Below are 144,179 nucleotides of genomic sequence, written 5' to 3' on the forward strand. Positions count from 1 at the left end.
TTTCTGTATCGTGCAACTTTACAGTAGATAACATTCGTTTCATTATTACAACAGCACTGTATATAACTGTCTAAGTAAAGAAAGAAAAAAATATATTGACTTTAATCCAAAGTTTGGACACTAGATGAACTTCTCAGAACTTTGCAAACATAATCATTGTTTCTTTTACATCCTCTTGGATCTCTCAATGAAATTTTACAGTGTCAAAATTCCCATTGTCAGGCACTTGATATTTATCTGTGGCAGACAGAGCATTGCAGTGTTTCAGATTCAGGCACCCTGATTAAATTTAGCTTCTCTTTCTGCTAAACTGTTTAAATCTATTTATATAGTTAAAGACAAAAAAGAAAAAAAATGATATATATATAAATATATACATATGAATTCTAAGTTTGCGGAACATCCTCCTTCTCTGGATAACTTTTTCCCTTCCCTCTTTGTCATTTTTTCCTCCTTTGCACATTTTCAAGAGCTGAATGTCCTTAACAGAACTGTTCCCTGTAACGGTTTTGTATACTGGCGTGTGTGTGTGTTATATATACATATATATTTTTTTGCAAAACTACCAGTTTAGCTCTGGTGCTTATTTTCGGTTTTGGAAACTGGGTATGGGCTCGTGTTTTTCACACACTTCTTGTCGCTGTGCCTGGAGCTGTTTGAATGTTTCCCGTGTTTAGCACTCTCAGGTGAAATGCGCAAAAAATATTTCTTTATAATGGACAGGCCTGTACTGGCCATCTGGCAAATTCCAGGAGGAATGCTGTGCCTGCAAGTATTTATAGGAACTCTTGTGGACTGTTTACAGTCAGTGATTTTAGAAAAGTTAACTGCAAATAAATATCTTGCACTTGATATCTGGTCATACTGCTCCAGATTTATATTCACTTCCTTGGACTAAGATATGCTTATCTACCACTGATATAAGGCAAGAGGGTTTTAAATGTGACAGATCTTTTTTTTCATATGGAGTCCACTGAAGGTGGAAATATGACCCCTTTCTCATGGACAGCCAATGGAGAGCATCTAGGTGCACCTGATTATGCAGGATTGGAAGTATGCATGGTGCATGATCTTATTTCAACAACATCCATGCCTGCCACAAAAGATCAGTTATTACTGTGACTGTTGCTTTTACATAACTGCGTCAGAAGGCTCTATACACAGGAGCACTCAGGTGGCTTGGTGACACAATGACAAGAAGCTGTCAAGCACGAGACCCAAGAGACTACAGTTGAAGGACAGGGTGTTCATAGAGCAATGTTTGTTGAAAGTTGAGCTTGTATTCTCTGTATATCCAAAATACACTGTCAACCATGTAAAATGAAACCAGTATTAATTCTTCCTGCTATACCATTGCAGAAAACCACAGGGCTGTTTTAGATACCTATATTTTTAGCCATTAATATCCTACAAATTTTATTGGACCATTTTTTTTTTTCTTAAATAAAGGAAAAAGAAAAACACTAAAGTGTACGCAACAGGACAAGGTTGTCGAAGTGGTTCTGATTTGTGTCCAGAAGCAAAACATAAGAAAGCCTTTTCAAGAAGTTTGGAAGTCATTGCCTTATTTTATAGTGAGTCTGTATTTATAAAGTGTTCCAGCAAAAGAGGATGTGACCTCAGAAGGGGAGGTTTGGGATCATTTTGCTGTGTTTTTGTGGACTCTCGATCTCACAGTGCCAGCCCCACTGGGAAAAGGGTTTTTTTTTTCAGCAACATGTGTTTGCATTTTCGACCGGATGCTTGTTCTCAACTACTGTATTTACCATCGAAAAGTGGTTCTACAAATGCTACTGAGAAAAAACAATTCTGGAAATTCCTATTGTCCTGAGTATTAATAAAGTTTAAAATGCTTTTATATCAAAGGTGCATTGTGACCAAGTTGTTTCAAACTGAGGGCTGTTTGACTATGTGCATTGCACTAGAAGATGTATATAAGTTGACCACTATATAAAAGTCAATTTAGGTTTTATACTGTCTATAGGAATTAGGATGTGATGGACAGTGAAACATTTAGGGGCTAGTCTATAAACAGTTGTGTTTTTTCCTCCAAAGAACTGGTGTATGTCCACATTTTTTTTTTATGAATTTTTTTGATAGAGTTGTGAAGGACTGCTACAATTGTTGGGTTTTACTGCTGTTTGGAGCTTCGTTATAGAGGCTTTTTTGCTGTCCTAGTGAGAACAGGTTCACTATACAAGTGAGGGAAAAATTCCAAAATCAGACCGAATGTTGTCTTCTGTACAGTAAATGGGGATATATCTCAATAAACGTTCTAATTCTTCACCACTCTATTGAAAGCTTACAAAAAAAAAATTGGCTGGAAATACACTTTAAGGCCTGTGGTTCAAGCGACATATAAGTTTGGTTTCCAGGTGCTCTTGTACATATTTTGTAGCACATTTTACTTTTTTTTTTTTTTCCTTTTCTTTCATTGGTGCTTTTTTCAAAAACGTAGTTTTCCCATTTCTGTGCTGAAAACCTCATAAAACTTGTATACTATGCATATTGCTTTAGCAAAGTCATACTGCAGATTATACAATTTTTTTTCAAAAGCCCACAGCAGTACAGTTGCGTTACTTACCTCCACTGACGTCTATTTTCATTGTACAACCCCAATTCCAAAATTGTAAAATCTACATAAAAACAGAATGCAATGATTTGCAAATTTCACAAGCCCATATTCTGACAACAGAAAATCCAGTAGAAAAAATACCAAATGTTTAAACTGAGAAAATGTACCAATTTAAGAAGAAAATAAGGTCATTTTGATATTTATGGCAGCAACATGCCTCAAAAAAGTTGGGACACAGCAACAAAAAGCTGGCAAAGTAAGTAGTAGTAACAAGGAAGAGCTGAACGAACATTTTGCAGCTAATTAGGTTAATTGGCAACAGGTGTGTAACATGATTGGGTATAAAAAGAGCGAGCATCTTAGAGTTTCAGAGTGTCTCAGAAGTCATGATGGGCAGAGGTTCATCAATCTGTGAAAAGCTGTATCTAAAAATTGTTGAAAATTTTCAGAATACTTATCAATGTAAATTTGCTAAGACCTTAAATATATCATCTACAGTACATTATATCATCAAAAGATTCTGAGAATCTGGAGAAATCTCCGTGTGCAAGGGGCAACGCCGAAACACAATATTGGATACCTGTGATCTTCAGGCCCTCAGAAAGCACTGCATTTAAAACGGGCTTAATACTTTGAGGAACATTACTGCGTGGGGTTAGGAATACTTCAAAAAATCACTGTTTGTGAACACAGTTCACCATGTCTTCCAAAAATGCAAGGTTAAGTTCTTTCATGCAAAAAAGAAGCCATATCTAAACATGATCCAGAAACGCCACGGTCTTCGCTGGGCCAAAGCTCATTTTAAATGGTCAGTTGCAAAGTGGAAAGTCCTCCAGACTGAAGAGGGAAAAGGACCTTCCGGCTTCTTATCAGAGCTCTGTTCAAAAGCTTGCATTTCTGATGGTATAGGGGTGCATTAGTGTCTATGGAATGAACAGCTTGCACATCTGGAAAGGCGCAATCAATGCTGAAAGATATATCCAGGTTTAAAAGCAGCATATGTTCCTATCCAGACAATGTCTTTTTTTCAGGGAAGGCCTTGCATATATCAGCAGGACAATGCTAAACTGCATCTATGACAACAGTATGGCTTTTTGGTAGAAGAGTCGGGGTGCTTAACTAGCCTGCCTGCAGTACAGACCTATCACCAATGGATATTTGGCACATTTTGAAAAATACCACAAATAAGACCCAGGACTGTTGAGTAGTTAGAATTCTGTATCAGGGAAGAATGAGACAAAATTCTCCCAAAATTCCAGCAACTGGTCTCATTTCCCAGAGTGTTGTTAAAAGAAGAGGGGAAAACATGGCCCTGTCCTAACTTTTTTGAGACAGGTTGCTGCCATCAGTTTCAATCTGTGTTCCATCAGCTGCAGTGGAGGAGAGGAGACATCCAGGGTTTAATAGACCCCATATGTCTCATAAAGAGAACCTGTCACCTGTATGCTATCACATAGTGGGCTATAGGTCTCCTTTGTGATAGCAATAAAAATTATGTAAGAAAAAAACGTTTAGAACATTCTAAGTGACACATAAAACATAAAAAATGCTAAAAAAAATTTAGGAAACCCCCCCCCCCCCAATACATGCACTGACATATGAAAACACATGCATTGGGGCGCCTACATATGAAAATGGTGATCTCTGTACACGTTACATATTGCCACGCACACTGGAGTAAAATCAATCATTTTTGCACCAATGCTCCTGCTTAAGTCTAAACTGATGATCTGTAGAGGCTTTTAAAGTGTCGCTTTTGCACACTATAGAGTATTAAAATTGTTTTCACCGCTTCAGAGACAGACACAATTTTAAGGCTTGACATGTTGAGTATCTATTTTACCAAGAAACTACTATGCCCTAAAATTGATTGTATTGAATTTTTTTCTGAACTTTTGCTTTTCATAAGCTGCTGCACTAATATGTGACACAAAAAATTGGAAACTACCACTTTTTTATTCTCTGTCTCTGTTAAAAAATATATAGTGTTTGGGGGTTTTAAGTAATCTTCAGGCCTAAAATAATTTTTTGAAATATGAAAAAAAATTAAAAAAATAGCTCAGGGACTACAGTGGTTAAAATGGTACAATTTCTCAGTTTAAGCATTTGATAGGTTTTCTGTTATGAATGAAATGTGGGTTTATGAGATTCGCAAATCATTGCAATTTGCAATCATCGTCTTACGTATATTTTACTTGGCATACCAACTTTTTAGAAATTGGGGTTGTACCTGTGTTTTGCAGTGGAGATGTGTAGGCTGCAGGCACTAAACTTTTTGCCTGCATAGAAGGTACCTTGGTAGACTGAGTCCTTGGCTCATTATCTTCCACAGAATAGATAAAAGCTTTGTAAATGCTGAGACATAACCTGAAATTAGTAATGCTCGTTTTGGTGCTGCTATAGATTCCTTTTCAGTTCTATGGCTGCACCTCGCTGAACAGCCAGTCTTTACAGCTGCTTTCAGGTAAGGGCTGCCACTTCATACAGCCAAAATGAACTGTCGAAATGAATCATCTGCATGCTGTTAATGATTAACAGCCCCTTCCAGATGTAAGTAGGACTGTATCTCTTTTCAGGGTAAAGTCTTTCAGATTATCTTTCTAGGTTTAGACCATAAGGACCCAACTATGCAAGGCATATATCAGTCTCGTGTTAAAGTGGTAGTAAACACGGATTGGCAATCTTTACCTACAGATGAGCTTATAATAAAGCTTACCTCGGGGTACAAGGAATATCTCCTAAAATGCGCTGTTTAGGAGATACTATTTCTGCAGCCGGTGACTTCACTGCCAAATGTTCACTGCTCTGAAGGGACGGCATGCTGAGTATGCCGTCCCTTCAGAGCACTGTGCTGTGGCTCCCATGCACATGTGCGAGAGTTACGTCATTGCTGCTTGGCCATTCAAATGGTCAGAGCCCGTGAATCCGGAAGGAAAAGTGGGTGAAGATGGAAGCCCTGTCAGCGGTGACAGTTTGCCTCTGAAGGTCTCTGTTTTAAGTCTTTCATAATGTGCTAGTGTGTGATGCATACTAGCACATTATGCCCTTAACTTTGCAGATTGATTTGTTTTTTTTTTCTCTTTCAAACTTTACTACCATTTTAACTTGACTACTTATCCCCACTACTCTGCACATAACAAATAACAGTAGCTGTAACTTGCTTTATTGGTCAAGGTTCAAAAAATGACACAGTTGCTAACAACTATCGTGGGTCCTTGTCACCCTAGTAGAAGGCTACAGGCTCTTTTATTTGCTCTTCTCTGCCATTTAATGGCATTTTGATTGCTGTGTGCAGACAAATGTTTTAGGGGAACAATCCCCTTATCAGCTATGATCACAGGTATTACAATTTCCAGTGTAGTCGTAGGACTACACAAACCTTTTTAGTCTCTTAGGGTTCAAACTGCAATTTGTTACAGTGCTATTCATTTTAAATGGCACCACAAAGCACCTACGGAACAAAGCTGTGTTACAGCAGCACAGAGAGCGGGAGCGATTTCTTTTGTGTTGAAGGAATGGGCTGCATAAACCCAGCAGACAGTGTGTTGCAGTGTACGTGTTACTACAACACAAGATCTCGTGAATGGGCCAATAGGGAAAAGTCACATGAGTGTTCTCAGATAGTACTTGTAATGTGTCCCCACCTTCTGCTGACTAGAGTCAAATATACCTGAATGGGGATCACTCGAGTGTAGCAGAATTTCATGCTGAATTTCTGGGAATGGATCTGTTGCAGTTGCTTGTGTGACAAGAGGAACAATTCCGATTTATTGTTTCAGACAAAACTTTTCTTGAGAGAGGCCATAGAGGCTGCCACTGGTCGTTCTCATTCAGCAACTGCTAATTTTCTGGCTGTCATGTTTGCTCTCTTGCTCTAATACATTTTATCCTTTACCTGAAACAAGTGTGCAATCATGGATGTCTGACTTTATGGATATGCGTACTTTCAAGTTAGTAACTCGATTCCTATTTAACCCAGATAATCCGTGCTATAGGCTAAACAAGTAGCATTTCCAGAAGGAGATTTGCATAGGCAGCCCCTTATGTGCCTCTCAAGAAAGGTTTGCTTTGGGCAGGTGTACACAGAATGTCGTCTTGTACAAGTCAATGGGACTCGCAAGCAGCTTAATGCAAGTCAGGACGAAGTCTATTTCAGGTCATTAGCACCTGCTTAGGATCCCAGAAGGGGCTCTGGCTGACCCTATAGGCAATCTAGATGCACCTTATTTATGCTGCACACACGCATACTCGCCTACACTATCTCTAACATTGCTCATCAGGGGTTAGAAATGTTGTACTTTTTTCAGGTAAAAAGACTGTCATGAGCAAAATACAGGCACTAGTACTGCAGCCCTTCTGAAAAGCTAGCTGCTAATTGTCCCAGCGATCCCAGACTTCAATACTTTTTTATTTTCTATCTTGAAACAAATGTGCAGGTGAACACTGTCCTATTGCTTCTTGTTTTAGGTAAGCAGTTCAAGAAGTAGTGATGCTTGAGGATTGACATGACATGCATATAGCATTTTCAGGAGGTTATCAGTGGCACTTCTCTCACCCTTGTTCTCTCATCCTTACATGAGCAGTACATTGGTATCAGAAAGCTATGCCAAGGGCAGGCTAGTCTTGTACTGCTCAGTGATTAAAGTAAACTTTTCCAGTGCCAATATTTGAAAATACTGGTTGACTGGCTGTTTTGTTATCCCTAGTACATATTTTGTCTCTGTAATAAGTTAGCAGATCAGAAAAGGCAGTAGTCCTTTTTTTGCATACTTTGTATAGTGGAAGAAAAAATCCGATTGGATGGCAAAAGCACTCTGGAAATGGTAAAAGGTGAGTCTCAGTTCCAAAGAACTTTTAGGCAGCCCAGAGCATCCAAATGTGACCACCTCTCCTCTAAGAACTGTGTGAAGATGTATCCTCCACACGTGCATGATTAAGGATGCACTTTCTGTGGTCCTCCACAACCTCATCAGATTCCCTTCCTTTTACTAAATTTACCCCCCATACGTCTGTGCAGATAGCATACATACTTGTGTATTGAGAGACAGCCAACTTTCAGTTATTTTGCTTACTTGTTCTTGGTTTTTACCTCAAAATATTAAAGCCAGTGGGATCACATGACAGACATAAAGCTAGCATTTGCCTAACAAGAAGTCGACAATGGCAAGCTCCTTGTTTCAGGAAAGGTTTCTTACAAGGCGCCCTTCACACCTGTCTGGTGAATTCCTGTGTATATTGAACTGCAGCCACATCAACATGCATCATTTTGTTATTTCACGCATTACCATCAAAGCAGAAAAAAAAAAAATCACACAGGATCAGAGCCATTGTGTTTACCACAGTGATTACTGCTAGCAGCGCTAATAATCGCTAGCAATAATCAAATGTAAATTCCGACAGGCTGGTTGTACCCATGTTCGTCAACTTTGGTACATTCAGCCTGCCTATAAATGGTTTGAATCAAGACCTGGCAGGCACTGGCTGATATTCAAACCGTTCATGTCTGGCTTTAATCCTTATTTGTTTGTTTTATATTTTGGTGATCTTTGTTTAATGTTGTTTCAGGACTTATAATTTAGGAATGCTTTGAGATATCACTCTATTCAGATATATTTAGCATATTGCCTAAAAAAAAAAGATAAGGGAAAAATCAAGTACTGATTTTAATCTGCAATTCATAATTTCAAATTAATCCTCTATTGTTTTTTGCTCAGCAATCACCATTGTGTATAAAGCCTTTGTTCCCTCAAAAACAGATAATCCATCTGGAAGAGCATCAAAACTATTTATTCAATATACAGAAAATATTTAATTGTATATTAGTTTTAATGCTCCTCTGGATAGATTCTCTTTTCCACAGAACTAAGGCTTTATTTAAATATATTTACCATACACTCCATACATAATTATGTGGTAACTGGTAATTCTTAACATCCAGACCAGCCTTTTTCAACACCTTTTATCCCATAGGAACTCTTGCCAAGATGGGTCCCTTGGGGGTCATTGGAAAAATGTCCCTTAGGTTGCTGGTCAGTGGGAAGAATGCTCTCCTATAGTGGTGATCAGCTGGAAAAATGTCCCCTAACAGTGGTGGTCAGATTGCCACCTTTACAGACAGCTAATTGGTGATATGCTGCTGGCTCTGCCAAGTGGCGTTGGACCTAGAACTTTGCAGGTACCATTAGAGGTTAGTTAGCCAGAGCTCAAGGAACCCCTAGCAAACTCTGGGGGAACCAAGGGTTCCATTGAGCCCTGGTTGAGAATGGTTGATCCTAACAAATGTGTATAATTTTCAAGTATATACAGTATTTTTCTCTATTTTACAGTTCCCCAGATTTCTTTCACTTCTGGAAGGGCATTTAAATAAGCAAAATGTAAGTTAGGCAATGTACATTTTGAGAAAAATAGGACTTTAAACATTGGTAAATTGTGTTTGAGTTTAGGCCTGGTCTACCCAGCTATAGGTGAAACCCAGAATTCAGCCCTAGCGTCTGCTATGTCTTTGATACGTCAACAGTTACTATCTATAGTTCCAAACTCTTTATAGCTCCTTGCTGTGATTTCAAACCTTGTTCAGTTCAGCCGGAAGGTTTAGGTGTTCTTGGCTACATTTCTGTTACAGCAACTTGTGTTACATTCTCCGTATTCTGAACCAAAGCCACCAGGGAACCTAGGATCCCTTTGCTGTGTAGATCCATGAAATCTAGAGCAGAGATTGTGCTGATAGAATCTCTGAGACAAAAGAACTGCCATGGGGTTTATCTCTCCACCGTCTACCAAAAAATGTAATAATGCTGGATGGACTGACTCATTAAATAAGAAACTTGGACTATCTGTATTGAACAGGTGTAGATTAGGAGATGTTCAAACTTGACAGAGTATCTACAAACAGATGGCTCTGAGCCCAGTTTGGTTTTCAAAGCATTATTTGGGGACCAGTAATTTAGAAGGGTCTTTTCAATTATGGTCCTATTTTATATATTTTAATCTATGTTTTAAACCTAATCTCATTTTCTCCATGTCAAAAAATAAAGGAATAAAACTCTGATGTGTGTTTCTCAAATTTCATACATGCAATGGTTTAAAATGATCAGAATGCAAATTGTATAAAATGAAAAAACTATAAAAAGCTATTGTGGACCATGTTATTATGTACATAATGCTGTTAATCTAAAGAATTGACTGTAAACTGAAAATGTAAACATACACCTAATGTTAGTATAAATATGTCTTTGAAAGAAAAAAGTAGATTTCCTATTTGCTGCTATATTTGCTTTGCTGAAAAGTTATTTTGTAGTAGTGTGTTACTTATACCATGTCAGAACAAGCATGTATACAAGCGAGAGTTCAGCGCAACCTTAAAGGGTAGGTCCTCTCCACAGCTGATACTGATGACAGGGAAATCCCACTGCCTCAAGGTCTTGGCCCCCATGTTCCAAACTTCACCCACATGTCATGACCCTTACAAGATGATTTTGCTACAGAATTATCTGTAAAATTACAGGGAAAACAGTGAGAAAGCTGTGACACCTGGTTTGTTTCCAATTACTTGGCAGGTTCTGAGGTCACCATGATAAAAAAAATAAATTTGGTAGTAGACAAGAACCTGACTTCACATTAATCTGTTTTGGGTGGACCTACCCATTAAGAAGGCTCTGATGTGCCATGTTTGAGGTCTTGTTTAAATGAGACTTATGATATGTGGGACACAGAGTATTTGAGGCCCAGATTCTCAGTTTTCATACTTTCTACCTGTAACATATGTTGTGCTGTCTTCATTTTCTGAATTATATTTTACTTTCTTCTCCCTGTTTTCATGATTCTTGAGTGTACTTTGCGCTTGCCTTTTTTTATGTGTATGGAACAGAAAGGCAGTTGAAATCAATCTAACAGCATTGTAATTGATGTACAGTACAGCTCACAGTAACCTGAATTCCTACTGAAGGCAAGGAAGTCCAGACCTTTTTTCTATAGGTCTGGCCTGTATAGTGCCAGTGTGAGAGAAAACTGTAGATCTAGTATAGTAAATATTGAATGAATGAAAATCTGATTATAATATGAATATAATTAAAATTTTGCTGGGTTGGTTAAAAAAAAAAATCTTTTGGTATCTGAAAGGGCTATCTGTTGCTGATAGCACCCAGTTGGACTCCAACTGATTTAAGTGCTGGAGTGCTATATAACCCGCCTGGTAACATGTACAATTGTGTTAAAAATAATTGCAGTGTTTAAAAAAAAGTGAGTAAAGCTCAAAATCCTTATAAGAACTTTTATTTCCATGTATTTTATTAAATGCATTGGGAACATTGCAGTCTATTCCAAATCAAAACTTTAAGAAAAATGTTTCACATTTGTTATTACTTTACAGAAAGTGAAGAAAAAGCAATATTTTGCTGTTCAAAAAAATAGCAGTGTCTGCATTTTCCTTTACAAACTCAAACATTTACTATATAAACTGAAAAATGTTTGAAGATTTTGCTTTCCCATGAATCACTGAACTAATATTTAGTTGTATAAGCACTGTTTCTGAGAACTGCTGTACATCTGTGTTGCACGGAGTCAACCAACTTCTGGCACCTGTGAACAGGTATTCCAGCCCACGACAATTGCACTACATTCCTCAATTCCTTTGCATTTCTTGGTTTTACCTCAAAAACTATTTTTTATGTCACCCACAAGTGTTCTATTGGATTAAGGTCTGGGGATTGGGCTGGCCACTCCATAGCATTAATCTTGTTGGTCTGGAACCAAGAATGCTGCTCACTTACTGGTGTGTTTGGGGTCGTTGTCTTGTTGAAACACCCATTTCAAGGGCATTTCCTCTTTGGCACAAGACAACATGACCTCTTCAGATATTTTGATGTATTCAAACTGATCCCTGATAAGCCCAACATCATAGTATGAGAAACATCCCCATATCACGATGCTTGTGCCACCATGCTTTACTGCCTTCACAGTGTACTGTGGCTTGAATTCAGTGTTTGGGGCTGTCTGACAAACTGTCTCCGGCCCCAAAAAGAACAGTCTTACTTTCATCAGTCTACAAAATGTTGCACCATTTCTCTTTAGGCCAGTCCAGTGTGTTCTTTGGCGAACTGTAACCTCTTCAGCACATGTCATTTTTCAACAATGGGATTTGGTGATAGCTTGGCTTCACATAGGCGTCTTCTAATTGTTACAGTGCTCAAGGGTAACTTTAGACCTTCTTTGATCACCCTGGAGCTGATCATAGGCTGAGTCTTTGCCATTTTGGCTGTTCTTTGATCCATTCAAATGGCAGTGTTCTATTTTCTTCCACACGTTTTTGTTTTTTTTTATGCCATTTTAAAGCATTTGAGATCATTTTAGCTGAGCAGCCTATCTGTTTCTGCACTTCTTTATATGTTTTCCCCTCTCCAATCAACTTTTTAATCAAAGTGCTCTGTTCTAAACAATGTCTAGAAAGACCCATATTACTCTGATTTTCAGAGAGAAATGCACTATACTCAGCATGTACAACATATGCTGCCTCCATCCTTAAATAAGGGCCACCTGTTTGATACCTGTTTTTTTTACAGACTGAATGACCTCACTGATTGAACTCCACACTGCTATTATTTTGAACGCACCCCTTTCAATTAATGATTGTTACACAGAATTAGTAGCATGTATGTCATGACTGTTGGGTCTGTTGGTTTTCTATTCCTCTACTACACCTACTAGTACATTTTCCATGTAGATATATAATTTATACCAAAAACAGTGATTGATCTGGTTAGTGATGTTGGACTGATATTATTTTGAACACAACTGGTATGTAAACCCTGACAATTTCCCCTATTTGTCTCCTTTTTTGTCTGCTGAAAGCGATTTGTTACATCTGTTTGATAATAAGGGTAAAATATCTGTTCACTCTCTTTAAAATCTGGTGCTTACCTGCGTCCTGTGGTGTGCCATCCTTAAAGTGGAACTTAGTCCTACCTAAACAATTGGAGTTATTTCAGATGGGATTGTGTCACAAAGTCACAAGTTTGTGGCAGATTTCTGTGCAGGTGCACAAATGCCAAAGGCTCACTCACCAGAAGCTGACGGCATTTGTGCACGGGAATTTGCCACCAGTCTCTGGCAGTCCCCAAGTGACTGGGAAAGACGAGTACGGGGCTGTAAGAGGTAATTTAGGAACAGTTAAGTTCTTTAACTAATGTAATCAGCCAAGCCTTGTTTACCTCTGTGAATTGAAGAACCCTTCCCCTTCTTATACTCCTCTCTAGATGAGGAGGAGGCGGTCTTACATGTGTTTTTGTCCTACTGTGACAACACTGCGATCACTAGTGACCTCCATAGATACAGTATAGTTAATGAGCATTGTCACTCCAGAACAGGAGTTGTCAGAAGTCCTGTCTGACTTTGTGAGTTCTCCCTCTGGAAAGAAGTGATACTTTGTTGTATGCTGTTGAATTGCCTTGTCCTAAATAGTGATGGATAACTAACACTTGAATTTTAATGTATATTCTGCCCTTTAAAGTGGAAGTGAACTCCCACTGGACACTTGTACCTACAGGTAAGCTTCTAACAAAACTTACCTGTAGGTACAAGGAATATCTCCGGAACATGGGCGATATTCAGTGTCCTTGCAGAGATGACGTCACCAGTGCATGCGCTCTGAGGGAACAGCATACCCGTGCATGCGTGGGAGTGATGTCATTGCGGAGTGGCCAGAGCCCACAAACCTAGACGGAAAACTGGGTGAAGATGGAAGCCCTGTCTGTTTAATTTTATCTAAGGTCTTTTATAATGTGCTAGTATGCAATGTGATTATTACATTATTTTGCTGGGTATTTTTTTTTTTGGCATTTACTACTTTAAAGTGTGTTTCAGCTTTTGCTGTCAAATGTGAGAACTGTTTTTGTGTTTCACTCACACTGCATACCAAACAAAAATTTTATAATAATCTTACCTTGTTTCTTAGGAAAAGGCTTCATGGCTGATTTCAAGTATTCTGAACAATGTCAGAGTGAGTCTGTCCTAAGTAAAGATTGAGTCTCCTCCCAATAATAGAAAATGGAAGAAGCCCATCTACTAAACCATTGTTAGAACAGGTAGTGTTCAAATCTACTTTACAACCATTAATTAAAGTGACACTCAACAATTTCCTTATTCTCCAAAAATAATCCATGCATATCCTCTACTTAATGGCCCTGTAATCTATTTTTCATGACAAACAAAACTATAGACCTGACAGGGTATAACTAATATAAATTAATACAAATTTATGTGGGACCCCCTTCCACGCCATAAAAGACCAGGCATTCAGCCCTGGGTGGTCAGGAAAGGAGAGACAACCAGTGGATGCCCCAGCCTGAACTATATCAGGCCCACATGCCCTTAACATTGAAAGGGTACCTTGCAAGGCACCTTGTCCCCATGTCATCCCCCATCCTGTCCACTAAATGGGAATGGGGGGTCAACATAATTCAGGAGTACTTTAGAATAATGCCCCCTCCCAAGTAAGTGGTAAATTAAAACACCCATACTGTGAAGTTAAAAAAAAAAATATCCCCAATGTAAATTCAACATCAGTCATAATGTTTCGCCCATTGCAAATAACAGATCCTGGCCAGCTGCTGTTTAACAAACTTGCCTGGGATGCTGAATGATGCTGTATTTGGTCAATGACTTCACCCAGGATCTCTGCCAGTCGGTTCGGTTACAAACAAGTTGTCTGGGATCTGTCATTTTGCGGTGGTAGCACTACTGCCACAAAATTAAAGATTAAGTCTGGTATTTGTTTATAAACATTAGCTAGCTGTTCTGGTGCGAGATCTGTGAACAGGCTGGCTTCAGGTTGAAGTTATGTTCAAAAGTAAGCTCATTCCTACAGATCGCTTATCGGAAATTAGGTGCTGAGACTTTAGAGCACTCCCACCTATAACTTAAAGCTAAACTTTGACAAATTAATAAAAAAAAAAAAAAGTATTCAGATATGTTCCTATTTAACCACTTGACCTCTGGAAGGTTTTACCCTTTCATGACCAGGGCATTTTTTTGCTATTCAGCACTGTGCTAATTAAACTGGCAATTTCTCGGTCTTGCAACACTGTACCCAAATTAAATTTACTGTATATCATTTTTTCCCACAAATAGAGCTTTTTTTGGTGGTATTTAATCACTACTGTTTTTTTTATTGCTATATAAATGAAAAAATACTGAACATTTTGAATAAAACCCACATTTTTCTTAGGTTTTTTTTTAATTTTGCTAACATTTAATCTTCGTTTATTTAGGCCAAAAATGTAATCTGCTACATTCATTGGGTATAAACAACCCAAATCAGTGTATATGTTTTAGTCTGTGTGACAGCTAGAGATGATAATCTATGGTGTATATATCCTCCAATATGACCCCTTTTTTGGAAAGTAGACAGTCAAAGGTATTTAGTAAGAGGCATGGCAAGTTTTTTGAACTTGTGATTTTTATTTTTTTTGTCGCACTTTTTTGAAAAATGAATAAATGAAATAATTTTTTTCCCCATACTGTCGGTGCAGTACAGTGCCCTCATATGACTGGTGTAGCGGTGATCAGGAATACTGACTGGTGCCCGTATGTATAAAATAATTTTTTTTTTTTGCATACTGTGATTACTTTTAGCTTTCATGCAGGACTCATTGTTTGCTATAGTGATGCTGTGATTGGCTCACAGCTATCACATGGTACAGTGTGCTGTGACTGGCCCAGGTACCATGTGATCACTAGTGACCAAATGCAGATCACACAGTAGTAAACAATGTCATCAATGGATTCCATTCATAGCTTTTGTCTACTAGGTGAGGTAATCACACCGCAATCAAATAGTATCTGGCCCGATACTGAGCACCGCAATGTACGAAAGTGATGTCAGCCCTGCCTAGTCAATAACAGCGGCTGGCAATCAAGACGCGGAAGCCAACTGGGTGGGGAGCTTGGGGATGATGCATCGCTGGAGCTGAGGTGAGTATTTTTCCTCCTTTTTTTTTTTTTTTTTTTAATAGTCACAAAGGGATGATTTAAGAGAGAAACCCCGGTCAACAGAGAAGAATCTGTGTACTTGATTAATAAACACTACCTTTAGAAATGTGATCTAAATAATCAATAATAATCGTCCATATGCTAAAAATAAAACTTTAGTGGTACAAAAAGGATTAGTACATCATTAATGTTCTAGTTTGCTGCCTACAAATCATTGGATTCAGGTGTATAAAATCAAGCACCTAGACATGCAGAGTGCTTCTAAAAGCATTTGTGAAAGAATGAAATCCATTCCAGTGTTGCACAGGGCTTGGCATTTTGCTCAAGCACATCCTATTGAAGAGAGGTTCCTTAGGATATAGCCAGATCCACTACATGCTCTAATCACTTCCAATCATAACAAAACTCTCACTGTCTTGGTGTGGATAAATGCTCAAAGCCCTTCCCAATGCCTTATTCTCCTTCATGCGGCCTGCTCTGCATCTTGCCAGACCTTGAGTTGCCTGGTCCAAGAATATATTTAGGGATCCTTGTGGATTCTTAGGTCCTCCAACAACTGGAGTTTATGCCTGCTATACAGCTTGGACAGGCATGTGGATATTATGCTCCTAGTATCCAGAATGGGTCTCCAGTTCACATGTGGAAGACCCTTTGGTCTGCAGAACAGCAGTGCAAGAAATGCTATCTGCGCATGTTCTTTGACAGGGAACACCGCCTGGATGCATTCTTAGATGCCCTTATTAAGAACATTTTTGCTTCAGCAAAAAAGGCTAGGCCTCAGCCTTGAAATCCCTCTACTTTTGAGTCTCTAAAGAGTTACATTTGCTCTACTCAGATCTAAACGTTCAAGCCTGGGACTTGATTTCACCAAATGTCTTGGACCCCACAACCCTCTAAGCCTACGAAGAAGTTCTCACAATGAAAGAATGGCCATTTCCAAAAGTGTGAACATTTACTGCCTTAATAGCCACTTGGGCCCAAAGTGTGGCATCCAGAGGCTACAAAATATATTTTATCAATCTGTGTCTGCCTCAGTTTGATGCAGTCTTCCATCTTCCCCAAAAGTCACCAAAGTCTAGGTGACCTCTACACTGCCTGGGCTCTGCTCCTCTGTCAGTTCATCATAGCCATTGTTTTGGAATAGGAAAGGTTTCAGGATTTCTTCTCAAATCTATTCACCATTACCAAGGCCATAGGGGGCATTTGTCCCATACTGGATCTAAATGCACCTGGTACAAAATATCAGCATGGAACCTACAATGCTTCTCTCCATGCTGGAGGCTTTGGGGCCTCTGTTTGACATCAACGATGCCTACCTACAACATTACCAGCCCTTCCTTTTGGACGGTATGTGCAAAAGTGCTGGCCCTGGTGTTTGCTGTATTTTATTCTCAGGGTCTTCTCATTATGGGATACTTGATTGACCTCTTGCTGAGGAAACAATTGACACAGGCCCCACATCAGCAAATGTCCAACAAACTGTTTAAACCCTACAGAGGTTCGTGTATATCCAGAAGTCAACGCTGTCAATCTTGTTTGAAGTAGCAAGATTCGGGGTTTTTCTTCCACAGGAAAAACATCAGACTAGGCAGTCTTGGAGCCAGCCTACCCTCTGCTCATGCCTGAGGTCCTGGATATGATATTATCTTCTTTCAAGGCAATTCTATTTGCCCAATTTCAGTCCAGACAATTGCAACTCAACATTTTGTGTAGGACTAACAGGGTTATTTTCTGGCTCATCTCATTCACTTGATCGCAAAGGCCTCATTTGGCCTGGTGGCTCGCAGATCTATCTTTGGATTTGGGAAAATCCTTCCTTTCTATGGCATGAAAGGTTCTCACACTGGATGCTAGCCTTGACAGGCTGGGGAGAAGTCTTGAACACCATACCAGTTGAAGGGACTTGGTCTCCAGAGGAAGCTTGACTATCGAACAGCAATCTGCAACAACCAGCTATTTTATTTCTTTGACGATGGAACTCTTGACTGCGGGGTCATCCAATCTAGGTTCAGTCAGACAACACCATGGCTGTGGTTTTAATCAGCTTGAAGTGGTTAAGTGGCCAGCCTCATCCATTTACTTCTCTCTGTAAACAAACAACTGGGGATTCCCTTCATCTATGCCAGATCTTTATGCTAAGTGATGGTCTGGTGTAGATGTTAATGGAGGATCCCACACAAAAGGGAGAAAAAAAAAACTGACTCTTGACCTAAGCATGTAGCTTTGCAGGCCAGGAAACCATACCATATCACATGCCATATACATGGGGAGGGTACCTTATTTGGGGGACCCACCTGGCAAAGAACCTTATCCCATGTTGATAACAAGTGAATCTTCCCCACAACCCTGGCCCATGGTTGGGGGGGGGGGCTATGGGCAGGAGGCTTATCAGAGTTTGCAAGCCCCCTTTAAAAATAATGCCCCACACCAAGTGAATGAGTAAGGTAACCCTACTCATTCCCTCCCCCCCAAAAAATTAATTGACGTCAATGTACAAGAGAAACACACATTGACACATGAAAATGTTTCCTCTCAAGGCTACAAAAAGCACTTCTACACACAAGCAAAGATCTACATAGGCCCTCAGTGTACTTTTTAAATGGGAGCAGTATAAGTACTTGATTTTGACGTGGTATCGGCCTGAAGTTCCTGTATAGTCAGGCTGAGGTCTGAGTGGTGGAAGTAGCTTAAGCAGCCAATGCATTCATGTGCTGACAGGAAGCTTACCAATAGGAAAGGAGAATGGACTGACAGAGAGGTAAGCTCATCATTGTACTGCTGCTCCTTTCTCTGTCCGGTCACAGGCTGAGGTGTCTTCAGGATGACCTGGACTAGAAGACTTTGATGCTCATTGGCCTATTTAAAGTACTGCAAAATTCAAGATCATTGCTGAGTGGTTGTCAGCTCCTGCAACCCGTGACCAGACCCTGCTTGTTCCGTTGATATACCCAGTTTGCCTTCTGAGTATGTTTGGTCTCAATCTCTCCGGTACCTGACCTCTGACTTACTTCCTGACTTCATGCCTTGTTTATCCCTTTGACCTGTGTGATACTGACCTCGGCTCCTCTTTATGATCTTGCCTTCCGAATCTTTACCTCTGCTGACTGCCTGTTCCCAACTTCTGCCTGTTTCACCACATTCCTGCCTCCTGCTTCTGTAGACTACGTGAGAACATTCGGCATATGTTCCTATTCTTCAGCCATTGCAAGATACCTGTTCTTAATCATCCCAAGATCCCGTTCTTCTGCTGCCAGGACTTACTAGAGGCACCCATATCACTCAATGCTGTCCACCCTGTCATCAATCTCGAGGGACAAACAGGATAGGAGGGTGTAAGGGAGAGCCTTCTCATCAGTTCTGCCTCTACCAGATTCATGACTGTTGTTATAACTACCTGAATTCTTCTCTGCTAGACGACAGAACACCTCCCACTCAAAAAAAAAATAAAAAAAATCTACAGTCCACCCAAATTGGTATTTGTCATCAGTGGAGCTTGAGCCAACCCTGTTATTTATATATCCAAGATACCAAAACAGTGGGGTTGATTTAATAAAACTGGAGAGTGCAAAATGTAGTGCAGCTGTGCATAGTAGCCAATCAGCATCTGACTTCAGCTGGTTCAATTATGCTTTGACATAAAAAAAACTGGAAGCTGATTGGTTTCTATTCAGAGTCACCCCAGATTTTATAATCTCCAGTTTTGGTAAATCAACCCCAGTTAGTTTTCTGTCTTAAATACTAGCTATATTGCTGTCCACCTTGGAATTTTAGGTGTTCTTGCCTATGTCTGCAAGAACTCCGCTCAACTATAGATTCTCTGAGATACTGATAAAAGAAATATTTAGCTGTAAGTCTTGGGTGTAACCTTTTCACTTTATTTCACCAAGCAGGAACAGAAAACATTATAGTGACAGTCTTTAACAGCAATTTTCCAAGCCATGTCTAGCTCTTTATCAATCTAACTTCGAGCAAAATAGGGCCCTAACACACAGGCAGATTCTACCAAGCAGATCCGCACTTGCACAGCCCGGTCTACATTCTAAAGAAGACAGCAAGCAAATAGGTTTATTTTATTGCAGAAGAGACATTTCTCTTCTGCAATAAGCAGCCTGCCTGCTAGGTCTTTAAAATTGGGACTTTATTTCCACTATGGTGAAATAGAGAGCTGACTTGATGGGGCCGCCATGTGGGTGATTCAAATCGGGGCAGTAGGTCAGCTATAAAAATAAAAGGGGAGCAGCCTAATTGGGAACTTTCATTCTACATCACCCCCCAGGCTCCATGTTATCTTCAAGGTTCACCCCTTTTGCTTGCTGCCAATTAAAGGCATCTTATCAGTATCTCAGTGTTGGGTGCAACAGTGTTTAAGTACCTGACAAACCCCGGTCACTCTGCAAATTCCAAGTGTCCTGGGTTCTGCTGCACAGCCCACGGCATGGACACTGGAACAGGGTCCAAAATCCAGGAATGTCCCAGAGAAATTGGTACACTTGATAGCAGGAAGAGTTCTACCAGATGATGGGTAAGATCTTGACAGCCTGAGCTGTGAGTGGCACCAGAAAGACAAAATTTCAATCTGGGCAAGGACATTCAGAATCTTAAATTGGTACTAAACCTGTGGATTCAACTGTTTTCAAAAAGAGATACATTGTGATCTCAAATGAACTGCCAAGCTATCATATTTCTTGTGTAATAACTGATCACATGTGAAGCACCATGCCAACTGCAGGTTAAGCAGGGGCTAAGATGACAAATTTGTAGGGCAGTGAGGGATAGGAGGGTTTAGTTCCACTTTAAATTAGATCTAAACCTTCAGGAAAACTAATTGTGAGCAGGTAGCTTTTTCTTGCAGAAGCCACATGCAATGCCTGCCTGTTGGCAAACTTGTACTGAATACATTATCTGTACGGTGGCTGTGTGCCGGACAATCAAGAAACCTGGAAGAAGCCTATGGAGAAGATGACAGTGGCTGGTGAGTAATCCAGTTGTACTACTGGAGTAGAGTTGAGCATTCTGTGGACTTCAATGTAGTATGCTAGAGTCAATACAATAGTAACTCTGAGCCCTCAATAGGAAGCAAATACAGTGTACAGAACTGGTATCAGGCGGAGCTGTATGAGTACATTCCAGAACACAAAATAAGGCCTGCTCAGAGCAATGCAATTGACAAGTATCAATGCAGGTAGGAAGTTCACAGGATACCTGGCAAAATCAACAGCTATTTTCACACTTATTAACAAATATAACAAAACTATCATATTTAATAGGTCAGGGGGGATTGAATGTTCACATACATTTCCAACTATTTTAGATGGGTCAATAGATATATCATTAGATTATCAAGCCTGGACTATTCCTGTTATCTTACACTACTGTTCACTAAGTAGTAATAGTTAAACTACCAGAGTTTGTGGTAGAATTAATATTTGGCTGTACTAGTTGAACAATGGTATATAAGAATTGTTTACTGTGTTTCACCATTTAGACCAGGGTTTCTCAGGAAGGGTTCCAGGGATCCCTAGGGTTCCTCCAGAGTTTCCTTGCACATCAAGCAATATCCGCCTCTCAGATTCTGGTTGATAACATTGATATTTTTATCTATAAGGGGGTAATTCTTCTCAATGACCACAAGTGTAAGGAACATTCTTCCCACTGCCCATCATATGAATGTATCATGAGCTATAGATACAGTATCTTTTAGCAGGGGTTCCCCAAGACCAAAACATGATTTCAAGGGTTCCTCTGTGTTGAGAAAGGCTGGTTTGGACCTTTGATATGACTGCATAAAATGCTTATCACCTGCTTTTTTCAGTTTTTATTGGCATGGCTTATGGTTTGCATCTGCGAAACATTCAAAAAAAAAATAGTGAAATTAAAATCAGAGAAGTGAATTAGGGTTGCACTGAAGCCGATACTAAGCATTTGTAAGTACTTGTACTCATGCAAATGCTGCGATACCTGAATGTGCTGTTCCCCTCATATTTGTTATTTAACTGTGCATTGTATCACCAATTCTTATTTCACCATGTTTGTTTCTATGTCTTGATCTGTTGCTGCCATCTGCTGGCCAGAATTTGCATGCTGCATGCCTTTGTTATTGCTAGTAAAGTTTTCTTCTGCTGGGTGTGGTTTTAGGCAAGCCTTGGTTCTGGTCACTTCCTGCAGCCATTTTATCTGCTATATAGCTGTGTGACAGGACATTCAATACCCTGGGCTTGTGAAGGCATCAGTTTTTGACCAGCAGTTAGCCTCAGGAAAGATATCACAGGACAGCATGAATACCTCTACTACCTTACAGTATAGTATCACTGTTTGTCGCTGTATTTGGACCAAATAAACCCACGCTGATTTCATTCCCGTGTATACGTTTGGATCCATCTAACCTGAGCATCTGCCGGTCCAGTCTGCTCCACTGCTTGGATACGAAGGTAGGAAGTTACACAGCCATTATCAGTTATACCTTTATTCGCCTTCATGTGGGGACAGAACAGTCAAAAACTGCCTTAAAGTCCATACCCTGCTACAGATTCCCTCAGAGTCCAGTACCACACTCAGGAATCTCCCTAGCAACAGGCCCACTTGCAGCAAATCTGCCCTGCTACAGTGCATGTTCCACAAGCCTATGCGGAAGCACTGCGCATACGCAGTATCTATACTCTCACCTGGAAGTCCTCCACAAGTCGCCAAGCCATTCTCTGCGTCCTATATTAACCTTTGCTCGCATAATAGAAGTACTGTTTATGCACGCTCCTTACATTGTTGTGGCCGCGCCAAAACCCCGCAATTCACTCTAAACATCTTAAAAATTTTATCAAAGTGCCCTATCGGAGCCGTGCTGCAATTTTCAGCGCCCAATTCAAAAGTTCATTTTCTTAAAGAGACAGCGCACCTTAAGTCAAAATGGCCGAAAAGGACTTTGCACAGTTCCCCAGTGATGAAATAAAGCAAATGCAACCTGATGCTGATCATCATGAAGGGCAGGGAACAGAATCCACACTTCCAGCAGAACAAGTCGTGCGACCAAGACGCTCCCTCAAACCGACAGTAAAGGTCATTGAAAATTATCACACCACGAAAGATGAGCTATGTGATAACCTGGAGGAGCAATGGGAACGAGTTTCCTCCCTCATGTCCGGACTTAAATCCTCCTCAGGTGATGCCACAAGCTTACAAGTTGCCGTCGGGCGGCTGGACACAGCTCAAGAAAGATACAAGAGACTGTCCACAAGGTATATAACCTTTCTAAAAGACTCTAATATCGATGAAGCCCTATCAGAACTGAGCAAGGCAGAATCAATAGCCAGACAAAGAGACGTCATGGTGCTGGATGTTAAAGGTAAAGCGGAACTCCGTATCACGCATTTGCAAGAAACTAGATCACACAGATCAAATTCATCTAAACATTCCTCTCGGTCATACAAATCATCGTGCTCAAGAAGCTCAGCCTTGAGCGACAGATTACTAGAGGCCCGCATAAACGCAGAGCAATCCAAAGCGAGACGCTCCTTCACAGAAAAAGAAGCTCTTGCAAGAGCAGAGGCCAAGAGGGCAGAGGCAGAAGCAGAGGCCAAGAGGGCGGAAGCAGAGGCTCGAATAAAGATTTTCGAATCAGAGATGCAGGAGGAAATTGCATTAGCTAAAGTAAGACTACTTGAGCAAGCATTGAGCCAAGGTCTTGATCCAGTCTGCTCACTACCACAGGAGATAGATGATCCAGTTGATCGCACCAGTGACTATGTACTGAATCAGTTATCTGCGCCACCCCCAGTTTGCAGTACCGTCCAAGCCGAGAAAACTGAAACCTCCAAGTCAGCTCTACCTGCGGTACCAGTGCCACCCACAGCACCCGAGCAACCTAATAACCGTTACCCGGATGTGCCCTCTCAAAGACGGTTGTTACAGCAAGATCACTATCAGGCGTTTTCTGGCCTACCTCCACAGCTCAAGCAGCAGTTAGCTCAATCTACAGAGGCTAAACGACAGCTCAACCCTGCAGCTACATCATTCTACCCGGAAGCATCTCACCCCTTCATGCCAGGCAGCCCATACGCCCCAGGGGCATCACAAGTCGTCATGGCCACAAGCAGTGAGAAATCAGATATGTCTGAGTTTGCCAGATTTATGGTGAGCAGAGAGCTAATCAACACCAGTCTCTCAAAATTTGATAACCGTGCAGAGAGCTACAGAGCTTGGAAGGCAACCTTCAAGGCCGCCATCGCTAACCTCAACCTAACCGCAGAGCAGGAGTTTGACCTCTTGATCAAATGGCTGGGCCCAGGCTCCACAAATCGTGTTAAGAGCCTCAGAACTGTCTACGTGGGACAAGCAGAAGCAGGTCTCGCTGCCGCCTGGCAGAGACACGAACGTACCTTCGGCAGTGCAAAAGCAATAGAAAAGACCCTATTCAAGAGACTGCAGAACATTCCAAGGATCAATCTCAAGGATGTCCAGAAGCTTCAGGATTTAAGTGATCTGCTCATGGAACTGGAGCTTGCCAAGGGTGACCCTCGTCTGTCCGGGCTGTGCTACCTGGATACAGCTCATGGAGTGAACCCAGTTGTCGTGAAGCTACCATACAGTCTGCAAGAAAAGTGGGCGGCATCAGTCTCAAGGTACAAAAGAGAGCATGACGTCACCTTTCCCCCATTTATTCACTTCTGTAGGTTTATCGATGAACAGTCCCAGATGAGGAATGATCCCAGCCTCGACTTCATGGAGTTCAACACTACAGCTTCAGCAACATCATCATCAAGGTATGAAAGCATCATGCATAAACACAGAGACTTCAAGAGCAGTGTGAGTGTTAGAAAGACTAACCTACCATCTCCTGCAGTACCCACGGGTAAACAGTACACTACCTCATCAGGAGATAAGACCTTCAATCGTGAATGTCCCATTCATAAAAAACCACACTCTCTGAACAAATGTAGGGGGTTTAGATCCAAAACCATACAGGAGCGCAAGAAAATCCTCACCGAGCTTGGGGTATGTTTCAGATGCTGCGCTTCATTGGAGCACATGGCTAAGGACTGTAAATCTGTCATCAAGTGTGAGGAGTGTCATAGTGAAAGACATGCCTCAGCTATGCACCCAATCCCACTCTCCAGAGATTCACCCACTGCCGTCACCACCAGTCCTGCTCCAAGTCATGGCGAGGAGCCCCAAAATTACTGCTGTTTCCTGCTCATGCTTGGATGTATGTGGGGAGGGCCAGTGCGAGAAATGTTGTGCCCGAATATGCCTGATCAAGGTCTACCCAGAGGGACTACCAGAAAAGGCAGTAAAAATGTATGCCATCATCGACGACCAAAGCAACCGGTCCCTAGCAGGTCCTAAATTCTTTGAAGCCTTTGGAATAAAGGGACCATCCGAACCCTATACCTTAAACACCTGCTCGGGCCGCATAGAGACTAGCGGCAGAAGGGCACAAGGATTCATCGCTTCTCCTGTCAGTGGGGATACGGAAATACCATTACCGACGCTGATCGAATGTGATCAAATACCCAACCATAGGGATGAGATTCCTACCCCAGAAGCTGCATTTCACCAACCTCACCTAAGGCACCTAGTCAACGTTATCCCACCTATGGACATCAACGCCGAGATTCTACTCCTGCTCGGCAGAGACAATCTAAGGGTACACAAGGTGCGTCAACAGTGTAATGGTCCTGACTATGCGCCATATGCCCGGAGGCTGGACTTGGGATGGGTAATCATAGGAAATGTATGCTTAGATCAACCAAAAATCGACTCCTTCAAAACGTACGTGCGTGCAGATGGACGCACAACTTGCATGAAGCCGTGTCCTCATCACTATGAGGTGAAAGAGAAGTCTCCAGGCCTCGTACAACTACTTGACGTCATTACTCCCCTCTTTGCCGACAACTTGGGGAGATCAGTCTTTCATACAACCAAGGATCACGATAAAGTACCCTCGTCAGTAGAGGACAGAGAATTTGTCAAGATAATGGACAGTGAGTTCTTTAAAGACGAAACCAATCACTGGGTTTCTCCATTACCCTTCCGAGCTACCAGGGTAAGACTCCCGAACAACCGGGAACAAGCTCTGTCTAGATTTAACTCTTTTCAGCTTACCATGAACAGCAAGCCTGAAATGAGAGAACACATCGTCGCCTTTATGGATAAAATATTCCGTAACAACCATGCAGAACCAGCTCCATCCTTAAGGAGGAACGATGAGTGCTGGTACTTGCCTTCATTCGGAGTATATCATGCCACTAGACCTATGTCTGTAGGTTCCTTTACTAACTCTACTTGGCTTACAGGTCCGGAGTTTCTGCTAAGACAGGCGGACAAATGTGTACAGGAAGTTTTCAGCATCCAGGATCCGGATAATGATCCAGAAATCTGCGCTGAAGTTAGTGTATTGGTCACTGGAACAAAGCAAACCTCCAGCCTCGGTTGCCAGCGCTTTGAACGTTTCTCCAGTTGGATGAGACTCGTCAGGACTATCGCAAGGTTAGTGCACATTGCAAAATGTTATCACAATACTCACAAAGATAAGGATTGTCACGGTTGGCACGTCTGCCATAAACCCTTCTCTGCGGAGAACATCTCTCATAGTGAGTCCCTCATAATACGTCACGTCCAACAAGGGGAATTCAATGTAAAATGGAAGTGCTTGTACAACAAACAGCAGATTCCAATAAAAAGCCCTCTTGCCAACTTAAATCCAGTTATTGACAGTTTTGGCTTGCTCAGAGTTGGTGGTCGTTTGAATCAAGCCCACCTAAGAGTTGCAGAACAAAATCCTCTCATCATTCCCAGCAAACACCATATCACCGTCTTGCTGATCTGACACTACCACAAAAAGACTGAACACCAGGGCAGGCAAATCACTGAGGGCAAGTTACGGTCTGCTGGCCTTTGGATTATAGGTATGAAAAGACGTGTGGCCCAAGTATTGCATGACTGTGTTCACTGTCGCAAAGCTAGAGGAAAACAACTACATCAACAAATGGCTGATTTGCCTGCGGACAGACTATGTACAGAGCGGCCTTTCACCTACGTTGGCCTAGACGTCTTCGGGCCATGGATGGTGTCCGCACGCAGGACCCGTGGCGGTCACGCAAACAGTAAGCGTTGGGCTGTACTATTTACTTGCATGAGTGTGCGAGCCGTTCACTTAGAGGTCATAGAATCCATGGACACATCCAGCCTTATTAATGCCTTAAGACGGTTCTTCGCAATTAGAGGACCAGTGAAACAGTTGAGGTCTGACCGTGGAAGCAACTTCATTGGAGCCTGTAGAGAACTGAACATAGACACCAAATCCATTCAAGATCACTTGGCGGAAAAGGGTTGCACCTGGATTTTCAATCCTCCTCATAGTTCCCACATGGGGGGCTCCTGGGAGAGAATGATCGGGATCTCACGCAACATCTTGAATTCTATGTTGATGGATGTAAACTCTTCAAGACTCACACATGAGACTCTAGTCACCCTTCTCGCTGAAGTTTCAGCCATCATCAATTCTAGACCCCTCGTGCCAGTATCTTTGGATCCTGAAACACCAGCCGTACTGACTCCAGCTATCCTACTTACTCAAAAAACTGAGATTACGCTAATGCCTAGTGGAGAATTTATTCATGCGAATATCTACCAAAAACACTGGAAACGTGTACAATACCTAGCTGATTACTTCTGGAACAGGTGGCGAAAGGAGTATCTCAATATTCTTCAAGGAAGAAGAAAGTGGCAACACCACAAACCAAACCTAAAAGAAGGTGACCTCGTGTTAATGAAGGAGCAACATACCGTACGGATTGACTGGCCTATGGGACTAATTACAAAGGTTCTTCCTAGCAAGGATGGCAAGGTTCGTAAAGTGGCGTTGAAGATCTTCAGAAAGGGTGAGCTTAAAATGTTCGCAAGGCCAATTAACGAACTCATTTTGATACTACCCATTGAGCACATTCCTGCTGGGTGAACTCTCCTGAACTTGAACTTTGTGGTTCTTCTCTATTCCAACTCGGAATCTACTATATTGTTATGTTTATTGCATTCTAACATGTTCTTTGTTACAGGTTGTTTTATATTTTATGGACATTCGTCATAGTGAAATCCCTTATGGAATTTCAGACGGGGAGTGTGCTGTTCCCCTCATATTTGTTATTTAACTGTGCATTGTATCACCAATTCTTATTTCACCATGTTTGTTTCTATGTCTTGATCTGTTGCTGCCATCTGCTGGCCAGAATTTGCATGCTGCACAAGTATCGGTACTCCCTGACAAAAAAACGGTATCAGTGCAACCCTAACGTTAATAGTTTTTATATACACTTTACAGTGAACAACTTTGTGCCAAGTTTTCTAAGTGAACCATTTATGTATTTATACAAGGTGATTAAGGAAGATTTAAACTTTCTGCTTTACCTGTTGACAGTCTTCATCATGATAAAAATTGATGGGAAATTCCTTCAATAAAGACACTGGTTTCAATGACAACTGCGTAAATGGGGATCTGTTCTCACTTTGCAAAGATGACTTAATGTCACTTCTCTTGCGCTCACAATGCAGCTTTGGGTGCTTTAGAGGCCAACGGGTCTCTTTAGAGGCTGGGTCATGCACTGTCACATGGGTATGGGAGTCCCTGGCAATTGTAAGCACTAGAACATCTTAGAGATTACAGGGGGGCATTAGAAAAGCAGGAATGGGGGCCTTACAATGGCTTATTTCACTTACATGGACAACTAGCCCACACCTGGCCATGAAACCGCTTTTGATTTAATTGTCCAGTTACCTTTGGTCCCTTGAAAAAAGTGGCATGGCTATTTTTTTTTTTTTTTTTTTTAGCAGGCTAACATTGCACCAGAATGCACACATCAATACTGTGAAAGTATGAAAACGTTGTGTGCTTTCATTCACAAAATGACCTCCCTCTGATTAAATGTTACAATTTATTTTCATTCCTGAGCTCAGATGAGGACATTTTTATACTGACACATTGGGGTTTATTTACTAAAGCTGGAGAGTCCAAAATCAGACTCCCTTCTGCATAGAAACCAATCAGCTTCCAGGTTTCATTGCCAAAGCTTCATTGAACAAGCTAAGGTTAGAAGCTGATTGGTTTCTATGCAGAAGGGAGTCTGATTTTGGACTCTCCAGCTTTAGTAAATAAACCCCATTGTATACTTTTCACTCTCCTAGCCAATGTAGAGTTCCTCTAACTGTTGTTTTGTACATTTAATGGCCCCCCATGCTCTCCTCCTGAAGTACAAGATAATTCTGTTCCAGGTCTCAAACTATTTATACCCTTTTCCCAGCAACCATCTGTGCAGGGCCTACAGGGATTGGCTGAGACAGTATAAATATTCATGCTGCCCATTTGCCATACTCCACCCCTATGTTCCAGAACCATCCAGAGGATTCTGAAATGCATGGAGAGAGCAATCAATCCTGCAGCCTGTGAAATACAGAACAGAGCTAACTATTTGCAGCTGCACTGATTACAGTGAGCTAGAACGAACTTTGCCTAACCCAGACATTGCAGCCACGCTGATTACAGTGAGCCAATACTAAATTTACCTAACCAAGCACCTGTCTGAGGGTGGTACAGTATGTTGGAAGTCCTGTTCAAATTCAGGCCTAGTACAGACAATTTAATAAGGCAAAAGTAGGCACAGTGGTTGCAAGATCCGGCAATTCCCTGTCTCTAATAAGACATTTTGCCCTTCCCAGAAGCTATACTTCTATTTCTGTATTTGCTATAATTGCTTCCATGACTAGGAATGTGTTGGACTCTATGGGAATTGCTGATGATCCCCTTTTCTCATCCATGCCATTTGTAAGATCATTCAGTATTATATGCTTCACTTTTGTAGGTTGTTTTTTCTTGCTCTTCTCATACACTTTAATAAAAAATTACAATTATGAAAAAAAGTAGGCACAGTGTACTTTTTGGGGGTCCATTCTGCAAATTAGTGGCACGCTAATGTTGGTAGTCCCCTTTTAGTTTTGCAGAATGTAGAAAAGGGTTAAATCTTCTCACATTTGAAGTATCTTTGCTTTCCTAATGGATTATGAATTAGTTTCTACAGTGATTTTACAGTTTTATTTCCAGGATGATGGTTTTGTTATGCAGCTGCCACTTTGATAGCATTTGACATCTTTGAATGGTTTGGAATTGACGTATTACATTATCACTTCTAAACTTTCTCATTTGAAACGGCTTCAGGCTTTGCTTGGCATGCAGGTGCAATTGCTTTCCCCGAGGTACTTTGTAAGCAGTTTTGCTCCTTTTATGCATTAAAGTAGATCTAAGCCCAGAGATGGCTGACTGTTGCTTTTCATAAAGCACTGCATATAATAAACTATTGACATGTTTTTTCCTGCAATTGTACATTTCAGTATTCAGTAACTACATGTGTGCCCTTCAGTGTTCGCTGCAAATGAATGCTGTGGACTGGCTTCCTGATAGTGGCAACAGTAGATGTTAGCAAAGCCCTTGTAGTCTCCATCAGGGTATGTGACAGGGTGACAATGCAGAACTAGGACAGCTGTCACCCTATAGAGATTTATGGCAGGATCACCGGGTATTATTTTAATAGTTGCACAGATACCGGTATAGGTGCCGATACTAAGTATTTGCACGAGTATCCGTAGGACCACCGTTGTCATAGCAGCCAATGATGTCACACGTGCGCCCTACCCTTCAGCATGCTTCTCCTCCCAGCTCCCGCCCCCTACCTGCCAGGCTCTATGGAGTCTACAGGTATGGGGGGGCTCTGATTGGGGATATCATGTATGGGAGGCTCTGATGCGGTAATCTAATGTATGGGGGGGCTCTGATGGGGGAATCTGATGTAAAGGAGGCTCTGATGGGGAAATCTGATGTAAGAGGACCTCTGATGGGGGAATCTGATGTATGGGGGGGGTTCTGATGGGGGAATCTGATGTATGAGGGGCTCTGATGGGAAAAACTGATGTATGGGGGCTCTGATGGAGGAATCTGATGTATGCGGGCTCTCATTTGGTGAATATGATGTATGGGGGGGCTCTAATGGGGCACTCTGATGTTTTGGGGGCTCTGATGGGGCCCTCTGATGTACGGCGCTGTGATGGGGGAATATGATGTAAGGGGGGCTCTGATGGGGGAATCTTATGTATGGAGGCTCTGTCTGATAGGGGAATCTAATATAAGGGGGGCTCTGATGGGGGAATCTGATATAAGGGGACCTCTCACATGTGATTCTTTGCAGTGCAAGTTGAGCCCATTCACTTCGTATGGGATCAAATCGCACTGCACGAAAAATAGGTATCGGTAATTGGTATCGGCGAGTACCTGATAAAAGGTATCGGTACTCGTACTCCTTAAAAAACTGGTATAGGTGCATCCCCATATTAAAGGTTGCAGATTAAAGGAAATTGAAAACCACTTTATTACTGACATCTACCATATGAATTCCCATTCTTCTGCATATGTCACCGTCTGCAGAGAGCTTGATGTTAAATACCAGACAGCCTCTGAAATAGTTTTCTCTTTGGTGTGATCCATTCATTCTTGTTGTGGGAGACTGCAGGTGCACACCCTTCCTTTCCTAAACTATGCAGACCATTAGACATGTGCGGTTTGTTGTGTTGTGAATTGAAATTTAGATAGTTTTCATTATTCAGAGATTTGGATGTATCTGAATTATCGAATTACAAGAGTAGCGAATTTAAACCAAAAATATTTTAATCAAAAACAAATTTGAAATATAAACATATTGCTGACTATTGCTGATTTCCTTCAAAGACTATGTGTACTAGTGTTAGAATATAGCCGTCTTCCAAAATTCGAATTTTAAAAAGAATAGAATAAAACAAAATAGAATAGAAAAGACTAAAGTAGAAAATTATACAATGGAATGGAAAATAAAGGAATAGAATAGAAAATAGAATAGATTATGGTCATCTTCCAAAATTCAAATTTCAAATAGAATAGAACTAAACAGAAAAGAATAAAACCGAAAATAAAAGAATACAATAGAATGGAAAATAAAGGAATAGAATAGAAAAGAAAGGAATAGAATATTGACTGAAAATAGCTGTATTTTCTGAAATTTGAATTTCAAAAAGAATAAAATAGATTAAAACTAAGAATAGAAAAGAACGCACAAGAGAACAAAAGATGGTAAAACAGAACAGAAGATAATATAATATAAAAGAATAGAATAGAAAATAAAGGAATACACTAGAAAATAATAAAATAGAAAGAATAGAATAGAATACAACTAGCTATTTTTCATTATGAATTCAGATCAATTCGATATTTTCATGTGGAATGTGATTAAAATAGTTTGAATCCTTTGGAAAAATTCAAATATGGTCGAAAACGAAGAAACAAAATGAAACTAAACAAATTTTGTTATGAATGCAACAAACCAAAATTAGTAACTCAGCGAATCGATCCAAGACTAAACCAATATTTTCATTCTGCAAGGTTCTACAGACCATTATTTCACTTTGACTGTTGTTATGCTGTAAGATGAATACTGCGTTTGGGATATGTTTCTTTATTGAACACTTGCTGGCTGTTATACTCTAATTACTATTCAGCATTCATATGCCATAAAGATCATGTCAATCTGAAGCGTTGTTTTCCTCCTATGATCCATTTACTCCAGTGAGCTTCATGCTGGTTATATTGATCGCCTTCATGCATCCTCTATGATTTTAGAACATTGTGCAATAATTAGGTGGAGCAGTACATCCTATAAATTATTATGGTCCTACATGGAGAACTTTGATGGTTGGCCCATCTTTAATCGCCCTTACCCGTGGGAGATTTTAGCACTTCAAGCTGTTATACTCTTGGTTACTGATCTGATATACTTTTATACTTTCATTTGCTTCTGGTGACACTGACCTAGCTGTCTGAGTAATCTCCAACCCACCGCTTACTCAGAATTACAACACGGCATATACTGGACATCCTTGTACAACATGGATGTGTCTTTATTGACAAAACTTACCTTGTTGATGAACACAATAAGTAGGTGAAAACCAAAAAATATATTGTGTCTCCATGTTACCACTCCAATAAACATATCTCTGATGAAGTCCACCCGGTGACGCAACGTGTTGGATGCTTCGGCTCTGCCCACGTTGTACGTCATCACACTAGGAAGGAGGTCTGGCCTTATCTTATACGGCAATGTGACAAGTCTATACTTGTGAGTAGGATTTTAATGAAGGAAAATAAAGCTTCTATATTGATGGGTACTGCTTAGATTGCATATTTTTTTTATTTTCCACTGCAACATGAGGCAATAAGGTGTCTGGTGTATCATTCAAAGAAGAGTGCTGATGGAAGCCTTGTACACAAGCAAATGCCAAGCTGTGGTTTCTAAAGCGAGCAAAATCCTCTCATATTAAAAGAGGTATAGACTCCAGAGAGAGATATAATTTCCCCCGGTACAAATCATTAGTAATACCTCATCTGGAATATGCAGTTCAGTTTTGGGCACCAATTCACAAAAAGAACATTGGGGAACTGGAGAAAGTACAGAGAAGGGCAACCAAACTGATACGAGGCATGGAGGAGATCAGCTATGAGGAAAGATTAGAGGAACTGAATTTATTCTCTCTTGAGAAGAGGAGATTAAGGGGGGATATGATCAACATGTATAAATACATCAGTGGTTCATATAGTGAACTCGGTGTAGAGCTATTCATCCTGAGGTCATCACAGAGGACAAGGGGGCACTCTTTACGTCTGGAGGAAAATAAATTTAATCTTCAAACATGGAAAGGTTTCTTCACAGTGAGAGCTGTGAAAATGTGGAATAGACTCCCTCAAGAGTTGGTTCTGGCCAGCTCAGTGGATTGCTTTAAAAAAGGCCTGGATTCTTTCTTAGATACACAGAATATAACTGGATACTAACATTTATAGGTAAAGCTGATCCAGGGAATATCCGATTGCCTCTCGGGGGATCAGGAAGAAATTTTTTTCCCTGCAGGAACAAATTGGATCATGCTTTGCTGGTTTTTTTTTACCTTCCTCTGGATCAACTGTGGCTGTAGGATTATAACTTTTTTTTTTTTTTTAATGGTTGAGCTGGATGGACTTTTGTCTTTTTTCAGCCAGACTAACTATGTAACTATGTAAATTCTTCTGGATCTGAGCTCAGTTGATCTCTTTATGTGTATGAGGTTTCATCTTCTGAGCAGTTTGCGTTTTTTTTTAACCAAAAACGGCGGTTTGCGGCATTTTACTGCGTTTTTTCAGCTTTAGAGTGTTTTTACAGATAAAAAAGCTCCTCTAGAAACCCACTAGTCCTGGAGTTTTTCCAGCCAAAAAACGTTGATTACAGTCTGTGTGCATGGACACATAGGATAACATGCTGGGGGGTTTACTGGCTGTAGAAAAAAACGTCAAAAACCAAAAACAGCCGCTGTAAAAATGTCCAGTGTGCATGAGGACTCGTCATTTTGCCTGTCTGTGTCCAGGAACAATTACTTGCAGGTAATCGCTCCATGAGTGATTACCTGTCAGGGGCCTCAATTAGTGCAGGAGCTGTCAGCCTCCGTTTGCTTTCAATGGGGTTGCCGCCTGCAGGTAATCGCCAGGAACCTCCACATATGATCGCACATGGCCCCATTCGCAAGTGTGAGTGAGACCTTCCTTACTGTCCAGGTGAAAATACCTTAAAGAAAACTAATGCAGCCACCACATAAGACTTGGTAACCTGTAATATATTACATTTCTAATTTCTTGTTTCATACCGCTTTCCCCCTTTGTATGTTGTTACCTATAAAGTCTGAACTTCTGCGCTTGCAATATTTCTATGTACACCATTCACAATATTCTTTACTTCTTGCCTAAAGGGATGGCGGGCTGCAGCCTTTCTTATAGCAATGAGAATGAAGACATGATTACAGAGGATTATACTTCGCTGTCACTTTTAGGAAATGCTGACAAAGCCGGGATCAATTTCTCCAGCAAGAAAGCAGATAAACATCTGCAGTAACAATGGTAATATGTACAATGCTGACCTGGAGGCGATTTTTTTTTTTTTTTTTTTTTTTTTTCCATTCAGCAAAGCTGTGTTTTAACTGTAAAAATGACAAAATAAATGTGATAAGTCTGGGACGACTTTGTATGACATGTAAGCAGCCAGACAGCTGGGAGAAGGGTGGCTGCTGTCCTGGAAGCTGTTGTAGAAACAATAGCCTTCGGTGTACAGGGAGACCATGGCGGACTAATAACTGTGGCCTGTGTGTGGGACGGGTGCGTTCCTTAAAGAGGACCTGTCATAAATAGAGACTATAATGTTCCGCAGCACTTGGAGGAATAAAAAAAATGGATGCCTAAAAATCTGATATTAAGCCTTGGTTCACATATATGCGGTATGGTACATCACATGTGATTCCCCCCTGGAACCGCACCGCATTCCTGTGTAAATCACATGCGATTTGTGTGCAGTGCGATTGGAGACGTACATTTTGTATGGGTTTAATCGCACCGCACCAAAAACAAGCAGGACCATTTTTTGGTCCACACTAGAATCGGATCGCATGGGTATTCACACCTATGCGATCCGATTCTGCACATCACACCCGATTTCAGGGGGTTGTTACCTTAACATACACACCTGCAGTGGTTCGCATGAATGGGGTGCGATTCTGATACGGTGCGGGATTTGAACAGAAAATGCTGTGAATCCATACTGCATCCGTGTGAACGGGCTAAAGGATATCCATATTCTACAAATAATCCATATACATCAACTACTTAGTGGCCGTGTAATCTATTTTTCATTCTTTTTTACTTCCTTGTAACATCCTCCATGCTCCCAAACCTCTCCATTTCCTCCCCTCAATTCCCTTTCTTTGGAATGAGTAGTGCATGTTAGTTGCGGGCCCATAAGGCCTTTTTTTTTTCTCAGAAAATAGGTGCAGATACTCCCCCCTTCTGATTCTTCCCTTGTCTCCACCACCTACCCACCTCCAAGCACTGTCCTTGGTTCCATTCCCTACTCACCTCCCAGTACTGCCCCTTTTTAGAGAATACAGAACCAAGTATCATTTTGTGATGCTATATAATTTGTATAGACTTTTTAAATGAGAACAAGAAAAGCAGTAAAATAGATCCCAGACAGCCAGCAACAATAGATCTCCATGCGGTCAGTATCAATAGAACTGTCAGCAACAATAGACCCTTCCTTTAACAGTAGATCCCACCCAGTAACAGTTGACTCCCCACCAGCAACAACAGATCCACCCCAGCAACACTAGATCACCCAGCAGCCAGTAACAATAGACCCTTCCCACAACTGTAGATCCCACCCAGTAACAGTTGACTCCCCACCAAGAACACTAGGTCTCCAAGCAGCTAGCAACAATAAACTCTTCCCGCAACAGTACATCCCACACAGTAACGGTTGACTCCCCACCAGCAGCAACAGATCCACCCCAGCAACACTAGATCTCCCAGGAGCCAAAAACAATAGACCCTTCTCTCAACAGTACGTCCCACCCAGTAACAGCTGACTCCCCACCAGTAACAACAGATGCACCCCAGCAACACTAGATTTCCCAGCAACGATAGACCCTTCTCTCGATCCCACCCAACAACAGCAGATTCCCCACCAGCAACTGTGGATCCACCCCAGCAAAACTAGATCTCCCAGCAGCCAGCAACAATAGACCCTTTCCTCAACAGTAGGTACCACCCAGTAACAGTTGACTCCCCACTAGTAACATATGCACCCCAGCAACCAGCAATAGATCCTTCCCCCAACAGTAGATCCCACCAATAACCATTTACTCCCCACCAGCAACAACAGATCCACCACAGCAACACTAGATCTCCCAGCAGCCAACAACAATTGACCCTTCTCTCAACAGTATAACCCTACCAGCAACAATAGATCCCCTAGAAGCCAACATCAGTAGACCCTCTAGCACACCTTGCCGTTGCATACATTGAGTGCTGAAACTGTGTTCCCCCATGTTCTCACTGAAAATAAGCACTGGGTCTAGTGCACTGTTCTATGCACACTACAAGTCCCATATTCCCTAGTCCAGGGGTGGGCAACTGTGGCCCTCCAGCTGTTGGTGAACTACAAGTCCCATCATGCCCCTGCCTTTGGGAGTCATGCTTGTAACTGTCAGTTTTGCAATGTCTCATGGGACTTGTAGTTCTACATCAGCTGGAGGGCCACAGTTGCCCACCCCTGCCCTAGTCCATCTCAGAGATGAGTAGGAGAGGGTGGCTACATTTGTGCCTAGAGGGACCATAGAGAACACACGTAGCCACCTTCTACAGGAAGTCAGATCACAGCAGCAAATTAAAAAAAGGCTGACCGCAAAAGAAGTTACTTTTCGAGTTAGGAATACATACTTGGATAGATGTTCTGTAAACTGAAGTGTATTGTAATTCTATTTACTACCTAAAGTCTAGCAGTGATCTTTGGATTTGTGGAATAACCAGACAGCACCCAGTTTATTCATGTAAAAGCATTTTATTTATAATAATTATCATCATAAGTATGAAAATGTGCTTTTTCAGTGAAGTCAGATGATATTAACAATTAGATTTTTTTTTTTCTTTTTTAATCACACCTATTTATCAAATGCTTGAGTGCATACAGGAACTATTGAAACTAGGCAGCCAGGCAGCTAGCATTTCTAGGAGGTCAGCAAAGCAGGCCCCCCTTGTGTGTAGATTTGCATTTGTAATGACCCAAACACAAGAAACAAGTATTTTCCAATCATTAAATTTCAATTGTTTCCGTATTTGTCCCCAACAGATGTTGCCTGGCAGGATAAAGTAATTCCAAAACTAAAGGCAGAAAAGCCTTGTTGTCAGCGACTTCCTGCGCTCCTCAAGTGTATCAAGTATGAGGTTTAAACACAAATTATTACCAAGCTCTTAAAATGTGAAAAATATGGTAAAAAAGAGTTCATATGTGTTCACACAAGAAAAGTGCAGTTACTATATCTTTTTCAATTTGCAACTAAAGTGAAAAGGAAGGATTTTTTCCCCTGCAGGAGGAGATTGGATCTTGCTTTGCTGGGTTTTTGCATTCCTCTGTATCAACTGTGGGTATAGGATCATAACTTTTTTTTTTTTTTTTAACTGGTTGAACTAGATGGACTTTTGTCTTTTTTTCAGCCAGACTATGTAACTATGAAATATAATTGTCTGCTTTGGGATAGTGAATTCCACCTTACATAGCCAACGTATAAACTTGACATTGAACAGAAATATAGTTAGAAAATTAAAAAGTCATGTAAACTTTTTTTTTTTTTGTCTGCCAAGTAAAATAAGAAAGAACTTTGACTTACCTGTAAATTATATATCTTAGAGTCAGGAGTGTATTTGTCGCAATGCAAACACGGTGTTTGCCTTGGGCACCATTTTTCCGGAGGGGGGGGGCGCGGCACACCCGGAAGAAGGGACACTGGTTCTCCTGGGGCGGGGTGAGGGGAGCGCCACCCCCTGGAAGAAGAGGTGCTGGTTCTCCTGGGCACTGGGGCTGGGCAGCAGAGCGGGTGAGGGGAGCACCGCCCCCTGGAAGAAGGGATGCTGGTTCTCCTGGACCCTGGGGCTGGGTAGCAGAGTGGAGTGAGGGGATCCCCACCCCCCGGAAGGGACACTGGTTCTCCTGGGCACCAGGCTGGGTGGCAGAGTGGAGTGAGGGGATCCCCGCCCCCGGGAAGGGACACTGGTTCTCCTGGGCACCGGGGCTGGGTGGCAGAGTGGAGTGAGGGGAGCCCTGCCCCCTGGAAGAAGGGACACTGGTTCTCCTGGGCACGTGGGGCTGGGCAGCAGAGCGGAGTAAGGGGAGCCACAGGAGTAGCTGTGAGACTCTGGGAAAGAAACCACTGTGATGGTGAGTCTCTCTGTGGGGGAAGCGAGGGGGTGTCACAGATGGGGAATGTGGGGGCAGCAGGTTTTTTGTGTTGGCTAGGGCAGCACAAATTCAAATTCACTCCTGCTTGGAGTATAGTACAGAACATAGGCTGGATATTCATTAACCCTGAGTTTGAAAGCTGGTACCTTCAGACAATTGGACACCAGCAAGCTTTTTGAGGATACGCACCTGGGACACTTGGTGCATGCCTGACATAGAGGTAGAATCGGATGAAGGGACTGGTGTTAAAATCTGGTCCTGCTCTGGTACAAGGGAAGCCTTGACACTATGAGTGGTGTTCTGGGCCTTCAGCAAAGTGAATGTTCACCTGAGGTTTTGCTGGTTTCTGCTATTGCTACATGTGAGGGTATTCCCCTGTGGGGTACTCATAGAGTAGGGTGCAAAAATCGGGTAATCATACCCAAGAAGGAGTATTCAGTAACCTAGTTGCAGAATATTGTGTAGCAAACTCCTCAAGGTAAAAGGGCTCTAGCCGGAAGTGGCGGTAAAGTGTGTGACCTGAGACTGAGCTCTGAGTGGTTACGTTTTAGCATCATGTTGGAAAAATTTACACTATAAAAGTGAACAAAAACCAAACGTAGTCCCAGTTTCCTACGGTAACGGTCAAAGGGTTAGGTTGACCTTGCCGTATCTGTTCACATCACTGGTCCCTATACAGGTTCCAGGCTTCGCCCATCACGGAAGACATAACCTCAGAGAGGTCTTTAGGGTCTGGGTTCCACAGAGATGCCCCATGGCCCTGGACTTGTATAGCACCCTCCAGCTAACTGCTTCTACTGATGTATTAGAACAGTGGTTCTCAACCTTTCTAATGTCGCGACCCCTTAATACAGTTCCTCATGTTGTGGTGACCCCCAACCATAAAATTATTTTCGTTGCTACTTCATAACTGTAATTTTGCAGTGGGAGGACTAGCGCCCCATCACTGATGTCAGTGGGATGAATAGTGTCCCATCGTTGGTATCAGTGGGAGGAATAGCGCCCCATCATTGGTGTCAGTGGGAGGAATAGTGTCCCATCATTGGTGTCAGTGGGAGGAATAGTGTCCCATCATTGGTATCAGTGGGGGGAATAGTGCCCCATCATTGGTATCAGTGGGAGGAATAGTGCCCCATCATTGGTATCAGTGGGGGGAATAGTGCCCCATCATTGGTATCAGTGGGGGGAATAGTGCCCCATCATTGGTATCAGTGGGAGGAATAGTGCCCCATCATTGGTATCAGTGGGAGGGATAGTGCCCCATCATTGGTATCAGTGGGAGGAATAGTGCCCCATCATTGGTGTCAGTGGGAGGAATAGTGCCCCATCATTGGTGTCAGTGGGAGGAATAGTGCCCCATCATTGGTGTCAGTGGGAGGAATAGTGCCCCATCATTGGTGTCAGTGGGAGGAAAAGTGCCCCATCATTGGTATCAGTGGGAGGAATAGTGCCCCATCATTGGTGTCAGTGGGAGGAATAGTGCCCCATCATTGGTATCAGTGGGAGGAATAGTGCCCCATCATTGGTATCAGTGGGAGGAATAGTGCCCCATCATTGGCATCAGTGGGAGGAATAGTGCCCCATCATTGGCATCAGTGGGAGGAATAGTGCCCCATCATTGGCATCAGTGGGAGGAATAGTGCCCCATCATTGGCATCAGTGGGAGGAATAGTGCCCCATCATTGGCATCAGTGGGAGGAATAGTGCCCCATCATTGGCGTCAGTGGGGGGAATAGTGCCCCATCATTGGCGTCAGTGGGAGGAATAGTGTCCCATCATTGGCGTCAGTGGGAGGAATAGTGCCCCATCATTGGCGTCAGTGGGAGGAATAGTGCTCCATCATTGGTTTCAGTGGGAGGAATAGTGCCCCATCATTGGTGTCAGTGGGAGGAATTGTGTACAATCATTGGCGTCAGTGGGAGGAATAGTGCCCAATCGTTGGCGTCAGTGGGAGGAATAGTGCCCCATCGTTGGCGTCAGTGGGAGGAATAGTGCCCCATCGTTGGCGTCAGTGGGAGGAATAGTGCCCCATCGTTGGCGTCAGTGGGAGGAATAGTGCCCCATCGTTGGCGTCAGTGGGAGGAATAGTGCCCCATCGTGGGTGTCAGTGGGAGGAATAGTGCCCCATTGTGGGTGCCAGGGGGAGGAATAGTGCCCCATCGTGGGTGCCAGGGGGAGGAATAGTGCCCCATCGTGGGTGTCATTGGGAGGAATAGTGCCCCATCGTTGGTGTCAGTGGGAGGAATAGTGCCCCATCGTTGGTGTCAGTGGGGGGAGGAATAGTGCCCCATCGTTGGTGTCAGTGGGAGGAATAGTGCCCCATCGTTGGTGTCAGTGGGGGGAGGAATAGTGCCCCATCGTTGGTGTCAGTGGGGGAGGAATAGTGCCCCATCGTTGGTGTCAGTGGGGGGAGGAATAGTGCCCCATCGTTGGTGTCAGTGGGGGGAGGAATAGTGCCCCATCGTTGGTGTCAGTGGGGGGAGGAATAGTGCCCCATCGTTGGTGTCAGTGGGGGGAGGAATAGTGCCCCATCGTTGGTGTCAGTGGGGGGAGGAATAGTGCCCCATCGTTGGTGTCAGTGGGGGGAGGAATAGTGCCCCATCGTTGGTGTCAGTGGGGGGAGGAATAGTGCCCCATCGTTGGTGTCAGTGGGGGGAGGAATAGTGCCCCATCGTTGGTGTCAGTGGGGGGAGGAATAGTGCCCCATCGTTGGTGTCAGTGGGGGGAGGAATAGTGCCCCATCGTTGGTGTCAGTGGGGGGAGGAATAGTGCCTCATCGTTGGTGTCAGTGGGGGGAGGAATAGTGCCCCATCGTTGGTGTCAGTGAGGGGAGGAATAGTGCCTCATCCTTGGTGTCAGTGAGGGGAGGAATAGTGCCTCATCCTTGGTGTCAGTGGGGGGAGGAATAGTGCCCCATCGTTGGTGTCAGTGAGGGGAGGAATAGTGCCCCATGGTTGGTGTCAGTGGGGGGAGGAATAGTGCCTCATCGTTGGTGTCAGTGAGGGGAGGAATAGTGTCTCATCGTTGGTGTCAGTGAGGGGAGGAATAGTGCCCCATCGTTGGTGTCAGTGGGGGGAGGAATAGTGCCCCATGGTTGGTGTCAGTGGGGGGAGGAATAGTGCCCCATCGTTGGTGTCAGTGGGACGAATAGTGCCCCATCGTTGGTGTCAGTGGGGGGAGGAATAGTGCCCCAACGTTGGTGTCAGTGGGGGGAGGAATAGTGCCTCATCGTTGGTGTCAGTGGGGGGAGGAATAGTGCCTCATCGTTGGTGTCAGTGGGGGGAGGAATAGTGCCCCAACGTTGGTGTCAGTGGGGGGAGGAATAGTGCCCCATCGTTGGTGTCAGTGAGGGGAGGAATAGTGCCCCATCGTTGGTGTCAGTGAGGGGAGGAATAGTGCCTCATCGTTGGTGTCAGTGAGGGGAGGAATAGTGCCTCATCGTTGGTGTCAGTGAGGGGAGGAATAGTGCCCCATGGTTGGTGTCAGTGGGGGGAGGAATAGTGCCTCATCGTTGGTGTCAGTGGGAGGAATAGTGCCCCATCGTTGGTGTCAGTGGGAGGAATAGTGCCCCATCGTTGGTGTCAGTGGGAGGAATAGTGCCCCATCGTTGGTGTCAGTGGGAGGAATAGTGCCCCATCGTTGGTGTCAGTGGGGGGAGGAATAGTGCCCCATGGTTGGTGTCAGTGGGGGGAGGAATAGTGCCCCATCGTTGGTGTCAGTGGGAGGAATAGTGCCCCATCGTTGGTGTCAGTGGGGAGAGGAATAGTGCCCCAACGTTGGTGTCAGTGGGGGGAGGAATAGTGCCTCATCGTTGGTGTCAGTGGGGGGAGGAATAGTGCCTCATCGATGGTGTCAGTGGGGGGAGGAATAGTGCCCCAACGTTGGTGTCAGTGGGGGGAGGAATAGCGCCCCATCGTTGGTGTCAGTGGGGGGAGGAATAGTGCCTCATCGTTGGTGTCAGTGAGGGGAGGAATAGTGCCCCATCGTTGGTGTCAGTGAGGGGAGGAATAGTGCCCCATCGTTGGTGTCAGTGGGGGGAGGAATAGTGCCCCATCGTTGGTGTCAGTGAGGGGAGGAATAGTGCCCCATCGTTGTTGTCAGTGAGGGGAGGAATAGTGCCCCATCGTTGGTGTCAGTGAGGGGAGGAATAGTGCCCCATCGTTGGTGTCAGTGAGGGGAGGAATAGTGCCCCATCGTTGGTGTCAGTGAGGGGAGGAATAGTGCCTCATCGTTGGTGTCAGTGAGGGGAGGAATAGTGCCCCATGGTTGGTGTCAGTGGGGGGAGGAATAGTGCCTCATCGTTGGTGTCAGTGAGGGGAGGAATAGTGTCTCATCGTTGGTGTCAGTGAGGGGAGGAATAGTGCCCCATCGTTGGTGTCAGTGGGGGGAGCAATAGTGCCCCATGGTTGGTGTCAGTGGGGGGAGGAATAGTGCCCCATCGTTGGTGTCAGTGAGGGGAGGAATAGTGCCTCATCGTTGGTGTCAGTGAGGGGAGGAATAGTGCCCCATGGTTGGTGTCAGTGGGGGGAGGAATAGTGCCTCATCGTTGGTGTCAGTGAGGGGAGGAATAGTGTCTCATCGTTGGTGTCAGTGAGGGGAGGAATAGTGTCTCATCGTTGGTGTCAGTGGGGGGAGGAATAGTGCCCCATCGTTGGTATTAGTGACACAAATGATGGGGCACTATCCCTCCCACTGACACCAATGATACTTACCTTGCTGACTCCTGCTCCAGCCTGGGCTCGCTCTCTCCCTCTCCCATCTACAGCCAGCATACCTGGCTGCAGCAGCAAAATTTGCACTTACCTGTCAGCTGTCTTCCTTCTCTGGCCTCTCTCTTCACTCGCTCCTGCAGCTCCCTCGATCTTCTTTGATCTCCACGCGCTGCCGCTCGGCTCCTCCTCTCCAAGCTCCACCTCCTCGCCAGTGATTGGCCACCTGTGTGCCTCTCCTGAGCTACAGTTCCGGTGGCCAATCAGCGGCGAGGAGGCGGTGACAGGGGCAGCATATCCCGCCCACACATCGCCGGAGACAGGAGCGGTGTCTCGGTTCCTAAGACCATCGGAAATATGTGTTTTCCGATGGTCTTAGGCGACCCCTGGGAAATGATCGGTCGACCCCCAAAGGGGTCGCGACCCCCAGGTTGAGAACCGCTGTATTAGAAGACAGTGAACAGTTGATTGAATAATTTAAAGAGAAAATAAACTAGTTAAGCTAAGAGAGATTTATCTGTTAGGGAGAAGAGGTCCATCACCTTAGGACAGTAGCAAAGTTCTAAGGACTCCTGGAGTAGGGTAGGGTTATGGGAGATGCCGAGGGGGCGTGTCCTCAAAAGTTTGCCAGTGTCCAATCACCTGATGGTACAGTCTATAACCCAGGGTCTATGAATATTCAGCCTGTGTCCTGTACTGTATGATTATTATTATTATACAGTATTTATAAAGCACCAATAGTTTGCTCAGCGCTGTACATTACAAAGGGGGACAAAACATGTGACAGAACAATAACAATACAATGCAAAACATGAGGGGATTGAGGGCCCTGCTCTTTCGAGTTTACAAACTATGAGGGAGGGGATGGCGGCACAGGAGGAGATAGCTGTGGGGGATGGAGTGGTAGGAAGAGTGGAGGAGGTCGGCAAGTTAGCAGGGGGTGGGGTAGGCTTCCCTGAAGAGAAGGGTTTTCAGGGTGCGCCTAAAGGAGAGGAGAGTAGGTGATCTGATGGGTTGGGGCAGGGAGTTCCAGAGGATGGGTGACACCCTGGAGAAGTCCTGGAGGTGGGCATGGGAGGAGGAGACCGGGGAACTAGAGAGAAGGAGGTCCTGTGAGGAGCGGAGTGTGCGTGCTGGGTGGTACTTGGATATTAGGTCAGTGATGTAGTTCGGGGCAGTATGGTGGACAGCTTTGTACGTCAGTGTTAGGATTTTGAATTTGATCCGTTGCGCAATCGGAAGCCAGTGGAGGGATTGGCAGAAGGGGGTGGTGGAAACGGAGCTGTTGGAAAGGTGAATGAGTCTGGCAGCCGTATTCAGGATCGACTGAAGCGGGGATAGCCAGCGGCGAGGCAGGCCAGTGAGGAGGGAGTTGCAGTAATCGAGTCGTGATATGATGAGGGAGTGGATGAGCTGTTTAGTGTTTTCTGGGGTTAGGAACGTGCGGATTTTGGCGATGTTGCGGAGGTGGAGTCTGCATGAGTTAGTTAAAGATTGGACTTGGGGCTGGAAGGATAGGTTGGAGTCCAGAATGACACCAAGTACTCTGGCCTGCGGGCGGGTTTGATGGTGGTGTTGGACATGATGGAGATGTCAATGGGGGGTGGTGTCCGGGCTGGGGGGAAGACAAGAAACTCGGTTTTGGAGAGGTTCAGTTTAAGGAAGTGGAGCGACATCCAGTCTGATATGTCGCTCAGTAGGTGTGTGATTCGGGCGGAGACCGAGGGGGTGAGGTGGGGGGTACTTCTTTATCTGTCTGCTAGCAATTTTTTGTTGGGTGTTCACTGAATGCAGTGTACGCTCCTGGCATTTGCGGGATACCAAGAATAGAGATGGGTGCCAACACCATGTATATTCCAGCATGCATGCACAGAGGTTTCCCCATCACTGGCCAAACCAAGAAGTATGCTATAATGTGCAAATATAAAAATGGAAGTCCGTAAAGAAGGTAGCAGTAAAGTGGCTTTCATGGATGTAAAAAGCTTTACTTGGCTCCCAATGGTTATGGAAGCTTCTGGTAATTAACCTGGACATAGTCCTATACCAAAGCAATAGGGGATTTAACCTTCAGTATTGAAAAAAAAAACTGGCTCTACACACATTAAAAAATATCTTTAAGGCCATTGTTTTATTTTGGATACAGTAGGGAACAGTCAATAACATACAAGGTTTGAATACTTTCCTGCTCTCTCCAAAAAGTTTTTAAAAGTTTGCCATTAGATAAACAAAGTAGGTCTATACCCTGACTTGAGGATGTTTGCTTAAAGTAGAACTACATCACCCATCCATGTCTCCATGCATTATTTTTGAGAAATCACTTTGAAAAAACACTCTCTAGCATTTCTGGCCGTGGCCATCTTGAGTAAGGATAGATGATTCATGTAACAATTACTTTCTGGAATCCATCTGCCCTTAGCTCAGGTATTCAGGCAGGAGAGTGTGCTTAGCTGAAGACTCCGAGGATATATGACATTTTTTGCCTAAGCATAAACTAGGAAGTAACTAAAGAAATGTAAAAAAAAAAGTTTAAAACAAGTAAATGTAATACACTTTCCTATCTATTTACTAATTCTAGCAGCATAAGGATTCAAAATAGTTAAAGTGGTTGTAAAGGCTCAAGTTTTTTTTTTACCTTCATGCATTCTATGTATGAAGGTAAAAAAAAAGCTTCTGTTTTTTTTTTTTTTTTTTTTTAGCAAACTGGATCAGATTGGAGGAAGGCGGGTATAAACAAAAAGTCTTTTAACACCCACCAGTCCATAGGAATAGATGATCCATCCAATCAGGTATGCCTAAAAAAGCCGATAGACAGACCTGATCTGATCACCCATGTAAAAGGAGCCTAAGGTCTGGTTCACACCAATGTGTATTTTAGGGCTTGTTGCAGAAATGCACTACAGTCCATTTAACATGGTTTCCTATGGGACATGATCACATCTATGCTTTTTTGAGCTGCTGCATTTTAGGAAAGGGTCAGGGAGTTTTTTAAGCACAAAAAGCAGCGTTTTTGCTACAATAGAGTTCAATGGAGAAGCTGCTGAAACACATGTAGTGTGTTTTTGCTGCATTTTGCTTTTTTATTCTGACCAGCAACAAAATAAATTACACTTTAAACCAAAAAAAAAGCTGGAAAAAATGCAAAACTCGTCAAAAATGCACTGCAAAATGGACAAAAAGCGCAATGCTAGGGCTTAAAGAATATATGATATTTTGATGATCGGATTTAAATCTACTTTAAGAAAAAACGTCCAATAAAAGCAGAGAATTCTTTTAATGTAATGTATTTTGGGAAAATCAACCTCTGTTAAATAAGAATGGATTTCAATAATATGTATATGAGGTTGGTATCTTGTACAATGGACTTTTCTTAAAATAGGTGAGAAGAAAAAAAAGAGAAAAGAAAACTCTGATCTAACACCACCCTGAGGCTACAGGCACAAAAGGACTGCTGTGTTGCTGGAATGCTAATGATGAGATTTGTTTAAAGGCAAGATGAAATGTGAAAAGTGATCTTCCTGGAGATGTTTTGTTTAGAAAGGAAAATTAAATGTAAAACTCTTGCAAAACACTATAATAATACTTAATGTATAGCAGGGGGTTTCCAAACTCTCAAAGTAAAGGATGAGTTCATTGTCCTTTAGATTTTATGGAGGCTGAACTATACCCAGTTCAGAAAAAAAAAAAAAAGGGAAAATAGTGCCCCAGCATCAGTGTCAATGGGAAGAATAGTGCCCCATTCTTGGTATCAGTGGAAGGAATAGTGCCCCATCCTTGGGATCAGTGGGAGGAATAGTACCCCATTATCGGTGTCAATGGGAACAATAGTGCCCCATCATTGATATCAGTGGGATAAAAAGGTGCCCCATCATCAGAGTCAATGGGAAAAATAGTGCCCTATCCTTGATATCAGTGGGAGGAAAAGGTACCCTAGCATCAGTGTCAATGGGAAGAATAGTGCCCCATTCTTGGTATCAGTGGGAGGAATAGTGCCCCATCAGTGTGAATGGGAAGAATAGTGCCCCATTTTTGATATCAGTGGGATAAAAAGATGCCCCATCATCAGAGTCACAGGGAAGAATAGTGCCCCATCCTTGATATCAGTGGGAGGAAAAGGTACCCCATCAGTGTCAATGGGAAGAGTAGTGCCCCATCCTTGATATCGGTGAGAGGAAAAGGGGCCCCATCATCCGTGTCAGTGGGAAGAATAGTGCCCCATCCTTGTTATCAGTGGGAGGAAAAGGTGCCCCATCATCAGTATCAATGGGAATAATAGTGCCCCATCCTTGGTAACAGTAGGAGAAATAGTGCCCCACCATTGAATAGCAGGAATGGGAGGAATTATGCCCGGCATTGGTATCAGTTGAAGGAATGATGCCTCATAGTTTGTGTCAGTAGAAAAAAAAATTTGCTAAAAAAAAAAAATCTAAATATGTGTAAATTAATTGGTTTACATGAATGTTCTAGGGTCTACAAATGGCAGTATATATACTGGAATTTTTTTTTTTTTATATACAGTGGGGATCGAAAGTTTGGGCACCCCAGCTAAAAATTTGTATTAATGTGCATAAAGAAGCCAAGGAAAGATGGAAAAATCTCCAAAAGGCATCAAATTACACATTAGACATTCTTATAATATGTCAACAAAAGTTAGATTTTATTTCCATCATTTACACTTTCAAAATAACAGAAAACAAAAAAATGGCGTCTGCAAAAGTTTGGGCACCCTGCAGAGTTAATATCTTGTACTGCCCCCTTTGGCAAGTATCACAGCTTGTAAACGCTTTTTGTAGCCAGCCAACAGTCTTTCAATTCTTGTTTGAGGTATCTTTGCCCATTCTTCCTTACAAAAGTCTTCCAGTTCTTTGAGATTTCTGGGCTGTCTGTCACGCACTGCTCTTTTAAGGTCTATCCATAGATTTTCAATTATGTTGAGGTCAGGAGATTGTGAAGGCCATGGCAAAACCTTCAGTTTACACCTCTCGATGTAATTCCCCGTGGATTGTGAGGTGTGTTTAGGATCATTATCCATTTGTAGAAGCCATCCTCTCTTTAACTTCAGCTTTTTCACAGATGGCATCGTTACCATCCAAAATTTGCTGAAATTTTATTGAATCCATTTTTCCTTCTACTCGTGAGATGTTCCCTGTGCCACTGGCTGCAACACAACCCCAAAGCATGATTGATCCAACCCCATGCTTTACAGTTGGACAGAGGTTCTTTTCATTAAATTCTGTGCCCCTTCTTCTCCAAACGTACCTTTGCTCATTCCTGCCAAAAAGTTCAATTTTAACCTCATCGGTCCACAGAACTTGTTTCCAAAATGCATCAGGCTTGTCTATATGTTCATTTGCAAAGTTCAAACGATGATTTTGGTGGTGAGGACGTAGAAGAGGTTTTCTTCTGATGACTCTTCCATGAAGACCATATTTGTACAAGTATTTATAGTGGAATAGTGTACCACAACTCCAGTGTGTGCCAGATCTTTCTGGAGGGATCGTGCAGTCAAACGTGGGTTTTGAATTTTTTCTCACAATCCTGCGAGCTGTTCTGTCTGATATTTTTCTTGGTCTTCCAGATCTTGCTTTAACTTCCACTGTTCCTGATGACTGCCATTTCTTAATTACATTCCGAACAGAGGATATTGACATCTGAAAACACTTTGCTATCTTCCTATAGCCTTCTCCAGCTTTGTGAGCATCAACTATTTTCAGTTTCAGTTTTCTAGACAACTGCTTAGAAGAACCCATGGTGCTGATTGTTGGGGCAAGGTCAGATGAGTCTGGGCATTTAAAACCTTTGAGATTGACATCACCTGGTTTTCCCAGACGATGATTGAGAACAATCCATGACACTGGCAGGTCTCAGCTTGGCAAAGGGGGCAGTGCATGCTATAAATTGTGCAGGGTGCCCAAACTTTTGCAGACGCCATTTTTTTGTTTTCTGTTATTTTGAAAGTGTAAATGATGGAAATAAAATCTAACTTTTGTTGACATATAAGAATGTCTAATCTGTAATTTGATGCCTTTTGGAGATTTTTCCATCTTTCCTTGGCTTTTTTATGCACATTAATACAAATTTTTAGCTGGGGTGCCCAAACTTTCGATCCCCACTGTATATATATACACTAGCAATGGTGGTGATCAGTGACTTATAGCAGAACAGCGTTGGGCATTCTGACACTAGGGGGGGGGACTAACTGTCTCTGACATCCCCAGTGACACTACTACAGTAATCATTGCTAATAAAAAGCATTGACACTGTACTAATGACACTGGGCAGGAAGGGGTTAACATCTGGGGCGATCAAAGGTTTAAGGGTGTGCTGTTTCACTGTGGGCTGTGTGTGTGCTTTACACTGTAAGCACACTGCTTTGTACGGCTCTGCTATGCAGGAGCTGACAGGGGGAGAGATCTGTATTGTCCTGGTGATAGACAGCCGAGGCCACCAATTGTGGCGTGGGTAGGGAGTCTACCCCCTACCTGGAAATGCAAAATCACATGTATGTATGTATATATATATATGTGTGTGTGTGTGTATATATATATGTGTGTATATACAGTTGCAAGAAAAAGTATGTGAACCCCTTGGGATTACGTGGAGTTTTGCATGAATTGGGCATAAAATGTGCTCTGAACGTCATCTAAGTCACAACAATAGAAGAACACAGTCTGCTGAACATAATACTACACAAACATTAGATGTTGCCATGGTTTAATTGCACATAACATGTAAACATTCACAGTGCAGGGAGGAAAAAGTATGTGAACCTTTGGACTTAATAACTGGTTGACCCTCCTTTGGCAGCAATAACCTCAACCAAACGTTTCCTGTAGTTGCAGCTCAGACCTGCACAACGATCTGGAGTAATTTTGGACCACTCCTCTTCACAAAACTGTTTCAGTGTAGCAATATTCTTGGGATGTCTGGTGTGAATCACTCTCTTAAGGTCATGCCACAGCATTTCAATCGAGTTGAGGTCAGGACTCTGACTGGGCCACCCCAGAAGGCGTATTCTGTGCTGTTGCAGCCATTGTTTTGTTGAATTACTTGTATGCTTGGGTCATTGTCCTGTTGCATCACCCATCCTCTGCGGAGCTTCAGTTGGCGGACAGATGGTCGTACGTTTTCTTGCAAAATGTCTTGATAAACTCTGGAATTCATTTTCCCATCACTGACAACAATCCGTCCAGGCCCTGAGGCAGCAAAGCAGCCCCAAACCATGATGCTCCCTCCGCCATGTTTTACAGTGGGGATGAGGTTTTGATGTTGGTGTGCTGTGCCTTTTTTTCTCCACACATAGTGTTGTGTGTTCTTCCCAAACAACTCAATCTTGGTTTCATCTGTCCACAGTATATTTTGCCAGTAGTGCTGTGGAACATCCAGGTGCTCTTTTGCAAACTTCAAATGTGCTGCAATATTCTTTTTGGACAGCAATGGCTTCCTTCGTGGTGTCCTCCCATGTACTCCATTCTTGTTTAATGTTTTCCTTATTGTAGATGTGTCCACAAAAATGTTAGCATGTGCCAGAGATTTCTGTAGGTCTTTAGCTGACACTCTGGGATTCTTTACCTCATGCAGCATTCTGCGCTGTGCTCTTGCAGTCATTTTTACAGGACGACCACGCCTAGGGAGAGTAGCAACAGTGCTAAACTTTCTCCATTTGTAGACAGTCTGTCTTACCATGGACACATGAACATCAAGGCTTTTGGAGATACTTTTGTAACCCTTTCCAGCTTCATGCAAGTCAACAATTCTTGATCGTAGGTCTTCTGAGAGCTCTTTTTCTGCGATTCATGGTTCACATCAGACAGTGCTTCTTGAAACCATTAAACCCAAAACAGGTGTGTGTTTTTTATGGGCAGGACAGCTGGCAGCAACACATGCAATATCATCACACTGATTGGAGTCAAGGTTGGCTCACTCCTGGCTCCAATTAGCTCTGGGAGAAGTCATCAAGCTAGGGCCTCACATACTTTTTCCTCCCTGCACTGTGAATGTTTACATGTTATGTGCAATTAAACCATGACAACATCTAATGTTTGTGTAGTATTATGTTCAGCAGACTGTGTTCTTCTATTGTTGTGACTTAGATGACGTTCAGAGCACATTTTATGCCCAATTCATGCAAAACTCCACGTAATCCCAAGGGGTTCACATACTTTTTCTTGCAACTGTGTATATATGTATATATATATATATATATATATGATTTTGCATACCCCTGATGCCCTTTAGCAGTATTTTTGCAATTGGGCAGCGGGAAAGCAGTTACCCTAAGGGTTTTAACTTGTGATTTTCACAAAACTTAACATCTGCATCTGCATCATGTTTAAAGTCCAAGTTACAAATCTTATTTTTGTTCAATAAAGTTTTATTTTATCAAAGAGTAGAGCAGTAAAGACATATGAGAAATCCAGCTGACAGCTACAAATAATATATTCATTATGTCCACATGGAGATTTATTTTTTTTTTTCCATCATATTATAACATTTTATTGTGTTTTAGCCCTGGTACTGTGCCACCCCTGAAACACATTGGCTGTTTTACACTGGATTTTTATCATGAAAGAAATATGAAGTCTATCCCAACCATGGCACCACCTGCCTGGAGTTTGCATGTTCTCCCTGTGCCTGTGTGGGTTTCCTCCAGGTACTCCAGTTTCCTCCCACACTCAAAAGACATGCTGGTAGGTTAATTGGCTCCTGTCTAAATTGGCCTTAATATGTGTATGTATGAATGTAAATTAGGGACCTTAGATTGCACGCCCCTTGAGGGTTAGGGACTGATGTGAATGTACAATATATATGTAAAGCGCTGCGTAAATTGATGGCGCTATACAAGTACCTGAAATAAAAAAATAAAAATAAAACCATTGGTGTGGTTCTCTGGCCTCTGAAAAGCATCACATCCAAGATCCATTAGTTTATCAATGTCCTCTTGTCAAGAGCTACCTAACCAGAGCGATTAGTCTCAACAATAAAAATAAACAATGTCTCTACTCTGAAATTGAACAAAAGCAGGCCATTCTTTATACAATTTTGCTCAATCCCCCCCAACCCAACATCAGCACAGTCAGTGTTAATGGGAGACTCTCTCCTGCAGTGTTGTGTTCTGCCGGCCGGGAACCTTCCCTCTCAGAACGACACAATGATAGATTCTAGCATCTATAGCCACCGGCAGTGATCGAAAGAATAAAACCCAGCAGGCTGGTTGGACTGAAGTTGATCGATGGATCAACTTTAGTACAACCTGCCTACCCATGGATGGATCAAAACTCCACTGGTTCCCACTGAACCGGCTAAGATTCAGTCCATTGGATCCAGTGACTTCCATCTATAAATGTCTGTTTTCTGTAGCTATGAAGGTGTATTGGTAGCACTACGGGGCCAGTACAACTGTACGCCCATTCTGCCTATTGTGGCACAGCTTTTACGCTTAAGAACACCTAAAAAAAAAAAAAAGCAGGAACTGGCCCACTTTCAGTCAGTGTGTGCAGTGGTCTTTCCAAAAGAAGCTGTTCTAACGGCTGGCTTTTGTCAAACAGACATTCTGGAAAACCAGCATCCGATCATTACTTGCAGCCAATGACTGCGAGCGCTGAACTGTGAATTTTGGAGGGGGAACCCCCCCCTCTCAAAACTCAATAGAACAGCAGGGGAGATTGCAACACCAACATCACTTGTGTTGGTATGGTGATCTCTAATTTTTTTTTTTCCATTCAGCCCCCAAGATTGAACAGAAAAAAAACACAAACTAGCAACTATCACAGAGTAAAGCAGAACTTCACCCAAAAGGTGAAGAAGTTCCACTCTTCCACCTCCTCCCCCTTTAAACATTTGGGACCTTTTTTGGTTGTTAGGGGGAGACAGGTACCTGGTTTTGTCAGGTACCTGATCCCCCACTTCTGGGTCAGAGGAAGTTTTGCCCACAGCCTTCTGGGACATGTCACAGGTCCCAGAAAGCTGCGGGACCAATCAAATAGCGCATTGCGGCTCACGCATGTGCAGTAGGCAGCTGGCTGTGAAGCCAAAAGCAGTCACAGCCAGCTGCCCACAGTTAGTATGGCAGTGTCGGGGACCCAAGCCTGGTGAGGAAACCACCCGGGTGAGGACATTGCTGGATCCTGGGGCAGGTGAATATCTAATTATTAAAAGTCAGCAGCTACATTTTTTTGTAGCTGCCAATTTAATTTTCGAACAGAAGACTTGAACAGTGCTTTACGAGAACCTATTGAAAATGTACAGTTCAGTAGACAGGGAGAATCCTCGTGCACACAGCACACGGTCCAATGCTGGGCCGCATCAATGGCAACTAAAACACTTTTGTGTAACACTGGTAATAAATGCCCAAAAAAAAAACGTTCTGGAAAATAAAGAATCACTGCCAAATGTATTTTTAACTTAAAGGCTTTAATTCAAGCAATATTAAGGAACAAACAATTGTAAACAAATTACTATTATATTTGTGAGCATGGTCTAGTAATCCATTCACGTATTGCAATTGTACCAAGGTTCTGGCAAGGAAGCAAATAGAAAAGTCTAAAGAAATAAAAGTATCCAATGGGTGTAAATCTAGGCCGATTTGCAGTGCATACCACCCCACCATACTCATATTAATAGACTGAAAGCACAGGTGCCCCTATCCACGGGGACAACTGGTTAAAGGATAAGTTCACCTTTAAGAACGTTACGTCTGTATTTAGAGTATAACATGCCCCCCAGCCCTTCCAACAAGGGGCAGGGGTTCTCCCCCCACAGACACTGTTACATTTCAAATTGGAGTGGCTGCATAGGGCTCTGCCCACAGAGCCGCATCAATGATTCACAGGGATCTATGAATGAATAAAAATGCAAACCCACTGATCGCAGGTGCAATACTTGTAGGCTGCTGAGAAAAAAAAAATTACCAGCACAAATATGTGCATATATATATATAAAATGTATTTATTTATTTTTTTTTGGGGCCTAATGATGAACTTAGCCTTTACAAGGGAATGTATAGTGGTTTTGTAGATATTTTCTCTATTATGGTCAGTACCGGAATTTTGTAAAATCAAGTAAATTGTACAGTTCTTGTAAGAGGAGATAACATGAAGTAAAATGGTGTGTTAGGTTCCCCTTTAGTTCCAGGTTGAAATAGAAATGTGCGAGTCAAAATAATAAAATAGAATGTTAAGTAGAAGAGGTCAGTATTGGTAAGGGTTTGTGTGCATTTAATGTAAAATGTTACTTTGACATGGTAATGAGTAGTATTTTTTCCCCCAGATTTAATCATCATGATTGTGGGATTCTGTATATATGGCAGCAGAAAATGCAGTCATAAATACAAAAACAAAACAAAAAAAGGTAAAAAAAAAAAAAGTACCTAGCAGCCATTTGCGAAGATTAGCATCTGATTATTGTGTTTTATAGCAGCCTCACATGCGCAGTCATAGAATGGCCTACACATGCACAGTAGAGGTGACATATTAGTACACATAGAATGTGCTGAAGTCACTGCTGTCACACCGAATGCTTCTGACTGCATTTTAATATTGATCTTTAGGAATATGTCTGCGGCAACATGCAATATTGTATTAGAGCCGACTCAAAAAGGTGCACAAATCAGGTGCATGCATGATAGTTGGAAGCATTTAATAACATAGACTTGCTCCTGCGCAGGCGATCAGTGACATTTTTACACTGAACTGATGTCCTGTATAGTTGATGTCACCCAGAGATGTCACTTCTCCCAGCGCCAGAAGCTTCTTTACTCTGTAAGCGCTGGGCTCCCATGGGTACATATGCATGTCTGAAAAGCACACACTACTACACTCACTGCCATTTACCCAGCATGCACTACTACGCTCACTGCCATTTATCCACCATGCACTTCTACACTTGCTGCCATTTACCCAGCATGCACTACTACACTCACTGCCATTTATCCAGCATGTACTTCTACACTCACTGCCATTTACCCAGCATGCACTACTACACTCACTGCCATTTATCCAGCATGTACTTCTACACTCACTGCCATTTATCCAGCATGTACTTCTACACTCACTGCCATTTATCCAGCTTGCATGTCTATGCTTACTGCCACCTATCCAGCATGCACTTCTACACTCGCTGCCATTTACCCAGCATGCACTTCTACTCACTGCCATTTATCCACCATGCACTTCTACACTTGCTGCCATTTACCCAGCATGCACTTCTACACACGCTGCCATTTACCCAGCATGCACTTCTACACACGCTGCCATTTACCCAGCATGCACATCTACGCTCGCTGCCATTTACCCAGCATGCACGTCTACGCTCACTGCCATTTACCCAGCATGTACGTCTACGCTCACTGCCATTTACCCAGCATGCACGTCTACGCTCACTGCCATTTACCCAGCATGTACTTCTACACTCCCATTTACCCAGAATGCACTTCTACACTTACTGCCATTGATCCAGCATGTACTTCTACACTCACTTCCATTTACCCAGCATGCACTTCTACACTTACTGCCTTTTACCCAGCATGCACTTCTACACTTACTGCCATTTATCCAGCATGCACTTCTACACTCACTGCCATACACTCAATGCATCAGATCCAACACACCTTTCTATTCTCGCTGCCACTGATTCGATGCGCCCTTCTACACTCCCACCACAGCCCCCATGTGCATGTATTCCCACCCACAAGCACTTCTGTATTCATCCCATTCAACAAATGGACACACTTTTGCTAGTATTAAACTGTTGCATATGCTGTAACTCGTGTTCTTTTGAGGCAGTGGATATTGTGCTAATCTCCTTTTCATCTATTTGGCTATTTCAGTTTCCCATTCTGCTGAAAGAAACCTATTGCGTACTAAACTCAATTGGGGGGGGGGTGATTTACTATAGGCACTTTGAAAGTTGCTCCAGAGCTTAGTGATGGGGAGCTCTGCAAACATCCATCATCCAATCATGTGCAAGTAAAAATGCTGTTTTATTTTTTTTTTTATTTTCCTCGCAGGTGATTAGGTATTCTTTGTAAAGTAAGGCTTTACCTCATTGGAAGCTATGAAGCAACTGCACTTGCAAAGTGCACAGTCAATTGGCCTTTATGTAAGGCATTTTTCACGGTTTTCAGTTTTGCAGAAACGCACTACAGTCCATTTAACATGGTTTCCTACAGGCCACATTCACATCTCTGCATTTTCCATTTTTTTTGGAAAGGGTCAGGTACTTTTTCTTGCAGCAGCTTAAATTTTTGGTTCCATAGCCTTCAATGGAAACACAGCAGAAAGGCATTAAAAATACAGTGTCTGCGTTTTTGATTAGTTTCTGCTGTCTTCTCCCACATGACAGCACACACCTGCTGTCAAAAACGAGTTTGAACACACGCAAAACGCACAGAGAAAATACATCAATCGCAACCGGCATAGGTGTGAAGCAGGCCTACATCTCCCCCAGTGAGTCATTAGAGCAGTGATGGCCAAGCCTGACATTTCAATCAGGCAATCACAAAGCAATTCGCATCTACTGTGCTGTCTCTTAAGGCTTGGTTCACACATGCTTTTTGCTTTTGATCTGTTTTATAATGCTTTTTGCATTGTGCTTTGCATTTTTTTTCAGCTTTTTTTTTTTTGTTAAAGTGGAAATTTTTGTTGATGCGGGGCAGAAAAAAAACCCAAAAAAAACTGCAACATACTGTAAAAATGCAGCATCATATAGTCTTTAAGTCCTGGTTCACACCAGTGGAGTTCTTTTTGTCCGTTTTGCCATGTGTTTTTGACGAGTTTTGCAGGGTTTTTTCAGCACACTGATGCGGTGCAGAATTTGCAGCGTTTTCTTTGTGAATTCCACACCGCATCACAATCGCACCCTGTTCATACGAACCGATGCGGGTGTGTATGTTAAAAACACCCCGACATTGGTCCGCAAAACGCAGTGCGATGTGCAGAATCAGATTGCATAGGTGTGAATATCCATGTGATCTGATTCTAGTGTGGACCAAAATAGGGTCCTGCACGTTTTCGGTGCAGGTGCGGTGTCAGTGGAGCTATACAAAATGTATGGCTCTAATCGCACCGCATACAAATCGCATGTGATTTGTACAGGGATGTGGTGCGGTTCCTGTGCGAATCACATGGGATTTACCACACCGCATTAGTGTGAACCTAGGATCAATGTAGAATTTTTTTGCTGCCGGTCAGATAACAAACGCAAAAGCACACTACATGCAATTCAGCAGCTTCTCCATTGAAATCTATTGTAGTAAAAACACTGCTTTTTGCCCACACGGCCACATAATTTATATTGTAAAGCGCTGTACAAACTGTTGGTTCTATATAAATCTTGTTTAATAATCACACAGTTCTGTGGAAAGCCTTCCCAGAAAAGCGGAGACTGTTGTTGGCAAAGAGGGGGACAGCTTCATATTAGTCAGAGTCTTGGTGTGGTGTTCTCAAACATTGGCCTCCACGGTGTTGGAGAAAGTTTCCACTGTTGTAGGAAGAAATAGCATCCTGGTTTTCCCTTGGTTCATGGATTGCCATGGCACACAGCCATAGGCCAGCTTGGGGAGGACATACATCTAAAGAGATGCTAAGAAAGACTTTGAAATGGCCTGATTTACCCCGGTTCACATATATGCAGGCGTACGGGCCACGTTTTGCGTTGGCACGAGAGCCCATTCATTTGAATGGAGTCCCGTGCACCGCAGGGAAGGAGTCCCTGCACTTCTTCTGAAAACACAGCCCACACAGTTACCTCCGTTCCCAGTACGGTTGTGTTTTCCAGTGTGGGCGGCGTGCCATTAGAAAGAATGGCACCCGCCCATGGGTCCGTGTTCCTCTGTGCAGCTGCACAGATTTTCGTACGGATCCGCAGCGGCACCACCCACACAGATGTGAACCAAGCCTTATTCAGAAAAATAAAGAAAGCCCAAATGGGCAGGTTGCCCAGTACTTCCAGTATAACTATCAAAGGACATCTAACAAATGATGTGCTAAATAAATGAAGAGATTAGGTGTTAGAAATATATCTGCAGTACGTGTTAAGGGAATAAAAGATTCCCTTCCTAAATTGTATAAGTGTTACATAGAACAATTCAAGCAAAAAAAGTCATTGTGCAAACGTCAGGGAATAGCTCCGCATTCAATGTCATTATTCACAGCTGCCTTGGCTAATGTCGTATATCGGCTATTAAACGTAAACTAGTGTGAGCTCAGTCTGCCTCTCCGCTATTCATTTACCGTGCTTGTGCAATAAAAATCCATTTGTGAATAACCTGGGGCTGAACTTCCTGGTAAATATTTGACCTTCTAAAGAAACCTGAAGCAATCTGGTTACAGAATCTCCCAGCTGATTGATCAACCATCAAAGGGAAGGGGGTGGAACTTGGCAATAGTAATTCTAGCACACCAGCTTTAATCTACCTGGTTATGAGCAAAAAGCAGTGTTAAACGCAAACAAAAATCGTTGTGTCACAGATTACCAATTCTTAGATGTGCCGGCTGTATTAATATTCGAAAGATGAAAACGACACTTGGGGCTTCTTCTCGACAGGTGTGGTGGGACTGTGTTGGACAACTAGTCCAGTGCAGTCCCAGCACTAGGCAAAGCAAAATGCGTAGTCTCCTATGTGGCCAATTCACACTACCACATTGTGGCAGCCCATACTTTTTTTTATTTCCCCAGTACAGTGCGATGCAAAGCATTCCACCGCCTTACGGCTCAGTAGCGAATAGAACCAAATGAACGGTGCAATACACCACAATCAGCGCATGAGCACTGCAGTGATCTCATTGTATAGCATACTAGCCACTGCGTTTTAATGCAGAAGCTGGTGTAACCAAGCCCTTACCGCCGGCGCCTCCCAGCCCTTTAAGGGTTTTAGAAGCCGGGAGGCAGGGTGGGGATTTATGGTCATGTGACAGCCGTGATTCGCTGTCACATGATTGAGAAAGGTCCCGATCAAAACAGGAGATCGGGACCTTTCCGTGAGTACCGAACATGTGTGCTGGGAACACGAAGGGCGCACACTCTCAGCACCTATGTTTTTCTCAATTGCACGCAAATGTGCGGCCGCTCTATGTCTAGGCCCAGACACCGGTAGGCTGCACATTTGCATGCGGCCAGCGCCAAGAGGTTAAGGTTTGCTAAGCTGCAATAGAATACATTTTTGGGTTTAATAAGCATTTCATATTTTGTTTCAAGTTTTCCCCTCTTACATGAGACACTATTGAAATCACCTGCATTTAAATGACCAATAAAAGAATTCTCTTCCCATCCACCAGTCAGGTCATTTTAACAACCAGTCCAGATCATTTTACAAGCAAGGTTCAGGACCCACGGTCATATGGAATTTTAACATCCCAAATGAAATTACATATTCAATTGTTCTTCTAATTGAGTCCAGGTTCACACTGATGCAGTGAGGCACATCGCATGTGATTCACACAGGAACCGCACCGCGTTCCTGTGCAAATCATATGCGAATTCTGTGCGGTGCGATTTGAGCCATACATTTTATATGGCTCAAATCATACGGCATCTGCACCAAAAAGGTTCAGGACTTTTTTTTTTCTTTTTTTAGTCCGCACCAGAAACTGATCACGTGGGCATTTTACACTCATGAAATCTGATTCTGCACATCGCACCACATTTTGCGAACTGATTTTGGGGTGTCGTTCGCTTAAAATACACACCTGCAGTGGTTCATATGAACGGGGTGCGATTATAATGTGGTGCGGCAATCGCACAGAATCCGGTGTAAATTCCGCACCGCATCAGTGTGAACCCAGGCTGAAAATTAACATAACCTCTGCAGGGAACAAACTTAAAGAGTAACTTCTGCTCCCAAATGTTCCGCTCATAAACGAATACTGCTAACAGGTGCAGTTACTAAATCCTTTGATATTCCTCAAAATACTAAAAATATAAAAAATGTGTAGCAAATGCATCGATAACCCCAATTTTCTCCTATGCTGGCTACACGGTGGGTAGTCAGCCTTAAAAAAAAAAAAAAACAATTCCTGCATGCACACAACAAGGTGGACGCAGGAGTGCCCCCACCGCCAGGATGTTGTATGCTCACAGTAGGGACTCTTCTCCACTGTCAGAATACACTGATAAGTGCTGCAGCTGATTTTTCCAGAGGATCTGTTCAACAATTGGCTTCTGGGAGGGCTACACACAGATCAAAATTCAGCAGGTCCCCCTTAGATATTTCAAACTGTCTCTTGGGACTTGTTGAACCTCTAGCCATCAACATGTATAAATACATCAGCGGTTCATATAGTGAACTCGGTGTAGAGTTCTTCACCCTGAGGTCATCACAGAGGACAAGGGAGCACTCTTTACGTCTGGAGGAAAAGCGATTTAATCTCCAAACACAGAAAGGTTTCTTCACAGTGAGAGCTGTGAAAATGTGGAATAGACTCCCTCAAGAGCTGGTTCTGGCCAGCTCAGTGGATTGCTTTAAAAAAAAGGTCTGGGTTGTTTCTTGGATACACAGAATATAACTGGATATAACATTTATAGGTAAAGTTGATCCAGGGAATATCAGATTGCCTCTCAGGGGATCAGGAAGGAATTGTTTTCCCTGAAGGAGCAAATTGGATCATGCTTTGCTGGGTTTTTCCCTTCCTCTGGATCAACTGTGGGTGTAGGATTAGAACTTTTTTTTTTTTTTAATGGTTGAACTGGATGGACTTTTGTCTTTTTTCAGCCACACTATGTAACTGTAGCCTGAAGAAAATCATCTAGCACATTGCTCAGTGTTATTGTTTTACGCTAGGAAAATGATTGTACAGAAATTAAAGTCTTCTGTGCCACCCACTCTAAACTGGAAATCTTTAGTGAATTTGGCTCTTTTGCTTTATAAAGCCTTTTACAACAGCAGGGGGTGCCTAGCCCCATTTGATAGTCTGGTCAGTGTGGGTGGAAAGTCAACAGTCACAATTGTTTTGCAGATTTTCCTGTGGGTCCGCGGTTGTCCTCGATTCTGAGACTACCGTCTGTGATTGTGCGGCTTCTGATATTTCTTGACTTTGTGTAATTTGGATCATTGCCCCTCAGATTCTACTTGACTCCTTATTACTGGCATGTACTGCTGCCGATTTCTACTGTCTCCATATGCTTGATAGTGTGTTGGGCCTACTGAAGCACATTGGTTTTCCACTTTTCTGGGGAGTTTTTTGTTTTGTTTTTTTTCCCTCTCTTTGAGTGCTGCTGCACTGTATTGTATGTTTAAAATCAATAAACAAAATTTATTTAAAAAATAATTTGTCAGGTTCCTGCTAAGCCCGATTTTGATCTGTGCATAGCCAAGGTTTTGTTGCCAATTTCCTGTTAGAGGATTTGCCGACGCTTCCTGTCTTGAAAACACTTTGCAATTCCTATTCCCTTCACCAAAGTGCATATTATATTCATGGAAAATATGACAGAGCCATTGAAATTGCCACACATAGTAGCCATTTAAATTTTTTTTTTTTTTTAAAGGATTACATTTGCTGAATTATGTCGATCAAAGTCAAAAGTACAAAGCTCTGCTTTCTTAAAACTCATTTTCTCAGAACTGTTTAATCTTTAATCTCAAATTATCTTTGCAGTTTGAAGTTTAAAGTGGAGTCTGGCATCTCGCCTGTAATCTGACACAATTAAAGGTGATGCGCTTTAAAGCAACCCTGTTGTTAAACTGGTGTAACCCCAGGCAAACGATCCCTGTTAAAGAATGGTGTAAATTCTTACCTATTCTGCCTCCAAATGGCACTTTGTTAAACCAGTAGTAGCTCTCACTGACCCCCTCATCCTCCCCTCCATGTCAATAGAGGATTACTGAATACCAGCAGGAAGAACCAGCCAGAGCTGAAGGGGACCAAGGAGATTGAAAACAGAGAAAGCGCAGGGAGTACAGATCTCACATACTGCTTTGGATTTCAGTGTAACAGAGACAGCAGTCTCAGGTAACTACAGCAAATAAGATCTCACTGGATTTCTGGCAGGATCATCAGGTATTTTTCTATAGCTGCTGAGTTTTTGGAAACAAAACACAGGGAAATGTGTATGCATTGCAGAGATTTTCATTTTGTCTACACATACACTCTAATATTGGTGTTACTGTCCTAGTGGGTAAGCGGAACATACAGTTCATCCAGAATGTATTCACAGCGCTTAACCTTTCCCATATTTTGTTATGTTACAGCCTCATTCCAAAATGGATTAAATTCATTTTTTTTCCTTCACATTGTACAAACAATACCCCATAATGACAATGTGAAAGATGTTCATTTTGAAATCTTTGCAATTTATTAAAAATAACCCTGCACACAAGTATTCACAGCCTTTGCCATGACACTCAAAATTGAGCTCTGGTGCATCCTGTTCCCACTGATCATCCTTGAGATGTTTCCACAACTTGATTGGAGTCCACCTGTGGGAAATTCAGTTGATTGGACATGATTAGGAAAGGCATAAACCTGTCTATATAAAAGGTCCCACAGGTAACAGTGTATGTCCGAGTACAAACCAAGCCATGAAGTCTGAGGAATTATCCATAGACCTCTGAGACAGGATTGTATCAAGGTACAGAAAAAATTTCTGCAGCATTGAAAGTCCCAGTGAGCACAGTGGCCTCCATCATCGGTAAATGGAAGAAGTTTGGAACCACCAGGAAACTTCCTAGAGCCGGCCAAAATGAGTGATCGAGGAAGAAGGGCTTTAGCCAGGGAGGTAACCAAGCACCCGATGGTTACTCTGAAAGAGCTCCAGCATTTCTCTGTGGAGAGAGGAGAACCTTCCAGAAGAACAACCATCTCTGCAGCACTCCACCAATCAGGCTTGTATGCTAGAGTGGCCAGTACAAGGTAAATGGCAGCCTGCCTGGAGTTTGCCAAAAGGCACCTGAGGGACTCCTAAACCAAGAGAAACAAAACTCTCTGGTCTAATGCAGCAAAGATTGAACTCTTTGGCCTGAATACCAAGCGTCATGTCTGGAGGAAACCAGGCACCATTCACCACCTGGCCAATACCATCCCTACAGTGAAGCATGGTGGTGGCAGCATCATGCTGTGGGGATGTTTTTCAGCGGCAGGAACTGGGAGACTAATCAGGATCAAAGGAAAGATGAACGCAGCAATGGACAGAGACATCCTTGATAAAAACCTGTTCCAGAGCACTTTGGACCTTAAGTTGGGGCGACTGTTCATGTTTCAACAGGACAATGACCTGAAGCACACAGCCCACATAACAAAGGAGCGGCTATGGGCCAACTCTGTGAATGTCCTGGAGTGGCCCAGCCAGAGCCCAGAATTGAACCTGATTGAACATCTCTGGAGAGATCTGAACATGGCTGTGCATCGACGCTCCCCATCCAACCTGATGAAGCTTGGGAGGTACTGCAAAGAAGAATGGGAGAAATTGCCCAAAAATAGGTGTACCAAGCTTGTAGCCTCATACTCAAAACGACTTGAGGTTTTAATGTGTGGTAAAGGGGCTTCAACAAAGTATTGAGCAAAGGCTGTGAATACTTTTTATTTTTGATAAATTGCAAAGCTTTCAAAACAAACTTTTCACGTTGTCATTATGGGGTATTGTTTGTAGATTGTTGAGAAAAAAAAATTATTTTTAATCCATTTTGGAATAAGGCTGTAACATAACAAAATGTGGCAAAAGGTTAAGCGCTGTGAAAACTTTCTGGATGCACTGTATGATGAACACACAACTGTACCATGGGTCCAGAGATCTATTCACGGTTCTGGTTCAAACCATGCCTCATTCTACCACAAAAATAATTTAAATAAGAAAAATTAAGTGTTTTTCTATATTTTAAAGTGATGGTAAAGCTTCAGATTTTTTTTTTTTTTTTTTAAATGAAAATAAACATGTTATACTTACCCGTGCTGTGCAGTGGTTTTGTACAAAGCAGCCCCGATTCCTGGGTCCCCCGCCGGCACTCCTTGCTCCTCCTCTTCTCCATGTGCCACCATTTACACAGACAGGTGGCTCGGTCCTGCCCCCCCCACGTCCTCATCATAGGATCTGACTGATCAGAGAAGGATCCTATGGCTCCCACTTCTGTCAATCTAACTAGTGAGTAGGGACAGCAATGGATCAAGAGCAGGCTCGGGTAAGAATAAGGGAGTAGTGCAGGGGTGTCAAACTGGCGGCCCTCCAGCTGTTGAAAAACTACAAGTCCCATCATGCCTCTGCCTTTGGAAGTCATGCTCGTAACTGTCATTCTTGCAATGCCTCATGGGACTCGTAGTTTGGCAACAGCTGGAGGGCCGCCATTTTGACACCCGAGTAGTGGATCCTCTGCAACAGGTGTTTTTTTTTTACCTTAATTCATAGAATGCATTAAAGGTAAAAAAGCTCAAGGTTCTAGAACCATTTTAAGTTGGACCCTTGCGTCAGGCAACATACAGAGGCCTTCTGCTCCTTCACCGTTTGTCCAGGGTTTCACTGCTTACCTACATCTGCACCCGTACTGAACTGTACCATCACTACCTCACAGATACAGTAAATAAAAAAAATGCTCCCCCAAACCTTTACGTACATGATAAACATAGTTGGTGGCCTGTTACAGTGCAATGACCGCACACAAAAAGAGTCAGAGTTCACTTATTCTCTATTAATAGCTAGCAATTGCTTTAATGCCCTGCACCATGGTAAGATTTCTCTTTACACTATGATCTCATAAGCCGTAAGTATATATTTCTGCCTAAGTAATGGCAGCTCAGTGCATTTAATATAATCGTATATTAACATATATTATATTTTACAATAAAAGCATTTTGTATTTTAAAAAGTTTTTCCTTGATGACATAGGGTGAAACATCCAGACAAATATACACGCGAGATATAATAAGTTTTGTAATTCGCATACTAACACTTTGTAAATAGAGATTTCATATAGAAGAATAAAAAGGTTCTTATTTGGGAAGGACACCGTCAATGAAAATATTGCTAACTGCTTGGCAGCTGAGTGGAAATGCACAATGGTAAAAATGTTCATTAGAAAAGCACAAGAAAGATTGTTTACATTCTCAGCACATACAAGTCATAAGTACATTCTCAGGAAAAATGTAGTTCTACACACATTCATTGACACTTTACCTGTGCAGAAAAGGAAGATTAAGTTGATGAATAGTTCAGTAACAGGTGCTGCGAAAAAGATGATTTAAAGAAAAAAAAATTAAAGGAAACGTAAAAACTAAGGCCTCATCCACACAGGCGGCCACATGACCGCTCCTGGACATAGACAGTTTGTGTCCGCGGATGGCATTTCTCCCCACATCTAGTTGGGCTCAGAGTGTTGCTGAGTTCAGAGGTGACGTTTTGGCTGCCCATCTGCCCTCATTCACTTGTCTGAATGACACCTTTTGAAAGTCTGCATTTCACCTCTCCATATAACAATACCCCCTTCCCTTCAGCATTAATCTAATGGAGGCACAATTTCAGATTATAAATGGCCTACTTCCTGAAGAAATCGAATATTGCACTCTGAAATAATGTGTATGAATATGCCGTTGTAGAAAGAATGACGCTCCAAGAAGAGCAAGCAAATGGGAAGAATGGGAGTCCTCCTAGCTATTACAGAGGTAGAAAAAAGCAGATATGAGATTTCCATTTATAAGGAACATGGCAAGCCAACATTTAGCTGGCTGAACATAGCTGTACATTCCGTCTAATAAGCTCTAAAAGTGCTGTGCAAGTCAAACAAACCAGAAAGATGTTGAAATCATAAGTACAGAGACCGTGTTAGTACAGCTTTGCTAACATTCAAATGCTCCAGCGATCAAACAAAATGACAAAAACCATTGCTAAAAGAACTCTGTGAAAAAAAACGTTTTTTTTTTATAATCTTCTGGGTTACAAATGGTTAAATCAGAGGAGCTGTATGTCACCTCCTGGATTGCTGCCTGTTACTTACAATTTCACATTTTTCAAGCACTGACAGTATAACATTCGCTATACTTCCAGCACTCTGACAGAAGACTGCTCTCCTACACAGCAACCATCCTGATTCCCTGTCCCTCCTCCCATTCTGTTCAATCACAGAAAGCCTTGTGAACCCATTAAAGTGGTTGTAAAGGCTCAAGGTTTATTACCTTCATGCAGTATAAGTCCACTCTCGAACCAGCAATGTGCACTGGAGTCATGGCTATCCCGGGACTCCCTCTTCTCATTGGCTGAGACAGAAGTAGGAGCCATTGGCTCCTACGGCTGACAATTACAGCCAGTGAGCCCATGAGAAGAGTGAAGGGGTGGGGCTGAGCCGCAGCTCCATGTGTGAATGGACATACGGAGCAGCGGGTGCCCCCATAGGAAGCTGCTTGCTTTGGGGGCACCCAACAGGAGGGAGAGGCCAGGAGCGCCGGCAGGGGACCCAAAAAGGGGGAGGATCCAGGCTGCTCTGTGCAAAACCACTGCACACAGCAAGTACGTATAGACATGTTTGTTACTTTTTTTTTTCTTAAGAAAAAAAATAAGCCTTTAGAATCACTTTTAAAAAAAAAGGCATTCTGAGAATAGGCAGGATGGTTTGTGTGTAGGAGAGGTACTAGTCTGCCACTGGAGTGCTGAAAGTAAACTGTCAGTGCTAAATACAAGTACATGGTACAGCAGGCACCTATCAGGAATATGAAATGGTGGGTTCACATACTCTAGTTGTGGTCCAGCAGACTTAAAAACGTTTTCTTCCTAGAGTTCCTCTTTAATGTAAATACAAAATGGTGTACTGAACACATACATGGGTGTGGGCAGCCGTTCTGTGAGCCATCCAAAATCTGATAAAAATGCAGTCAGTTAGCAACAACCTTGAAGTTTTGCCCTAAAATGTACTGGCATCTGATATCGCAGAGTGGCTGTGTATCAGCATAATAGCAGCTGAGTACAGAACAACATGGGCGCTTTTAAAGAGATCATTTGTATGGCTAAGCCTAAGGGTACAAAACAGTTGGCTTTGCTACTGAGGGATTTAACTATTTGTGCCCATCTCCTTAGCAGCAGATAGATCCCATTGTGCTGCAAAAGAGGCGACGGCTAACAAGCAGGTACAGCTCGCAGCAGCCAAATACAATCACTTGCGTAGTGCCAGCTTCTTCATACTAAATATCTGTAACCGTCATAAGAGGCTGGCTCTTGTTCGCAGGGTACTGCCAACAGTAGAAGCGCCCACTCCTGCCCAGCTTCAAGTTGGCCATCTTGCTCAATTCTGGTGACTCGTGACTAACCCGGTACACTTGAGACATTTGGCAAGCCTGCCGCACTCATGGCCCGTATGAGGAACAATGGAAAACAATGACATAATAGGAGAACAAGCAGCTTGTAAATGTAACTTGGTGCACGCTATGGACAACACAAGCTCAGTCTAAGATTTTCAAGAATGCTAGAATATTGCTGGCACATTCACCCCTCATGTAGTACATGCTGCTACTATGGTGCAGTTGTTGAGGGAGGGCAGATCTAGCTTAACTTTTAGGTATGTGGCTTGTTTTACAGTGATATTAAAAGGCAATTTTCATTTTAAAATGACAAACATGTTCTACTTATCTGCTCTGTGTAATGGTTTTGCACAGAGAAGCCCCAGTCCGCCTCATCTCAGGTCCCCCGCCAGGGCTACTGCCCCTCCCTCCTGCTCAGTGCCCCCAGAGCAAGCAGCTTTCTAAAGGGGAACCCAAGCAGGCTGCCAACTGCCCTGCATGTCCACTTACACACAGAGCCATGGCTCAGCCCTATCTTCTCTCACCTCATTGGATCACTGGCTGTGATTGACAGCAGTGGGAACCAATGGCCAAAGAGGAAGGAGAGTCCCTGACTAGCCAAGGCTCTCGCGCACGTTGCTGGATCACACTAGGCCTCAGGTAAGTATTAGGGGGGAATAGGGGGCCTGCTGCAAAACAAAAGGTTTTTTGTATTTTTTACCTTCTTGCATAGAATGCATGAAGGTAAAAAAAACCTTGAGCCTTTACACCCACTTTAAGCTAGGCATAGACAAAAATACGGCTGGTTCAGCAAAGACCGTCCGAATTGTGATCTGTGCTTGGCCCTCCCTGTTTGACAGAAGTCGAACGTCAGATCAACTTCTGTAGAATGGTTAGCACTGGAAAATGTTGGTCAAATGGCAGCTGCAGCCATCAATCAGTGTATTCTGACAGCAACAGGAGCTTCTGTCAGAATACAATGTCCCAATGCTTGTGTGGGTGGAAGAATATGTATCCTTTTTTTTTTTTTTTTTTAAATAAAAACCACTCACCATCTATGGTCAGCTTAAGTCACTGCTGACAGCAAGGAAGGGCCATAGCAAACTTCATAGAAATCCTGAAGAGAAGAAAGCAAGCTGCATTCTCATCAGCTGACTGAGCTCACAGAGCGGTTACCTCAACTGTATGAAAGTAATAGGTGCACTTACAAAAAAACTGGTTCCTTTATCATGGAGCCCACTTATGTACCGTAATTGGGTTGCCCCTAATATTAGAGCCTAGCTCAAACAAGTACGTATACAATGTATCATGCTTTTCCATGTACATTGGATTGACAATTTATCGTACCGCTATACTGTAATCATGTAAACTAAAAAAGAGGCAACAGCTATAAGGCAAATTGTAATTTAAAGTGCACCTGTGCACTATGGACACGTTATTACATATTATTAAGCAGTAAGAGAGCTTAAAACATCAACAATTTCTCATGCTCCTTGTACTGTGACAATCATCCTGAACAGCCCTCCAAGATCTCAACTGAGACTCTGAAAAGGTAGTTTCTAGAATACAAGTACCTGGTATTTGTTTACATCAGAAGGCAAGATTTTGCTTCTATAGAAAATAAAAGAGGGATAGAAAACGGTTTTATCTCCTCTGTTGTAAACTTTAAGGATGAATTTCTCCTGTCTACAGCTAGAGGTGAATGAGGGTTTTTAAATAGCTTTCACTGCCTGTTTATAATATGACAATACTTTAATGTACACAGGAAAGCAGGCATGGTGAAAGGCTTGTGCATACCTGCAATAAAATGTTCTGGAAGCCTTTGGACCAGGAGCTCAATATGGAAATACCAACTGCTAGTCTAGAAATCAAAGCTCTGTCATGTATCCACCTCTTCAATGTGAGCCTCTTTCTTGGTTTGGTTATAGAAGATTACAGTTTTGCATGGAGGAAGAGTGTGCATACAGAAATGGTGCTATGCCTGCTTTCCAACCATCGTGCTAGCTGTTCTAGTCTAGCATTAGTATAGGTGTACTTTAAAGGCTCAAACTGCCCATAAACATACCAGCTTGCTTGTTTTGCCTCAAGTCAGGCTGCCTGCAAGACATGGCTCAGTACCCAAAATGTGTATGGGATTCTTTGCTGCTCATTTACATTTATTGAACAGGCCTGAGAAGGTAATGGGGAGAGAAGCTAAAGGGAGCAGAGCAAAAGAGGCAGCGCCAGCTAACAATGGTGATCAGGTCCCTACCAATTTGATACAGTTTACCCCCCCGACAGCAGTCAACCAGCCCTCTTTGTAGGCACTGACAGACATGATATTAATGTCTTTATCTAGGATGAACTTTTTCTTCACCATCTAAAATTGCTGCTTTTTATAACATCTTGTCAAGAAAAGGCTCCTCTGTGCCCAGCCTGAGATCACTTGCACTTTTCTATGGAGGCCTAGACTTGGAGCATAAGCCCCACCAACCTCCCCCATGTCCAATAAGAGTGCCTTGCTGGCCAATGAGTGGGCACCCCAAGTAGAGGCTTCCATAGCAAAGAGTACGTAATCTCAGATGGGGCAGAGAATGCTTTTCCAGATACCAGTGGGCAAGTTGTTGTACTTGCTTTTAGGCAACAATTTTAGTTTAAAGTGTTACTAAACCCAGAACAGTAAAATCAGTCTGTATATGCAGTAAAGCATGCTTGTTATATTTACTGTGGAACTTAAGGGGTTAATCCTCCGTATTGTGTAAAAAGGCAGTTTGAGCCTATCTTCTCTGATTATCCCCTTCTTTCACAGTCCCCAATCCATCTGTAGATAATACAGAGCCCTAGGAGGCATTCTGCAAAAGTTCAATTTGGTGTAGTGCGGGTGCATGTGATCAGCGCAGGGCCAATCAGCACTGTCCAGACAGAGGTCAAGGGTCATGCAGCCTCATAGCACAGTCAGAGGAGAACAAAAACTCCTCCTACAAGCTTTAACGAGTGTACAGCCAAACACTGACAGAAGTCAGAAGCCTGCTACATAGTGCTGATGAGAAAAGGTATTTAGCAGTTTATATTTACTAAAATAATTGCATTTCCATGTTGTGTGTACTGTGGGAGATCAGATATAGTGAATGCAGGGTCCTGGGTTTAGTAACACTTTAAAACAGAAGAACAAAAAGTTCTCCAATAAAACTATTACACTCCAAAATAATTTAGTTAATGCTGGTGGGGGAAACAAAATGATGCCTTTCGGGTCTCCATGATCCTTGCCACCATCAACAGGTCTTACAAGGATTAGCAATCTCATCACAATACACCTGCCAGTACCTTCCACAATATAAAAAATGGAGACTACAGCAACCAGAGTGTGACAACCTCAAAAAACTAAAGACAGGTGATATGCAAAGGACAGAAACCGATAACGCTCTCTGAAATATTCCCTGGGGATACATACACATCGACCATCATCCAAGATTGTTAGTTGCTAGAGGGTTTGGAAAATAAAGAAAGGATAGAATGTTTTGCATACGCGTCTAGATCAAACATGGTGCAATTGTATATCTAAAGCCAAAACTTTTCTTTTCAACTTTGGTGGAGCAGGGAATGCTTAAAACTGAAGATTTTGGGTGTCCTAATGGGGAGATTACACTTTACCTGCAGTCTCAGGACACAAAAGACCGGGACACCCTTGCTTACTCCTTTAACCAAAACAAGAAAAAAAAGTTTGGTGTTTTAGATACACTTTACATTTAGTGGTAAGCAATTTTAAAATACAAACATTAAAACAGACATACTCATTATTACAGTAAAACATGGCTAAATGGATATCATCTCTCAGGATAAAACCGCAAAGACCTTTACTGCCTTTTCAAACGACACACAACAATCAAAACAACTGCCAATGCTGTTGGCGTGCAAAAATATTTTTCTGGATCACACTATGCTCTGGATGCTTATCTTTACATCACAGTATACATGGTGCTTGTGATTTTAGCAAAAGAAAGGCACAATTAAGCAGTTTAATACAGTACCTGAATTGAAAAAAATGGTTTTAAAAGTTAAAACAAAAAAATACAAGTATACATTAAGCTTCTTTTTAGCTGCAATTAGAATGAAAATGAATGGACCATTTGTCAGCTCTGTTTGGCCCGATTATGTAGATACCTGCCCAGTGATGGTTCTGAGACATAGGTAAGGATTATTACAAAGCTATTGAGTTTCCCCCATAAAAAAGTCATAAGGGGAGAAGCAGGTCTTCTCAGAGGAACCTAACCCTTTCTTCAAGGGTTCCCTTTATGCTGTCTGTACTAGAAGGAAACTACTATCATTGGAGCCCCAAACACGTAAACATGTAGGGGACAAAGAATATGACTGAAAATCCAACCACCCCATAGGTAAGGTATCTGTACGGGAGTTCCACCTCCATTCTTTGCCTTGCTTTTCGGATATCATCACAAGGAATACCAAAGACTTTGCAAGCCAACGGGATGGTGACCATCTTCATGACTGCTCTCACAGGTAACAAAATGACTAATCCGACAAAGACCCGTAGCAAGGCCTTTCCAAGCAGGTTCACAGTGATAGCTGGAATTGTAAAAGGCATTGAAGAAGGCAAAGGTTCTGCCATGAGGCCCAGCATGTAACTGACGTGGGACCCGCAAGCGACTCCAGCTCCGCTGCCGAGAATCTCCGCCGTGTCTCCCCGGGAGGTGCTCCATGTGTCAAGTGTAAAGGAGAAGATACCAAGAGCTAGGTGTAGGCTGATGATGATGAGGGGGGAATACTTATAAGTAAGGTTGAAATTGTCAATAAGGTCCAGAGCAGGCAGGAAGACTATTAAAATGATAATTGCATAAAAGACGCCAGCTACAACATCCTGTGGGGGGGGAAAAAAAAAAAACTTTAGTAAACATTCCTAAACCGTAAACTCCAAGCAGATAAAAACAAATTTATCACAGTATGTATTAATCAAGTGTAAGTACCCGAATTTTAATTGATATAAACCTGTTGTAAATATCTACACAACAGAACCCCGACTGGGAGAGGGAGAAGCAGCACAATGGAACCAATCAGTTGTGCCAATAGGAGAACAGAAAAGAGGGTCAGTGATTAGTGTATCAGTCTGCTGCTTCTCCTTTATTGTCCAGACACAAGCTGAGGGCAAGCACAAAACCTAATTGTATTACTTAAAGCAGAACTTTATCAATAACTTGATAAATAATGTTCTTTAGCAAGAAACATACATTCCACAATAATAATTATGCTGCCAAAACTAGTGTGTGCTGTAAATTGCCTCCAGCATTGTTCCAGTTTCTTCTTGCTGGAGGCTGCCATGTACTGAAGACCAGGGCCCCAAAGCAGCAGTAAATCTTTAGGCTGTCAACAGATCAGCCTCTACATTTTTTGCACAGTGCCAAAAAATGGAGAGCAACTGAGCATGTGCAGGGGAGTGAGAGCGTATTACTGGATTTTGAACTGTATAGGCACTTATTTTTAATGTTTTACATAGTTATACCTGCAGAAGGAGCCAGCATGAAGGGATCTAGACAGACCTAAATTTTCTGAGTAGAGTTCTACTTCAAGGCTGAAGTTGAATCTGCTTATATAAAGAATTCTTTGGTTCATCCCTCTCCCATATATATATATATATATATATATATATGCGCGCATGCACCTAGTGGGAAGTGATCAAATAAAAACCTGCTTTCATTATATACCTATTTTTAAATCCAGTGATGTCATCACTAGATTTCTGCACTTCTCTATGCAATCCAGGCAGATCATGGTTGGTGAAAGGGACTGTATATACCTTCCTGAAAAACAGCAGACCACTCTAGGTAATGCCCATAGCCGTTTCCATTCCTAAAAACTTAAATCAAAATGAAAGAAAGGGGAGGGCCAGACCAGTGAGGGCTATATACTGCCAGACACCCTCCAGCTACAAATTGAGTTGCGTTCATGTGATCTGCGTCAGGTTCTAATGCTCACTGTGTGCAGTGAAATCAGAGTAAGCATTTTCAGTGCAGGACAGCAGTCTGTGTAACTGTGTACAACTGAAGGTAAGGCTGGAGGTTAGCTGTAACTGCAGTAGAAAAAGTCAGGTAAGTCAACCTGGACACATTGACCTTCTCAGGAAACAATGGAGAGAAATACAATTCCTTCAGTAGTTAAACAGTTCTCATATGTATTTCATCTCTGTATTTGGCGGTTTGCCTGGAGTTCAGCTATTAAGAACTTTGAGCTAACTGAAATACAGGACAAAAGTGTTAACTATATTCTGTTAACCAGGATGGTGGGGGGGGGGTTGTTTGAGGCTATGAATTATTATTTCTAGTTAGTACAAATGTGGGCAGCTTGAGTATATAAATTAGGTTTCACCACTGGAAGCCTCATATGCTGACATCCACCAGTGAGGAGAACTGATGATATGTTGCTTCTGCTACCTTCCAAGTTGTGCTGCTGTTATTGTAAATGGTATGACCGCCCTACTCCTAGCGACCGCCCTACTCCTAGTGAATGTGTGATAAGCATTTCAAAGCTTGGGACAATTCAATCCACTTCTCTCTGAATGTATCTAAAAGCACGCTTTCTCATGGATGAGTTTATTTGCTCATGACTCTGAAACCTGTATACACTTGCCTCTATCAAGAAATGCAGCTCTGCGCCTACGTTAAATGTCACCTTTTGATCAAAAATGAATAAATGCACATTTTATTGTAGGTAAAAAAATGTGCATTTATTATTGTTGGTTGCAGGAGCCAGCAAAGCATTGCACCAGTGATCAGTAGATTGCTGGTGCCATGCAGGTCTCCTGCAAACCTGTCAGTGTATCAGCTTGCCTGTATGGGACGTACAGGCAAGCAAATATACTAAAAGGAAAATTCAATGAACTACCACGGCGCTCCACAGTGCAGCGGCTGCAGCATTGGGAACATGTTACATGGTCCACCCTATAAACAGGTGGACCATGTAACATGTTCTCAAAGGTGAATGTATCTTAAGGCTAGGTTCAGGCTACTGCAGCTGTGATTTCATCCAATCATCAGTACAATTATATAGTGAAACCTGGTTGCATTTTTTGACACGATTTTAATGCCTCTGCATTTTCTGTTTGTCACAACAGATATGCTTATCATTGGCCAAGAGGAAAAAAGCACAGACATTGCTTCAAAAACACATCAGTTTGCACGTAGATGCATTTTTGTTGCACTGACGTCTATGGGGCCAAAAGTTGTACAGAACCCTTTTCCAAAATTTCACCATGCTGTACTGCATTGATGTGAACGGGCACCATTGAAAACAATGTGATTTCTATTCTCATGTGATTCTGTTTGACTCAGGTAGCATCTGAAGTCGCACTAGTGTGAGCCAGGCCTTAGTTTAGGAATACAAGCATTGTTAATGGGCCTTGACAGCTGGACCTGAGCACTAGTGCATTATAAAAACTAACCAGATCTGTGAGACCAACGTGGGCGGAATATGAATACAATGATATGGGTTAGGCTAGCCATGCAATTGCACATTTTTCTCAGCTCTTGGGCTGAACGACAGAAATCATTAAATTCCCCAATCCATGCTAAACAGCGTTGACGGTGGAATCTGCACTGTTGGCTATTATTTTTAGAAAGCCACAGCACTATTGGCTGTCTGAATGCCTGAACAGTAATTGTATGTAATAGGAACATTCGCTGTTTAGCCAACAATTTTCCACCCACATCCTTCGATTTTCAGTTGAAGTTTGCTGAGCTGTGGGGGTGATGACAGGGTCACCTGCTCAAATTTCACCTGATTCAGCTGGAATTCAGCCATGTATGGCCAGCCTTACTATAGATATTTGCATTTTTTACCTGTAGACCCATGGTACCTATTAGTCCAAAGAAACAAACCGGAATGGTTACTGTGAGGACTGCAAAATAAATCAGAAATCCCGACTCCCCATGAACACAGGTGCTGTGGTAGGGTGGCTATGCATGGCCTAATCATTGCTTGAGATAATTGGGAGAGGATGGGGAAAAAATGAAGGTTTCACTCCCTTTTCATCAGATACATTTGCCTATCTATACTCAGTCTTATGCTTAGGGAAATTCATTCTACATGAAGACTTGGAAAAATATAAGCAACTGTAGTATGAATGGTTCTAGGTGGTAACAAGGTGAGAATGTGCCTCTATATTGGAGGGGAGAGATGTATAGTGGTATTACCCGATGGGTATGCAGTGCAGTCAAGGCATAAGATGGGCTGTCAGAACACTGGGACTTAGTACAATGGATGGGTGTTACTATGGGAAGGTTCACAAAGCCACTATAATAATATGAGGGTTAGTGTAGCAGAGATGGTTTTTGGCTTACCAAAATGGAATGCATTCCCATATAAATACGACTAAGGCACACCAAGGAACACCAGCTCACGGCAAGCAGCAGCCCATAAACAAATGGATACTTGAGAGGGGGAAAAAAAACAAAACAACTGTCAGTATAATTTCAAAACAGAAAATATTTGCCAATAACAAGCACATCTTCCTTAACCAACATTTAATGTCTACATGAGCATTACATAAGGAGGAGAGTAGTGTGATAACAAAATGATAATGAAGAAATCTGCTACATACAAAAGATCGTTTTTATATTTCCTGAACGTATTTATACAAAGACAGGGAATACACAGAGATCTATTTCTAAATGTTTTCACCCAGGATTCACACTTTTTTTTGTTCTGTCACATGTTCTGTCCCACTTTGTAATGTACATCGCTGAGCGAACTATTGGCGCTTTATAAATACTGTATAATAATAAATTAGAAAAATGTGTGAATCCTGGGTGAAAATTTAACGTGATTAATGTATGAATGTGGGTTAAAAAAAAAAAAAAAAAAAATGTATAAATAGACTCCACAGTGTTTTTGCGTATATTTTTTTAATACCTGAATGTTCTGCAAAGAGATAGAAACACCAGGTATGAAATATTTGCCTCTAAAACTAGGACACAAGCAATGAGAAAGACACATATCAAATGTACGTTTAAAATCCATTTGTTTTTCTTTTACGAGAAATTACAATAAGGCCTCGTTCACAGTGTATGCACAAAAAAGAGGATTGAAAAACTTCACAGATTTCCCTTGCAGAGACATGAGTTCACATCCGTTTTCATGTGCGTTTCATACACATTTCAGATTCCTGCACAGAAAAAATCCGCACGTGATACTAGTGTTGTGGTGTGAACAGGACATAAATGTTTTTATGGGGTTTTTTTGCCCTTGCAGAACACGTACAGAAAAACTCACATCTCTGCACATGGTGTGAACGAGGCCTAAGACATTGCATGGGTGCACTATAGTGAACAGCCATACGAGGTGTTCTATGCATCCCTTTTCAGGCAGTCCCACAGATGTCAATCAGGATGCAATGGCTGCAAGGACACAGCCAACCAATGTGACAGCTATGTGGGTGCACAGTCTCAATTGCACATTGAAAGCATTCGGGGCCATGCCCATGCATTGAGAGCAGCAACTGTTGCATCCTAATTGACATGAATGCGCCTGCCTGCATGAAGATGCATGGAATACTTGTGCATCCCTGTGCAGGCAAACATGGCCCTCACATTGGTGTGCGATGTAGTATGCCCATGTAAATCTATTGGAATACATTCCTGATACAATACACAGGGTAAAATAAAATGTTATAGTACACTTACCCTGTGTTCACACTTGTGTGGTGCGGCATATCGCATGTGAATCACTCCACATTCCTGTGCAAATCACATGCGAATTCTGTGCGGTGCGATTTGAGCCATACATTTTGTATGGATCATTTCACACTGAATCCACACCAAAAAAGAGCAGGACCCTTTTCTTGTTCCGCACTAGAATTGTATCGCATGGGTATCCACACCTATGCAATCCGATTCTGCACATCGCACCGCATTTTGCGGATTGATTTCGGGGTGTTGTTAACGTACAAACCCACTGCGGCTCGCATGAATGGGGTGCGATTGCGATGTAGAATTCGCACAAAAACTGCCGTGAATTCCGCACCGCATCAGCGTGAACCCAAGCTGAAACTGTATAAAAAAAAAAAAATCTGATAATAATTCTGTCTCTCCTCCCCCCGTTGATCACGCAAACTGTACGCTGCAACTTGGTGGCAGCTCACGAGTTCAGAGACAACATCAGAAACTGATCTGTGAGAGATAATATATGTAAATACAGCTGAGAAAAAGGCAAGTCTTCAAGATCTTGGCAGTCTGTGCACATGGTGGGGTTAATTTACTAACAATGGAGAGTGCAAAATCTTATGCTGCTGTGCATGGCAGCCAATCAGCTTCTAACTTCAGTTTGTTCAATTAAGCTTTGACAAACCTTGAAGCTGATCAGTTTCTCTGCACAGCTGCACCAGACTTCAAACTCTCCAGTTTTATTAAATCAACCTCCATGTCTTGGACATATCAGCCTCTACTGCAGCCTCTTAACTTGCACTTAAAAGAGCTTTACATAATTGTGCCATTTATGCGCTAGAATCGTTGTACACAAGAAAATGCCTACAATGAATGATGCCTGAACAAAGATGCCGATGGCCTTCTGAGCAGAGAGGAGGATGAAGGTATTGTCATGGTCAAGGTCAGGTATAGTATGATCTCTGAGAGGTAATTAATACCCCTACACTTACAATATTCCTTACTATGCATGAAAATGATAACTGACGTTAGGTACACTGGTGTTTAAAGTAGTTTTTCTTCAATTATATGAAAAAGGAATATTTTGTTTCTTCTAAAATGTATGTAAACCCAATTGTATAACACTGCCATAGAGTGCTTTAAAAAGGACATGTAGTTGCCCCAGAAGAGTTCACAATCTAGTGTTATAGTCATGTGAGCCACCAAACCTGAGCCGAATTTTGTTAAAGTCAGTCAATCTAATATGCGATTAGATTATTAAAAGGACATAGGGTATATGACCTTCCACTTTTAATGACTGGAAAAAGAAAAAGTTCTGGAATCTGTTGAGAAAATAGTGATGACTGAAGGCCCTTTGAGCTGGAGGGAACAAGGTACGCTACAATCATCTGGTGATCCGCCAAATATTAGAGATTAAACTATATCTGCCAAAAACCAAGACACACATATGAATGCACGGCGTGATCCCATTGTCTTTTGAACTTGTAAAACAGGAGTTTCTCTTTTTTGTATGGTATCAAGTAAAAAACACAAATTAAAAATATTCTAGTGGATATATTTTATCTGCTGTATTAAATGGTTCTAAAGATGTAGAAGGTTGTTTATCTTAATTCATTCTTTGCAATAAAGAAAAAAAATCTTCTGCATGCAGCCGCCCCCCCCCCCCCACACACACACACTTATAATTACCTGAGCCCCATCTCGATCCACTAATGTGCACCAGAGCAGCAGCTCTCTCCCTCCTCATTGGTTCAGAGACAACAGAGGGAGCCATTGGCTCCTGCAGCTGTCAATCAAAGCCAGCGAGGAGGGAGCGGGGGGCAGGGCCGAGCCTTGGTCTGAGAGTCTGCTAAAACTACACTGAGTTGATAACAAATGTTTGTAAACATATAAATTGTGCCTTTTTGCGAAATGATGAAAGGAGCGGAGAGCAACAGCGGGGGATTGCAGAACAGGGGGTAAAGGACTGCTCTGTGCAATACCACTGCACAGAGCAGGTAACATTTTTAATTTTATTAAAATCATGTTAACACTTACACTAGCCTTTAGTGAAATTTAAATTGTTCAAACAACCAGCTATGGAGCTAAAAATCCCATGAAGCACTAAACAGATCTGGCAGAGTGCAGAGTGTGCCTGAAAATGGCAGTAAAGCGTTTTTTAACTTGAATCTACAGGTAATCCTATAATAAGGTTTACCTGTAGGTACTGTCAATATCTCCTGAATATGCACCGTTTAGGAGATATTTACCTGTGTAGAGCACCGGTGCATGTGCTCTGAAGGAATGGCATGCCTGTGCCATGACGTCATCACGGCTTGGCCATTCAAGCCGCTGGAGCCTGCAAACCCTGAAGAAGGACCGACCGAGTGAAGATGGAAGCCCTGCCAGAAGTGACAGCAAGTTGAAAAACTGTGTTTTAAGTTTTTTTTTTTCTCTAAAAGAGTTTACTACCGCTTTAACAGGGAATGGAGGAACCCGATCTTCTAACCCATAAGCGCTAATGAAAACGTGTCTGCTCCATCTAGTAATGGCGGAGTGCGACGCAGGAAGCAGTCAAGAAGGACAAAGAGAATCCGAAAGAAGCTGCAGCTGAGAGGAAAACTCAGTGGGCGACACATCAAGACAGGGGAGTAAAATTTCCCTTTAGAGCAGGGCATAGAATGAGGGTGTGCTATACCCTGAACAAACACTTTAACTAAGGAGTAAGAGGCCAAAAGGTGTCTGGAACAGGACAGCCATGGCCAAGATTTGAATGATGGTAATCAAGGCCAGATGCTGATCTAGAAAGCATACATCCCACAGAGCACTTTCTAGAATGAAAGTTCCTTGACTCACATCAAGTGAAATAGGCCATTCAGGTGTGATGGTAGACTTTAGAAGATTATTTCTTAGTCATCAATACAGTACAGTTGATGGGAATCCAATAGGCCCCTGTCGGTTGCAGCAGTGGGAACATGTGATGTACCCTAACAACGGGTGATACAAGTAACATGTTCCCAAATAAGAACTTATCTTTCAAGACATGTTCAGGAGCAATTTGTTGTTTTTTTTTTTTATGATTAGGGGATACCATCATGGTTCATGTCAAGGCTAATTCAGGTACACTACGTACATTTAAAAATTGATTTTTTTTTTTTTTTTTTTAAGTAACTGCATTATTTGGGGCCATTGTTAATTTCTGCCTGCAGTTTAACTTTAAGGACAAAGGGAATTAAAAAAAGGCATCTTCAAGTGCCGGTGTTCAGTTTGTTATGCAACATTCATAGGTTAACTGAAATGTCAGGTTTTATGTTTCCTAAACAGTTCAGTTGAGACAACAACTCACATTAAGTTTCCATGCACACGGGGTGTTTTAATAACGCTGCTAACATAAGCTGTGTAAAGTCATGTTAAAACATCAGTTTTTAGCTCTTTTGCATTAGCTGAGTTTTATTTTTAACCCAAAAAAAAAGGTCCAAACACTACGGTTTGCTGCGATTTAACCACGTTTTTCAGTGTTAGATCATTTTTACAGCTAAAAAAAAACTCTAGTCCTGGGTTTTTTTCCAGCCAAAAAATGTTGATTTACAGTCTATGTGTTCATGGACACATAGGATAACATGCTGGGGGGTTTACTGGCTGGAGAAAAAAAAAAAAAAAGTCAAAAGCCAAAAACAGCCGCTGTAAAAACATCCAGTGTGCTTGAGGACTTAGGCTGGCCATACATTATATAATCATCTGGAGATTTTTGGTTTAGATTTACCAAAAACCATATAATAGGAGGACAAACCTAAACAACACTTTCAGTTGTATCCAATTAGGCAGGCCCTTGCACTACATAGTTGAAGGTAAATCTAAAGGAAATTGGGCAGAAAACTGGAAGATAATTGTATAATGTATGGCCAGCCTTACACAACAAAGACAGCTTTGTTCTGTCATGCACACATGCATCAATTAATCATTAGTGGCAACGATTAGCTAGGTTACAGCATTATGCTCAAGAAACATGAATCACAATATTTTCTTCTGATCTAAAACAGCTTTTTTTGTTTTCAAGTGTTTATTACAGCAGAAGATACTGATAATGGAGGTTGTATGCAGAGAAGCAAAACCTTTCCAGGAGTTTCATGTAAGAAATTACAAACTGCCATTTTCCTGTAGCCTCACATGGCAGCAAAAGAGCAATGGACTACATGGCAAAGTTGGAAAATGGAAATGATCTCTATTTCTGTACAGGTGTGGGTACATCTGCATACATAATTAAAAGTCCTATCAGGTAAAAAAAAAAAAAAAAAGTGTGAAATCAAAGTTCCCAGGAAAAGTAGTATACCTTTCTTTCTGGCAGCCCATATCTCCCATCCATTCCAGTACTGCAGCCCCTACCTGTCCTCCATTAGTGTTGGATGTCTGTCCCCCTATCACCTGACCCCACTGTCACTGCTGTGTCCTGGTGGGTGGACGACACAGGCTTCTTTTCAGGGACATCCGATCTCACTTTATTTTAAAAATGGACAGGGTCGCTTTAAAATGTATTTCCGCTTCTGCAGCCAAATTGAGATAACGCCTACTTTATATATTACATGTCCTCATTCACAGCTTAACGCAAAAATAAAATAAAGAAAAAAAAAAAAACGAACCCCTTTACTTTTAGGTTTTTTTTTCCCCCCCCTAGAAACTCCACTAAGCAAAAACCTTTAGTTCTCTTGTTTATGAAGGGGTTGGGAAGCGGTGTTTGCCTTAATTAACCCTGTCTGTACTGTGCTGGCAGATATCTCATCAGTTGTAAACTAGGCCTAAACATAGTCTGTCCTAAAGTGGAACTTAACTCTCTCAATCAACACGGACCTATTTTTAATCCTTATGCTGCTAGCATTAGTAAATAGATAGGAAAATATTCTTTTCACAGGTAAATGCTGTTCTGTGATCTCCACCTTAAACTGTCTCCTTGCTAAGCACTGATTTTCTGTAAAAACCTCATGATAATTAGTTCAATATCTTTTTGTTCGTGATTGCTTCCCACCTCCTTTTGCTTCTCCTGCCAGGAGGAGCCATACCACGATGTGATGTCACGCCGCCGAAGCAACGTGGAGCTCCGGCGGCCATTTTAACATACCAGCTGGTCAGTGCTTTTTCAGACTACTGTCTGCAACGGTTTTTACCTATTTTACCCTGATGTATCTCTAATAATAAAGCCTTTACAACATACTACACTATGGGAGTGTTCTTGTCACCCCCTGGGGGAGTGTTCTAGCCCACAGATCCACTCTAAGGACGGAATACCACCCACTACCCAGGCCATCCGGAAGGACAGCATCCACCAGGATTACACGGGGGGACCCCTTTGAGGAAGAGGACCACTTACCTCGGACTGTATAGAGGGAGGACCACCCATTACCTAGCATCAGGATAATTACATATAAGGCGCATTTAATATGCGCGTCCGGTGAGTGCGCATTTCATTACCATTACCACACAGATACCCAAGTCACCTCAATTTTTCATATTCATCTATATATTTGCTGGACTATTCCATAATTCTTATATTTAATATTAAGGACTTACTGTTCTTTTGTTCACCTATTGTTTATAAGCGCTGCACTCTTCATATACATATGCTGCTAAACAAGCCTACTTTGTCACTCTCATCAATAGGATGTCATCGAGTCCTCGTCGTCTCTTCTCTACTTATAACTTTCTACTTTCTCCACCTCCACCTGTAAATGCACCTTTGTTACATGTCCATGCACATATAGGCCTTCACAGGCCTATTATAAGGAGTGTTTCAAGGGTAAAAAAAAGAAAAAAACACCACACACCACAAACAACACACTACACCACCAGCACAATCAGGAGAGGAAAAAATGCATGATTCACCTAAACATGTATAAACACATCTAAATGCTAGTGAGTGAGCATTCATTCATTCATTCCAATAGCCATAATAATTTAATATTTCAGCCAATGGAATCCATCAATACTCAAACGCCTGATGCGTCCAAACTCATGTAAAATGTGTATTTAGGTGCGTTTAAGCAGCTTTTCTCCTGCTAGGAAAAAAGCATTCAGGGGAGCTAAAGAATGCTCAGTGTGCATAAGGCCTAAAAAGGTAAGAGATCAATATATTTTTTAAATTTTATGTAAGCTACATAAATGAGAACACAAACATAATGGAGTTTTCTCAAGATTTGACTGCAAGCGTGGATATATGCTATATTGTTTTTATACTTTTTTTTTATTAGTGACTCTGCTACGTGATTTAATAACTTTGTTAACCTATCAGTTAAAATAGTCTCTAATAACTCTATATTCCTTGTTTATAGATTTCATGAACAGAACTTTATACCATCTTAAGTTATCTAAAATTACTTAATTACACTGGATGAATATCAAATGGTATACTCCAATCAACCATTATCTCAGTCAGCTGTGGAAACTCTCGGTTCCCCATAAATAAGTCATGTGAAACATGCAACTACAGCAATTTCTCCCAGGCAGTGCTATGGTAGGGAAGCACTTTGTGCAGCAGATGACACGTGCACAGAAAGGGGACACACACACTAAAGAAGAAGGAAGAAACCACAGCATAAGGGCCTGCAGCTGCGGATCCAATAAAGACCACTGTTTTGTCATCCCTAAGTATTTGTGTAACATGAGACATGATCACAAAAGGTAGAATGATCCTGCAAATGATTGCTCTTGAAAATTACTGCAATTAAAAAAATATATATTTTATTTAAAAAAATTCTCTCCTGTCACACTAATCAAATTGATAAATAAAAGCAAAAGGTCTCAGATGCAGACAATTTTTGTGTCCACAGCTACGCTTTGAAATGATACATACAACCCAGGCCCAGCCACAAAGGATAATGGTCATTTTTCTGTGCACTTTGTAGACAGAGCCCAACCCTCCCACCTCCATACATTCCAACATTCTCTCCTTCATTGTTACTTCCTTTACCAAACTGTCCACCTTCCACTAAATACAATATGCCATACCAAGAATACCCCCAAAAAATGTCTTTTATGAGAGCCACCAGCCGTTGTGGTCTGTGAGTCTCAAAATGAGCTGTCAGTGATAGCTGCAGTTCCTACTGACAATCAGGAACCAAAGTGATTTCTGATCATGTCATCCCTATGCCAGCTATGACATCATGATTACATGCAGGCTGGAAGCTTCCGTCTCCATTCACATATATGCATTTTGAATTTGATTCTTTCAGTGTATTTTGCAGTTTGTTTTGCATTTTTACCGCATTTTGAGTTTTGTTCAGTTTTTGTTTGCTGGACAGAATAAACATGCAAAAACGCACTACCATGCATTTCGGCAGCTTATTGTAACATTTTTGTTGAAATGTAGAGTCTCGTTCTGTAGCCTCAGCAAGCACACAAGTCCTTTACCAAGCGGACAAGTGAAAATGTATCTTTATGTTCTGCCTGCTTGCAAAAGCAAAACGTTGATTACTTAACGTTTTCAGATGTATTTCCAACAGCATGTAAAGGGTCTACAACACATCACAGAATGTACTTTGTGGAAATCTTGGTAGGGATTGTCTCGTGTGCTCCTGTCTTACATCATATGTTCAGTGTTAAAGAAAACAATTATCTTTACACGTTCTCTGGGAGTCAATATTTACTGACACCTGAGACCCTTTTATTTACTTTTTGTTTTTGAGGATTGTCTACCACAGAACAAAGCGAATGCCAGCACTTCATGTCTACACAGTGCACTCAGAAACACTGACTGGACACTTAGATAAAGCAAGCACATCACAGGCTAGTAGTCTGGGTTTTGAGTGTTTAGCACATCTCAAACAGACCATACTTACTGCAGCTTATAAAGGTTCACTGAACTCTACAGACACAGCACATGATGTACATGAGTAAAGAAGAAATCAGGGATAAGAAAAAAAAAAAAAAAATCACCCTCTATTACACCTCCCCCCTACACAAACCACTAAACAGACAATACAATTTTGAAAATCCTTACCATTTAGGAGAAACATTAACTGAATTTTCATGACCTCATCTCTGTAATTCAAACGATGAATACAAAAAAAGCTAAAAAAAACCTCACATTTTTATCGTGACTTTACATAGCCAACGGTACCAGAAGTATTAAAATGCCCCGTGTGCATGACCAGAAATATTAAAATGCCCCGTGTGCATGACCAGAAGTATTAAAATGCCCCGTGTGCATGACCAGAAGTATTAAAATGCCCCGTGTGCATGACCAGAAGTATTAAAATGCCCCGTGTGCATGACCAGAAGTATTAAAATGCCCCGTGTGCATGACCAGAAGTATTAAAATGCCCCGTGTGCATGACCAGAATTATTAAAATGCCCCGTGTGCATGAGCAATTAGGAGAAAAGTCTAAATGAATGTTCATGACCTCATCTCTGTAATTCAAAAGATAACAGCATCTGCTCTGCCAAGGAGGAGGTGTGACAGCCGGGACTACATCATATCCTCTCCTCTCTCTGCAGTAAAAGGAAACTAAAGTTCCCATCAACCACAGGGAACTATAATGAATGTGGGTGGGTACACTAGGCCTGTACATGTTGAATGTGTCCGTCTCGGTCTGCCCACCACTGCAAGTGGGGCTGAATTACATAACTGCTTTCTGGAGAAGGAATTAAAAAAATGATGTGCCAAGATGTGCCAAGGCTGGGGGAATAGGAGGCATAGCAGCCACCAGTCTTACAAACGGGAAACCGAAGAGAACGGTTTGATCTGAAAGTGAATAGGCGATTTCTGAGCAACTACTGAGTGAACCAGACGATAGATGACCAATCAGTGAAGGTAGGAAATCAGCAACAAGGACATGTAAAGAAGTTTTTGCCTGGAGTTCTACATTAACGGTCCAATGTAGCACAAATTATTTTCAAATGTGCTGTACTGCTTTTGGCTGCCAGGTGAAGCACCCATGTACGCTGCAGGCACAATGATCAAAGTGTTTAATAAGTGACTCTGAACTACACAGACAAAAACGGACAGGCCTTGGTCACCACCTAGGCTTCTGTGTACATGAACAGGAACTTGTACAGAAAACGTTAAAGTGACCGTGAACTCTGGTTGGTTAATATATATATATATATATTGAAGTATGTATTCTTATTTAAAAAAGTTTCATCTACCACTCTCAACCTCCTCCAAATGCCTTTTTTGTTGTCGTAACCTGGACTTCCTGTTAGAAAGTGGTTACAATCATTCTCCATGGTCCCACTGTATGTAGAAACATAGTCACCCTCTTTTACTCACTCCTGAGACATACTATGGGATCTGTAGTGTCCATACAGCAGTGCAGGTGACTGCAACTAGTCTGAACTGCTCATTTCAAACAGTGAGGAAAATGAGAGGTTCGAGAGATCACAGAGGATGTTACAAGGGAGGTAGACAAAACACAGTAAAACAATTTTGTGAAAAATTGAAAAAAGGGCCATTAGCCCCCTTGGCGGTATTCCCAAGTGTAGCTCGGGGTAAACTTTCAGTACCAGAAGCGGTAACCCCGAGCTACACTCGGGAATACCCTGCAGCGTTGCTCAGGGATCCCTCCAGCACTTACCTTGTCCTGCGCTCCCGCGATGTCCCCCCGTGCAGCGTCCCCGGCCATGTCCTCCGGCTGATGCCGACATCCGTCTTCCGGTTTCCGTTCCCTGCGTGTCAGGACGTACGGGGGACAGAACCAGCGGGAAATTTGAAAATGTAAAATGTGACACTCAATACACTAAAAACTGAGTTTTATATTACTGTATCAAAGCATTTCACATACATTTTGTCCCAAGTGCTTTGTCCTGTGCCCTGCCTGCATTTTTACTGTTCTTTCTGCCTGGAAACTGAGAAACGTCCATGGCGTCCAAAAAGCGTCCCTTTAGGTCAAAAGCGGTTTTAGACCAGCTAGAGAACAGCCATAGTAAATTAGAACCACTTGCAGAATTGAGTGATAATGATTCGTGGGGAAATTCGTCAGTCGCTGAAAACGATTTTGTGACTTTGCTCAGTGATGTGCGAACTTGGCGCTATATTTCAAATTTTAGTGTTTTTGGTTTGATTATATTATTGAGTTAAAGTGATATTTTTTATGATTATTTATAATATTATAATTTATGATTTCGTGTTTCAAATTTTATCATACCCGGGATGTTTACTAGACTCTTGTTCGGACAGATTTCAGCGAGTTATTCCTAAGAATTACAGGCCCCACAATAAAAACATATTTCCATGCAAAAAAAATGTACCACTTTGAGCATAGAAATACTGAAATAATCAGACTGCTAAGGAGGTTAAGTAGTAGATATGTATGGTTTATTTTTGGAGAAAAAGGTTTAGTGTCACTTTATAGGTGTTTCCATATTTAGTCTACTGGACTTCCTTTAGTCTGACATTGACCAAAGAGAGTAGGTCCCTTCTGAGGTCCTGACCCTTTAAAGGATAAGCTCACCTTTGGGAACATTTTATGTTACCTTCACTTCCTGATCTGAGCCCTCTGTGACAGCAGGTAGAGATCTTTTCCCCACACCCGCTTTCACTATCTGAAAACAGTGTGGCTGTGTGGGGCCCCGGCCACAGGGCTGAGTCATTCATTCACAGAGTTCTGTGAATGAATCAACTTTAATCAATTTTTTTTTTTTTTTTTTTACATATACTTTTATTAGAGTAGTTCAGTTTCACCACAGTAACATTGTACTACTCTGGGGGGTGATCAGGGATTTTTTTTTTCATACACACTGATTGTTGTTACAATGATTTTCAAGCCCGGAAAAGTCACAATATAAGATCAAGTGAGGCTGTATCAATGCTGGCTCTTCTGCAGGCTATTAACATTGTATCAGCTGGGTAAAGTTCAAAATTAGAGCTCATGTACACTGCAGCTGATAAACTCAGGTTTTATTTTTTTCAGCAGCCCCTGAACTCTCCCTAATGTTTTCCTATGTGTCCATGTACACATCGTAGTTTACAGGCAGTTGAGTTTACAGTCTTTTTTTGAACGCAGAAAACTTGCGTTCAGGAGTAGATTTTATCAGCGTTTCAAACGCCAAATGCTTGTAAAACGCGGCTAACCGCATTTATAAATATTTGCAGTTTACATTTTTTTTAACTCTTCCATTTCCAGATGCTGTCCAGAGCCTTTTTTCATCATGAAAAATGCATGCAAAGCGTTTTCCCGGTACTCAAATGGACCTGGTACAAAAAAAAAAAAAAAAGACAGGTAAGCTCAACAAATACTGCTCTCTCTGCTTCTGCTCTATTTCTCTCAAAATGTCTGAAATAGTTAATTTTTTACTGTTTTTCAGTGCATTCTGGGCATTTGGGAAGGTGTCCTGAGGTTATTTAAAAAAAAAAAAAAATGCTTCTAAATGCAAATGCTCATCTGGGTAATCCGGTTTCCTCTCACACTCCAAAGACATGCTGGTAGGTGAATTGGCTCCTGTCTAAATTGTCCCTAGTATGTGTATGTATGAATGTGAGTTAGGGACTTTAGATTGTGCACCCCTTGAGGGTTAGGGACTGATGTGAATGTACAATATATATGTAAAGTGCTGCGCAAATTGACGGCGCTATAGAAGTACCTGAAATAAACGCGGTATGCAAACGCAGCTAAACAGACAGTGTTTAACCTACGTTTTCCAGCAGTCAGCTTCCATCGTTCAGAAGTGTCGCGTGTACATGGAGCCTAAATCCAAACTTTAAACCTTTTGTAAATGATCTGCATTGTCAGCTGTATTCATTTATCTTCTGGTATTCTGGCTGTATGCTAACGCCAACTTGGAAAGCAAACTGTACTCCGCAATGCAAAACGAGCACACCATATCTAATCACTGTATTTTACAGTTTGATGAGCTGAATTAATTTTTCTCTGAACAACCAAACTGTCATGAGAATGTTTGAATATGGATTATTGTGTTTGCCAAACCCCACATGAAAAAAGTCAGCAAACAGCCAGTATATAATCAAAAAGCATCTGTCAACGCACAGTCCTGGGTTCTCTTTATGAAAAGAAGCACAATAAACAATGGGTCTCCTTTCTGAAGAATAACCGAGGGGAAAGAAATGGTGCTGCTGGGACCTGTCATTTCCCAGCTGTCTCTGCTTATAAACTAACATAATAATGAAAGGGAACAGCAGTGTGTATTTACTTTTTGATATCATTTAGGCCTCATTCACACGGCCATATTGATATAAGCAGGATCATGCTGGTAGCAAGATGTGTAAAAAGCTGTACAAATGTAATGTTTGTGGTAATATTTACATGTATACAAACATACCCTAATAGCTATCTCCGCTGATTACATAATATTGATGTTTACATCTCCCCCCGAATATCCTCGGCTGATTCTGAATAACTGAAGGCTGAGGTAATTCTGTGCATTCCCCACAACCTCATGAATGACTCAAAGCGTGGGCTTGGCAGAGGGTGGTGCTACAAGGGAGTTTCCAGGCACACATGGATGGAGAGCAGAGAGGGAGGGTAGTGTGTTGATTACAGCGAGAGTGGCAGAGAATCCCCCGCACTAGCATTGCTGTATAATAAGATGAGAGGAGATAGGAGAGCCAGGCTGGGCATTGTGATTGGCTCAGCAATTTCTTGGAGAATGTACACATCACCTACACTGAGGAGTTATCAGGTCATGCTGGACAACACACAACTGCAGCAGATCACTAACATGTAATCAGTTGATATGTAATCTTCAGCCCTTGGCAGGAGTCAATGGGGTCCGTGTACACTGCACACATGTAAATGGTGCACAAATGTTTACATGCATAGAAGTAACAGATTTTACTCTGCTACACAACAATACACTGCCAGGGTCAGCTCTGTGAATGGGCCCCAAATACTTCTATACTGCTGCATTAAGAAAAAAGAAAAATTCTCTGTAAACACAGATTGTGATGTCCTTGCGAATGAGTCCTTGTGGGCCGTGTGCTATTAAAAGTGCAGAGCACCGTTTACGTGTCTTTTTTTTTTAACTTTAATAAAATGTCAAAGTGTAACATTTCACTAATTTCTTTGCACCACAGCTGAGCTGTGGTGCATAGAAACACAGAGATAGAGTACAGTGTGAAATGGAAATATGCAGACATGCTGTAGATTTCCACACCGCAGCCCACACGCGGGTTGTTTTTAAAGCCTAAGTAGAGCCCCCCCCCCCAAAAAACAAACTAGACTGTAAAGTTAGCACAAGGGTGCTAACTTCCAGTAACCGGATGTGTCCCTTATGCTGATTTCTCCTCTGTCTACTCCAATTAAAGGGCTGTCACTGGCACTCCTCAAGAAAGCCCAGCTGCTCCAGTCATAGAAGCCATATTACAGCTTCTTAGCACATGTTCCATGAATGGAGGATGGGTGGATGAATGAGAAGTTTTCCCCTCCAAGCATAGAAGCTGCAGTACAGCTTTTTTGAATGATGGAGCTTTACAGAAAGGGTGGGCTCTGTTGATTAGTCCCTTAGTTTTATTAACCCCCACCGCACCAGAAGATTACAGTGGCAAGAACGGGGGCACATAGACGTAGGAGGGTTTCACCTAAAAAGAGGCATCAGCAAAAGGGACCAATCCTGCTCACAGTAAGCACCTTATGCTAATTTTTTTTTTGGGCTGCACTTAGGCTTTAAGTATGAACGGAGCACACAGAAAAAAAAAAAAAAAAAACTGGTCCTACACCAAGGAGACACTAAGCTACTGGCTGTTACTCTGGTAAACAAAAAAATCCTCTAGGAAAATCCATTATGAACAAACAATATTCCTTCCTAGATTGGGCAGCCAGGGACTGTCTGCAGAGGCTGCCCAACAGACCACAAGACACTATCCGGCTTTAATGGGAATGGTAGGCCTATCCTGCCTGTCTATGTGCAAAGTGTTGCAGTCTTCTGGACCAATGCAGTCTTCCAGATCTACAAAGTAACTGTCCATACTGAATGAATATGAAGTGTATGCAAACCCTAAAAATGCACTTTTATTTCCTCCCCAATTAAGTGTTTTATTATCTCTGGTTACCAAGTGCAAAAAAGTAACCGCTGATCCTGCTATAAATCCAGTGAAATCCAATGTCCTCCCCAATATTATCAGCTCTTCCCAGTTCACCTCTTAAATGACAGGTTTACCTTTTGGAACATGTTACACTTGTAATTATAGCGTAACATGCAGAATGATCCAGCATCCTCCCCCAATTTCAGTTTAAATTGCTATTTAAATGCCTTTTCCCCCCTTATTTATGTGATCACAAAGCCTTGACTCGTTTGTGTAATGTGCTGGGCCGACACTAGGGATGAATCCAATAGAGTAGTGACCTCACTCAACAGCATCCAAAGCTAGGTGTTCGGGAAGAGTGTCCTCCTGCCAGCCGCACATCACCACAGAAGAGACAGAGCTTTACAGTCACGTGTCCACATAGGAAAAAAAAAAAAACTAGGAAAGAAAAAAGGTATTTAAACTATCGGGCAGCACGGTGGATAAATGGTTAGCACTTCCGCCTGGCAGTACTAGGGTCGTTGGTTCAAATCCCAGCAACAGAACTTCCTGTCTGGAGTTTGCAAGTTCTCCCTGTGCCTGCGTGGGTTTCCTCCAGGTACTCCGGTTTCCTTCCACACTCAAAAGACATGCTGGTAGGTTAATTGGCTCCTGTCTAAATTGGCCCTAGTATGTGTATGTATGAACGTGAGTTAGGACCTTAGATTGTACACCCCTTGAGGGTTAGGGACTGATGTGAATGTACAATATACATGTAAAAGCGCTGCATAAAATGCTGGCGCTATATAAGTACCTGAAAGAAACTGATTTATGCTAAATTGTATGCAGTGCAATGGGGCAGCAGAGGGGAGGCAGTATGTAAAAAGTGGGGTGTTGTATTGCCAAAACTTCTATTTTAAGCTGCTGATTGTTTGTTTTCACAATGATGTAGCTCTGGCAACACCTTGATAAATGCAGAGCAGCACCAAGTAGCCAAACAGCCTCAAGCAGTTTTGTAAATTACTGACAACAACTGACTGGTGGGGTCTGAATGGTGCACACCAATACCAACCTAAACTAGAATCCAGAGTTGTAAATAGTCATAAATCTGGAAAACCCTTTTAAAAACCAGATCAGACTAACCAGGTTATCCAGAGTAACTATTGAGAAAAAATTTTAAAAAAAGAAAAACTGCCATCCTCCCAATCATTTTTCTAGAGCAAGAATAACAAAAGCACTGTTGTTCTAGTATGACAATATACAGTAAAGGTCAGAATGAAGCAGACGCCAATGACTTAACACACTATCAGAATTCCATACACTTTTATGACATGCAATAGAAAGACCAGGGACGGTGAACACTACACCTCCTAGTTGGGGCTCACACAAAAATCCTTTTATAAACAGACTGAACCATGTGGCAGTCATGACTAAAGTTCACTGGGTGACACATCTCATCTCCCTCATCTGCTGACTGTCAAAAGTAATATCCGCTGAAGTGGAAATGCAAAGCATTTTCTGAAATACACAGCTTGCAACATAATATTCTCAGCTTGATAAGACTATTTTATCAATTCTTGCAACACAAGAACAATAATGATGTCACTTGAAAGGGAATGGCCTTTTTAGACATCTTAAAAAACTCCAGGATAGGAGGGGGGAAAAAAAAAAAAAAAATCACCCATTAGTACACCCCCTATACCAGGGGTCTGCAACCTTTAAGACATAAAGAGCCACTTGGACCCGTTTCCGAGAGGGAAAAAAAGACTGGGAGCCGCAAAACCATTGCAACATTTAAAACAAATCCGACACTGCATATATTGCAAAAAACGCTCTGGTCATGAAGGGGGTTTAAGGGCCCAGTAAGCAAAGGGTTAATCAGGGCCACAGTGTATCGTCACAATCACAGTCATAGCCTTAGGTCAGTGGTGGGCAACCTTTTTTTTCGACTGAGCCAAATCTCGCCAAAACCACGATTGAAATTTATTTTGAGAGAAACATTTTTAAAACTGAAAATACATCCCCCATATAGTAATTCATCCCCCCTATAGTAATTCATCCCCCCTATAGTAATTCATCCCCCATATAGTAATTCATCCCCCCTATAGTAATTCATCCCCCATATAGTAATTCATCCCCCCTATAGTAATTCATCCCCCATATTGTGTGAATTCACTTACCTTTGCTCCGCGCGTTCCTCTCGCTGGGTTCCCGCGCCGTTCTGGTCTTCAGGGCGGACTGTGAGAGGAGAGGAGTTCGTCACGCTGCCCCGCCTACATCCTGACAGCCAATGTTTGCCAGCGGGCGCCCAGCACACAGAAGATCTGCATTAAAAGAGCCGCGGCTTGCCGACCCTATTGCCTGTCACCTGGTGGGCAGTGTGCTCCGGAGCCGCAGGAAAGGTGAAAAAGAGCCGCGGGTTGCCGACACCCGCCCTATACAAAACACTAAACAGGTAATAAAAGTTCCATTAAGTCCTCATGCACACTGCACGTTTTTACAGCTGCTGGTTTTTGCTTTTAATGTTTTTCCTATAGCCAGTAAACCCCCCCAGCATGTTATCCTATGTGTCCATGCACACATACAGTGAAGGAAATAAGTTATCGATCCCCTGCCGATTTTGAATGTTTGCCCACTCACAAAGAAATGATCAGTCTACAAATCGAATGGTAGGTGTATTGTAACACTGAGAGACAGAATAGCAACAACAAATTCAAAAGAAATGCATGTCTAACAAATGATGCACTGCTTTGCATGTTTATAAGGGAAATAAGTATTTGTAAATAAGTATACATAAGAAATAAGTATACATTCAAAATCAGCAGGGGATCAAATACTTATTTCCCTCATGAACATGGAACTCTGTGCATAATTTGTAAGACATGCATTTCTTTTGAATTTTTTGTTGCTATTCCGCAGTATCTTCTCTGCCAAGGAGAAGGTGCAACAGCAGAGATTCCATCATATCCTCGCCTCTCTCTGCAGTAAAAAGGAAACTACAGTTTTCATCAACCACAGGGAACTATAATGATTGTGGGTGGGTACACTAGCTTGTACATGTTGAATGTGTCAGTCTCAGTCTGCCCACCACTGCAAGTGGGGCTGAATTACATCACTGCTTCCAGGAGAAAGAACTACAGAAGGGATGTGCCATGACCAGTGGCTGGGGGAATAGGGGGTATAGCAGCCACCGATCTCACAAACAGGAAATCAAAGAGAATTATCAGTTTGATTTGAAAATGAATAGGATATTTTAGAGCAACTACTGAGTGAACCAAAAGATGGATCACATAGTCAGTGAAGGTAGGAACTCACGGTCACACAGTCAGTGAAGGTAGGAACTCACGGTCACACAGTCAGTGAAGGTAGGAACTCACGGTCACACAGTCAGTGAAGGTAGGAACTCACGGTCACACAGTCAGTGAAGGTAGGAACTCACGGTCACACAGTCAGTGAAGGTAGGAACTCACGGTCACACAGTCAGTGAAGGTAGGAACTCACGGTCACACAGTCAGTGAAGGTAGGAACTCACGGTCACACAGTCAGTGAAGGTAGGAACTCACGGTCACACAGTCAGTGAAGGTAGGAACTCACGGTCACACAGTCAGTGAAGGTAGGAACTCACGGTCACACAGTCAGTGAAGGTAGGAACTCACGGTCACACAGTCAGTGAAGGTAGGAACCCACGGTCACACATTCAGTGAAGGTAGGAACCCACGGTCACACATTCAGTGAAGGTAGGAACCCACGGTCACACATTCAGTGAAGGTAGGAACCCACGGTCACACATTCAGTGAAGGTAGGAACCCACGAGCACACATTCAGTGAAGGTAGGAACCCACGAGCACACATTCAGTGAAGGTAGGAACCCACGAGCACACATTCAGTGAAGGTAGGAACCCACGATCACATTCAGTGAAGGTAGGAACCCACGATCACATTCAGTGAAGGTAGGAACCCACGATCACATTCAGTGAAGGTAGGAACCCACGATCACATTCAGTGAAGGTAGGAACCCACGATCACATTCAGTGAAGGTAGGAACCCACGATCACATTCAGTGAAGGTAGGAACCCACGATCACATTCAGTGAAGGTAGGAACCCACGATCACATTCAGTGAAGGTAGGAACCCACGATCACATTCAGTGAAGGTAGGAACCCACGATCACATTCAGTGAAGGTAGGAACTCACGATCACATTCAGTGAAGGTAGGAACCCACGATCACATTCAGTGAAGGTAGGAACCCACGATCACATTCAGTGAAGGTAGGAACCCACGATCACATTCAGTGAAGGTAGGAACCCACGATCACATTCAGTGAAGGTAGGAACCCACGATCACATTCAGTGAAGGTAGGAACCCACGATCACATTCAGTGAAGGTAGGAACCCACGATCACATTCAGTGAAGGTAGGAACCCACGATCACATTCAGTGAAGGTAGGAACTCACGATCACATTCAGTGAAGGTAGGAACTCACGATCACATTCAGTGAAGGTAGGAAATAACAAGCAACAAGGACATGTAAACAAGTGTTTGCCTGGAGTTCTGCTTTAAAAGGATAAGTTCACCTTTTGAAACATATTACACCCATATTCAGGGTGTAACATGTTAAAATGCACGAGTCCCACCCAAGTCCCTGTTTTCACAGCGAGCAGGGAACTTCTCCTGTTGCAATTAAAAAAAAAAAAAAAAAAAAAAAAACTACGCGGCCAGTCGCGTCATTCATGCACGGTGGACTAACAAGGAGCTGTTGATCGCTCCAGGTTGTTCACTGAGCTGTCAGAGTAATTGCGTTGGGAAAGATCAGCTGCACTTAAAGTGGTTGTAAAGGCTCAAGGTTTTTTACCATTCTATGCCTGAAGGTAAAAAACCTTGTTGGCAAGCAGTGCCCCCCAGCCCTTTCAGTACTTACCTGAGGCCCCATCGCGATCCATCAAAGTGCACAACAGCCTCGGCTGTCCCAGGTCTCTGCCTCCACATTGGCGAAGACAGCAAGTGGAGCCATTGGCTGCCACTGCTGTCAATCACAGCCGGGGGCGGGGCCAAGTCGCAGCTCCGTGTGTGAATGGACACACAGAGCAGCAGCTCGGGAACACACCTGCTCAGAACGGAGGAGCCAGGAACCCTAGTGAGGGACCCGAGAAAAGGAGGATCTGGGCTGCACTGTGCAAAACCACTGCACACAGCAAGTAAGTATTGTTATTTACCCCCCCCCCCCCCCCAAAAAAGCAAATGCTTTAAACTATACACCGCCCCGACTTGTCCTTTGTCTTCTGCTGGTCTCTTCTTGGCAGCTTTCACAGTTCAGATTCTCTTTAAAGTATGTATGGGCAAAAAAAAAAATATTTCTGCAATCAATGGACAGTATTCCATATTTTTCTTCTTTAAAATACACCAGGAATAGGTCTATTGATACACCAGAAATCCAGTATGCCCCTAACTTCCTGTTTTGTCTGACAACACAGTAGCATTGCTGCACTTAAATTCCAATCAGTGTTGTCAGCCCTCTCGGCTGCACTACCGAACTCCTGTTTAACTTAACAGGCATACAATTTTTTCCAAGCAAACCAGTGCTGCTGCCATGACTCCCAAGAATCAAATACTGTGCAAGGATGAAGCAGTTTACATATGTATTCCAGGGGGTGGGGTATGTGCCTACATTACTATTATTTATTTCAGGTACTTGTATTGCGCCGTCAATTTACACAGTGCTTTACATATATATTGTACATTCACATCAGTCCCTAACCCTCAAGGGGTGTACAATCTAAGGTCCCTAACTCACATTCATATACAAGGGCCAATTTAGACAGGATCCGATTAACCTACCAGCATGTCTTTGGAGTGTGGGAGGAAACCGGAGTACCCAGAGGAAACCCACGCAGGCACAGGGAGAACATGCAAACTCCAGGCAGGAGGTGCCGTGGCTGGGATTCAAACCAACGACCCTAGTACTGCCAGGCGGAAGTGGTAACCATTTAGCCACTGTGCTGCCCATAGCGCTGACAGCTTACACAGCACTTTTACAACTTAAGGGCAGATTACAATATAATTTAGTACATAAATAAAAACTGACCAAACAACAAACTGCCCCACAACAATTTTACAGCCCTAGTAACGTTGCTGGGAGCGATGAACCTCAGTTCTTGCTATGGGTAGGTAAAAGAAAAAAATGAATGCTTGACCATGATCCAAAGAGAGGCTTAGGGGGTAAACTTGGGTCACGTCACTCAACTGTGAAATAGGAACAGTGCCACCCTTACCTACCCTTCTATTGTTACAAATATACAGGTGCACTTTAGCAGTTCCAATATGTAAGGTGTCAACCACAGCACATTTAGTCTTTAGGGAGAATGAGTGTCGCTTTTACTTCTAATTGCTGGAAACACCCTAATGCTACAGGTACACATGACTGCATCCAATAGTCACCAACATAATGAGTACAATGGACACTTGAATTCCCCATAGCAAACTGTTTATATAGCATGCACCTACACCCACATTCTGAGATCTAAGAGCACGTGCACAATCATGGACATTGCATAATAGTTGAGAAACACAACTGCAATAGGAAGAGGTAATGTCACAAAGATTCCCACACAACATGCGGGGAGACTGCATTGGGCAGCTATTCCAGCGCAGTCCCACTGCATGCACAAGGCAAAACGCCTCTTCTCCTATGCGCCTGGTTCACACCACTGCCTTGTGGTGGTATGCGGGCGCGGTGCGCTTGGAAAAAAGTATTGCATGCAGTACTTTTTTTCAGTTTCTTTTAGTTCAGTGCAAAGCAATCCACTGCCTTGCACTGTGCAACTGAACTTTGAGATGTTCTGTGAGATCTCAAAGTTCATTAAAAAAACAAAAACCGTAGCAATGTGCCAAGCTCAGGGCATCATCACTGTGCTGATCTTCGCCACACCACACACCAGCCGCTGTGTTACAAGGCTTCTGAGCAGGACAGCAATATCTTCTATTTTACAATTTATGCAAGTATGACACCTTACATAAAAATGATGAGCAAGTTCAACCAGTATGACAAAAATGCATAACTGGAAGTGAGATTTGAAATGCTGACAAAGTTTGGAGAGAGCCTAAGGGTACAGACTTAGATAATCCTTAATAATAATCAAGTCAAACAGGCTGAAAATAATGACCATCCTGAAGGCAAAAACTCAGAAATGGTTAAAAAAGGTAAAGTTTAACCTCAAAAAGAGGACCAATCATATGGAAGAAGGAACTTCTAGAAATATTTAACCCTTGCAGTGCAGGAGAGCCCCACTATAAAGGTATTCTCCTTTCCCTGGAGTTCAGATTTAAAACAAAAAAAATTACACTGGAGTTGGCCTTTACATTATCAAAATAAACAATTCACTAATACTAACCCCTTCCCCTCCACCCTACAGCAGAAATACTGTAACAGGGCGGCAGGGTTGCGCAAAATCACATATATATGCACGTGATTTTGCATTTCCTGGTAGGGGGGAGCGCGCGAGCTGCCATTTGAGGCCTCGGCTGTCAATCTCAGGGTCTCAGCCGGTGATCACTCGCCGGCACCCGGTGATCGCAGAGTATTACCCATGGGGGAGAGACCTGTGTATAAACAACACAGATCTCTCCCCTGTCAGCTCCTGCACACTGCTTTGTATAGTAGAGTCATATCCCTACCCACCCACGCCACCATTGGTGGCCTCGACTGTATCACCAGGACAATACAGATCTCTCCCGTCAGCGCCTACACACTGCTTTGTATGGCTCTGCATAGCAGAGCCATACAAAGCAGTGTGCTTACAGTGTAAAGCACACACACAGCACATAATGTGAAACAGCACACAGTTAATCCTTTGATTGCCCCACATGTTAACCCCTTCCTGCCCAGTGCAGTTAGTACAGTATCAGTGCTTTTATTAGCACTGATCACTGTATTGGTGTCACTGGGGATGTCAAAAACACCAAGTCCGTTCCCCCCCAGCGTCAAAATGCCTGCTGTAGTCCAGCTATAAGTCACTGATCGCCACCATTACTAGTAGAAAGGAAAATAAAAATTCCAGTATATATACCGCCATTTGTAGATGCTATAACTTTCACGTAAACAAATTAATTTACACGTATTGGGATTATTTTTTTTTTTTAGTAAAGACACGTAGCAGAAAACATTTTGGCCTAAATTTATGAGGAAATTTGATTTTTTAATTTTTTTTTAATGGACATGTTTAATAGCAAAAATTCAAAAACATTGTTTTTTTTTCTCAAAATTGTTCGTCTTTTTTTTTTATGGCGTAAAAAATTAAAAATGCACAGGCGATCAAATACCACCAAAAGAAAGCCATTTGTGGGTTAAAATAACAACGTAAATTTCATTTGGGTGCAGCGTTGCATGACCGTGCAATTGTCAGTTTAAGTAGCGCTGCACCATATCGCAAAAGATAGCCTGGTTAGGAAGTGGGGTAAATCCTAAGGAGGGCAAGTGGTCAAATTTTCCACCAAATACTTGTTTTTGTGAGCATTCATCAACTGTCTCATTGCACATGCAGTACTGAAAATAAGAGACTTCAACAAAGAACATTCAGGGAAGCTAAAGAATTATTTTTTAGGGCTCATTCACACGGGCGCTCATCCTAGTATAGCATGAGAAGCGGTTTGTATTTGTAGTGACCTGCGTGCAGGTAGCCTACATAAGTGAATGAAAGCCAATTGATGTAGACTCACCAACACAGCAGAGTTTGATAGGCAAGCAGGGATGGGTGCACAGATCAACACAAAGTCTGTGCATCGGCGTCAGTGCACCTGTCAAACTTGGCTGTGCGGATGAGTCTGTCTAAGGCACTTCCATTCACGGATATAGGTTGTCTGTAAGCAACTCGCTGTAAGCACAGACTGAGCGTGTGTGAATGAGCCCCAATGCTGGCCAAAGACAGTTCATTTTATTCAATCAACCAGCGGGCTGATTGGAAAAAGCAAGTGGATTACCCCATCCACACAAGCAAGTTGGATGGAGGAATCCTACCCACTGTGTCATCATATTCTGACAGAGGGACTCCTCTGCTGCGAGATTACATTGATCATCGTCTGCAGCACTTGATCGACAAATGTTTACCCAACATTCCCTTTTGTGGGAACAGTCATAAATGAATTGAAATTTGGCTGGACCCTGCTTAACCAGACGAATTTCAGTGGCTAAATGGATAGCGTTTCCGCTTGGCAGTACTAGGGTTGTCGGTTCGAATCCCAACCATGGCACCACCTGCCTGGAGTTTGCATGTTCTCCATGTGCCTGTGTGGTACTCCAAAAACATGCTGGCAAGTTAACTGGCTCTTGTCTAAATTGGCCCTAGTATATGAATGTAAGTTAGGGACCTTAGATTGTACACCCCTCGAGGGTTAGGGACTGATGTGAATGTACAATATATATGTAAAGAGCTACGTAAATTGATGGCGCTATATAAGAACCTGTAGTAATAATAAATCTATGGCCAGCTTTAATTTGCACTTTATTCTAAAATATTTTATATTTACATTAAACATACTGGCCAGGACAAAAACGTGTGACTCCCCAGAGGCTCCGAGACCGGTTTAAAATGTTTCCAAGATACGTTGTGGTATTTTGTCTTTATAATGTATTAAAAAAAAAAAAAAATGTACTTGCCCATTAAACTTTAATCAACTACAAGGAAAACTGCCATACAAAGCAAAACACACCAATAAACAGGCATGTGTCACTGAATTACAAGGCAAACAGCTGAGCTGGCCCTGCAATAAGAACATTCAATTTGAAACTTTAGCCACGGAGATAAGATATCAGCCAGACAGTGAGTGCATTGTATTTATGAGTCTGCTGATGAAGGCTTGCATTACAAATACTGCCATAGACATTGTGCAATTTTCTTTCCTGCGACCAATGGGAGAACACAGCGACTACTGCTAGCGGCTAGCTAGCAATAATCACATGTAAAACCTGGCAGGCTGGCTAAACCAAAGTTGATTGATCAATCAGCTTGGGTACATTCAGCCTGCCCAATCATGGTTCGAACCATCTATGCCCAGCTTAAAGCCTTGTACATATGGGCTAAAAACTGGCCCAAATCAGTTGGTTCGGCAGGGACTGGCCCACTTTCAGCCCATGACAAGCCTGACAGGCTTCTGACAAACGGCCATGTTGGAAAACCATAATCCACTCTGCATCTGATCATCGCTTGCAGCCAATGGCTTTAGTTACACAGTTATTAAATGTCACATTGTCACAATTCAATAAAGATTTAAAAAAAAAAAAAAAAGGAACAGTGTGATACATTGCAACGTAGCGACTGCTGTTGGATGTCATTTTTATTGCCTTGATCAAATGTTTCTGGCAGTCTCTTTGTTGATACTTATATACTCACGCCAGATTTGCATTGGATTTTTTCCCACACTGTCCACAAAACATACTAGTAGGTTCCCTGAAATACAACCAGATTGCCTGCACTATGCTTGCTGGAGTAGATTATTAGCACTTTAAGGAACTGAATTTCATCTGCCCAGGGCTAAGATTTTCACCATTAAAAATGCCCTTGAGATAAAGAACTCTGGAGGAAAACATAGTCCAGATTATAAAGGTATCCCAGAGGCACCCTTCTCATCTGCCATAAAACATTAAAAAAGATTTTGAACCTTACCAAACATACATGAGTGACTGAATGAACTGCAGAAAATCACAGATCAGAATGAGGAACTCCAACAGAAAAAAGGGCCTCCAAAAGGTGCTGGGACTTTATGGGTTTAAACAAGGTAGTTAAAAAAAAAAAAAACATTCTAAGAGCCCACTGGCTCAGGTTAGGCCACTCACAACAGACAAGACTACCCTCCAGTGGGTTCCCCAACAGGTCACCAGAAAACCACGTGCATATATGAAAGGAACACTAGACTTATCTTTCGGTCTGGCGCACCTTCCATACATGCACATTGTTTTCAGGATGAAGAACTGTCACCTTCTTACCTGCCTAGGACAGAGATTCTGAACTGATACTCTGAAATTCCAACAACATACGTAGATGTTCCTTGACTGATGGAACTCTGCGCCGTCATCAAATTCTCAGCTTGATACTCATTTGCACTAATCTACAAAAGTACCCCAAAGCTAAAACTACTCCAAACTCACATAATGCAGACTGGATGGTAGACCCACAAAAAAGGTAAAAAAAAAATTAAAATTGGTTCTTCAGGAGGGTCATAAAGTTAAAATCAGAAGAAAGATCAGAACCCCGGTACAGACTCTGTAATAACACATAGGTGTCTCTTGGCTGGAAAAAGCTCACACAGTTCTGATGAGAAGGAAGATCTGGCACCTTCCTACCCAATGCCAGCTTTAGATAAACTAGGGCCATGGAGAAGGGTCAAACTTGGATCTCCCTTTATATACTGCATGCCCTCCAACAAAACCCAGTTAATAAGGCACCAAATGTTCTACTTTAATGCATTTCTCTACCTTTAACTTTCCAAAATGTTTAACAGGCTATGTACAAACGTTAACAGAGAGAAGCTCTGGAGCAGATGATTCTATTTATTTCTCGAAGATCCCATAGCTTAGATCAGGCAGAGATCCAGCACCTTCATATCCACCATCTGCCCAGATCGAAGATTATCAATCTACAAAACACACTAAGGTGTCTTCTATGTGATGAAACTCCAGAAGAACTCATCGCTCAGATGAGGATGTGGTCACATCCTCATGAGTGGAGGACCTCTAGAAGTTCTGTCAGAATGGACATGTGGTTTATTCTAATAAACGTAGGTGACCCCGGAAAGATTTTGCAAGAACTCAAGGTTTGGGTCAGGGTGAAGATGTGCCCCCTTAACTACCCAGGTCTAAAGATTCTGAATCTATAAAAACACACACAGGGGGCCCCCTGAGTGAAGAAACTCTAGAGATTTCATAGCTCTGGTCAGGATGGAGATGTAGCCTCTACTTCTAACACACAAAGGTGACCACCTGAATAGAAAACCACTAGAAGCTCTGGTCAGCATGGACATGTGGAGCCGTCTTATAATATACACGAGTGCCCCGAGTGGAGAACCTCTGGTCAGGGTGGAGATATGGCCCCTTCTTTAAAACAACAAACATTGGTGACACCAGAGTGCAGGACCTCTAGAAGCTGTTTGGGGGAGGTGGGGGGGTATGTGGTTCCTTCTTATCTCCCTAGATATAGGACTGAAGATGGCGATGTGGCCCCTTGTTATCAGCACAGAGATAGGGTTGAGGGCTGGGACGTGACCCCTTTTTTCTTAACACACATAGGTGACCCCCCGGGTGGAGGACCACTATAAGCTCTGGTCAAGGCCAGAGACGTGGTCTCTCTCTCCCTAGGGAAAGAACTGGGAGTGGTGATGTGGCCAATTACCTTCCAAGGGATAGGATTTGGCCCTTTATCTCCCTAGGGATGGGACATGGTCACTTATGATAGGATTTGGGGGAGTGTTTCTTGTCTACCCATGGATAGGGGAAAGGATGTGGCCCCTTATGACAGAACTGTAGGTGAGGATGTTGCTCATATCTTTCTATGGATGGGGATGTGGCCCCTTATTATAAGATGGGTGGTGGGGAATGTGGCCTCTGGACTCCCTATCGACAGGGTTGGTGATGGGGCCCTTTATCCTCCCCCTACGAGATTGGGAATACAGCCCCTATGGTTGGTGATGTGGCTCCTTGTCTCCCTATGGATATGGGAGGGGATGTGGCCCCCTATTATCTCCCTATGGTTGGGGATATGGCATCTGGTCTCTCGAAGGATAGGGGAGAGCATGTTGGCCCTGGTCTCCCTATAGAGAGGGTTGGGGATGTGGCCCTTATCTTAAGGTAGTGGATGTGGCCCCTGGTCTCCCTATGGATAGGATTTGTGCTATAGCCCATGATAGTGCGGTGTCCCCCGTTCTTACCTGCCACCATCCCAAGGTAAGCAGGGAGAGGGGGATGTGGCCCCCCGCGGTGGATGTATCGCTGGTCTTACCTTCCACCATCCCAGGGTGAGGAGGGGGGGGAATGTGTCCCCTGGTGGTGGATGTGACCCCTAGTCTCCCTATCGATAGGGTGGGGGATGTGGCCTCCTGTGGGGGAATGTAGCTTTCCTGCCACCGTCCGAGGATGAGGGAGAGGGGGATGTGTCCTCTGATCTCCGTAGGGAAAGGGTTGGGGATGTGACCCCTGGTCTCTCTATGGATAGGGCTGGGGATGTGACCCCTGGTAGTGGATGTAGCCCCTGGTCTCTCTATGGATAGGGCTGGGGAGGTGGCTGCCGGTGGTGGGGGATGTGTCCCCAGTCTTACCTTCCATTGTCCCAGGGTGAGGAAGAGGAGGGAGAGTGGATGTGGCCCCCGGTCTTATCTGCCACACTCTGAGGAGGAGGGAGAGGGGGATGGCCCCTTATCTCTCTATGAATATGGTTGGGGATGTGGCCCCTGGTCTTACCTGCCATTGTAACAAGGGTGAGAAGGAGGAAGGAGAGGGGGATGTGGCCCCTAGTCTCTCTATGAATATGGGTGGGGATGTGGCCCCTAGTCTCTCTATGAATATGGTTGGGGATGTGGCCCCTAGTCTGCCTATGGATAGGGTGGAGGTTGTGGCCCCCGGTCTCCCTATGGATAGGGTGGAGGATGTGGCCTCCCGCCTCCCATGGTGGCGGCGGCAGACCTCCCCGTCTTACCTGCCACCGTCTGAGGGTAAGGAGGAGGGAGAGGGGGATGTGGCCCCTGATGGTGCTTTGGCCCCTAGTCTCTCTATGAATATGGTCGGGGATGTGGCCCCTGGTCTCCCTATGGATAGGGTAGATGATGTGTCCCCCCCACCTCCCGTGGTGGCGGCAGCAGGCCTCCCCGTCTTACCTGCCACCGTCCGAGGGTGAGAAGGAGAGGGGGATGTGGCCACTGTTGGTGCTTTGGCCCTGTTCTCTCTATGAAGAGGGTGATGGATGTGGCCCCTGTTCTCTCTATGAAGAGGGTGGTGGATGTGGCCCCTGATCTCTCTATGAACATGGTTGGGGATGTGGCCCGATTTCTCTATGAATATGGTTGGGGATGTGGCCCCCGTGGTGGTGGCGGGGCCCTCTGTCTTACCTGCCACCGTCTGAGGGTAAGAAGGAAGAGGGAGAGGGGGGTGTGGCCCCTGATGGTGCTTTGGCCCCTGTTCTCTCTATGAATATGGTGGTGGATGTGGCCCCTGGTGGTGTATGTGGGCCCCGGTCTTACCTGCCACCGTCCGAGGGAGAGGATGAGGAGGGAGAGGGGGATGGCGGTGCCGGACATGGCATGTGTGGAGGGCATGCCGTACTCGGAGTTGTAGAAGACCTCCATCTTGATGACGGGCGGGGAGGGGGGTCGGGGCAGGCGGATGACATCCTTGGTACACTGGCCCAGGTACATCACCCACACCCAGATGACGATCACCCTCCGGCCCACGTACGGGTCCACATTCCAGATCCAGAACGGGAAGAAGGAGATGTAGAAGAGCTCGTTGCCCAGCTCGGTGCCGATGGAGAAGAGGTAATAGAGGAGCCGGTTCCGGATGATGAAGTTCTGACCCTCCTCCCCGGTCAAGGAGTTCCGCCGCTGCGCCTGCTTCTCCTCACCCCGCCGCTGGGAGGCAGTACCGTTCCCCACCCCATTGGGATGACAGTCCGTCTTCTTCTCCTCCTCGGGCGCCCTCTGCACCCCGCACAGCCGCTGGAAGGCGGCCACCTTCTCCGGGTCCTGCAGGGAGTGGGAGAGCCGCTGCAGCCCAGTGAACGCCGCCGCCATGGCGTCCCGCATCCCTCCCGGCTGTCCGTCCAGCCCGCCCGCCGGGCACAATCTCAGCCTCAGCTCCGGCCTCGCCACACAGCGGACTGTGACTGAAGGAGGAGGAGTGGGCGGGGGGCAGGCGTCATGTGACCGGAGGAGGGCGGGCTGGCGCTAGTACCTCAGGTTGTGTCTTTCAGCTTCAGCCTGCGATGTGACAGAGATGACAGAGGGCGGACTATCGTGATATGTGTAGAATGTCGTCCACGTATACCAATAAAAGCTGCTTGTACGGTCCTTGTCTCCAGTACTCCTCACTCTTCACCAATAAGTCCCCCCACATAAGAAGTTCCAACACATACATGTGCTGCTGGTCACTTTGTGGCAGTGATGTCACCACCACCAGCGATTTACAGCGACTTGTAGCCAGCGATATAATGGCTGTAGTCACCAAGGCCCCATACATGCTGCATTTTTCCTCTCAGAACATGACAGGAAAATGTCTAATATTTGCATGCGTTTGGAAGCATACAAGTGTAAATGCATTCTATTGGGGAGAACACATGTATTCCAGCCAATGGAATCAATTTACATGCATAAATGCACATGTATGTGCGTTTGCGTGTGAATTATGCTCCAAACGCAGGTATGGGGCCTTTTTTTTTTAACCCCTGAATGCAGCAAACAAAGACACATAGACACAAATGGCTGTATTTAGATATACTGTGGTGCTGGAGTAAGGCCTCAATCACACGGCCATAACACGGCTGGAAACATTGCACTGATAAATTGGCAAGGGACAAGAGTTTGTGCGTTAGGCCTCATTCACACGAAATCTGCATGGGATACAGTTCTTGATGGCAGAGCTAATAAAAGATCTTGTGTGAAATGCACACCTAAGGTACTCGCAAGTAAACGCATTTAGATCCGTACAGCATTTAGATGTAGAGAGAAAACAGGTGGCGCACACACCTAGTGCATTATCCAAGGTTTATTGTAGGAGTGAAAGAATAATAAAAACATACTCACAGACGAAGCATGTATCTAAAAAGCATAGAAAAATGACAATGGCCACAACGGCAGGCAAGGTGTTCTCACTGTCAGTGCGGTCAAATTTCTGACGCGTTTCGGGGACGAATCCCTTTCCTCAGAGCTGATGACCAACCTCTGTTGCTGATGTATGATGAATGGAAAGTAAGAGCCTTTTCTGTTGATGCCTCAACGAGGACTCAACGAGGCATCAACAGCAAGGCTCTTACTTTCCATTCATCATACATCATCATCAGAGGTTGGTCATCAGCTCTGAGGAAAGGGATTCGTCCCTGAAACGCGTCAGCCATTTGGCCGCACTGACAGTGAGAACACCTTGCCTGCCGTTGTGGCCATTGTCATTTTTCTATGCTTTTTAGATACATGCTTCGTCTGTGAGTATGTTTTTATTATTCTTTCACTCCTACAATAAACCTTGGATAATGCACTAGGTGTGTGTGCCACCTGTTTTCTCTCTATCCAGTGGCTGATTTCCCCGTCTGAGGAGGGCTGCACCCCTGAAGCATTTCCTTTGGTTGTCGCTGTCCTGGTACCCTTGGCTTCCCTTTTGGCTGTGCATATCCTGAGGCGCTGGAGAGTACATACGATAGCATTTAGATGTGTTCAATAGACCCAGGCAATTCATTTCATTCCGAATCCGAAATCCGAGGAATTTTTCATTCTTTGGAAATTTGGAAGTTTCTGAATTATTATTATTCAGGATTTATATAGCGCCAGCAGTTTGCTCAGCGCTGTACAATATAACGGGAGACAATACAGCAGCAATACAGTTCAATACAAGATGGATAGGAGGGCCTGATCCTTGGAGCTTACAATCTAAGAGTAACAAATGTAACCACTTGCCCTCCAGGGGATTTACCCCCCTTCCTGACCAGGCCATTTTTTGTGTTACGGCGCTGCGTTACTTTGCCAATTGCGCGGTCATCCAACGCTGCACCCAAATTAAATTTACATCCTTTTTTACCCACAAATAGAGCTTTCTTTCAGTAATATTTGATCGCCTGTGCGGTTTTTAATTTTTGGCGCTATAAACAAAAAGGACAAACAATTTTGGGAAAAAACCTATATTTTTTACTTTTTGCTATTAAACCTTTTTGCTATGTCCAATAAAAAATAATTAAAAATCAAATTTCATCATAAATTTAGGGCAAAATGTATTCTGCTACATGTCTTTGCTAAAAAAAAAATCCCAATACGTGTAAATTAATTTGTTTACGTGAAAGTTGTTGCATGTGCAAATGGCGGTATAGATACTGGATTTTTTCTTTTTTTTTTACAATCAGCGACTTATTGCGGGACTGCGGGGCCATTCTGACACTGGGGGGAACATCCACCTGACATCCCCAGTGACACCAATACAGTGATCAGTTCCAATAAAAAGCACTGACACTGTATTAATGGCACTGGGCAGGAAGGGGTTAACACGAGGGGCAATCAAAGGGTTAACTGTGTGCGGTTTACTATGGGGCTGTGCGTGTGCTTTCCACTGTAAGTACACTGCTTTGTATGGCTCTGGAGAGCCATACAAAGCAGTGTGCTGGAGCTGACAGGGGAGAGAACTGTATTGTTTAATTTCAGTTCTCTCCCCTGTCAGTAATACTCGGCGATCACCGGATGACGGCAAGTAATCACCAGCCAGGACCCGGTGATTGACAGCCGAGGCTGCGAACGGCGCCGTGGCCCTACCCGGAAATGCAAAATTGGTTTAACGCACACTACTGCCTCCCTGTAGCAGTATTTCTGCTATAGTGCGGCAGGAAAGCGGTTAAGCAAATCCAAAGTAATGAAACAATATTTCATCCGAAATTCGAATTGAATTTGAAAACAGAATCAAATTTGAAAACAAATTCAAAATATAAACATATTGCTGAATATCACTGATTTCCTTCAAAGACTGTGTGTGTTGGTGTTAGAATATAGCCATCTTCCAAAATTCAAATTTCGAAAAGAATAGAATAAAACAAAATAGAATAGTAAATACAATAAATGAATAGACTATGTTATTTATTTATTTATTTCAGGTACTTATATAGCGCCGTCAATTTACGCAGCGCTTTACACATATATATTGTACATTCACATTGGTCCCTAACCCCCAAGGGGCGTACAATCTAAGATCCCTAACTATAACAGAAAATAAAAGAATAGAATACAATAGAAAATAAAGGAACAGAAAGTAAAGGAATAGAAAATAATGGAACAGATTTGAATAGAATAGAAATATATGTAAAGATATAGCCGGCAACACGATCATTTCTTCATAAACGATCTTTATTAGTACAACATGGACATGATATGATCCATAAAACTAACGTGTTTCGATCAAAGCCCTCCTCAAAGCATACGTATAAGTAGACGTGTTGTACTAATAAAGACTGTTTATGAAGAAGTGATCGTGTTGCTCCCAATATCTTTACTTATATTTCTATTCTATTCAAATGTATTTCATTATTTTCTATTATATTATTTTCTATTATATTCTATTATTTTATTTTCTATTCTATTATTTTATTGTATATACTATTCTATTTTGTTTTATTCTATTCTTTTCAAGCGCCGATCCCCCAATCCCATTTTGCCAATATACCGTAGCAGTAGAGCTTGGGTGAGTTGTCTGGATAGAATAGAAATATAGCTGTGTTCCAAAATTCGATTGTTGAAAAGAATAGAATAAAGCAGAAAATAATATAGTAAAATAGAATAGAAAATAAACGAATAGAATAGAGTAAAACAGAACAGAATAGAAAGCAAAAGAATAGAATAAAATAGAGTAGAAAATAAGGGAATAAAATAGAAAACAAAATAATAGAATGTAACAGAATAGAGTAAAACAGAACAGAATAGAAAATTAAAGAATAGAATAAAGTAGAATTGAAAATAAGGCAATATAACAGAAAATAGAAGAGAAAAGTAAAAAATGAGTAGATTAGAATAATGTCACCTTAAAATTTTGAAAAGAATAGAAAATAAAAACTGAATAAAATGGAAAATAAAAGAATAGAATAAAATTAAATAGAAAATAAAGGAATGGAATAGAAAATAACAGAACAGAAAAAAACAATAGAATAGTAAGAATATAACCGTCTTCTGAAATTTGAATTTCAAATAGAATAAATTTGAATGCCAAGTCGATTCTTTTTGATTCGGTCGAATTGGAATTAGAAAATTAATAAAACAAAACAAGTTCCAAAAATGGGCGATTTCAGTGCGGTAAAGTGGAGCTAAACTCTGTCATACTCACCTATTCTTCAATGGTCCAACGTCCCCTGCTGGCGCTGGCATCTTCTACCCGGCTTCTCCTGGGTGCCAGGCTGCGGCTGTCTTCATTGGCCGTCGCGGGGTGAAATCACTGTGTAGGAGTGCAGTGATCCCGGCACACAGGCACTGGGTCAGAATGTAAGGCTCCATGTACACGGGACATTTGGAAAACACTTCTGAATGATGGAAACTGACTGCTGGAAAACGTAGGTTAAAAAACGTCTGTTTAGCCGCGTTTGCATACCGCGTTCATGCGCATTTACTTTTAAAAGCATTTTTTAAAGATAGGAGACCTTCCAAAATGCCCAGAATGCACTGAAAAACAGTACAAAATTAACTATTTTAGACATTTTGAGAGAAATAGAGAGAGCAGAAGCAGAGAGATCAGTATGTGTTGAGATGACCTGTCTGTTCTGGTTGTATGCACTATGGATCCCATCATGAGCATAATGCAGCACGTTCTGCCATTTTGTCCTTCATGCGAAACCTGGAACTGACTGCGCTGGTGTACCGTGTCCATTTGAATACATGGAAAACACTTTGCATGCATTTCTGATGATGAAAAAAGGCTCTGGACAGCATCTGGATATGGAACAGTTAAAAAACGCTTCTAAACGCAAACGTTTATAAACCCAGTTAGCCGCATTTACATGTGTTTACAAGTTTTGAAGTTTAAAAGGCTGATAAAATCTACTCCTGAACGCAAGTTTGGTGCGTTCAAAAAAACAACTGTAAACTCAACTGCCTGTAAACGACTGTGTGTAAATGGACACATAGGAAAATATTAGGGAGAGTTCAGGGGCTGCTGAAAAAAATGCAGAAAAGCTCCTGAACGTCAGTTTAGCAGCTGCAGTGTACATGAGACCTAAATTGAGCTCAGTGTACTTTCCTAAGAAGGCTGCAAGCAGGCAGGTAGGTTTCTTCCATAGCATGTCTCTTCTGCAAGTCTGCAAGAGCCTGCCTGTTCGCAGTTTTTGAAGGCAGGACTTTAGTTCCACTTTGACCTAAATGACAGCACAGGACTGATAATAGTTTTTGTTATAGTGCAGAGATATGGGGATTAATCTGTGTGATGGAAACGCTGAACGTCTGTGGAAAGATATGTTAAAACTGAAATCATTCTACAAGGCAAGAAAGAGCAGCTAACACATCAACTGATACAAGCTGATAACAAATTAGCAACAAAAGTGGAGCGCTAGATATATAAATATATCACTCTACAATATGTTCAACTATATATCTAAAGAAAAAACAAAATCATGCATAAATATTCAACAATGAATCGTCCTCCACCCAGTGTGAAATACGGAAAATCCAAATGAAATAGTCCTTAAAAGTGCAAAAGGGAATGGCTGTGAAAACAAGAAAGTTTCAGGGACAACAAAATAGTCTCAACATGAACCCGTGCCAGAAGGATAAACTGTATAAGGACACCACTCCAGAGCACCTTCAGCATTCAATCCAACACATGGATCAATTTGGCCTCTAAATTATAAGAAGTCAAGATACGCTCGTATCACAAGGATCGTGCTATTCAGCAGATAGATGGCATCCTTATATGTCGGCTCCCATCATTCCAAAGAAACAAATGCCACCGTATTGGGGCAGCACAGTGGCTAAATGGTTAGCACTTCCGCCTATCAGTACTAAGGTCATTGGTTTGAATCCCAACCACAGCACCACCTGCCTGGAGTTTGCATGTTCTCCCTGTGCCTGCGTGGGTTTCCTCCCACACTCTAAAGACATGCAGGTGTGTTAATTGTCTCCTGTCTAAATTGGCCCTAGTATGTGTATGTATGAATGTGAGTTAGGACCTTAGATTGTATGCCCCTTAAGGGTTAGGGTCTGATGTGAATGTACAATATATATGTGAAGTGCTCTATAAATTGATGGCACTATATAAGTACCTGTAATAAATAAATAAATAAATAAATATTAATGGAGATACAGCCAGAAAACCACATAGTGTAAATCCATAAAATTCCAATAGTTAAAATAATGCAATTATACTCACAAACATGAAAACATATGCACATATAAATTCAATACTTAGGCACAGGTCACTTCCAGGATTTTGGCTGTGTGATGGCATCACAAACATTGGCTCCGTCCTACGTGTTTCATCATAACCAACGTCATCTGGGGCATGGATTTCTGCAGAAGGACCTACCTAGAAACAACCAAATATATTTTGGTCCATAGATGATGCTTTTTTTTTTCCTTAACCATCAAGTTGAGCGGAAAAAAAAATGATTCGATTCCCCCATCAACACACTTGGTGTTGATAGGGAAATCCCTCCCATGGAGATATTGTATTCTGACAGAGGGGAGATTTCTCCACCTTCAGAATACGATGATCACTGTTGTCAGCTATAGCTTGCGGCACTGATCGAGCGAAAAAAAATGCAACATACTGGCTGTACAATAGTCGACGGAGAGATCAACCTGTACAACCTGCCTGCCCATAGATGGATCGAAGTTTGACCAATCCCTGCTGAATTGGCTGAATTTCGATCCACCTAAGGCCATAGTTGGAGAGCTCCAACACTCGACAATCAGATCTCCTTGGTATTCTATTGAGTCCACATACATCTGAGTGATATGCTGTCACTCAATGCCCAGAAAAAGTACAGAAGCTTCTTTGAGGTATGATCGGGCATTTGGCCCCCAAAGACTTTAATAGGTACACCTAATAAATGCCTGATTTTGCTCCTAACAACCATCTCCTCCTCCTGGTATCCTGCTTTCCACTGGCTAAAAAACAAAAATTCTCAGGCTTTAAAATGAATGAAAAACGTGCATACAGATGTGCAAAAGATGGCCGAATATGTCCAAAGACAGCGGCAAAGTAGCTAAACGTGACCTCAGACATGAGATGCAATCTAGCCAGAACCATTGGCAAGGAAGAATATACTGCACCAATAATTTATGAACGGGAGATTATTTCCTTGTAATTAAAGCATTCGTTTTTCATTTTTGCTTTTAATGACATCTCCCCTCACAGGTCCATTGTGTTGTTAAAGGAAAAGAATTTAATTTGCCAAACAGAGAAATAATGTTAAAGCCGGCCATAGATAGTTCAAACCATGTATGGGCAGGCTGAATTGATCAATGGCTCGATCGATCAACTTGGGTACAAGCAGCTTGCTGGATTTCACATGCAATTATAATGACCGTCTTCTCCCGGCAGTGACAGCTCCCCCCCACTCTGGAAGAACACAATGGCTCGGAGGGAGGGATTCCCCCATCAACACCTGTGGTTGCAGGAAAGAAATATGCTCTGTGCATAACCTGCCTAATTGTGCAGTTAATTATATGTCTCGGAGATTAACAGACCTGGCTTGCCTTCATCTTTGTGTAAATTTTCAAGGAATGCTATAAATGCTGAAGTGGATGGAGCAGGATAGAGATGGGATCGGGTTTCAGAACGTTCCTCTGCACGGTACAGAGGCGCACACACTGCACTGATGATGGCCAACAAGCCTGAAGCAGCTGTGTGCAATTTGGAGTAAATGGGTTGGTTGTTTGTGGGACCTAAAAATTATTTACATGGCCTAATCCACCATCCTTAACTGCTTCTGCGCCGCCCTATAGCGGAAATACAGCTACAGGGCAGCACAGGTGTGCAAAATCACATATATATATATATATATATATATATATATATATATATGTGATTTTGTAGTTCTCGGTAGGGGGCGCGCACGCGCCCTACCCGCGCCTCCATTAATGGCCTCGGCTGTCACTCACCTGGTCCCGGCCAGTGATTCCCAGCTGGCACCCAGCGATCTCCGAGTATAAACAACACAGATCTCTCCCCTGTCAGCTCCTGCTCACTGCTTTGTATGGCATCCCTAGGCAGGTGCAGGAGGCGCGCGCCGCACCGGGTGACACCTATCGCATGGGGTGACACTGGACCCGCTCCACAAAAAGGTAAGTTTTAAAGCAAGCCAACGATCCCCGCAGGATGGATCGGATCTGCGGATTGAGAAGCATAATGGATCGGACTCTGATCCATTATGCTCAATCCGCAGACCCGATTCATCCTGCAGGGATCATTGGAGGGGTGACACTAAGTGGTACCGCACCAGGTGACACCAACCCTAGGGATGCCTGTGCACACAGTTAACCTTTTGATCGCTCCACATGTTAACCCCTTCCTGCCCAGTGCCATTAGTACAGTGTCAGTGCTTTTTATGAGCACTGATCACTGTATTGGTGTCACTGGGGATGTCAGTGACACCAAGTCAGTTCCCCCCCCCCCAGTGTCAGAATGCCCGCCGCCGAAGTCGCTGATCGCCGCAATTACTAGTAAAAAAAATTCCAGTATATATACCGCCATTTGTAAACACAATAACTTTCACGAAAACTAGTTAATTTACACATATTGGGATTTTTTTTAGCAAAGACTTGTAGCAGAATACATTTTGGCCGACATTTATGACAAAATTTGATTTTTAAATTTGTTTTACTAGACATGTTTAGTAGCAAAAAGTCAAAAACATTGTTTTTTTTTTCAAAATTATCTATATATTTTTGTTTATAGCGCAATAAATTAAAAGCCTGCAGGGGCAATCAAATGCCACTGAAAGAAAGCTCTATTTTTGGGGAAAAAGGGACGTAAATTTCATTTTGTTACAGTGTTGCATGACCGTGCAATTGTCAGTGAAAGTAACCCAGCGCCGTAACGCAAAAAATGGCCTGGTCAGGAAGGGGTGAATCCCCTGGAGGGCAAGTGGTTAACAGAAGAGCAGACCCGTATTTTCTAATTTGTGATGGAAGTGTTGATGTGTAAATACTTTCCATATTAGGAAGGTTGCATAGTGGTTAACAATGGTTTAGCAGAGGGCTTTTTGGTTCCTTTTGGCCAACCTCTCCTTATCCTGACAAGTTATATTCATTATATTAGGCTCATATAAGCTGTACATTGATTGTAAACCTCAGACGTGAAATATGAATAAAGTATATACCTCTATAGTGTTTACCTGTCTCAGTTAAGAGCACTAAGTGTCATTTCTGTCTGCTCTTCCATTCATATGCTATCAGAATGAGTCACTTCTGACAAGTTTTCCTGACACCAAGAGAAAAATGGTGACAGGGGAGGAACTTCCAGCAAATTGACACCCTCAGCTCTGTTCCTGTGTGCTGTGTGGAGGGAGGGGTGTCTCTTCCCTCCAATCTGCTCTCGGAGCTCTCCTCACTCAGCTCTGCAGTGTGTAATTTCAGCTGTCCGCCCCTTTTTTTCTGAACTCTCAGACAAGCTTTAAATATTCAGCACTTTGAATGGATGTAGAAAAGAGAATTCTGCAGATAGACAGGTACAATTTATGTAAGAGGATTTGTTTCATCTCTGTGTATCTCCTGAGGCCAGTCACTTCCCTGGGTATATGTAAGGGTGTCAAGGTCCTACCTTTTCCCGGAGGCTATGTTACTCCATGTGCTGGCGTCCATCTTGGATTCTGCTGTGCATGGTGGGAATCCTTTTTATGCCTTCAGGTCTCTGAGGTCCACCCCCCAGAGGGGCATGGCTGATGACATATAAGCCTGTGGCCTGCACATGCTCTTTGCACTTGTGTCTTGTGTCTTGTTGTTACTATTACTCTGTTCTGACTCTCGTGACTCTCCTGGTATTCTGATTCGGCTTGTGACTTGACTATTCTTTGTATTCTCCTTTGATCTGACCCTCTGTTGCTGAACCCGGCTCGTGACCTGTGATTCTCGTCTGCTGTCCTGTACTGTTTTGTCCTGTTGTTGTTGACCCCGGCCTGTCTGACTACTCTTTTGTCTCTTCCACCAGCTACACGCCATTGGCGGCGGCCATTACCGCAGCTGAGGTGTCTCGGGGGCCGCGGCCTGGTTCCTGGCTGCGTCAAGTCCATCCCCACCATCAGGGGCCCTGGTGAAGGGCAGCCTGGGACTTAGACTCCGCGCCCTGAGGGACTTCGGTCTGTGGGTGGTGGTTGTCGTCAGCCAGTGCGTTACATCATTAGGCCTGCCTGTCCGTTCCTCGGCTCCTGCCCTGACATTACACAAGTGCCATGAACCCTGACGGTGCAGGCACGCCTTCGCTCCCAACGCTAGTCGCCAGACTCGATCAACAGGATCACCTGTTGGATCAGTTCGCTCAGGCGTTGCAAACCCTGCTTGCACGCACTGCACACCTTGCTCCTGGTGCTATTAGGCCGGTAGTCACTCCGGTGGTCTCTCCCGCTGCTTCTCTGCCTATTGCGTCCACCACCTCGGCGGTTGCATCAGCGGCATCCAGAGGTATGACTGGCTCTGCCCCTCTTCCACAGCGCTTTGGGGGTGAGCCGAGTCAGTGTCGTGGGTTCCTCAACCAGGTGGGTATTTATTTTGAATTAATACCCCACGCCTTCCCGTCTGAGAGGTCAAAGGTTGGGTTCCTAATTTCACTACTCTCAGACAAGGCCTTGGCCTGGGCAAATCCCTTATGGGAGAGGAACGACCCGGTGATTCAAGATTTTTCCGGTTTTGTCGATGCCTTCCGTAGGGTATTCGACGTACCGGCTCGTTCCGCCTCGGCGGCCAAGCTGCTCATGACCATGCATCAGGGTTCACGGACCGTGGCCGAGTACGCCATAGAGTTTCGTACCCTGGCAGCAGAGGTCGGTTGGAACAATGAGGCTCTGGTGGCTGCGTTTTCCCATGGTCTTTCTGACACACTGAAGGACGAGATTGCAGCTAAGGAACTGCCTGTGGTGTTGGAGGAGCTCATCTCTTTCCTGATCCTGATTGACACCAGGCTCAGGGAGAGGCCTTCACTCAAGGAACGCCTGCGGAGGCCTTCCAATCGACTGGCACCTGCGTTTTCTGTCCCACCCGTTCCTCCCTCTCCTCCCACGCCTCCTGGGGATAGATTGCCTGGTGGTGAGCCCATGCAGCTGGGGTTTGCTCGCCTTTCCGAGGGAGAGCGGGCCGCTCGGCGTCGGGAGGGTCGCTGCCTGTACTGTGGTCTGGGTGGGCACTTTCGGCAGTCCTGTCCGGTCCGTCCGGGAAACGCTCGCACCTGAGATCCTGTCGGGGACAGATCTTGGGTGGAGTCTCCTCGTCCCCGGCGTTCCGCAGAGATAAGCCACTGATCACCGTTGTCCTCTCTTGGGCGGAGGGCTCGGTGACGGCCCAGGCGTTGGTAGATTCTGGGGCCGGCGGGTTGTTTATGGACAGCTCGTTTGCTGCCCAGCACTCCATTCCCCTGCAGGCTCGAGTTACCCCATTGGTTCTCGAGGCGATAGATGGCAGGCCCCTGCAACCACCGCAGGTTACCCACGAGACTGTGCCAGTGGAAGTAGCTATTGGGGCTGTTCACAGGGAGTTGGCCTGTTTCCAGGTGATTTCTTCTCCGCACTATTCGGTGGTTTTGGGGTATCCCTGGCTCCAGATGCACAATCCAACCTTCAATTGGCAAACAGCCGAGATTCTCTCGTGGTCTCCACAGTGTGGGGCCGGGTGCATCCGTGGGCCGGTTAAGGTGTTGTGTGCCTCCTCGGACTCTGCGTTGCCCTCTGATTATGGGGAGTACCGGGACGTGTTTGATAAGGTACGCGCTGGTGCCTTATGACTGCGCCATATCCTTGCAACCTGGTGCCACTCCTCCGCGTGGCAGGGTGTATCCTCTCTCGGTTGCGGAGAATAAGGCCATGGAGGAGTACGTTGCGGATGCGCTTTCCCGGGGGCACATTCGTAAGTCTACTTCCCCAGCAGGTGCGGGCTTTTTCTTTGTTAAGAAGAAGGGTGGTGAATTGAGGCCTTGCATCGATTATAGGGGTCTTAATCGAATCACCACTAAGAATGCCTACCCGATTCCCTTGATTACTGAGTTGTTCGACCGCCTTAAGGGGGCAACAGTCTTTACCAAACTTGACCTTAGGGCGGCGTACAACCTCGTACGGATCAAACAGGGGGATGAGTGGAAGACCGCGTTTAACACCAGAACCGGTCACTACGAATACCTGGTGATGCCCTTCGGGTTGTGTAACGCGCCCGCAGTTTTTCAGGAATTCATAAATTATGTCCTTCGTGACTTGTTGCAGCAGTGCGTGGTAGTTTACTTGGATGACATCCTGGTTTACTCTGCCTCCATGGAGTCCCATATCCAGGATGTCAAGCAGGTGCTGCAACGATTACGTGAGAACGAACTTTTTTGTAAACTTGAGAAGTGCGAATTCCATCGATCCCAAGTTGCCTTTTTAGGCTACATCATTTCTGCGGAGGGATTCTCCATGGACCCTCAGAAGGTTTCGGCGGTTCTGCAGTGGCCTCGTCCCAATGGTCTTCGGCCCATTCAGCGCTTTTTGGGTTTTGCCAACTACTATCGGAAGTTCATCCGGAACTTCTCCACGCTGGCAAAGCCTCTCTCAGACCTAACCAAGAAGGGCAGTAATCCTCACAAGTGGCCACCCAAGGCCATCGTAGCGTTTGAGGCTCTGAAATCCGCCTTCGCGTCAGCTCCGATACTGTCTCATCCCAATCCTGGATTGCCCTTCGTCCTTGAGGTTGATGCATCCGAGACGGGAGTAGGCGCTCTCCTGTCTCAACGTCGGTCGCCCGATGGACCCCTACTTCCCTGTGGGTTCTACTCCAGGAAGCTTTCCTCTGCAGAGTGCAACTACCAGATTGGAGATAGGGAGTTGTTGGCAATCATTCTGGCTCTCAAGGAATGGAGGCACCTGCTCGAGGGCTCCACGGTTCCGGTCCTCGTTCTTACCGATCATAAGAACCTGACTTATCTTACGGAGGCCAAAATATTGACACCCCGCCAGGCCAGATGGGCTCTGTTCTTGTCACGCTTCAACTATGTGGTTTCATATTTGCCTGGTTCCAAGAATGTCAGGGCTGATGCGTTATCACGGCAATACTCTGAGTTGTCCAGGGAAGACTCTGAGCCAATCTCAGTTATTCCTCCAGATCAGATCCTGGCTGCCATTCGCACCAGTCTGACCTCTCCTCTTGGGGAGCAGATTTTGGCGGCTCAATCTGATGCTCCCCCCGGGAAGCCGGAGGGTAGATGTTTTGTACCCGAGGGATTGCGCACCCGCCTGCTGCGTACCTACCATAACGCCAAAACTGCCGGGCATCCGGGGAAGAACCAGCTGTGTTGGGTCGTCTCTCGCTTATTCTGGTGGCCAACCCTCCGTGCCGACATTGCCTTTTATGTAGCGGCATGTTCGATCTGTGCCCAGAATAAGTCTCCACGGCATCTCCCTTTGGGTTTTCTGCAACCCATTCCCAATGGGGAGCGTCCTTGGTCACACCTAGGTATGGACTTTATTGTAGACCTCCCGGTGTCTCGGGGTCATAAGGTCATCCTCATGATCGTCGATCGGTTTTCCAAGATGTGCCATTGCATTCCACTCAGGAAATTACCAACAGCGCAAGAACTGGCCACGGTCTTTTCCAGGGAGATTTTTCGCCTGCATGGGTTGCCTAAGGTGATTGTCTCGGACCGCGGGAGTCAGTTCGTGTCCAGATTCTGGCGCGCCTTCTGCTCCCAGTTGGGTATTAGTCTCTCCTTTTCCTCAGCCTACCACCCGCAGTCCAATGGGGCTGCGGAGCGTTCCAATCAGGCCTTAGAACAATTCCTTCGGTGTTATATTTCAGACCATCAGGACGATTGGGCCGATCTCCTGCCTTGGGCAGAGTTTGCCAGGAACTCGGCGGTCAACTCCTCCTCCGGGATGTTGCCCTTCATGGCCAACTATGGGTTCCAACCCGCGGTATTACCTGAGAGGTTCTCACCACAGGACATTCCGGCTGTGGAGAACAATCTTGCTGCCCTGCGTTCTTCATGGGGGCAGATCCAGAGGGCCTTGAGGGACTCAGCTCAGCGCCAGAAGTTCCAGGCTGATCGCAGACGGTTGCCCGCTCCTTCATACCAGGTCGGCGATCGGGTGTGGTTGTCTACTCGCAACCTCAATCTTCGGGTGCTCACACCCAAACTAGCTCCCCGTTTTGTCGGTCCTTTCCGCATTCTCCGCAAAGTGAATCCGGTGGCCTATGCCCTTGCCCTTCCGTCTGGGATGCGGATCTCCAATATCTTTCATGTTTCCCTGTTGAAACCTCTGATCTGCAATCGCTTCACTACCTCTCTGCCTCGGCCCCGTCCTCTCCGGGTTGACGGTCATGAGGAGTATGAAGTGAGCCGGATTCTGGACTCTCGATTGGTGCGCGGTCAATTACAGTTCCTGGTTCATTGGCGCGGTTATGGTCCTGAGGAGCGTTCCTGGGTTCCTTCCGCGGATGTCCATGCTCCTGCCCTCCTCCGCGCTTTTCATACCCGCTTTCCTCAGAAACCTTTTGTTGAGCCGCGGAGGGGGAGGGGCCCTTGAGGAGGAGGTACTGTCAAGGTCCTACCTTTTCCCTGAGGTTATGTTACTCCATGTGCTGGCGTCCATCTTGGATTCTGCTGTGCATGGTGGGAATCCTTTTTATGCCTTCAGGTCTCTGAGGTCCACCCCCCAGAGGGGCGTGGCTTATGACATATAAGCCTGTGGCCTGCACATGCTCTTTGCACTTGTGTCTTGTGTCTTGTTGTTACTATTACTCTGTTCTGACTCTCGTGACTCTCCTGGTATTCTGATTCGGCTTGTGACTTGACTATTCTTTGTATTCTCCTTTGATCTGACCCTCTGTTGCTGAACCCGGCTCGTGACCTGTGATTCTCTTCTGCTGTCCTGTACTGTTTTGTCCTGTTGTTGTTGACCCCGGCCTGTCTGACTACTCTTTTGTCTCTTCCACCAGCTACACGCCATTGGCGGCGGCCATTACCGCAGCTGAGGTGTCTCGGGGGCCGCGACCTGGTTCCTGGCTGCGTCAAGTCCATCCCCACCATCAGGGGCCCTGGTGAAGGGCAGCCTGGGACTTAGACTCCGCGCCCTGAGGGACTTCGGTCTGTGGGTGGTGGTTGTCGTCAGCCAGTGCGTTACATCATTAGGCCTGCCTGTCCGTTCCTCGGCTCCTGCCCTGACAAAGGGTTTATAAACACTTTAAGCTGTTCAAGCAGATTTTCTTCATTCAGTCCTACGAATCTAACGGATTATTCCATCTATGCTACATGGGGCAAATGGACAAACCTCCCACTTCAGCTATGGTAGTTTGAAAGCCTACCCTGCCAGCTGTTAAAAAATAACTGAACAGTCCCTGCATCTGATTGGATACAGGTGCTGTTCTGCCAACAATATTTGTGCTTGGATCCTTCAATTTGTCAGTAGAGGGATGTGTTTCTAACAGGGACACCCATTGAGCAAATGTTGGCTGACCTGGACAAAATTGGCTCTGTATTTTTTCCAGCTTTAGGGCAATTTGATGGTAGCTTTCATTGATACTAAAATAGCTATATGGTAAGGTGATATTCTAGACATGAGATAGGGATTGTATGCCAATGGAGCCCACAGACAATGCAGGCCACTGTTTGGTGTATCAATCATTTGGAAAGCTTTAACAACTGGTTCCATTCACTATTGCAGTCACTATTGTTACCTCGCCCTCCCCTTCAATAAGCCAGCAGCATTTTGTTTTCTGCTCCTCCCTTCTTCATTGACATAAACTTGTGTGCTTAGTAAACCACCCATACAGTACATGCTTTTGGAGTGCTCCGATTACTTGTTAGCCTAAGGATGGTCAGATCTTGTCTACATGTCCTACTACAAACTAAAGCCTATAGCCCCAGCTGTACGCCAACAAAAAAAAAAAATCACAAAGGAGAAAAGGCCATTGGTCTGACTGGATGTTTTCTCTTTCTCTATTCCTTTAATATGGAACAAAACAAATATACAACTCCATTGATACGATTGGTTGCTTTTTTTCTCCTTTCATCCTCTTATTTACCCATATGGAAGAAAAATATATTTGAAATATGTTTTAAAAATATTCTTCCCAAATACATATTGACATATATTTGAAATACTACAATTTTGGCCATATTCAATATATTTAAAAATATATTTCTATATATATATATATATATATATATATATATATTGAAATGTGTTTTTATTACAAAATATACGACAAATATTTTTAAAAATACATTTCAAATATACTGTATGTCTTTAAAAATACAAATCTACATTTTTGGAATGCATTTACAAATATATGTAGAAATATATGTTAAAATTACTTTTTTATATGTTAAAAAAAATCTGAAGAATATATTTTAAAAGCATATATTTTTAAAAATATTTTTCATATATTTTGTAATATATATAAAACGCATTTCAACATGCAGTATATATATATATATATATATATATATATATACATATATATATATTGAAATATATTTTGAAATATATTGAATATGGCCAAAATTGTAGCATTTCAAATATATGTCAATATATTTGGGAAGAATATTTTTAAAATATATTTCAAATATATTTTTCTTCCATGTGGGTATGCTTGAATACAATATTTAAAATAATATGCATATTTTGTTATACATTTTTGTTATGTTCATATTATTTAAGGCAACTGTTATACTTTATATTATCTTTGTTACCTCCACCTTCATAGAATCTAACAATTATTAATAAAAAAAAACCCACAGGGCCCAAAACCAAGGAATCAGATGTTGTAAATTCACAATGGAAGCCGAAAAGAGACATTGGTAGTTAGTAAGATGTTCATCCCACCAGTATTTACCCAAAAGGGATATATCAGTAATCCTTTAAAGTGACTCAGTTGCTAAAATAAAAACTACCATAAAAGGATCCCTAGTAAGAAAAACAAAAAAAAACTCTCCTGCTGCCTGCTCTGTTGACCTTCACTGTAAGGAAAAGAATCTTGCTGGAGAATCTTTAGAACTGGATATTTCTGGGAATGTCCATACTTGATATCCTACTGAGCTCAGTGGTTCCTTCAGCTGACCCCTATGTCACTATTGTGTCCTCTCCTTGTCTCTATTGGAGCAACGTAAAATCCCTTCAGGAGGGACACACTGCATAAAACCACTTTTTAATAACATGGGGAAGGGTTAGAACAGTGGCTGTCAACCCACAAGGAACTTGGTTCCTCAACTGCAGCCCTTGATATCACCAAGGGGTAGCACATCCATGTGACAATGCTGACCAATTAAAATCTGTTTGGTCCATACTTGCAGCATTGTACTAAGAGGAGAGAAAGCAGTAGGATTGCAAATCCCTGAACCATTTGGCATCTTGCAGGAGCCTTGGCGGCTCAGGATCACAGGAGGTAAGTACAGCAGGAGCCAGGGGGGTGGGAGGGGGTCCAGTGTTAGGTCACCTTTACAGATTTTCTGTAAAAGGTGAACTAACACTTTAACTAAAAAACAAAAAAAGTTGCACTCTGTTTAAATAATCAATAATGTGCAGGACAGCAGCACAAAATGCTTAATAGAAAACAAGGAGTGCCATTCCTTTAAGAATCATACCATGAAAGTATGTGTCACAACTTTAAAGGCGTGTAAAACATTGTGACACATACTATGTGCAATACAATCATGTGAAAATCTCAAAAAACAAAGAAAAAAATAGGATAAGGTGAAAATCACATAAAAAAGGTAAACAGACACTCTGTAAAGAATGTCCAGAAAGTGAACTTCTGCTTTGATAAATATCATTCCAGTGACATCGTGCAAACTGCTTCAATCCCAAACCGCCTGGTGCACACACTCCATACCAGAAAAACCGACCTCTAGGTTATAGGAGGTCATAGGTGCTTGTATGATAAAGGATCCAAGCAGATCTAGCCAGTTAAGTCAGGGTCACTTTCACAGGCCATACATAAAGGTAAACTTCGCCTTTATATGCCACCAAAAAAAAAAAAAAAAAAGGAAGAGACCGATTAGTGCAGTACTACTAAAACAATAAAATTTTATTCAGTAAATGTACTTATAAAAGAAGTTAAGAGAACAGTCTGTAAGCCTTGCTGCATATAAGAAACAAAGAGAGGGCGCACGGGCCTAGTTCATTACCTTTAAAAATGAGATTTATTATAAATAGTAAAATACTAAAAAAAGAAATAAAATCAAATGGAAAGCTTGTCACAAAGGATGCAATGTGGTCCAAAACCCCTGGAAGTGGTCTGGTGGGGGACTGTAGACCTCTAGGTGGCTGACGCGTTTTGAGGTTGTACCTCTTCCTCAGAGCCAGTGTAAGCCTTGGCGCACTCATCCAGCATGATGATGTCACTGCTAGCTCCACCCAATGCATTTCATCATAACACACCTCAGGGATCTTGGATCTGTTCCACTGACATCTGTTTTGATGAAATGTGTTGAACGGAGCTAGCAGTGATGTCATCACGTTCACCGGCTGAGCACAGCGAGGCTTACAGGCTGCTCTCTTAACTTCCTTTTGTGAGTTTATTTACTGAATAAAACTTTAATGTTTTAATGGTACTGCATTATTTGGCCTCTTCCGTGTCTTACAGTGGCATATGATCACTTGGAGGAGATGTTTATCACTATACATGGGCTGTAAAGGTGACGCTGACTTAACTGAATGGAGCTGTTTGGATCTTTCATCATACAACTGCTTATAACCTCCTCTAGTAGGGAGTGTATGCACCAGGCGGTTTAGGATTGAAGCAGTTGGCACCATGTCACTAGCATGACAGTTTACCAAACCACGTTTTATTTACTTTTTTTTTTTTTTTACATGGAATGTATAGTAACTTTCTATGAGAATTGCACATGTGGGCCATAATATTTACATATTTAAAGTAGATCTGTAGGCAAAACTTTTTTTTTCATTTTGAATAGAGTAAAGGAGGGTCATAACCTCTCTCAATTTATTTTTTTGCCATCTGTGTCCCATTGGGGAGATATAGCTTCACTTCCTGTCCCACAGCCAAAACAGGAAGTGAGAGTAAATCCCTGCAAATTAAAGGAATCCCTTAGGGACCCCCCAGGTCACCAGAATTAGTGTCCCCATTGAAAGAATTCCGCCCTATTACTTTTCTGGGGACAACCCAAAATTTGGAATTTTATTTAACTTTCACTTTTAACGATAATGGTAAACAGGACAAATAGAGGGTGTGAATCTCTATAATGGGGGCACAGACAGCAATAACAATTGAATATAAAGTTATAAATGTGATAATGAAATTGTGATAATTATCAACAACTTGACGGTGCGGCAACCGGAAGTGACGTGGACCGAGACCGGAAGTGACGCAACGGCGTGAGTTACCAACAATCCTGGTCTATGATCACTTCAGGCTTATCCATGGTCAAATCATTTGGGCTTTTTTATACTCGTTTGCTTGTGAGTAATGTCTATTCATTAAATTAAAGGATCTTACTTTTATACATATCATTGGAGCGTTTCTCTGTGTTTTACATGGTATACCTCGTGGCGGTGGAGTTTCATTCTTATGCAATGTATAAGCATCATTTATAATTGGGAAGATTATCCCAGGAAGCTTGTTTACCAACCACGAGAGTGGAAGGCAATTATCTGTGGTGAGTGTACATCCATGTGGGGGATTTTTGTGAAGCACTCGGTTATCAGTTAAAAGCACGTGGTGAATTTAAAGGAAAAGAAATACGTTTTATGGACTTTGGATCACTACATTATAATTTTTATGGACTTTGGATCAATACAATTTTATTTCATATTATTTGTGTGCACATTAATCATGGATGTTAAATTTGTTTTTTTTGTTCACATTTATTTTGTGGTATTCACTATATCACTTTATTAATTTAGCGCCACTATAACACTATATCTATTATGTGTTGTATGTTTACTTATTTAGCAATAACAATTGACAGGGGTTCTAATCCATTTCCATTCTGTCCAAAACTAAAATTAAAAAAAAAAAGTTTAATTTATACTTTAACATCGGTGAGCATGAGGACGTCAAGGAATATTCATTCACAAATATCATCTGGAGAGTGTGAATCAGGGGTGCTCAGCTCTGAGCACTTCCAGGTTCACAGCTTTTGAAATCCTGACTGCCAAACCAGGTAAACAGTGGATCAAACACAGTTTGTCCTTTTTCTGCCTGGGCAAAGGAGACAGGGGTCTTCTCCTACGCTCCTATGCTTTCACATAGGAAGCTTGTTAGCCCTATTGTGATAGCAACAAACCTAAATGAAAAAGGTTCAAAAATTAAATAAAAACACAAAAAAAGTTTAAAAGCACCACACTCACACCACGCACATATAGGGAGATCACTAAGCACATAAAAGAGTGAGGGAAATTCTTCTAGCTCCTTCATTTATGGTTAACTCTAAACCAGTGGTATCCAAACTGCAGCCCAGGGGCCAGATGCGGCCCTTTGCTTTCTTTTATCTGGCCCTTGGAGCACTATTCCATCCACTTCTGCTAACAATGGGGCATAATTCCCTCCACTGACACAAATGAAGGGGCACAATTCCTCCCAATCACACCAATGATGGGGCACAATTCCTTCCCTGACACAGACAATGGGGCACAATTCCTCCACTGACATCAAGGATGGGGCATTGTTTTTTCCCACTGATGTCAGGACCTTTTCTCCCAATGGCCACAGTCCAGCCCCCCTAACATCTGAAGGACAGTAAACTGGCCCTTTGATTAGGTATTTTGGAGACCCCTGCTCTAAACTGATGAGTTGTGAAGGTATTTAAATTGGCATCTATTGATAATTCTTCCACTTTGTGGGTGCATGCAATTTTGAAGTTTGGCTGCATAGTATTTTTATACTTGACAAAACGTCATTTATTTTAACAAAAATGGGGAATGTATTGGGTTTGTGTTCACTAAATTTCATTTGAGTGTATTTTATAGCGAAAATATAGATTTGTTAAACAGTCGCACACACAGAAAGTTTCAACTACCATCATTATATTCTGCAGGGCCTCTGCTTTCAAAAAATATATCATGTTTTATTAGTTTAGGTAATCTTCTAGGCACAAATGCATATTTTAACATGTGTGTGAAAAATTTAAAAATACCTTGGAGGCAAAGCAGTTAAAAAAAAAAAACTCCTTTGAAAACTTAGAACATAAACTCTCACTCCTTACAGTGATCACATGTCCAATCTTCCTAATAAAACAAAGTGAGATACAGTGTTTAACCTTGAAGTTAGTTTAAGCAACCCTCTGTTATCACCTACTTCTTTATCTGTGGATTAGAAGAGTGCCTAGTGAAATTAATGTGCTTTATGGAATGGTGATTTATGTTATGCAATGCTATGTAAAGCAGTGTGCAGCATTACCCAGAGGTGTGTGGGCTCCAATACAAGCCATGTGCTCAATGTAGAAGAATGCTGGGATAACCTTATATATCTCAGCTATTTTTAATAAAAACTAAATTGGAATCAGAATCGCCCAAGAGCTTACAAAATATAAGGTGTGTGCTGAATTGCATTTCGTGTATTACTTGTAGGTTTCAATATTTTTTAAATTAATTTTAGAGAAGAAAATAAGCATCCCATTTCATCAATGTATGAATAAGAATACATGGATCAGAGACATTTCAATACAGAAAGAATGAAAAGACACTTAGATCTCATAGCTTTTATAGGTGTCAGGGATCTGGGTATGACCAGAAATGTGTGGGAACACAGGCGTGGTCAGGGCTGGAGAGGTGCAATAGTCAGGCAGGCCATATGGGTCTGTAATGCACCGTCTGGTGGTACCTCTAGCAACCCACGGAATAGGATTCCCCGGAGTGCGGAGTCTAAGTCCCAGTCTGCTTGTTCTCCAGGGTCCCTGATGGTGAGGATGGACTTGGAGCAGACAGAGACCAGGTCAAGGCCCCTGAGTACACCCACCTGTGGTAGAGGGATCTGCCAGAGGTATATTCTGAAGGAGAGCCTTACGTGAAGAGGCGGATGGGTCCGTGCAGGACGGATGGATGGATGGCTGAGCAGAAGCGTAGTCAGACAGGCCAGGTCGGTAATGGTGGGGACAGCACGGTACAAGGCAGCAGGCACAGAATAGTCGGGTTACTCGCCAGGTAGAGGGTATCCAAGAGAAGTCAGACAGGCCAGGGATCAGGGCAGGAGAAGTCAGCAGAGGTCAGGATCAAAGCAGAGTCAGCAACAAATCAGATAGGCAGATATGCAGGAACACAGGATGCAGGTACAGGGGCTCATGGGAAACAAACACCAAGGCACTGCTGGCCATTGCTTAAATACACCTCCTGCAATCAGCCTCAGGTGATGGCTTGATTGCAGGAGTGAGATTCTGGCTGCTGAGAGCACCCGCTGGCCAGCACTGGTACTGCAGCCCACAAGGCAGGTGAGCCCCAGCACCACCTGTGCTGAGCCCATTCCTGACAATAGGTATTGAATACATATACCAATACCAAATATTATGGTTTGAAGGAACAGTCCTAGGAAGGTTACACCTTGGATAGTGTGCTTAAAGCAGATGTCCATTCAAATCCTAACTATACAAATCTAAAAACCAGCTCTAAAATACTGTATATCAAACCAAGATCGAAGTCCGTATTCTCACCAAACTTAAACACCCTTCACATATATGGGTCAAATAAAGTATGATGAATGAATCAATCATGTATTTCTTCTGCTTATTTCATCACCTTCCACTCTTCCTTGAAAGATGGTTCAATCCAATGCAAAAAAAAAATAGTGTTATATAAATATTTATATGTAGGAGTATCTTTCCTTTAAAGGGTAGTTAGAAAATTCTTGGGGCAGGTTTAAGTATAGTTAGGATTTGACTGGACTTCTACTTTAAGAGTATAAAGCTTAGAGGTGGGTGATTTTCTGTTTTAATATTTTTATTACATTTTTTAAGATCGTGAATACTGTTCTCTTTGAAATGCTGCTTTATATATTGACTATATATACTTCCTTAGACCCAGTGTGCCCGGAGAGTTTGGTAACTAGCTGACATTGCACCATGGTAATTTAACTCTTCAATAAAACACAGAATTTGAATCCGAGGCAAAAAAAGACAAAACAAAATCACATGGGTAAAAAAGTTTTAGTGGTTCTAAACCATCACTGGTTGACAGCATACAACAGAACAATAATATCCTGAAGTAGTTCTATACAACACAGAAAAAATACATAAAAGTGGGTCAGAGCAAATACACTTGAGGTCACTTATACTTTACAGAACATATAGGTAAGATAAAAAAATATTTCAGTTGTATCTATGCAAAACTTGTTTGAATCACTTAAAACAGGGATGTACTTAAATCCAATAAAAGCAAACTCAAAAAAGCAAAAGGAGAAAGGATAAGGAGGAAGAAAACTGGTAGGGAATAGAAAGGAACCGGTACTCCACATCATATTTGGGAGGTGAGATGTATGGGATCCATGGGTCCCAGATCACTTCAAAATTAGATTGCGAATTGCTCATAATGATTGATAACCTATCATTAACCCCTTTGCGCTGAGAGTATGCAAATATGCGGCCTCTCGGAGGGTTGTCCTTGACGCCGAGAGGCCAAATATTTGCGTACTCAAATGTAAACTAGTGCCAAATGGAGAGCTCCAAAACGCTGCCTGCGATCAGGAGATTTCCGATCATGTGACCACTGTGACTGTCAATCACACTAGACACATGATCATGAACCCCACCTAACAGCATCAGAAACCTTTTAAATGGCCAGGAGGCACGGCATTAAGGGGTTAACCATGATCCTTTTGAGCATACAGTACTCACAATTACGAAGGGATCACAGATTTATGCCAACATTTGGCCACATCAATTCTAGTGGCTATAAACATATATGGTAGTACCTAACAATGCCTCATCAGGAGATTATTTTTACATTAATCCAAGTCATAGTATATGTAGTGCATAAACTCTGCTCTACCTTGGAACTTTTAGGTATGACCACCATATGTGAAGCATGAACATCACCAGAAGCACTAGGAGGAATCTGGTTTAAATTTAGCTAGTTTAGTGGGGATCAGGTACTATCCAAGCATTAGAGTATAATTTTCTTCTATTAAGATAGTGCTAACTGAGATTTTGGTATATTTTATGGAACCAGACCAGTTGCATGCCAGGAGTGGTGAGCGGAATTACAAAGCTTAATCCCTTGCAGCACACAGGTAATACAATAGAGACTGTGTTTTACCTAGCAGCCCACTGGTAAAGGGACACCTTCACATGCACTACCTTACAGAAGGGCCCCAATGATAGCCATCTAATACTAACAATAAGGCGCAGGGCACTCCATGGGTACTCCTTTGTCTGTAACGCATACTCCCACCCACTATCGAGGCTGTATGCGTAGCATGTACATGAAGACATTTATCTTTCGGTTAGTTACTGCAGATACTTTTAACCCTGTTTGCATGGGTTAAAATTTGGTTTGGCCTTACCGCAGTTCAGTTGATTGCCATCTTATGGGTCATTGTTCATATTATCTAGTACAGCATCTTTAAACATGTTCAATTGCCTGTTTACTGACTCATGCATGGGTTAGCTGCCTTGGCATAATACATCCATTTAATCTACCACCCAGTTGATTGCGGCCTATTTTTAATATACTGTTATAGTGTGGTAATATACTAATTGTTAAGTTACATAGGTGTGAGCGGCCTATAACCAGGTGTGTCAATGGGGATTAAGCAGTTTAAAGAGTTGTGGCAGAACAGAAAACCCATCATATCCAGCATCTCCTGCACTACAATGGCAAATATTAACTTATATTCGCCATATTCACCTATGCCATCTGTACATATTGCTCTTCTTACAACCCACTACTCCCAATTAAAGAATACATTTTCATGGATAGATCTGAACCCAACCAGAAGTGGTGAAAATAAATATTAAATCAAAATGAAAAATGATTAGGTAGGTCATTGGCAAAATAAAAACATATGCTCAATATGAAAGAAAAAAACTTAAAATAGGAGAAGAGGAAGAACAAAGAAGAATGGAAAGAAGGAGGAGAGTCAGAGATCTCCCTTGTCCTTGAGGTCACTCAATAGAGTTATGCTGTTTATTACTTTAATAAGTGCAAATAATTATGTGTGTTACCAGGGGCGGACTGACCATTTGGAAACTCGGGCACTGCCCGAGGACCCGGGGTCAGTAGGGGGCCCCATGAGATGCCCCTGGTACCTTTTTCATAGGCTTTTTTGAGTTTGGGCAAGGACACTGGGCCCCATGATCCCCTATTGCCCGGGGGCCTCATGAGTTGTCAGTCCGCCCCTGTGTGTTACCAATAGCTATACATTGTGAGTCATTATTGTAAAATATGCCCAAATTGCTATGTCATATTTGATTAGTGAAGTTAATATTCCAATATTATTATTACCACTATTATTATACAGGATTTATATAGCGCCAAAAGTTTGCACAGCTCTGTACAACATGAGGGCAGACAAGGGAAAATTGTTATCAATACTTACCGCAATTTTCCTTTCCTGGCCTGTCCTCACATCAACACACTCTGGGTTAACTTCTCCTCTTGATCCCCCCCCTCCAAGGACCACCTTCTCCTAGAGTTATAAAATGGAGGCCCTCCCTTCCTGTCTTGCTGATAACTGAACCTTCATGGAGCTATATGCCAGACCTATGTTCAGTGCCGATTGCAGAACATCTAGTAAATTTGCAATATTTAGAGCCAGCAGAGAGAAATTGTGTTGTGAGGCATGCATCTCCTTGCATTTAGCAGTGTAATGATTACTTCGCTTGAGAGGCCTTGTGATTTTAACCTGGCTGATTCAAGGGCCAATCAATTAGTTGTAATCTCTCTGGATTGGGATGGGCCCTATGCCCTTGCTGCAATAAATCCATCCTGCTAGGCAGGGGTACTGGCGGGGCTGACACTATCTGCAAGAGCAGGGGAAACCATGGCCTCTGAGGCCAGAAAGATACTAAGATAGTGTGGACTTCTTCCTTTGCAATCTTCAAAAAACCTTCATGATAAGTGGAACTGAAGGAAACAGGTACATTAGGGGAAAGTGCCATGGGATCAAGAAGGCGTCCTGAGCTATTGCCTCATTGTATTTGTAGCTTGCCACAAATTTTGGCACTTGTGCATTTTCTGGGATGGCCATCAGGTCTATGGAGGGTACCCCCCATTTGACGAAGATCAGTTCCGAATAGCGTCTATTGAGTTACTGCTCCCTGCCGCTGGGAAACTCCCAATTCAGTTGATCTGCTATCTGGTTCTGCTTGCCTGGAATGTAGGCTGCCATTAGGGCTTCCAATGTGATTCGGCCCAGATGAAAATGTTAGTGATTGATGTCAGGTTGTTGATTCCTCCCTGTCAGGCTATATAGGCGACTGCTGTTCAATTGTCTATCATTAGCTTGACTTCGGCTCCCCATATCAAGTCTTTGAAAGCCAGCAGGGCTTGATATGCCTGGAGTTTCAGGAAATTGGAATGTCTGGTCTCTGTCAGTCATACTCCATCTGCCTTAGGCCTGTCTCCCGAGGCAGTGAGCCCCCCAGCTCCGGAGACTGGCATTCAACGTTATCGAAATCCAGTCTCCCGAGCTGAGCGGCATGCCCTGGAACAGGGCTTCAAGTGATATCCATCAAGCCAGACTCTGCCGGATCCAAAGTGGTAAAAGGATCCTCTGGTTCAATGAAAAGCCATCCATTTGCCCTAGGAAAAATATCTGGAAGTCTCTCAAATGAAACCTTGCCCAAGGCACTGCAGAAGTTGCTGTCGTAAAAATCCCCAGAAGCATTATGCAATCTCTTGCCAACAGAACTGGTGATCTCATCACTCCCTTGACACATGCTTACAATTCGGCTTGTTTGCTTGAAGGCAGAAAAATGTTTCCTTCTTGTGTGTTGAATATTAGACCTAGGTATTCCATCTCTTCAGTAGGGGTGAGATGGCTTTTCTGACTGTTTATTAGCCAACTGAAGTTGGTTAGGGTCTCCATCACTTTGTCGCGCTAGTTCCTCGCTTGAACGAGCCACAACCAGGATATTGTTCAGGTAATATACGAGATGGTGGCTAGTAGAATTTTGGAGAAAATTTAGGATCCCGTGCTGATTCCTAAAGGCAAGCATCTGAATTGATAGTGGCATTCTCCTACAGCGAACCTGAGATATCTCTGGTGACGTTTGCTGCTGGTACATGTAGATATGCATCCACCAGATCGATTGAGATCAGCCAATTTCTTGGTTGCACCACAGATATAATTGTATACACTGACTCCATCTTGAGGCTTCTAGGATCTATAAATTGGTTAAGAGATCTCAAGTCCAGAACTGCCCTGAGTTCTCCTGAGGCCTTGGGTACCAAGAAAATGGGTGAATAGACCTTTATTTCTTGTTGCTCTTGGGGGAGCGGCAAAATTGCTTCCTTCTGATGTAATTCAGTGATATAATCTCATAAGACTTTCCTTTTCCTCTGATCTTGTGGCCATTCTGTCTGTGTGAAAATATTTGGTGGCCTGTCTGATTCATTAATAAGTCAAATCTCATTTTGCAACCTTGCTTCAGTGTTTCTTGGACCCACCGGTCTGTGATCTTCACTGTCCACACCCTCCAAAAAAGACACCAGCCTGGTGCCCACCTGATGGGGTTGACCGGACAAACTGCCAAAAAGATTTGTCAGTCTTTTTTGCTGATTGTGCTGCCCTGAACTTTTCGCCTTGTAAGAATAAGCTTTGCGTCCCTCTCCTTTGCGGTGTCACATATTCTTGTCCCAGTCTGTATGATCTGGCTTGTAGAATCAAGCTGACCAGAATGAAAAAAATTGTTGTCACTTTCTTGCCCTCTGCGGTAGTGGGCCCGATTTCCTGCCAGTGACCAACTTTATAGCTTCCTCCTGGGTGTTTCCAAATAACATCTTGCCTTTATGTTGGATGTTGCATAGCGCCTGCTTTGATGCTCTGTCTGCATCCCAATGCCTGAGCCAAAGGATCTTCTTCACCTTTACTGAATGCCTGTCCATTGGGTTTTTGAAGATGGTAGGGTCTTCCAGCAGCAGAGAAACATGTCTCTTTAGACACTGTAGGGGTGCATCTACCCCTGGGGCTGTTTCCCAAAAGGCGGCCTCAGAGAGCTGGAATGGATACACTTTTGCAAACCGATTCTGCATTCTTGCCTTCCTTTCTGGCTTCTCCCATTCCTCCTCAATCAATTACTGGATTTCTGTCATGACCGGGAATGAAGCTCCTTGTTTCTTTAAGTCTGGGAAATACCTTTTAATTTTCTCTGGAGGTTGGCAATCCAGCTCCCAGCCTATGGCGTCCTTTATAGCCATGATATACGGGTCAATGAGTTGGAAATTGACTAGATGTTCTAGGAAATCCTCAGATTCAGATGATGATCAAGAAGATAATTCCAGTACCAAAGGTGGCCTTCGCTGTTGCTCCAGCAGGCTTTTTGGTTTAGGTTTGCTCTTGGCACCACATGCACCGGACACTAACTGTATACTCTTGGCTACCACCTCATGGATGTAGTCCTCAACTCCGAGAGCCTCTGCTTCCCTAACCAAGGCTACATCCTTAATGCATTCAGCACAGATTGCCAGGAGTGGAGGAAGCTGTGCAGGTCCAGTATAGACCCTCCGAGGGTCAACCTATCTTCACCTGTTCTGTGACCAGAGTTTTACTGCAGCAGGTGGGTGAAATGCTTTTACGCCTAGAGTGGGGCTCAGAGTGCGGAGATATTGAGCAATGGCAGGACTTTTCCTTCCGTGATTGTCTATTCTTAGAGCATGTGCTCCAAAAAGGCCAGGCAACACATTCGTTTTGTGTGCAGCACTCTTTTACATCACAGTCCCACGTAGCCCACTCCTACCTTTACACAGACCTTCGTGCCTCCTGTGGCTGTGATGAGTGCATAGAAAAGTAAGAAAAAAGAAAATTCCCTTTAGCTCCTCTTTTTTTTTTTTTTTAAATTGCACTGCTCCTTTAAATCGTCCACCCTCTTAACCTCACAGTCTAGGTAGTCTTCCTTCAGGGTGGTATGCAGGGAAGGGTTCACTTAGAAAGGCTGGATGCTGCAAAAAAGTAAGCTAAGTCAGTAGAGCAGATGGCATGCAAAAATGGCTGGCAACCGGCGATGTCTGAACTGGAGGGTACCAGTATTCCTTTCTGACACAGCCATGGCATTCAGCACTGCTGCCGCTCAGGGTTCTGGCTTTTGAATTTGCCTGTTGCTTGGCAATGGGCCGCCTGCACCGCTGCCATGCCACCACCACTGTTGCATAATGCAGAGCAAAGAGTAGACTAATGAATATGTGTGACCGAATGGTGAGCTGCAATTTCGCTGGCACTGGTGAGCTGCTGCTGTGGGAATTTACTATCGGCTACTAGAGAGACTGAGCTCTTTAGGACCTGATCGTACAGCCATCTAGTAGTCTTATTGCTCCCCCTAGGCTTGACTGGGGCTAGTCTCATGTGCACTAACGGTACAACTGGGCCCCAACGCTAGCCAGTTAATAATTTGGGACAGAAGACTGTCCCTTTACAGCTGTTACACAAAGACCTTCATCTATTGCCTATGCTAAGAGCTACCTCTCAGGAGATATTGCATCATATCCTAGCCTTTCTCCTAGAGTGCACTTTAGCTCTGTTAAAGGATTATTATTTAGATTGCAGCTAATGCTTACATGCACCCTTTATTGCTGAATTTGCTGCTTCATGAGTTAATCCCAGTCAAATGGTACAGAACTCTATTTTAAACTATCTTGGCATTTGTGATTATACTGTCTAGCGCATTGTGTCTGAGCCTATCTTCTGTGTGTTAATTTATGCTCAAACCAACATTTATTCTAACCCATACAATGACCAAGCAGCTCCTTGGGGGATAATGCTAGAGGCCTTTTTATTGAAAGTACACTCTGCAACCCCTGTAGAGTCAGACCAATGGCTCTGTAATAAGCAAGACTCACACTCCCTGCTGAAAACTGAAGCATAAACAGGGATATGACTTATGATTTAAGCCCACCTCAACAAAAAATAGCCGATGCAGATATTCTGGTATACATAATGTGGAATGTAAATCATAATATGAACATCAGATTGCAGAACTCAACTTGCCGCTTACATAATTCATCATTTACCCTTAGGCAAAACAGTTTACAGCAAGCGGCAACAGGAATTTAGGAACAGGAGAAAGGTTTAGCTGTCATGTTAGGAGATATAATTAACCAGCTCATCTGGGTTATAGGGTTGTCCAAAGAAATTAGAACCACGGCTGTAAATTTCAAGCAATGCTGTTTTGGGTACTATTATAATAGGAGAAACTTCAATTAGAGATAAAGCCATCCGTGCACCAATATCTGATAGAGGTCTGCACCAGTCCGGGCACCTGCAGATTACCTGGCAGGCAAAATGTATGGCCTGTTAGAGGTCTGCACCAGTCCGGGCACCTGCAGATTACCTGGCAGGCAAGATGTATGGCCTGTTAGAGGTCTGCACCAGTCCGGGCACCTGCAGATTACCTGGCAGGCAAGATGTATGGCCTGTTAGATATACGTAACTGAATAAGGTTTTCTTGCATTATTGCTGAAGTCTTAAAGTAGACCTGAACTCAAAGCATCTAGTGATTTTATTGTGCCCCAGTATCACAAAAGATCTGCTTTTTTATCTTGACTTCCCCATTAAAAAACAGAATTTCAATTCCCGGTACTGTATGTGAGTGTGCCTAGGCACTCCTGTGCCTACAGCCTCATAGCTGTATATCTGCAGTGTGAGATTTCTGGCACTGCTGCCCCCTTAGAGTAAGATTTGGTGATCTCACTATTGTGTTGCTCACTAGTCTCCTTGCTGAAGGCTCTGGCATTGGGAAGCAAAGCCCTGCCTTTACTAAAATGGCTGCCTCCACACAGTGACACAGTGGAGAAGGGGGTATGATAAGTCAGTAATGAGTAAATTTCAGCAAGGAGGTAATACTGGTGACTAGTCATTTGCCCTCTTCTTTAACCACTTGTTGACCTGCAGCAGTATATATACTGTGGCAAGGTGGCTTGTATAAGCACCGTAACGTACCTGTACACCGGGGCTGATTTCCATGTCAACTCAGGAATTTGTGCGCACCCTGAAACCCAAACTGTCATTCGCTGCAGCGCAAGCCGATCAGCATGTCCCAGCCAATGATTTATGTCCAGGACCTGCTGATCGGCTGAGCGAATGACAGCAGTGATGTGTCAGTTTTTTTCTCCCTGCAAAGCCGGGAGTAAAAACAAACACATCGCTCAGTAAAAGCAGCACATGCCATACACAGTGAACATTTAGGCACACGGTTAATCCCTTGATTGCCCCTAAATGCTAACCCTTTCCCAGACAGTGTCATTAGTAGTATATTTTGTTAGCACTGATCACTGTATTATTGTCACTGGTGATGTCAGTGGCAGTTAGTCAGTTAGTGTCAGATTGCCCTTTGCACTGTTACAGTCCCACTATAAGTTGCTGATCACCACCATTATTAGTATATATATTAAAAAAAAATCCAATATATATATATATATATACACAGTCGTTTTAGATGGTATAACTTTCATGCAAACCAGTCAATATACACTTACTGGGATATTTATTGTTTTTTTTACCAAAGACGGAGCAGAATATATTTTGACCTAAATTTATGAAGAAATTGGATTTTTTTCAACCCGCTGGTTGAATGAAAATAAACTTCAGATGTGTGCCCAGCTTAAAAATTGGTAAGCTGCAATAAAATAAACGTTTGCTTTTGAGTTTAATATCACTTTAAAGACAGATTGATATAACAAGTTCTTTATTTAATTGCAGTGTGTCGAGTTGAAAGCTGCTGTGCCAACTTACATTTTATGCAGAGCTGTACACGGAGGTCTCTGATCATGTGCGTCCCTTGTACTTTTACATTTCAGTGATATACTTTAAAGTGTATGTACTGTATGTGATGTCATTTAAAGTGTTTCTAAGCCCACATTAGTAAAATCAGTCTGTATAAGTAGTAAATCATGCTTGTTATACTCACTGTGGAACCTAAAGGGTTAATCTTCTGCATTATGTAAAAAGGCCGTTTAATCCTGTCTTCTCTGATCCTCCCCTTGTTGAAATGTCCATGCTGATAAGACAGACTGAACCCGTACCCTTCTGCACATGTTCAGTTTAGTGTGTATTGCTAGAGAGTTTTTTTTTTCTTCGGAGAGTGCATATGATCAGCACAGGACCAATCAGCGCTGTCCAGACAGAGGTCAGGGGTTTTACATCTTCCTAAAGCAGAAAGAAAACTCCTCCTACAAGCTTTAACCAGTGCTCTACTGAAGTCACAAGACTGCTCTGGCTGCTGATGAGAAAAGGTATTTAACAGTTTATATTTACTAAAATAATTGCACTTCCATGTTGTGTGTACTGTGGGAGACCAGATATAGTGAATGCAGGGTCCAGGGTTTAGTAACACTTTAATGACTCCCGTGGACCAGTGCTATGACCTAAGCTTTAAAGTGTATTAAAGCGGAACCTCACCCAAATTGGTAAACTGCCACATTTGGCACTTTTTGGGAGAGAGCAGGTACCTGGTTTTTACAGGCACCAGCTCCCACTTTTGGTCAGATACATTGTGGTGTCCTGAGCTGGAAGTTTACCCCCCTCCCCTGCAACCTTCTGGGACACTTCACAGGTCCCAGAAGACTGCGAGATCATTCATAAAGGGCAGTGCACTTTGCGCATACGCAGTAGGAAACCTTGCGGCTTCACTGCCGGTTTCCCTTACTTAAGATGCCGGCACCTGCACCGAAAAGCTGATTAAAGAATCGGCTCGGGTGAGGCCATTGCTGGATCCCTGGACAGGTACGTTTCCTTATATTAAACGTCAGCAGCTACAGTATTTTTAGCTGCTAACTTAATTTTTTGTGGGGAGCCTGGAGCTCTGCTTTAATTTTGATCATTTTGTTTCTCATTTTGTTTGCTTTACATGTGTAACTAATAAAACAAATACATTAACATAAAGTCTGTGCAGGCGACATCAAGAGGAGTCAGAAGACCCAGTATAGTTCAAATAATATGAAACCTTCTCCTTTCTCGTTTGTTGGTCTGAGCTGTTAAAAGTAATTATACATATAAAGCAGACAACATGCTCCCTCCAGCATGACATTTTCTCAAATAATCACATAACACAAGAAGGAGGAGCTTATTTAATTGGTTGTAACCATTTAGCTTTATCTAGGCAGCAGGAGATGGTGTCACAACACAGGGCTTCCCACCCAGAATTGAATCATTACTTTTGGGTCAAGCTGGTCCTTAGCCTGCTGGTCCTTAGCCAGCATCCATGGGCTGTAGTTTTATATTGAAGCTGATTGTAATTTTAATCCAGCCCATAACCACAGAGCTTCTGCCCACAACCCAACCAAAAACTGTTTTTGCTGTTTTCCGTATTACAACAGTTGGCTGTGCTACAAGAGAGAACTGCAATGTAACTAGAGACTGCTGTATGGTACAAGTAAAATGGCACATTTAAGAGGTGCATATTACAAGAGGACAGTTATATTAGAGACTCCTGTCAGATTGGTAGAGGGCCAGAAAGTCTCTAGAGCCGGCTCCCCTGGGGTGCAGGTTTACTCTTCCCTGGCCTACTGCCTTGCCCAGGGCCTCAATGTCCTGGTTCTATCTGTGCTAATGTGGGCTTTTGGCTCCCATGCCCCAACTGTCCTAGGGCTCCTCCCAAGCTGTCTTAATTTCATTTCAGGTACTTATATAGCGCCATCAATTTACACAGCGCTATATATATATATATATTGTACATTCACATCAGTCTCTAACCCTCAAGGGGCGTACAATCTAAGGTCCCTAACTCACATTCATACATACACATACTAGGGCCAATTTAGGCAGGAGCCAATTAACTTACCAACATGTCTTTGGAGTGTGGGAGGAAACTGGAGTACCCGGAGAAAACCCATGCAGGCTTAGGGAGAACATACAAACTGCAGGCAGGTGGTGCTGTGGTTAGGATTCGAACCAATGACCTTAGAACTGCCAGGCGGAAGTGCTAACCATTTAGCCACTGTGCTGTCTTATACCTGGGTACTGATTCACCCATGATATCACTTCAGGAGGTCTCTACATAAAAGGGGCCTAGCACCTGATTACACTCTCCTCCTGTAAGCAGGTTTACTGTCAGCACATTGCATGGATTGCTGTCTGATTGGTTCAAAGCACTGCCACTTACTATACCAGTCTGAGTGCTGCTGTACAGTGGAGGCTGATATTAAAGCTGAATCCAGTGTAGCACTACTCCCTTAGGAGTTGCTGTCGATTTTGGGTCTCCCTATAGTCCTGCACAGCCAGGCATTCGGCATTCTTCACACAAGCTTGCTTCAGAGTCAGAAATTAGTCCTTGAGCTTTTGTTTTTGTGGTTTATTGAGGGGATTTGAAGTAGGATAGGGTAAGGGGTGTATAGGATGCCCAAGGGAACCGATAACTGAGGGCAAACTTCCTGCAACTATTCACAAGCTTCTCTTCTGCAACACAGTCTCTAGTAGAGTGCTAACCAGCATCTCCTTTTTGTACCACCCCAGACCCTAGATGAATTCCTCTTCACCCAGCAATCTGGAGACTTTTCATGAGCAGGGGATCTGGCTCCTATCCCTTTAAATGGTGAAGAGTCACTAGTATGGGGCTAATTTGGTTTCCCACCAGAGTGCTTCTTCCCCTATCTGCCCAGGGGGTGCATGTGTACTCGCTCAGATCCTCTCCTGTACTGCTTGTGGGTTGGCTGCTGCCATCAGTCCTATCAGCTGGGCTGCTCCATCCCTGCCATACAGGTGGTCCTTGCTCAGAGGGCCAGTGAGCTCCAAGTTTTTAGCCTCTCCAGCTTAAGGCTCTCAGGCAGGTCCCATCTCACTGTTGCTCTGGCAGCCTTCTTTCTCCAGCCACACATCTTCCTTCAACACCTCTCTCACCACTCTCTTGCTACTGAGCAGGCTCCAACACTTTTTAAGGTAGTCCAGCCCCTTGTCAAGCCTTCTGTTGGGGATTGACTGATGTCACTCAAGATTGTAGCCAGCCACTCCTCAGATCCACTCACTGCCTCCAAGGCCCTCCTCCGAAAGCCTCAGAGCAGGGGAAAATTTCAGAGGGGCTGGCCTGCAGAGCCTCTCAGCCCTGCCCACAATTTGACCCCTCTGGCTATTACACCTGAGTTGCTAAAAGCCTCTGTCTAACCATTTGAATCTAGCTCCCCCTAGCTAAACTAGGAGGGAGCTACATCAGGATAAGTAAATATTGTCTAAATACAAGAGTCATGTGTATTCTTCATTGAACCTCTGTGTGCTTTGTGTATTTCTTTTAGATCTGTGCAATAATCCAGCATGAAACTTTGACTTTGTGCAGGAGCTTGCTGGATGAAAACCTGTCACTACTGATCTCTTACCTTGTGCAGGGTGACTGGTCTTGTCTCCGCCCCCTCCTGTACTTTTCTGCAGGCAGCCTGTAGTGGGTGGAGCCTGCTGGGTCCTTCCCACATCTCTGCTCTCTGCACAGGCTATATACAGCACAGTGATGACACTGCTAATTTTACAAGATGATATGTAGGCTTACAAAGGCATTTGGTGCGCACAAACTGGGGAATATTGGGGAATATATTTAACCATTTTACAGCTGCGCTATAGCTTAAAGACAGCTACAGCGTGGTTGTCCAGTCCTGGGAGAGCATCATATGACGTTGTCCCAGAACGCACCCCCCGCGCTCCTAGCTCTGTCAGTGATCGCTGTGTCCTACGGACACAGCTGATCACGTGAGTAGGTAAAAGGCCAGTCGCAGTGGCCATTTAACACGTGATCAGCTGTGTCCAATGACACAGCAGATCACAAAGTAAATGCAGTTGCCGGTTATCGGCAGCACTCTCCTCACGCTGTCACAGCTTCAGGAAAGTACTGCCAATATCACAAGTGTAATAAAAGCGCCACACCCTTAATACTTTAAAGCAGCAATTCCACCTCAAAGAAACCAAATAAATTTCTTAGTGCTATAACTTAAATAAAGGAATGTGCTAAAACCACAAACTATTCCTAATTTAGTGTAGAAACATTAGTGCAAAAGATATATATATCTATTCTCAATTAATATCAAAAAATATCAAAATTATGTGCAAAACTATTTTTTAGTGCATAAGTAATTTAAATAATTAAATTTGTGAATACAAAAATTGTCCAATTCTGAATTTCTTCAAATGTCCAAACAAATCCTTTTCAAATTCAGGTGCTCTCAAAGAAATTGTGCCAAAATCCACCACCAAAGTAAAGTTGGATGATTGTGTAGCTATTGATCATCACACCTGAGAAGTTGATTTATTGCATCTGCTCCCAGAGCAAAAAGCGTTTTTTGCTGATCTAGAGATTGATCAGCATGGAGCTCTGGTGAGTTACCGAACTTAACTTTGGTGGTGGATTTTGGCACAATTTCTTTGAGAGCGCCTGAATTTGAAAAGGATTTGTTTGGATATTTGAAGAAATTCAGAATTGGACAATTTTTATATTCACAAATTTAATTATTTAAATTACTTATGCACTAAAAAATAGTTTTGCACATAATTTTGATATTTTTTTATATTAATTGAGAATAGATATATATATCTTTTGCACTAATGTTTCTACACTAAATTAGGAATAGTTTGTGGTTTTAGCGCATTCCTTTATTTAAGTACTGCCAATAACCAGCAAATGTCACAGAGCAGATCTGCACTGATTATCAGGGCACTGATGATCAGTGCCCAGCAGTGCCGCCCAGAAGTGCAACTCACCAGTGTCCCCCAGCAGTGCTGTCAGTCAGTGCCCATCATTGCTGCATATCAGTGCCACCTCATCAGTGCAGTGTATCAGTGCCCAGCAGTGCTGCCTATCCATGCCACCTCATCAGTGCTGCCCATCAGTGCAGCCTCATCAACGTACATCAGTGAAGGAGAAAAATTACCTGCTTGCAAAATGTTATAATGGAAAAACTTTGTTTTTTCACATTTTTTTTGTTTTTAGTGCAAAAATGAAAACCCCAGTGGTGATTAGATACCACCAAACTAAAGCTCAATTTGTGTGAAAAAAATGATAAAAAGTTCATATGGGTACAATGTTGCATGACAGCACAATTGCCATTCAAAGTGCAACAGCACTGAAAGCTGAAAATTGGCCTGGGCAGGAAGGGGGTAAAGTGCCCGGTAGGCAAATGGTTAAAGCAATAGTAGTAGTATTCTACGCAAGAAGGTAAAAAACCCTCAGTATGCAGCTCCCCCCCGCATTTTCCCCTAATATTTATCCAAGCCCAATCTTGACCCAGCAAAGTGCATGAGAGCGGCTGCTGTCCCGGGTCTCTACCTCTGCATTGGTTCCTGCTGCTGTTACTCACAGTCAGTGAGGAGGGAGCTTGCGTCCTATTCTGTGTGACTTATGGCCACACAGAGTGGGGTTAGGGAGCTAGCAGACACGAGTACCCCCATAGCAAGCGGCTTACTATGTGAACACTTGGCAGGGGGGAGGAGCCCAGAGCGCAGTCAGGGGACCCAAAAAGGGGAGGATCAGGGTGATCTGGGCAAAACCCTTGCACAGAGCAGATAAGTATTTTCATGCCCAAAGTTCAGTTTTAAGACCGATTCAAGTACATACAGTAAGCACATTTTACATTTGATTTCATTTTGTTAAGAAATACAGGGCTGAATTCTATGAATTATTCTATGCTTTTATTGTTTCCCTGGAGTTAATCTTGAATGTTTCATTTGGTGTTTAATAATGTATGAACTTTTTTACATTCAATGAACTACTGCCATTACACTGCCATTGTGCCAACCAACACCTTTTATAAACACGGTAGAGAAATTAGAACAATGATGTATTCAGGAAGCAATCTCTGGAATCCAAGTAAAACGCTGATATTTTTTCCCCTTTTTTATCAATTTTCTTTTCATGCTTCAAATACCAGTTTCTATGACTTCAAGACACAATACCTGCTTATCGCTACAACTTATGAAAGCGTGTTGATGCAAGTGAAAATGAAAATGAATGCTTCCACTTTTAAATATAAATGATATGTTTTAAAGCCCAACTTTCTAATTTTTAAGTATATGTATAGTCAAAAACTTTTTTTCTTCAGTTTTGGATTGAGTGGGGCAGGGTTAGAACTTCTGTTTTCATTGCTGTCTGTGTCCACTTTTGAAGAGTCACCTTTCCTATCTGTGGGGTTGATATACTAAGGCCGTCCATACATGGGTCGATTTCCGAACGATTTTTCAATCGAAAATCAGACCTAAGAATAATCAACCGATTTTTGCTCTGTTAGTGGGGCAATGGCACCGGCCAATTTTTGTGGTTCCTCCCCATTTTATTTATCAGGCATGTTGGAAAATTCGTGAAACGACCGATTTTAGAAATCATTGGTGGCACAATTGGATTACAGAACA

The 144,179-nt window shown here is 42.9% G+C and overlaps 2 protein-coding genes, 1 long non-coding RNA gene and 1 pseudogene across 5 annotated transcripts in view; 1 reads left to right on the top strand and 3 right to left on the bottom strand.

Annotated features, from left to right (window-relative positions):
* PPP2R5E (protein phosphatase 2 regulatory subunit B'epsilon) overlaps positions 1-10,386 on the top strand; it is a 159,659-nt gene extending 149,273 nt beyond the window's left edge. For 2 of the 3 annotated variants that reach the window (XM_089687493.1, XM_089687491.1), the window contains exon 14: positions 1-10,386. This exon is cut by the window's left edge and continues 166 nt beyond it. The gene's annotated coding sequence lies outside the window, so the exon portion shown is untranslated. The other variant, XM_089687492.1, reaches the window with a different exon arrangement.
* A 43,138-nt stretch (positions 10,387-53,524) lies between these two features.
* LOC149454476 (uncharacterized) lies at positions 53,525-62,307 on the bottom strand. Its single transcript, XR_016314208.1, has 2 exons — positions 55,675-62,307; positions 53,525-55,641 (listed from the first exon to the last, which is right to left on the bottom strand). It is a non-coding gene; the product is annotated as an uncharacterized LOC149454476 (long non-coding RNA).
* Positions 62,308-64,730: 2,423 nt separating this feature from the next.
* On the bottom strand, positions 64,731-105,757 carry SGPP1 (sphingosine-1-phosphate phosphatase 1). The gene is made up of 3 exons (XM_089687494.1): positions 105,102-105,757; positions 75,640-75,729; positions 64,731-72,167 (listed from the first exon to the last, which is right to left on the bottom strand). Exons 1-3 carry the CDS (start codon positions 105,660-105,662, stop codon positions 71,616-71,618), a joined length of 1,203 nt encoding a protein of 400 aa, XP_089543620.1. The 5' UTR covers positions 105,663-105,757; the 3' UTR covers positions 64,731-71,615.
* A 27,807-nt stretch (positions 105,758-133,564) lies between these two features.
* Positions 133,565-144,179, bottom strand: part of LOC149454478 (uncharacterized) — a 12,130-nt pseudogene continuing 1,515 nt past the window's right edge.

This window comes from Staurois parvus, unplaced genomic scaffold (genome assembly GCF_062004578.1).
Source record: "Staurois parvus isolate SC_StPar_1 unplaced genomic scaffold, SC_StPar_1.0 ptg000426l, whole genome shotgun sequence".
Classification (NCBI taxonomy): Eukaryota; Metazoa; Chordata; class Amphibia; order Anura; family Ranidae; genus Staurois; species Staurois parvus.

Coding starts and splice junctions, on each gene's coding strand:
- SGPP1 (XM_089687494.1), bottom strand. CDS start 105,662: ATGCGGGACGCCATGGCGGCGGCGTTCACTGGGCTGCAGCGGCTCTCC. Junction 75,730..105,101: donor TCTCCCTCGGACGGTGGCAG/GTAAGACCGGGG, acceptor CCCCCTCTCAAG/TATCCATTTGTTTATGGGCT. Junction 72,168..75,639: donor TGGGAATGCATTCCATTTTG/GTAAGCCAAAAA, acceptor CCCCCCCCACAG/GATGTTGTAGCTGGCGTCTT.